At 37.8% G+C, this 144,179-nt stretch overlaps 1 protein-coding gene across 3 annotated transcripts; it reads left to right on the top strand.

Annotated features, from left to right (window-relative positions):
• Positions 1 to 29,362: 29,362 nt before the first annotated feature.
• On the top strand, positions 29,363 to 126,326 carry Adgrl4 (adhesion G protein-coupled receptor L4). 3 transcript variants are annotated; one of them, XM_045138758.1, is made up of 16 exons: positions 29,363 to 29,465; positions 30,576 to 30,728; positions 77,971 to 78,094; positions 87,020 to 87,169; positions 87,533 to 87,603; positions 88,730 to 88,909; positions 89,022 to 89,205; positions 90,277 to 90,393; positions 94,123 to 94,328; positions 96,106 to 96,279; positions 97,612 to 97,815; positions 100,065 to 100,285; positions 100,411 to 100,477; positions 123,550 to 123,641; positions 125,134 to 125,302; positions 125,677 to 126,326. In XM_045138758.1, exons 2-16 carry the CDS (start codon positions 30,642 to 30,644, stop codon positions 125,737 to 125,739), a joined length of 2,109 nt encoding a protein of 702 aa, XP_044994693.1. In that variant the 5' UTR covers positions 29,363 to 29,465; positions 30,576 to 30,641; the 3' UTR covers positions 125,740 to 126,326. The 3 variants fall into 3 exon arrangements, with proteins under 3 accessions (XP_044994693.1, XP_044994692.1, XP_044994694.1); XM_045138757.1 differs by having other exon boundaries at positions 29,369 to 29,465; positions 77,942 to 78,094; XM_045138759.1 differs by lacking the exons at positions 29,363 to 29,465; positions 30,576 to 30,728 and adding an exon at positions 73,927 to 73,953.
• The last annotated feature ends 17,853 nt before the right edge of the window (positions 126,327 to 144,179 follow it).

Below are 144,179 nucleotides of genomic sequence, written 5' to 3'. Positions count from 1 at the left end.
AGTCTGATCTTCATTACAGTGAAGTAAGAATTACACAAGGTGGTTACTTAATAAATCTTAAGGTTGAATTATCTTGTCTGTGAAACGTGCGTTGGACAATTTTCTTCCAAATTTCTATGTAGAGTCAAATTCTATACTTACATTCAGAATCAGAAATCAATCTTGCTTCATAGATAACTGTCACCCGTTGAATATGAACTGTCTCCTGCAGACTGTGTGTAGAAGGAGTGATCCCCACTGGAGGTTGTACCTGAGAATATTCTAGAAATGGAAGCAGGGCCTTTGTAAAGGACTTAGTTGGGGGGGAGACTTTGAAGGGTATACCTGCTTGCAGCCCCTCCCCCTTTTGTCCAGTGCTTCCTGTTGTCCTTTAAGATATTGACGACCAGTCATAAGTAAGACAAGTAGCTGATACAACCACTGAGACCGCAACAAGAGGAAGAGAAATAATACTTTATGAATTAATATCGTACCCCATCATGAACCCAAATGATCTTTAGAGCTCCTCTGCCTCTAAAAAGGCATAAAGGAAACAGCACAGGCATCAAAATCCCCACTTCACACATGATGAAATTAATGCCAATTGAAGTCACATAACATGTCATTAAAAAAAAAAAAAACATAAGCTCCTCTATTAGGGCTGAAATTTACTTTTTTTTTTTTTTTCAATTCTGAAGGAACTGAAAGAATTTCAGGATTCTTATAAAGCACTCTCTCATAAATGAAAAATGGCATTGACCAATAAGTAATTTGATTTTGAGTGGAATAACATTTGCAAGCAGGGGAACACTTGCATCTTCAGCATGAGTGCCTTTCAGGCCAGAGATGGCCAAGATCAACCCCTCAGAGGTCACATGAAAAGCCAGCATGGCGGTGCACGTGTTTCCTGAGCAGGGATCAGAGAAGTGAAGATCAGAGAACGGCTGAGGCCTGCTGACCAACAGCAGCTCTGGGTTGGGGAAGAGACCCTGTCTCAAGAAACAGGTAGATGAGCAGTCAGTGATGACCCCTAACTCTTCCCTCTGGCCATTTGCAAACATGGTCATGGGATGCACGCATGTGCACACTTACGCATGTGTTAAAAAAAAAGAGAGAAAATAACATTTTGACAAATAAAGTAGTTAAAACATACATTGAAATGTATTATTGTTAAAATTAATTCGTGAAAGTGAGAAATTCAACTGCATTTATTTATTCCTAATTAAATATTTTATCAAAATGTAGGCAAATAACTATTCATTTCAGTTTTTATATATTAAACATTTCTCCTAGAAAATTATATTTTTATTCCATCAGAACTAACAAATACACATGAATAGGATATTTAAGTGTATTAATTTTTCTCTGAGATTAAACAAAAATTAATAAATCTTATTCTAGTCATAAAATATCTAAAATAGATAATCAATTAAATCATATGTACATTTGATTTTAAAGTCAATTTATTCACTTGATAAAAATTCACCCTTACTACTAACACTCATTACTCATTAGAGATTTTATAATATTTCTCTGATTAATAAGAATAAACAATTTTGAAAATGGATGATTTCAGATGCTATGAAGTGCTGGGCTTGAATTGTGCTTCCATTACTTAGCAGCTACATTACTTAGGCAATGCACTGAGTATCTTTGGAAATTTTTCCTCATGTATGAAATAGAGAAAATAATAATAAATAAGCAAAGGCATATTAGAGAATTAAATGTATTCATTTGTGCAAAGTGCTTACAAAAGTGCTTAGTATGTAGTATGTCCTTTACTATTTATATATTATTAAGTACATTTCCATTAAATAAAATATTATTCTATGGGATACTTAATAAAATTATGGTAGAGAAATAAACTATAATCTTTTTCTGAATTCTCATGTTATTAAATATAGTATATTATCAGCTTTGATATATTTTTTAAAATTTGAAATATACTGTTACAGGCAATGTATCTCAGATATCTTAAAGAGATTTGAATGCTACTTCTCAAAAATATCTGTAATTGATTTCCTGGCAAAAATAATACATTGGAATGAGTACCACAAATTAAGACACAGTGAAATTTATTTACTTCTTTCAATAAGCTCAATTTAGATGGAAAGTTTATGACAACTTACAGGATTTGTTTTTAGCTGACTGACAGCAAGTACCAGTGTACAACTGCCACAGGTTTATTAGCACACACACTGAGGAGAGATTATTTTTGATTTGTGAAAAATACATTTCTTATGCAATTTGAAGACATATTCCTGGGTGGACTCTATTCCTTATTCCAGTAAACTCATATTGCATTTTAACTTAGGACATCAAGAACATGCCTTCACATTTTACTATTTGTTTTTAAAAGGTGGTAATCATGAGATATATGTGAACAGCGCTTGAACACATTATAACTTTCAAAGGTGTAAAATAAGCGGAAAAGAAAAGGAGGAAGAAGAAGTTGGGGAGAAAGAAATCAAAGATTAAGCAGAGAAGGGAAGAAAGCAAAATATCCAACACCCTAATAAACAGCTTTGCCTTCCATGCCTTGACTTGACTTCATCACACGGAGCAGCTTGTCAGTTGATGGAATGGAGAAGTAATTCACAAATTCTGCAGATTTCAGTGATATTCACAGGAATGGATTCTGACCTTCCTAAGAACTCACAGAGAAGATGAACCTTGGCAGGACCCATGTGGAAATTCATTTCATCTGTTTTCACTTTATACAGTCTATCATGTTTTTTTGATGACTAAATGGAAACGAAAAATAAAATAAAATTCCACTGTATGAATTTCTATTAAATATCACTTTTCCTATCAGTTGTCACACCTGCCATTTGATGCGTTTCAATCAACTGATACAATTATATGTGTTCACAACCTATATCACTCCCTGAAGCCTTATTTATTTTGCAATAAATCCAATTTATTGGAAATTTATTCAAGCATTTTTCCACATACCAAAGATTTGTTTCCCACATATGTAAATATTCTTCAGTCTGAATGTGCGAGGTGCTGACTAATGTGACTACTTTATGCTAAAATGAGTCACTGTTTTCTGTGACAGTTCTTCAAAGTTTTCTTCGGAAACACACAGGTCAGCACATGTGCTTAGATCTGGATACAATTTGAGTAACTTTTCAGGATTCTTGTTATCTCTTCATAATTCAGAAACTCCATCAAACTTCTGCAGTATAACAGTTGCCTACAAACCTCATAATTCAACTTATGCACCCATTGCATACATTGTTAGTCTAGATTGATAATACTTATATTTATTTATAGTTCATATGCTATTAAAGTTTTACATGGTGTATAAACCTATGTAAAAGCAGATTTTTAATTTTGTTTATTTATTTATTAGAGAGGGAGGGAAGGAAAAAAGGGGAATGGGTACGTCAGGGCCTCTAGCCACTGTAAACAAACACCATACACATGCTCTACCATGTGCATCTGACTTTTGTGGGTTCTGGGGAGTTGATACTATGTTCATAGGCTTTCCAGGCAAGAGTCTTAACCACTAAACAATTTCTCCAGCCCCAAAAGCAGATTTTGAAAGATTAATTGGAGTAATAATCAGTTTTTAAATGCCTTTATATTGAGATGGCATTATGGTATCTTTGTATTTCTGAGAATGTTCACGAGTAATGATAATATGTATCATGTAAAAACTAGTTTAAAAAATGATTCTGTTTCAGTGTTGCTTTTTTGATGACTTATTTTATTTTATTTTATTTTATTTTTTAATAGTTTTCTATTCAGCAAATACAGGCAGTTTGGTACAATTATTAGGCTCATCCATGACCTACTCCCTCCCCATTGGCCCCTCCTTGTTGAAGCATATGGGTCATGCCTTGTGGAGTTAGACCATAGTTATTGTTGCGATAAACGTTTTTGTGATATCTGATTAATTTTTGCTTCCTAAAATACCTTGTACAGAGAACGAATTTGTTAGCATGCACATAAACAAAACAGCAGTTCATTTGTTACTATATGCATATTTTGATGGAGCCATCAAAAAGATGGCTCAGCAACTAATTGCTGATGGGGTTGAATCTTGACTAACAAGAATATCTCAGTGACATGCTAAAACAAAAAAATGCTCATATATATATATATATATATATATATATATATATATATATATATACATACATACCTTTTTTTGGTTTTTCAAAGTATGCTCTCACTCAAGCTCAGGCTGACCTGGAATTCACTATGTAGTCTCAGGATGGCCTCAAGCTCACAGTGATCCTCCTACCTATGTCTCCCGAGTGCTGGGATTAATGGCATGCACCACCATGCCCAGCTTTTATATTTGTATGTTAATTTGAATACATTTTAATTTTTTTCAGCTCCACTTGGAAAAATGTGACCTGACACTGGAAAAATAATCCTTGCAGCTACAGCCATCTGATTTTCTACACACTTGCCAACAACATACATTAGTGTAAACAGCCTCGTGGACAAGTAGTATGGAGAGAAGTGATATCCACACAGAGAAGACTGTTCTAAATCCCCACCTCCCACCTGTGTAAAAACCAATCTAGGGCTGGGGAGATCGCTTAGTGGTTAAGGCTCTTGCCTAAGAAGTCTAAGGACCCAGGTTTGATTCCCTGGTACCCATGTCAGCCAGATGCACAAGATGGTGCATGCATGTTAATTCTCAAATCTCTGTTAGCTAGAAACCTAGCATTCAGAACACCTAAGTTTTGGGGGGACCCCTGAATCAAACCACCACAAATGACAATGAAGAAAAATGGAGAAAGAGGGTGAGAAGAAAGCATGAAAGAAACATACAAGTAAAGAAAGAGAAATAAATAAGGATAAAAGAAGGAAGGTAAGAGAAAGAAAACAGCAAGTGTTAGCTAAGAAGCAGACTTCTTGTACACTCTTCACAGGAATGTAAACTAGTTCAGCAAGATGGAGATCAGCACAGAGTCTGCCCAACTAAAAACAGAACTTCCATATGACCCTGTTCCTGCTGTCCCACTCTAATACATAACTAAAGGAATCCAAGTCAGGTTACAGAAGGGTACCTGTGTGCCCATCTTCATAGTAGCAAGCTGCAAAATTAACTTTAGTGCGCATTAACAGATGAATGAATAAGAAATGTAATATACTCCCAATGGAGGTTTACTCAACCATAAAGAACAAAATTAAGACATTTGCAGCAAAGTGTATTGAACAGAAGATCATTATGTTACAGGAGATAACCCAGACAAAATACCACATGGTTACTATCATAGGTTGAGGCTAGATTCAAAACAAATGACATGAACCTAGAAAAGAAAGAAGGGAACAAGAGACGCTGTATATGATTGAAGTGCATTGTGTAGATATGTGAAAATGTCATGATAAATCCCTTACTTTATTCAAATAATAAATGCTAATTTTAAGAGATTATTTTCTACCCTTCACTTTCTATACTTACATGACATCTCTTTTACTCAGATTTTTCAGTTGCCTAATTTGATAGTAAAATAGAGAGAGAGAATGATTTCTGTTAAGAAAGATAATCACTTCTGGAAATTTCCTGCCAAATATTTTTAATATTATGGTGCTTTTATTTCAATAAAAAGTTATGCCATTCATTCCTCAACATTCACTCATTAAAATATCATTGAATGCATATAATTTATGTGCCCCATGCTGGGTAAAGTAGATGTGTTTTTCAACAGTTGGTATCTGCTTCCTGCCTTTATATAATAATGCTCCACCTTTAATTAATTGAATTGACAGGGTACCGCCCAAATTTCCTCTGACAGTGTTTTTATTCCACTATCAATGCTCTCTTCCGAAGTCAATAGAAAATAGATGGTGCTTATCATCAAAAGAGAATGACTTAGCTGGGTATGAATAACCATTTAGTCCCCACCCGCACAATCTGAGCTTAGAATAAATCCTGGAAACGGTGCTTGGTTGATCAGGAAATATAGATCTTGACATTTCTATATTTAGCCTGCTTAAGTCTTCAATACTGATAGGAAAGGGGGAGAAAGGCTGATCTAATCCTCTTAGTATTCAAAATTACATCATACGTAGTGATTCTTGAAATGAAAACATACTTCATCAGGCTACTCTGCAAGGTTTATCTTCCCTGCTGTGACAAAGTATTGGGAGTGGAAATGACAGATGTTAGGGACATTAACACAATGAATAGTCACATCTTCCCACCAGATGAAGCACTTGGATCACAGCAATCTATCATGTACAAGATAGTGACTTAGGAGGCAGCATTTGAACTGTGGTATATATTGCAAAAGAAGGTAGAAAATTTGAAATGATGGCTATAGGATGGTAAGCAGAAGCTTTTCCCTCACATGCATTGACAGGACATTTTTATTACTGACTTTAATATTTTGAAATTGAATTCAACACTTAAAAAGTGAAATACACAAACCTCAGAGTACTTCCAGAAAAAAAATTAAAGAAGGAAGCTTCACTTGTATTTTTCACTTTGTATTGGTACACTTACATTTTTTGTTGTTGTTGTTGTTGTTAATTTAGGTTACTTGACATATTTGTGGCAAATACAGACTCAACCACCTCCTGGGTGACTACTTAAGTTTCTGGCTGTTTTCACTGAAGTATTCCAAAAGTAAACATAAGACAAAGTTTAAATGCAATGTTTAAGAAGGAGAGAAATTTTATTTATTTAAATGGTATTTTTTATTTATTTATGAGATAGAGAAGGGGCATACCAAATTCTCCAGCCACCCAAATGCACTCCAGATACACGTGCCACCTGTGAAGATGTCTTACATGGGTCCTGGTGAATCCAATCTGGGTCCTTCGGCTTTGCAGGTAAGTGTCTTAATGGCTAAGCAATCTTTCCAGCCCTAATTGGTGTTTTTTATTAAGACATTTAAGAAATGCTACTTAATTTATTTTGTTTGCCAGACAATCTCTAGAGATAAATACATACGATAAGTTCTGGTGAGTGAAAACATTACATAGGGGAGCCTGCTCTGGTCAGAGGAAAGAGTCCACCCTTCAGATTTTCCCTCACTGATGGTACCGGACCAACCTCTCCTAGGCTGTGAGGATGACATCAAGAAAAGATAGACACAACTCAGGTACCCAAAGCTCACCCTTTCTGATGTGACCATGTAAAATTTGAATACAGTACATACATGCTATGCTAAGTATAGGATCCCTATAGTGTGAGAGAAATGACAACAGCCTGTCCCAATCTGTGAGATACTTTAAGGAATGCTGCTAAAACAGTTCTCCAGAGAGGACCCAGCCCATTCCAGAAAGGGGAATCTACCCAACCAGAGCACTCCTCTTCTTCTGACTGCAATGACACTGGGTAACATGGAATATGTAGGCAGAAAAGAGTTCTGGAGATGGTGAGCAGAAATATTGTTTAAAAAATAATTTTAAAAAAGTCCACACCAGCATGGACATTGTCTCAGCATTTGCACCTGTGGGCAAAGACCTCTGCTATTAAGAGCCTCAGATACCGTTTTCTTATCAATCTACAAAAAAGTAAGGAAAAAGAACTTAATTTTGTGAAAGTCACTTATATGAACACAGTTCAAACTCCAATAACTTAAGCACTTACATTTTGTATTTCTAAACAAAATGATTTCAGTTTATGAATGATGAACACACTCCAACATATGTGCATGCCCTGCCCCTGGCACTTTTGAGACAAGAGGGGTGAGAGCAAGAGTTCAGTGAGAACCTTACACTAGAAACATCTTAATGGTCTCAAACTACCATCCTGAGTGACTGATTCCTGGAATCTTGATATCACAATTTAAGTATCTTTGGTGCAGCTGAGTTATCACACTCTAAAAACCTAACCTCTTGTGGTGGTTTGATTCAGGTGTCCCCCATAAACTTAGGTGTTCTGAATGCTAGGTTCCCAGCTGATGGATATTTGGGAATTAATGCCTCCTGGAGGGAGTGTATCATTGGGGGTGGGCTTATGGGCTTTATAGCCAGTTTCCCCTTGCCAGTGTTTGGCACACCCTCCTGTTGCTGTGGTCCATCTTCTGTTGGCCAGGGGGTGATGTCCACCCTCTGCTCATGCCATCGTTTTCCCCTGCCATCGTGGAGCTTCCCCTCGAGCCTGTAAGCCAAATAAACCTCTTTTTCCCAGAAGCTGCTCTTGGTTGGGTGATTTCTAACAGCAATGCGACCCAGACTGCAACACCTCTATAAAATGAACATCTACTACAACTACAAGGTGACTATGGCCAGATTGTGACGGGAAAATGACCATCTCCTGGTGTTCTTCCCTGGGTCTTGAACTCCTCAGCTCCCCAAACTATGAGTCAAATAAACTTCTGCATTTGTGTATGTATGTGTGTTCAATAATTTACCTAGCCTAATATATTCTATTTTATCAGCAGAAAATGAACCGAGACAGAAGTGCCTCTCGATTATTTTATACAACTGTATCAAATTTCCTTCTCTAGCAAAACTTAAATTACTTTTTTAAACAGTTTAAGTACATATTAAGTTTTTGAAAGGATCGATAACTTATTCAAAAATTATCTGAAAATACATCTGTAGCAACTCGTGACTAATTTATTTCTCATTACATGCTTTTATAAAAATTAATGTTTTAAAATTTATGTAGGGATAGTAATATTCACAACCTGCTTTGAACTTTTATGGGAGTAATGAATTGCTATTCAGAAAGTATATTGTAGTTCCTATTTTAAAGGTGTTCAATTTAAAGAATATATGGGTTCCAGTAAAAAGGTCAGGCGTGAAATTTATTGAACTGAAATCAAGTTATTCTTTGTGTGTAATTAATCATGGAACTTACATAGGCATGAATGCAAAAACATCCTGGCTCACTGTCGCTCAACCTTCCTTGAATAGTTCAGTGAGAGAACAAATGGTATCAGGAATATCAACACAAAATCATGACAGAAATAAGCCAATGCACAATATGTTATTCTTTCAGACAGTCACCTAGCTTACTTCCAAATTGTTTTGCTTTCTGATTGTTCATTTTGTTTGTCTTTGATATGACAAACAGTATTACTTTGATCCTTTTTGCGTTTTTCTCCCAGAACATGTTTGATTTTTAGTTTCTGTTTTTGAGACAGGTTTCATGTAACCCAGATAGGCCTTTAATTCCTGATTGAACTGCCCAGTCTTTCAAATGCTGAGATTACAGAAATGCATGACACGCGTATTTTCAGTATTATCAGCCTTTTTTGCCAAATCCTTGCTTAGTTTGTGTTTCAGTTTTTATCAGCCTTATATACTAGGTTGCTACCATTCATGCTGGCCTTACCCACTGTTTTTGATTTAAGTGATATATTAATTGACACTTGAAATAAACTTATATGTAACAGTATCTAGACTTGATAGTTTATCTGTATGAAACCTTCTAAAAACTGAAAATTGTTATAGGTCTAACTTGACATTGCATTTCCTCATTTACTCAAGATAATTAGTTCTGTCCTAACATTCATCCTTTGGGGAAAAATATTAACAAATTTATTTGAATAAAATTCTTTGTAACTTTTTATTGTCATCTACTGAAAATCACTTTTTTGGGTAATAATAAAGTTAACACAAAATATTTAATGAAGTTTCTAATTGTTCTACCTATACTTCTTATAATGATCTTAGAGATACATAAATATTTCTATTTTAAAGATAAATAAACTGAGGTAGAGATGAGTTTAATGACCTCAAGTGAAACTATGAGTGACATCATCATAATGAACAAATATGTATTTTGATGTCCATTGTAAACAACTGTCCACTAAATGTTTTGTGACTTCACTTCTTACTAGTACCTAAAATGCCTCACATTTTTTTTTCCAATTTTAATAACACTTGTATGTACTCTTCTCTCATGTAAGTAGCACTTTCTATGTAATAAAGAATTTAACCTGGGCTGGAGAAATGGCTTAACAGTTAAGGTACTTACCTGTGAAACCTAAAGACCCAGAACCCACATAAGCCAGATGCACAAAGTGGCACATGCTTTTGAGGTTTCTTTACAGTGGGCCCTGGCATGCCTATTGTCTCCATTTAAATCTGCCTCTTTCTTTCTCTTTCTCTCAAATGAATAATGAATAAAATAAAAATTATTTAAGAACAAAAATAATTTAGCCTTATCCAAAGAGTAGTCTGAGCAGTAATGTTAATCCTGCAGATGATCCCTTTGTATCTGTTCATCTGGTGATCTTAGACCACATCATCTGATGAATGAGAAAAAATGTAAGTTAAATTGAAACCTTAGGTCACACATCATTACCTTGGCCTCTGAGGTGCTGACTGGTCATGGCTATGTGACTAGTCTTCACTAAAGCTCTTGACATCACCCATATGAGATTTCCTAATTTCTAATACTCCCTGAATATTTTCACAGTTGCCAGGGGAGTCTACATGACCTGTGTCTCCATCTCCAGCGCACAGAAGCTTCAAGTGTGGGATGCCCACGTGGCTTGTCTTCCTACATCTGATATGAACCTTTGTACTCTCTTAGTTATGTACTGTAGCCATGAGCTTAACAGCTTCCTGAGAGTTCTCTGGATGTTTAATGAGCCGTCAACCTGGGGGTAGCCTGGGGAACACCTGGACCATGAAGGTACTGTCAGAAAGGAGTGTAGTCTTAAGAAGTGCCGTGGTAACGGCACAGAATTCATCTTCCCGATACTGTGTTTTCGTGCGATCGGCTAGCTCACTTTTCAGGAAGTCACTTGGGTTCAAATATAAAGAAATTTGTGACAGGAAAAGAACAAGGAAATTAACTCATTTCACTTTTTGCCTTGGATTCTATTCAAGGTTTCATACACATACATATGTATAGAAAGGCATCTATTTGTCTGTCTTTCATCTTTCTACCTATGTAGATTGCTATCATTGCATGGTTATCTCCCTTTTGAGATTAGAAAGTCCAGAGTAGGGCTGGAGCGATGGCTTAGCAGTTAAAGCATTTGCTTGCAAAGCCAAAGGACCCAGGTTCAATTCCCCAGGACCTACGTTAGCCAGATGCACAAGGGGGCACACGCATCTGGAGTTCATTTGCAGTGGCTGGAGGCCCTGGTGTGCCCATTCTTTCTCTCTCCCTCTTTCTCTGTCAAATTATTTAATTAATTAAAATTAAAAAAGAAAGTCCAGGCTATAACAGTCTTCTCTATAGGTTTATAGACTCTATACCCATTTGTCATTTGACTTATCACTTCTTTCATTGGCTTAAACATCCAGTGAATATTTCTTAAGGTTTTGCTACTTGCAGTGTTATAGAAAGTAGAGTTAACGTTTATCATTTCATGGCTCATACAATCTATTGGGAAACAAGGGATGAATAGTTAAAACAGGCAGCTTCTTAGATGCAGATGAATGTAGTGGAGAAAAAACAGAAAGTGAAATACAGTGATCTCCCTGGGCTGTGATTTTTCACAAGCCATTCAGAAAAGCTTCATTCGAAGATGAAATTTAAACAGATACCTGAAGCCCAAAAGCAAGAGCAGCTGCAGAGCAAGAGATTGAGATAAAGAAAGGCCTGATGGAATTAAGGAGAGGATGTTCTCACGTGAGGGAGTTGTAGCAGAAATACTCTGAGGACACCTGCACCAGCAATGGTGATTAAACTGGGAGTAAGGAGGCCAGAGGAATTGTTAGAGGGAACGGCTGAGAGGCAAACATGCGCGCAGGCTGCTTACCACTCGGGTTCCATGGAAGAGCTCACATGCCAATTCCCAATGAGCATAGCCTGATGTTAGATGACTTTGAAGACAGGGTGTCATCACATATGCACTTTTAAAATGTTCTCTCTGATTCTTGGATCAACATCTTCTATACTAGAGCCAGAATGGGGGTGATCCAGTTAGGAAACTGATAGCAGAATCCAGATTGACGCTAGTGGCTGGGACCAGTGGAAGCTATAGTGATGGAATATATATATATATATATGTCACGGGTGAGACTGAGAGTGAAGAACTGCCTTCCCAAAGGACAAGATGAAATTGCCATAAATGCTGATGAAGAAATGAATGTACTTCCCTTTCAGGATTTCTGTTTGTTTGCGTTGCTGTGTTTGGGGAGTTTTGTTTGGTTTGGATGGAGAAATGAGGGAAGAAGTAAGAACTGTTAACGTGGGGAAGTGTCTTATGTATTCACATGGAGAGATGAGTGAGGCGTTATGGGTAATGGGGGTCGAGTCTCGACATGAGAAACATAAACAACGGTGATGGAAAGATTACTGGGCTCCGGACTGTCATTCGTTCCACAGGTCCGTTATGCGCAGTGCATGTGACTCTGGTGCTTTGAGACGAGTCTGAGGCAGGAGCCGAGCATGCTGGAGAGCACCCGAGCCGCAAGGGCGCTGTGCGCGGCGTTCGGGGCCGCGCCGGGACCCTCAGGATGCCCCTGTGCAATGGCTCATCTCTGACCCCCACCCTGAGCACCGCGTCTCCTGCAGTGCGCTTCGCTGGCAAGAGTAACGCCCACATGAATCGGTAAGAGAGTTGACCAGAAAACGCGTCTGTGGATGAGACGTATGAGGCTGAAGACCATGGCCTGGAGTCGCCTACTGAAATAACAAGGTCATTTGATATAAAACAACAACTCGGACTTGTCCATAATTAATAGTCAGATGTGGTGGGTTTTGTTTTTTTTTTTTTTTTTTCTCCTGACAATAATTGGCCAAGATATTTGGCTCGTATTCGAGGCCACTCCTGGAAAGAGGAAATTTGTCTTCCTGTTGCTCCAACAGGAAGAGGCGGTTCTGCTTCCCCAAAATGCGCAGCAACTGGGCAGGGCATGAGCGCGCGGGGAGAGAGGATGTGCCCCGGAAAGTCACACGTCGGCAACCGAAAAGCGGTGGGTGAAGCGTCGATGAGTGTCCATACTCTGGCTTTTTAATAACAGATAAATCTGCTATTTGGAATCATGTTCAGCAAGAATCCCCAGAGGCATAAAACACATTTTTTTCCTCTGTGTGTGTGTGTGTGTGTGTGTGTGTGTGTGTGTGTATTATTAGACTGCCTTCACAACAAGAAATGTGGGTGATGGATAGATGGCTCAGGGGTTAAGGACTTGCCTGTGAAGCCTAAGGACCCAGACCTCATTGTCTACTAACCACATAAGTCAGATGCACAAGGTAGCACATGGGTCTGGAGTTCATTTGCCATGGTTAGAAGCCCTGGCATGCCCTCTCGCTCTCTCTATCTCTCTTTCTCTCTCATAAATAAGTGAATAAAACCGTAAACATAAATTTTACAAAGCGCTGAGAATTCCAACAACAGCTGTCTGCAAGCTGGAGAGTCACAACCCACTAGCCCTTCAGGCCACAAAGCTGGATGCCTTGGCACTCCCAACCTGACTATGAAGGCCCAGAACATGCTCCGTGAGCCACTGGTCTTCAGCTTATGTTGAAAGACCAAAGAAATGGTCGTGGTGTAATGCTTAAGACCTGCCTGCTTATATAATCTGGGGGACAAAACTGGTGCCATCATTTCGTGGTATCCTTGGAGGATAGTTTTATGAGTTTCCTTGGGCATCAATCCATGGATGCTCAAGCCCCTTATGTAAAGTGGTAGAGTGTTTGCATATAATTTTGTACATATCCTTGCATACACTATAAAACATCTCTAGGTTAGTGATGACTGCTTATGCCTTATAGTGCAAATTGCCACTATATTGTAATTTTAGGCAATTAATGAAAAGAAAAAGGGACTGCACCTATCAGGAATCATTGTTTTTATGATTTTGAGGATGTTGTGGGCTGAGCTATGAACTGCAGTGAGTGACCATGCTGTTTCTCGGTTTCCAGAATTTGCTCATCTTCTCAAACTGAAACACTGCATCCTGTGACCAACACGTTCCAGATCTCCTCAACTGCAGCCCTGACAACCGCTATTGTACTCTTGGTTTTCGTGTTTATCTTTTCTAGATTGTACATGTAAGTGGGACCCAGCAGATTTTGTCTATCATATTTGGATTATTTCCCTAAGTATAATGTCCACCAGGTTCATTCATGTCATCACAGGGAAAAGAATGTCCTTCTTAGAGGAGTATTCTATTGTGTATAAATAGAACTGAATTTCTCATGCTGACCAGCCTGGTTTTGAACCCATTGTGCAGCCAAGGCTGGTATTGAATTCCTGATCCTCCTGCTGTAGCTCCCAAGTTCTGAGACTGTAGATGTGTACCACTCCACACAGACACCATACTACATGTTGTAAATCCAGACATCCAAAGACTGAAACCTAGACCAATTCCATATTTATATCTTCATTTGTAAAATTGTGATTCATACCTATCTCACAGCTACTGAAAAATGCATGTAAATATTTTTATCCAGCAACTACCTTAACAGCTGGTATATAAAACTCATTTACCACTTAGTTATTATTGGATATATCATTATATTATGTGTTTATATCCTTTTGTACTTTATTTAAAATTGTACCATTATAATCTCCCTTGGTATTGAATAGACTTTATGATAACCATTTCAAATAGATTTTCTAATACTGCTTTCAGTTATTCAAGTGTTTAGGCTTATATTTAAGAATCAATAGTTTTTTGTTTCATTTTCATTTAATTAATCTATATATTTGAAAGAGAGGAAGAAGGGAAAAGAGAGAGATAGAGAATGGACATGCCAGGACCTTTGGACACCACAAATGAACTCCAGATTCATGTGCTATGGCTCATGTGGATACCTGGGTCCTTAGGCTTAACAGGCAAGTGCCTTACTGCTAAGCTATCTGTACATCCTGTTTACAATAGTATTTTTGATAGCATTATACCATCATACTAACATATAAAATATTCAAATTTGTTGCAGTTGTTTGATTCATATAAAGAATTGTTAATGGTCTCATATAATTAACCTGGCAAGATAAATCAATTACTAACCTATGTCTATCCAAGTCTATAATAGAAAGTCATAGTGATGCCTTGTAGATATTTTTTCTTAAGGATGATTGTTAAAACATCAGAAACCTTCCAAAAAGCATGGGATATGAAAACAAACAGTATTGTAAGGAATACAGGTCAGATCAGCATCCAAATTCCCTTTTACTCCTGATAAAATTAAATGAAAAGAAATAACAAACTGTTCTTTTGGACAATATCAATATCAATATCAATAGAAAAGTGCAGAATCAATAAAAACTAGAGTCTCATTTTAAAAGTCCAAAATTTATTAACTTGGAGACATATTATTTGTCAATAAGATTTGGAGAGAAGAGCCTGCCTCCAGCCCCTGCTTTTCATAAGGTAGAGTCTGAAGAACTTCTCTTCATACCCTCAAGCATCAACATTTGTGCTTAAGAATCCACTTTTCAAAAAGAAAGATAAAGCCGGCATGGTGGCGCACGCCTTTAATCCCAGCACTCAGGAGGCAGAGGTGGGAGGATCACCATGATTTCAAGGCCACCCTGAGACTACATAGTGAATTCCAGGTCAGGGTCAGCCTGGGCTGGAGTGAGACCCTACCTCAAAAAAAACAAACAAACAAACAAAAAAAATGAAAGGTAAATATCATTTGGTTTAAATTTTTTATTGTCAAGTATAGTTTAGACATTACTTGGTTTTTAGTTCACTGAAAATACTTCAGCATGTTCATTCATATCTGAATGAATAATATATCCAGAATTCTTCAATATCTTATTTGCTATTTATAATTTTTGTCATTAAATTATAAAATGCATTTGTTTTTACTTATGAAATTCAAAACTATGTTGAAGTAAAGGTATGGCACTGACATAGTATTTTGATAATAACCAAACCAAACCAAAAATCATAGGCCTATTTTGTTCTTAGCATTCTATCACTAGTTTTATGTGGTTGCATAACATTGACTGCTATGGCATATGTCTTTCATTATTTCTTTTCCTTTGAGTTTTAAAAGATTGTTTCCAATATTTGAGTGCCATAATTATTAGTAGTCATTTTTGTTGTGCTTTGTTGGTGATGAGGCTCAAAAAGTGGGCCTAGTATTCTATCACTTGGCTGTATAACCAGTCCTGAATACCATAAACAAAGGGGCTGTAAATATTTTCGCACAGAAACAGCTCATGTTGCAGCAACTTTCTCATTGGTGGAACAAACACCCGACCAGAAGCAGCTCATGGGAGGAAAAGATTTATTTCAGGCTTCCAGATGGAAGGGGAAGCTCCTTCATGGCGGGGGAAGCTGGCTCAATTTCACAAATCCTTAGTCAATAAAACACCACCAACAAGCAGCAAACACCTACCAGCAGAGCTCAGGCACTGGTCCTCACACCTAATAGGCCTGGCTGTCTTCCCCAGCAGGTTGCTGGAGATTTAAGTAAGAAAGTTAATATTAACCAACAATACCTGAGTCTATGGGGCCATGTATTCAAACCACCATGTTTCAAATTTCATTTGTGCGTGTGTATGTGTGTGTGTGTGCATGCGTGTGTGTGCGTGCATGCATGTGTGTGTGCATGTGTGTGTGTGTGTGCGTGTTAGGTATATAGAATATGTGTAAACAATGAAGACAACTGAGTCAAAGGTAAGAATACTTTGCTCTGATGTATGTAATATATGCACATATATGACCAGATGCTCACACATAGTGCACACATACTGAGGCATCACACATACTGAGGAGAACATGGGGTGTCCTTTATCATTTTTCTGTGTATTCCTTGAAAGGAGATCTGTAAATACAGACCTGAGGCCATCCCTCCAGTCCCAAAGGAAGAATTGTTTCTAAAGTCTTTGGATAAAATTGAAATTGCTTTCTAAGCAAGTGTGGCTTTTCATGTTCAATGTCAAAATAATAAAATTAAGACAGGAGGACATGGAGAATGAAGAACTCAAATGCATCTTCTCAATATTAATACTTTATTGAGGTAATGAACATTGAAAAACTTCATAGACTTTGGTATCTAAAAATTCAGAGTTCTGTCTAGTAAAAACTATCAGGAGAGGAGACTACTTATAAACATGAAAATGCTATCTTTCTTCTCTCTGAAAGAAAACCCACCAGTATCTGTAAGCTAACATTATATGTAACTGCATTTGAGAGGAAACCCAGAACTGACAATTTTATTAATAAAATTATTAGTTCTCAGTACTTTACTGGAGATATCAACCACTTAGAGGCCACAAAACCTTGTCAATAAACCACATTGGCTGCATTCAAAGCTCAGGGTTCTGCTACAGAAACACTAAGTGAAAATTAGAAATTAATAAAGATTCACATTATCACTTACAGCATGCTTGGATTGTTTTATGTGACTTTGATAAATACAAACTTATTCTTAATGATTGCCTTCTTAATCTATACAAGCCAAGATGTTGACTCTCTGGAAATATCTCAGTAACCTTTTGAGTAAAAACTTTATGGATTTCTTTGAAATCTCAAAGGTGTGTCATTATTTTTAATGGACAAAGCAGTACATGTGAGGCAGAGCTGTGAGCAGTGAAGTCAATTGTCCTGACTGCTCACCACATGCTGAGACACTTACAGCAGCATTTTTTATGTTAATCTGTGACAATCATGCAACTTAAGTCACAAGTAAAGAATCTATGAGAAGCTTGGGCTGGAGAGATGGCTTAGCGGTTAAGCGCTTGCCTGTGAAGCCTAAGGACCCTGGTTCGAGGCTCGGTTCTCCAGGTCCCACGTTAGCCAGATGCACAAGGGGGCGCACGCATCTGGAGTTCGTTTGCAGAGGCTGGAAGCCCTGGCGCGCCCATTCTTTCTCTCCCTCTATCTGTCTTTCTCTCTATGTCTGTCGCTCTCAAATAAATAAATAAAAAATTAAAAAAAAAAAAGAATCTATGAGAAGCTTGATGCCCACAAAGAATTTGTAGATAGCATTTTTATATACACTAAATTATTACTTTATAAAAAGTAGTGAGAAAACACTCAGCTGTTTGAATTTTGCTTCATCCTTAGACTCATACAAGTGAAAAAGGTACTGAAACATGGAGTTTATAATTTTGGACATTTCTGTTGTAGTTAAATGTGAAAATAAATTATAGTTTCAATTTACTTGTTTTTGTCAAGAACTACATATGTGTGTGTACACATGTGCGTTTATACTCACATATTCATGTGTGTGTGTGTGTCAGTAATGCATTTAATTTTCTAAGTTTCAGTTCTGGGCAGCATGTGGGATCCCTGTTTTATCCCATTATTATTATTTCCTTCCTGAGCTTCTGACTTTGCTTTGTTCAAGAACATTACAGGCCAAGGACAATCATTAGGTCAGAACCAAGGTGACTGTCTCAGACAAGTGAGGCACTTGCACCCTGCTCTCACAGCTGCGCCATGTCTCACCACACCTCCTTCCTGTCCTCGTCTCTACCCGTCTCATCTGACGCATCTGAAAGCATTATCCACTTAGGATTAGGTTTTACTTAGTAAACCAGAAGGAGTCGATGGCTCCAGTGAAATAGGAGGCTCTGTTTTTCCCCTGAAAGAAGACTGAGAGTAGCTCATTCCGCCAGTTTGGGGTTGCTGTGTTAGACTTGCTGCCCTCAGCAGTGCTGCTTGATTGCTAAGCATCAAGAGGCCGTGGCTCTCTGCAAATTAAGTATCTGCCAGAGCTGCATCTGTGACTATGGAGACCTAAGCATCAAAATGGAGGACGAGGCAGGGAGAAAGAAAATCATTTGTGTCGTGATTCCTTTCTTGCTGCTGGTACAAAGCTCTGGACAGAAGCAGCTGTTGTGGGAGGAAAACTTTGTTTGGCTTATAGTCTCAAGGAGAAACTTCATGATGGCAGGGCATAGCATGGCATGAGCAGAAGCTGGACATCACCTGTGCCACAGCAGGAAGAAAACAGCAGTAAGAGAGTGAGCCAAGCTGTTGGGGGGGGGCTAATAAACCTCCAGGTCTACCCCCAGGTCTACTCCTCTGGCAAGGCTCCTCCTCCCAAATTACCATCAGTTGGGTACCAAGTATTAAAAATAGTATGGGGGATACATGATGCAAGCCAGTATGATCTGTTTTAAAGAGGTTTGTAAATATGAAATCCAAAGCTTTTATTAGTACATCCATGGACAGAAGTGAAGCTTGGCTGCAAGCAGACCAGGAAGTGTGAACTTTGTTTTAGGAGACAAAGTTCAGAGCTTCAAGTACACAGTACAATAATTAAGAAAATATGATTACTATCTATGAGAGAGGTAACTCTCAATCCCTGCCATGGTCTCAGGACAGACTGTATGGTGTAAGCATTAATGGTAAGCATGTCTTTGTATCATGATATTTGGATTGTGTTTATTTAACCATGATTGAATCCTAGGACAGGTCAGGTCAATTTTCTGACAGGAGGAGCAGGATCAAAAGTAAGCCCCAGAACTTGTCAGTGAGTAAGGGAGCTTGAATAAAAGATATTCTGGTCCAGGGTGAGATGCAGTGCTTAATAGTGCTTTCTTACAAATCCTGTCAGCCAAAGTTCATCCCCCCACATAAAGCCAGATGAACACTGAATTGCAGCAACAAGAGATCCAAAGACCCTTCTGTGACTCTAAGCACACACACACATACATACATACAGAGAGAGATTATTTTCAAAAGTTCTCTCTTCTCTAAGCAATAGGCAGACTCTTCCCCAGCAACAGGGCACAGGAAGAATGACTCCTCCAAAATCTCTACTGTTCCTGCTGCTAGGACTTAAAGGCATCTCTCTTGATGTCTAGGAGCCTGCTGCACTCTGAAAGGCCATTGTCCAAGGATTGTCTTACAAGAGGGAAGAGCCAAATCCCTTCCACATGCATCCAGAACAAGGCATCTTGCTAGCTCCCCAACAAGTGAATCCAAAAGTGCTACAGAGTATGTCTGTAATACCAACATAGAGAAGGATAGACATAAGGTCAGCCAGACCTCCAGCCTGAGGTGGGTATCAAAACCCTGTCTCAAAAACCCAAAAAGAAAGGGAGCAAGCAAGAAAGAAAGGGAGTGGAGGGGAGGAGACAAAGAGAGGGAAGAAGGGAAAGAAAGAATAAAATCTCCATGGCTTTATTCCTCAGAAACATACTGCAATTTATAAAATGTGAAGAGAAGAAGCTACTTGGGACCTCTAAGAGGTAGGCTATGCTCATACAAATGTGCACCGATCCTTCATGTGACTAATGCTTAATGAACTGTCTTGAAAATGAATTTACTGTAAAAGCCAACTTGCCCAGGTCTCTTGCACAAGCCTCCAGAGGGTTCTACCCCTGGCCGTTGGAGCAAGGCAAGCTGTTCAGCTTGTCAGCTGTGGCACTGGATGTCTGGAGAGAGGATCTCCACGCCCCCCCCCACACACACACCCATCTCTCTCATCTAAGGTGCTTACTGCAGACACCATAATGAGACCATTACCAGCTCACACCACTCAGTTTGGAATGGCTCTACACTGTTTTAGATAAGGAAAACATGCACAAATAAACAATTATAAAAAACTTGTTGTCAGATTCCAAAACAAACCACTTTTTTTCTCTATCACTTAACCAATCTGCAACATTGTGTAGTAAGCAAAAAAATAAAGGGGGTCTAAAATACAAGCCATGGCTCAATACCAGAAAAATAGCAAACCACTTCCTCGGCCTCCCAAGCCCCCATCTTTGTCATTGGCTGCTGGTCCAGGCCCCTCTATTGACCATAGGGTACAGGTGTGGCTTCTGTGAGAGAGGACCTTACTTTTCCTTTCTGGGAACCAAGTAGGAGTTCAATCCTCTTAGTTTTACAGGAGAAATTATGGGCAACCTTGGGTGCCAAGAAGTCTTAAATTTTGATGCCTGCTGTTGGCAATAGCATTCTAGGAAAACTCAGACTTAATACTAGGAATTCTGATCAAGAACTCAAAGGGAGAGGGATGGAGAGATGGCTGATTGGTTGAGGCACTTGTCTGCAAAGCTGAAGGCCCCAGGTTCAATTCTCCAGGACCCACATAAGCCAGATGCACAAGGTGGCACATACATCTGGAGTTTGTCTGCTATGGCTAGAGGCCCTAGGTGCCATTCTCTCTCTCCATCCTCTCCCAGTCTCTCTCTCAAATAAATAAAAGTAATTTAAAAAAAAAAAAAGGACTCAAAGGGAGAAGTTCCATCCCACTAGCCTCTCTAGCCAGATCATCCAGTCAGTCTACAGTATGACTTGGGTTGTTGGCATACATCCTGACCTAGCCTTGAGTTTCCAGAGTGTCATGTAGATATTTTGCACTGTAGACAGTCATGTTGGCTGGAAACTTGAATATATGTAAAACATTTAATGTTTTACTTCAAGTAACCTTGGGAAATATAATACCTGAGTTACTTATTTCTTTAATGGAAAAAGTTACCCCCTTTGTTTTTTAGATTTTCCCATCCTGCAATGTATATTTTCTCACATAAAAAACCTTTTTGTGTAACTTCACCAAGAGAAAAATATAATGCTAACTTAACTGAAAAAAATACCAAGTGTCTCTGTGTTAGCAATCCCTGCCTTATCAGAATGAGGCTCCAAATTTTTTTTCCTCATACTAAGGCTGTTCTTTCAATCTGATCCCAAACACTTAATCAAAATATATTCCTTTGATTGATAAGAAAAAACTTATTATAAAATGGACCTCTCCTTGGGATGAGGGGATTGGAGGACTTCTACAGCTGGGAGGATGGCACAATGGGGAACAATAAGGTGGGGTTCACACTGCTACTTCCTGCTTGAGCCAGATAGATGAAGAATGACCTTGACCTTAAAGACAGACCAGGGAAACATCATCTTGACATGTGAAGTCACTGGAGACCAACATAGGTGTAATTAAGCATCACATGATAAATATGATGAACTGAGACACAGTGTTTACATAAAGCAGAAAAAATTTTAAATATCTAGGACTTGGGACTTGGGGGATTGCTCCATGGATAAATCACTTGCTACTCTATGCTGAGTGCCTGAGTTTGGATCCCCAGATCTCTCATAAAAGCCCAAAGCAATGGCATACTTCTGCAATCCTAGCAAGCCTACCATAAGATGAAAAGCACAGACCAGAGAATTTCCTGAAAGCTCACAGACCAGCCAGCCTGCAAACAAAACCATAAAGAATAAGAGGGGCCCCAGAAGTATGGCTTAGCAATAAAGGCCTTTGCCTGCAAAGCCATAGGACCCAGGTTCGATTCCCCCAGGACCCACGTTATCCAGATGCACAAGGGGTGCATGCTTCTGGAGAGCATTTGCAATGGCTGGAGGCCCTGGCACACCCATTTTCTCTACCCCCCCCCCCATTATCTTTCTCCTTCTCCGTCAAATAAGTAAATAAATAAAAATAAAGTGTTTCCACTACCTTCATTAACTATCGCACACCTTATATACATTGTTGCTTTTATGGCATAATAAGACTTGCATATGATTTGATGAGACTGATTTGAGAGTTGGATAATAGGTATTAAAATTACATTGAGCATGTTATTTTACCATATTTATACTTGTTTTCATTGGTTTATGGTGTGTGGTGTACACACACATATGTGTGTAGGTGCAGATGCACATGACGTCTGCACACACATTCATGGGTCCTCCTCTATCATTCTCCCACCATATTTCCTTGAGACAGAGTGTCACTGAACCTATGGCTGACCACATGAATTCTTTTACAGCACTGTGCACACTTCAAATAGACATATATCTATAAACACTATAAAGGATTTGCATTTTTAACCTTGTTATTTCTTGATAAAATATTTAACTGTGAGGTACACTTTAAATTCAAATATAACTGTTTGTGGGCTGGACTTATCAGTTAAGGTATTTGCTTAAAAAGCCTAAGAACCTAAGAACATTTGATCCCCTAGTACCCATATAAATTAGATGCACAAGGTGGCACATGTGTCTGGAGTTCATCTGCAGTGGCTAGAGGCCCTGGTGTGCTCATTCTCTCTATATATCTGCCTCTTTCTAGCTCTCTCTTGTTCTCTCTCAAAGTAAATAAATATTTAAAAATATAATTGTTTGTAAGGTATAAGAATTTTATGTTGACATAGATGCAAAGCTAATTCATACTTCTGACAGCAACATAAGTCCTTTGGAAAACAGAACAAAGCTAAAAACACACAAGATGAGATTCAGATATTCTATTGTCAAGGACAGAATGAAAATGGAACAAAATTAGTGTGTTTACAAGACAACCTCTAAGACCGTAATCACATGGTGCCTCTCAAATGTTGCAGTGATGGACTGAAGAGAACTAAACAAGATGCATCACTTAAATACTGCACACTCAACCTCATCAACCTCAGCTCCGAAAGTAAAGGCAATGCATAAAATTAATCTCAGCTTTTCAAAAGAAGGAAGAAAGAGAACAAAGGACTCACAACTTAGTCATGTGTATGTTTATAAAGTTGATAAACACATTTTCTTTCAACTATAAGTAAAACAATTTTCATCCTCAAAAGTACTGGGGTAATAGGAAGCAATACTAAGTATACTCCTAATGCTAGAATATTGTTATTATTAATAAAATATAATTAATGACAAACATATCTGGCTAATAGATAAGCCTCTCTACACTAATATAGAATTTTAATAGGAATATAACTAGTTTTGTTACAAATAAAAATAATAAAGTCACTTTATGTAAGTATTTTAAAAAAATAAATAAAAATTGCTGAGATGGAGTGAAATATTAATTACTTATTATTACCTTCTAATTTGAGGAGACAAAAGAAGAACCACGCTAAAAAATAGAAATAATCTCATCCTTAGAATTAATGCTCAATTATGTCAATGGTAATTTAATTGTAACTTTGGTCTTTTATAGCAAAACAAAAATGAGCAATTGTAAAGAATTATAAGAAAATCTAATACAATGAACAGATCCAGATGCTTAGTATCAAGTACAATGTATGACAAACCTCCAGAAACAGTTTAATTTACGTGTCCATCCTGTGGATTCTCCAACCCCTCGTGACACTACTTTGAACACTCAGTGAACCACAGCCAGTAGAATGACTCAGTGCTACAGCAGGTCAGAGCACGGCAAGACGCGTAACAGTATCAAATATATACGGATTTTACCAAGGTGTCTGCTTTAGAAGATCTGTCCTTTGAAAGATGAGGTCAGACTAATACTTGTATAACATGGAAGATACCCAAACAGAGAAAAGCAAATTAATGAAACCTTTTGGAAGCCTGTAAAAGTCAATTAGCATAAATGGGATTCTTCCTCCTTCTTCTTCTTCCTTTCTTTCTCTCTTTCTCTCTCCCTCTCTCTCTTCCCTCCCTTTGTAACCAGTGTGGTTGCTAGTTTATAACTCTTCTAAGATGGAATCCTAAGAAAGAAGAAAATGCATAGAACATGAACATTTGCAAATGTAAAGAAGAATAGTGGAAAGATTATTAATTATTATATTTGATTATATTATTGTCTTCAGAAGTCAAAATGAAAATATTCTTTTAGAGACCAATTTGATTTTCATAATTAGATGGTGAAATTATTGAGACATACAAAAGTATAGTAAAGCATTATTTATTTTTAACTCTCTTTTATTTTTATTTTTATTTTTATTTATTTATTAAGAGCAACAGACAGAGAGAGAAAGAGGCATAATGGGTGCACCAGGGCCTCCAGCCACTGCAAAGGAACTCCAGACACGTGCGCCCCCTTGTGCATCTGGCTAACGTGGGTACTGGGGAATTGAGCCTCGAACCGGAGTCCTTAGGCATCACAGGCAATTGCTTAACCACTAAGCCATCTCTCCAGCCCTGCATTGTTTATTTTTAATATCAAAAGTTGGCAAAGATTGTATTGAATAGAGACTATAATGACAAAAATATGAAAGTTTGTTCAAAGTACCAAGGCTTGAACATTGTAGCCTCCTCTTATTTGTTAGATCCGAAATTTACATTAGGCAAAAAAAAAAAAAAAAAAAAAGTCCTTTACCCCACTTGGGAACTATGAATTTGATCAAATAACCAAGCTTAGCTAGTTTTTTTCTTTTAAATTAAATACAAACATTTGCAATCTCAGTGACAATTTTTTTCCTAGAACCCTAAAACCTATTCTCCATTTGCAATCTCAATGACAATTTTTTTCTTGAACCCTAAAAGCTACTCTCCAAAACAATACATTTATTTCACAAATTTTACTATACATAATTGTAGAAATTATATACTCACTCATTCAGTCAATCAGCTAATTTTTAGGAAGAGAAGGTGGTGAGATAGGCTCTCACTTTGCAGCCTGTTCTGAAATTCACTACATAGCCCAAAGTGCGCTACAACTCACTGTAACCCTCCTGACTCATATTTGAAAGTCCCACAACCCTCAGCCCTCAGCCACTTTTTTTTCTGTTTTTGTTGTTTATTTGAGGTAGGGTCTCACTCTAGCTCAGGCTGACCTGGAATTCACTATGTAGTCTCAGTGTGGCCTCAAACTCACAGTGATCCTACTACCTCTGCCTCCTGAGTACTGGGATGAACGGTAGGCACCATCATGCCCAGCTTCAACCACTTTTAAATATTGTTTTGTTTTTATTTTTATTTTATTTATTTGCAAGCATAGAGAGAGAGAAGAGAGACAGACAGAGAGAAAATGGGAGCTCTAGGACCTCCACACACTACAAACGAACTCCAGATGCATGTGCCCCCTTGTGCATCTGGCTTACGTAGGTACTTGGGAATTGCACTTGGGTCCTTTGCCTTCACAAGCAAGCACCTTAACTGCTAATCCATCTCTCCAACCCCTATCAGCAACTTCATAATTGGATATATTTCATATTCAGGCAGTATATGAAGTCACAAACATTGCCAGGCTAGATTCCTGATCTTCCAGTTCTGAGATCAAGTTGGGAAGAAAGCTAACAGGCACTCAGACCGTATTCCTGCACTGATGACTAAGCAACATTTTCTATGTTGAAATCTGATTAGTCATCTCAACTGTAGACACAATTAATGTTTTCTGCTTTCTTCAATTTCCTATAAAATTTTTGCTAAGCATGGATTATTAATTTTTTTAGTGCTAAGAGTCATGGCAGAAAAACCTATGTAGGAAATTGTAATCTGACCAAGTGTCCTATAGAAATAGGGGTCATATGGAGTCTTGGGGAATTATCTAAATTTAGAAATTGGAGAGAAAAGCTCAATGACTTCAGAAAACTCAAATGATATGAATAACATATCTACAGCTCTAGTACAGGACTGGAAAACACTGACTCCAAACATAAGGGTTACACTTAGGGAAGATTTAAACACTGTAACAAAGGTCTTAGGAAGGAGTATTATGTCCCTAGTCTTACCTTTGTGGGCGCAGTAAGTTTACTTCTGGAGAAGGTCTTTATATTAGCAGTGTGCTTGTTTCCTATGTTGAAATATGGTACACATTAAAAGACACCTGACGGGCAGTGGACACTGTACTCTATATCAGTCTCCACTATAAAAACTTTCCGTGCCAAACTCCAACCTGTCCAAGAACTCCTCAAGAAAATTCTGCTAAACTTGGCACTTAAAAACGACTGTAGTCCCCAGGCACAGCCCCGCTAACACCTCACACCGCACAGTGGAATACGCCAGTGCGCTGTCCCACACAGATCACGATCAGACGGGCAGCTCAAGCCGCCTCTCTTCCATGAGTGATATTAGGTTAAAGTCAAGCATCGCTTGCTGTATCTTCAAAAGTTAAACATGCCTCACTAAAGTCCAAAAGCAATTGGTTAATGAAAGTTTAGGCTGAATCTTCAATATTACTTTGGGAACACTGCTTTTTAAATGTGCTTTCTTTCACTGACAATTAAAATAATTTTAGATGGAAATTTCTCAACTTTTTTTTCAAGTAGCATAAAGACAATGGACCCAGAGTTGTACAGCCATCTCATATCTATTCAGTCCTTTACAGAATGCAGACTTCCTCAAGCAATGCACTTTAAAATGATTTTGTTTTACAGTGAGCGATTCTAAAACCACAAGCATCATTAAACACTTTGTGTTCATTTGTATGCTATCATTTTCTTGAAGAGACTATGAATAAACTTTTTGCTTTTCATAAGGACACAACAGTGAGGGAAATATTGGAGAATACTTTTAAACTATTAAACTTAATTTTCTTTTGCTGGCTTTTCAGAAACAATAAAAATTTCAAAGATTTTGCCATCCATTATCTTTGAGATAAAACTAAAGGTTAAGCATTTGTGGGAGAAATATGGAATAAATTATTTCAGGGTAATGATTTTTAATAGGTACTGTGTTTACATATATCTTTTTTTCTGAAAATAACATATATCTGAAGTTGAGCCCTCAAATTTAGTTTCTCTGTACATAAAATACAATGAAACTCAACTTCACATAACTGAAGGCATTAACACCACATAGAGTTTTTAGTACCACAAAGCCAGAGTCTCTTCTTTTATCCCTTCAAAGTGGGTTCTAATCCTAGTTTTCTCATTTTTATGAGTAGCTCTTTTCTCACTCCTACAACTTGAAAACCTCCACACTTTGTCACCAATATTGTCACCAAGCCCAAATGATATCCAACTGTGACCTCCAAATTCATCCAGATAAACATGCTTGCGCACAGTCTTTTCTAAACTCTTTCCCTGTTTACAGAACTCCAGTACTTCTGTTCTTGTTCAGGCATTTATTGAAAGTTTCTTGAAATATTTGCAGATTATTGTTTGTTCCTTGCATTTGATGGTTCTTTTAAAGCCTATCATTTATAAATTGCCTTTTGAATTGCTATCTGTTTTAAAAAATAGATAGATGAGGGCTGGAGAGATGGCTTAGCGGTTAAGCGCTTGCCTGTGAAGCCTAAGGACCCGGGTTCGAGGCTCGGTTCCCCAGGTCCCACGTTAGCCAGATGCACAAGGGGGCGCATGCGTCTGGAGTTCGTTTGCAGAGGCTGGAAGCCCTGGCGTGCCCATTCTCTCTCTCCCTCTATCTGTCTTTCTCCCTGTGTCTGTCGCTCTCAAATAAATAAATAAATAAATAAATAATAGTTTTAAAAAAAATTTAAAAAAAAATAGATAGATGATAGGTAGGTAGGTAGGTAGGTAGATAGAACAATAGATAGAAAGATAGAGTTAAAAAAAGTTTCAAAAATTATAAAATACATCATATGACATTCAGGGATTCAAATCACTCTTTTAGACTCCCAGAAGAGCGCCTTCCTATGGCTGTATCTTCTTTCAACAGCCTACAGAGAAGCTGGGAAGATAGCAAGTGACCAAGAGCGTGAATTTAAGGTATCCTGGCTTGCTGTGGAGGCAAGTCCCTTAAACTAGAAAATGTGACCTTGGGCAAGGGGCAAAACAAACACCCACTTTTGTGCCACAGATGCTGTGGAGGCACTCGCAGGAACCTGAAGTTCGAGCAGGTCTAAGGAATGCTGGCCAGGGCCGCGGCACGTGTCCGCGCATCAACTGCGGTAACGTTGCGGGGGTCCTTGTTGCCTGGCGGTCCTGTGTAGGTGGGTGGAGTGTGTGTGGTGAGGATGCTGACTGCGCTGCGCGCTGCAGGATGAGGGTGTCTGCCAGGAAGGGGTCTTCACAAAGTCGATCTGCAGTAGACACTTGCTAGACCCTAGCATGCAATGAATGCACTTCCATACACCTCAGCACTCCGAGTTTAAGGATGCAATGTGCCGAGCTTTTGACAAGGTCTAGAATACTGTACTGCCATGACCTCAAGCTTGCCTTGGGACATTTTCTTCACTCAATCCAGTAGCTTGTCCTAACCTCAGGCAAACATTGGTCTACTTTCTATCATGGTTTATTTCACATGCCAATTATTTTCTAATATTTAGATCAGACTGGTGTGTATCTATGTAACTGATCAACTCATATCCCAACAAGAAGCAGGAAATTGTATGTGATGCACAAATTGTTCTGCGGCATAAAGAATGGATAGGGTGTGAAATGATGGGCTTTTCCTTGAAATTTAGTTGAAAAACGGCAAGCAGCATTTTTGTGCTTCAATACTTGTTTGGTTCTTCAGACTTGGCGTTTTTATTTTTATTTTTGTCCCCCGAAGTTCTAACCCTGGATCCTTGAGACTCTAACAAGGTGAAAAGTTAGCCTATGGCCTAAGCCACTGCGTAGACCCAGCTCTGCCAAGGACTGCTTAGCCTATTGCCCCTTACAGATGCCAATTAGTGGAATTAAAAAAAAAAAAAAAAATGGCTCTAACCAGGAATTCGCATTGCAAGGAGGAACCCCTGGAACCTGCCTAGCTGTGGGTGCTGTCTCAGGAGGGACTCTTCGTGGGTGTCTCGAGTTTTCCTGGCACAGACTCGGAGGGGGCACTGTGGTGTGTGCTCCAGGGCAGAATGGCACCACGGAGGGTCCTCGGTCTGCTGGGAGCCCAGGACGCCGGCTGGGAGGGGAGCCCCGGCGGGAGGTGAGGGGGGCTGGCGGCCGGACGTGGCCACAGACTCAGGGCTTTCCACCCTCACTCGACAGTCCGGGAAGTGACCACGGAGGGGAGGAAGCGGGGGCGTCGCCGGGGACGGAGCCTGGACCCCGCCGCGCCGCCCAGCCGTCCCGGGACTCGCCCCGCGCCAGCCCAGCCGCTCCGCTCCCCGCAGCCGTCGCCCCCTCCGCGGCCGCCAATGAAAGTCCTCCCGCTGCTCGGTGAGTGCGGGGCCCGCTCGCCTGCGCCCGGCGGGAGGTGCGCGACGCCCCGCGTGGCCGCCCTGCCTCGCTCCGGGAGAACGCTCGGGGGTGGCCCAGGGCCCGCAGGCGCAGGCTCTAGCCCTTTCTTTGGATCTTCCCCCAGCAGACGTGGGGAAATCCAAACCTGGGGGAGGCTGCTTGGCATTTTTAAGGGAATTGCCTGCGCCCAGACTTGGGGCTCGTTTAATAAAATGCCATTTCTGTGATGGTGCGCAGAAAAAAATAGCCCATCACATCTCTGAAGGCGAATTATTTCGGCTTCCGTAAGTCTGGGGTTTTGAACAGAAAGCATAGGAATCTGGAATCTCTTGGTGACAGATAAGGACGAGTTATCTCACATGACTGTTTTCAGAACAATGACTTGTTGATTCGTAGCTGTTGCTCCCATAGACTTCTGTTGAGTAGGGTTGGAAGGACAATGTAAAAAAAAAAGTAAAAAGGAACATGTTATACTTTTGCTTATCATTTCCCAACAGCCCACAAAATATCATTTCTACCGTTGTTTTTGTTTATCATGTTTGGATGGCATTCCATTTCTAGAAGATCAATCTTTAGGCAGTATGTCGAATTTTGTTTTGATTTCTGCTAATATAACAAGCTTTAAAAGAAATTATTTTGTTATGAAAGCAGGCAGAGTAACATTGCTAGCCCCTTAAACAGAATCAAATTTGAGAAATCCCCAAATACCCAATTTATCTTCATTTTAGTTTTGTTGAAATTTACTTGATAATAGTTTACATGCAGCCGGGCGTGGTGGCGCACGCCTTTAATCCCAGCACTCGGGAGGCAGAGGTAGGAGGATTGCCATGAGTTCAAGGCCACCCTGAGATGACAGTTAATTCCAGGTCAGCCTGGACCAGAGTGAGACCCTACCTCGAAAAAACAAAAAACAAAAAACAACAACAAAAAAAAGTTTACTTGCTTTAGTTTATCCAAACGCTTCCTTGAGGAGTTTTAATGATCTCGTTGTCTAGGGGAAAAGGAATATTGGTGCCTGTTTGGCCTCTAGACCAGGGAGGTCTTCCTGACTTTGTAAAAGTTGAATTGAATTTCTCTATTCTTATTTAGTGGGTTTCTCCACTTTGCTGAATTGTTCCTCTGCTCAAAATTGCACCAAGACACCTTGTCTCCCAAATGCCAAGTGTGAAACTCGCCCTGGGGCAGCGGAGGCCTGCTACTGCAACCTGGGGTTCTCAGGAAACGGAGTCACCATCTGTGAAGGTAAGTGAAAAATAAGAACCCTTAGCTAACTGTCCAGCAAGCTGAACGTCCATGCCAAAATGTGTTCTCCATCATTGATGTGAGTGACTCTACGTGGATCTTAATTTCAGTGTGAATGTTAGTGACTGCTCTTAACTTATGCTGGGAAACCCAAGCACAAAGGACCCAGTCAATAGCGTTGGACACAAATCTATATTGCCGTGTGCCTCAAATTATTTCTACAGTATTTTTTATATTTTATTTACTTGTTTATTTACCTGAGGGCGAGGGAGGGATAGAGAGAGGAAAATAGAATGAGTGTGTCAGGGCCTCTAGCCACTGAAAGGGAACTCCAGATGCATGCTCCACCTTGTGGATCTGGCCCATGAGGGTACTGGTAAAACAAATCTGAGTCCTTAGGCTCCACAGCCAAGTGCTGTAACTGCTAAGCCATCTCTCCAGCCCAACATCTGAAGCATTTACCTACTTAAATGTAGTATAATAAGATGCCAGGTTTCCTAATGAACACTCTAAGTGGAGGAAATGGACAGAGAGCTGTGTGTGGCATTGCAAACCAGAAATCTGAATATTTGGGAAGCTGAGGCAGGAAGAGAGAGATTGTGAGGACAGCTTATTTGAGAGAGAGAGAGAAAGAGGAATAGACACACATAAATTGAGAGAAAGGAAAAGAGAAACAGGAAGTGGAGGAGGAAGAGAAGAAAAGGGAGGAAGAAGGGGAGGAGAAGGAGTAGATGTATGGAGGAAAAACTGAGAGGGAAAGAAGGAATGAAGAAAAAGAGAAAAGAAATTTAAAAAGGTATTATCTTGCTCACATAGATTTTGTTCCTAGAACATTCTGGTGGAGCCCAGGATTGCTAGACAGACTGTTCTAGGGTGCAGTTGAGCTGAGTGACTGAACAGAATGGGCATCACATGTTAATCAAAGTTAGATTATCTTGCCTGTGAGCTGCATCACAGCTGGCGTTCCTCTCCTCTGCTCCGGCTCACTCACACTTTCTTTATCCTCTCTGCTATGTGATATAATCTACTTTTAACTAGGTCAGTAGTGTAACCATCTAGGTAGAGAAAGAAAAGAATAAAAATAATAGAAAGATTCAAGTGACATAAATTAGCTTTAAAATATGATTAAAATTCAAGGTCAATTTAGAGCTATGTGGCATTATAGTCCTAAATGTACTTAAGATAGCATAGGCTTGTTCTAATTAAGCCAGGATACTGTGCATCGTTAATATTGCATGTGGTTGCTTATAGCATAAACAATTTGGGTCTTGTGATTCAACTTGATAGGCTCTTAGAAAGATTAAATATGCAGAATATAGTAAAACCAAACCTCATCATAATTAGTTTAATGTTTAAAATATGTTCAGCAAAGCTGCCATTTGCTTAATGGTGCATTGGATCCGGCATTTCAGCTCTTACACACAGCCAGGGTTTGTAAAATTCTATTCTACAAGCACCGCAAAATATGCTGCATAAATAACCATGCATTTTATTGTGTTTTTAATTGAATGGCATGATGGCAAGTTGATAACTGACCTTCAAAATATCACATCAAATACATGTGTGCTTTCCCACTAATCATTACAAAATGTGCTGTAGTATTTGTAAACGACGTCACCACTCTGTGACTTAGATAATTTTCAACTGTCCTGATTGCAATCATTAACATCCATACATTTTTCAATGTTTGGACCTTTAACAACCGACCAACTTAGTATCGGGTTTTAAAATGATTTCTTTTAAAAACACATTTTCCATTACCCAATGCAGTCTTTCCTCCACTGCCAAATGCAATAATCAGTTAAAAGTATAGAATGTATTCTCCATTGGGGGAAAATACTTCAAGGTCTTTTTTCCTACAGTTTCTTCTCACTCCAAGCACAATTTGTAATAGTAGTTATGCTTTTTTATAGTAAAATTGAATGGTTTGTTTCTACTTAAAGAAAGTTTCATATTCATGTAATTTACTACTCATTTGTGTTTGTAATGTCTTCTTAAGACTGTTTAAATGGTGATTTTCCTCTTTTTCCTGTCATTACTGTGCTGACATATTTTCAACATTTTTCAGCAGGTATGCTAATATGTTCTTTCGAATTAAATGTAAAACATTATATTATTATGATTAAATAAGTCTTGGCTAAATGGTTGATTTTTAAAATCTCTGTTGTTACTTCTTCATATCTGAAGTATTTCTTCACATTATTATTTTGTAAGATCGGTATCACACTAATAAAAAGATATCTGGACAGCTTAGCTATAGAAGCTTCTTACTCATTTAGGAACAAAAGTTATTTTTGTTTAACATCACCATCATGACCAGGATAAAAACTTGTCTATAAAAATCACCAAAAATGTACAGTAGTAACTCATTCTTACTCGTTCCATGCAGGCTAGTTTTGAGCAAGTCTTATATAGTTTTGTTCACATAGTTCCATACAAGTAGGTCAGTAGTAATGGAGTTTTTTTATTCATCTTTTTACTGAACAAATATTTATTACTCATGGCGTGGTCACCACCATCATCTTCATCAGTATCAGCATGAAAATATTTACTAGTAGGACGAGATAGAGTTGGAATCCAAGGTAGAGTTGGCATAGTACCTTATCTGCTCTTATTCTGTTGTTATCGATGGGAAAATGACCTTGGGAAGAATGGTATGGCAAGATCAAGGGATACACAAAAGAACTGAGGGAGACAACATGGAAACCAGAGTTACCTCATTCCACAGCCTGGACTCGTAAATGGACAGGCTTGACGACAAGCCCGTAGTTTATAAATAATCCTATTGCCTTTGACTAAAAGCATAAATAAGCAACCATCCTAGATTTCTCTTCCTCCTTCTCTTGATCCTTCTTCTCCTGCTGCCCCTCTTATTCCTTTTTCTTTTGCTGTGTGTGTGTGTGTGTGTGTGTGTGTGTGTGTGTGTGTGTGTGTGTGTGCATGAGTGTTCATGTGTGTAAATGCAAGGGCACATGTGCCTCGGAGGTATGTGGAGACCAGAGGGTAGCTTTTGAGTTTAGGTCCTCACTTTTCAATTGAAAACATTAGTACAGGGCTGGATAGATGGCTTGGTGGTGAAGATGCTTGTTTGCAAAGCCAAAGGATCCAGGTTCCATTCCCCAGGACCCAGTGTAAGCTAGGTGAACATAGTGACACATGCACCTGGAGTTCTTTGGGGCAGCTGGAGGCCTTGGAACACCAATTCTCTTCTCTCTCCCTTTTTCTCCCTCTCTCTCCCACTTTCTTTCTGTATTTCAAATAAACAAATAAAATATAAAAAGCCATGTTTTTAAAAAGAAATAATTAGTAAAAGTTTTTAAACAAAGTTAATGCTGCAGTATCTTCTTAAAAAGAATTTGTTATTGAAACAGTACTAGCTTACTTGAATATTTAATTTGATTTTGATATAGTCTTTTTAAGATAATAATAACTTATTTGTATGTTTTTATTTTGATATAGTCTTACTGAGATAGTAGTAGCTTATTTGTATATTTGTTTATATTGGTGTTTGAGGGTGTTTTATCAAAGAACTAAAGTTTTTGTAGGAACTTTGGAATATATCTAAAGTCTTATGAAATCATTGATGAATTAACCTTAAAGCTGGGTTATGGGTTATGATGTTTGGAAATATGCATTAGTATTTCCATTGTTCAGGCATTTCAGCACATTTTTTTATTGCACTTTTGTCCCAATCAATATGAGATGCACCCCTCCTGGCTGTGTTCTTAGGAATTTCATGGGGCATGGATGAAAAGAAACAATTGCCCTGGGCCAGGATAGGAAGGATGAGGAAGAATATAAAGTGATAGCTTCTGCATATGTATAAGGAGCTTGGTGCAGGACCATTCAGAGACAACACCAAACTTTACATTTAAAGAACAGTTTCCATAAATATCTAATGGCCACATATGTGCTTACAGAACTTTACTACAAATTTTGCTATAAACTTTACTATAAGACTAATGCAATAAGGTAGAAAGCAATTCAATGTCAGTAAAGGCAGAACAAGCAATGTCACAAAAGGCTTCTAAGAATTAAGAAATGGCTTATGGGGCTGGATAGATGTCTTAGCAGTTAAGCGCTTGCCTGTGAAGCCTAAGGACCCGGGTTCAAGGCTTGGTTCCCCAGGTCCCACGTTAGCCAGATGCACAAGGGGGCGCACGCGTCTGGAGTTCGTTTGCAGTGGCTGGAGGCCCTGGCATGCCCATTCTCTCTCTCTCCCTTTATCTGTCTTTCTCTCTATGTCTGTCGCTCTCAAATAAATAAATAAAAAATGAACAAAAAAAAATTTTTTAAATATTAAAAAAAAAAAGAAATGGCTTATGAATTCCAATCGAGAAATGTATGCATGTAATTTTTGTGCATGGGCTTATACACATCATGGTGCATGTGTGGTTCCCAGCCTCTCTTTTCATCTTCTTTTTGAGACAGGATCACTCTTTTTGTTTTGCCTCTGTATACATCCCCTTCTAGCTGGCCTGTTAGTTTCTGAATTTTCCTGATTACACCTCCCTTTGCTGTAGGAGCTTTTGAATCCCAGACAGATATACCACTTTGTGTCTGACTTTATGTGATGCTAAAGTGTTGGATTGAGGCTGGAAGGATTGCAAACAAGTACTGTTAACCACTGAGCCATTTCCCCAGCCCTGAGAAACTAGAATGAATGAAAATAATTTATAAGCCAGGCATGGTGGTATATGCTTTTAATCCCAGCCCTTGGGAAGCAGAGGTAGGTGGATCACTGTGACTTCAAGGCCACCCTGAGACTACATAGTGAATTTCATGTTGGCCAGGGCTAGAGTAAGACCTTACTTCGAAAAATAAAAAAAAAAAAAAAGTTATAAGTGTGATTTTACATAAACTAAGAGAAAAGTGACAAGATATTTATTTATATAATTTTTTAAAAGGCATGGTCATCAAAATGAGTAGGCCAATAGATATCAGAATAGATGCAAGGAATATAAAAAATGTAGATGCATGATTTATCAAAACAGGTCAGTTGACACAATTAGCTCTACTGCCTAAACACATGTATGAAAACAACTCAAATTTTGAATGCCTATTGAGTTATCATTTCCACACTAGAAGGGTGACAGTAACATCAACTTATCTGCCCATCTTTGCATTATTTCCTTATTTCACACTTAATTAGTAAACAGAGATAGAGGTTGAGCATTCCATAAAACATATCAAATTCTCTCACAGTACACAAAATCCAATTCAAAATGGATTAAAGACTTTAAGGTAAGACCTAAAACTGTGAAACTTCTGGAGAAAAAAAATATATATAGGCAACTTGCTTTAAGGTGTAGTCAAGAATTTTCAGAAAAGGGCTCCATTTCCAAGTAAATAATTCCAGGTTTTGACAACTAGCATTACAGGGAACTAAACAGCTACTACAGAGTAAAGAAGGTAGTCATCACAGTAAAGAGACAGGGCAAAAATCTTTGTCATCTACACATTAGACAGGTAGATATTGAAGCTATACAACAAATTTAAAAATGAATCACCAAAAAATATCATCCAGTCAAAACTGAGATAGGGATGGAGAGATGGTTTAGCAGGTAAGGTGCTTGCCTGCAAAGCCTAAAGACCTAGGTTTGACTCCCCAGGACCCATGTAAGTCAGGTGCACAAGATGATGCACACACACAAGGTCACACAGATGCACAAGGTGGAGCATGCATCTGGAGTTTGATTGCATTGGCTGGAGGCCCTGATGCACCAATTCTCTCTCTCTGTCTGCTCTCACTCTCTCATAAATAAATAAATACTGAGCTAATGACCCAAAGATAAAGTTCTCCAAAGAAGAAATACAAATGACCAAGTAATACTTCCAAAAATGCTCTAGATTGTCGTTACTCACCAGGAAAATGCAAGAGAAACAGAGTTGAGATTCTGTCTTTCCCCCAACAGAATAGTTATCATCATGAAAACAAGTGGCAACTAATATTGGACAGGATATAAGAGAGAAGGAGGTCTTAACCACTGCTAGTACGAATGTGCAGTCACAAGCTGTGTGGTGTGGAAACATATGACCCAACTATGCCAGTCCTGATATGAACTGAAAGGACTCTATATAAGCCTACACACCACAGAGACACCAACATACCCATGTTGATTGCTGTACCAGGAAATATAACCAGCCTAGATATTCATCCACAGATGAATAGATAAAGAAAATGGAATTTATGCAGCAGTAAAGGAAAATGAATTCATGACATTTGCAATGGATGGAACTGGAAATCGCTGTTAAGTTAAATGGACCAGACTTAGAGAAACAGCATTTGTTTCTTACATGGGAAAGCTAAATTTAAAACTCTGTCTGTGTGTGTGAGAGAGAGAGAGAGACAGACAGACAGAGAGAGAGAGATCATTAAGATAAAAGGAGGATAATAAAGCTAGGGGAAGAGATCGTAAGGGAGGGAGAAACACAATGGAATAGTTGTGATAAGACTAACACAGCCGGAGGTGACTATGTGGGGAGGAATGGGGTGGGATGAGGAATGGGGAAGGGTGGACAAATTTGAGTAAAGGATAAAAAAACATATGTGTGAAAATATCATAATGAAACACCTTACTATGTATGCTATTCTAAAGGAACTGAAAATTTCCTAACCTAAATATCCAAAATCCGTAAGAGACACAAGTCCAAACCTTTTTGCAAGCCAAGGTTATATCACTAATGGAAAGTTCTATACCTTATCTAATGCGATAGACTGACATTGTGAAATTTCCTTGAAGTCGCATAGATGTATAACAATTGCACGCATGTAGAGCAGGTCAGTGCTGCCTGGCTCGGGGCCTCCAGAACATAACAGCATCTAAAGCTTGACCTTTTTCTTTTTTTTTTTAACTTTTTAATGTTAATGTTTCAAATGGGTGTGTTTCTAATAAGAGCTCACACTTCTCCTCAGGTATTATCAGTTCTCTGAGAGTTCATCTGAAACTTTTATTTTATTTTATTTTATTTTATTTTTAAATTTTTTATTTATTTATTTGAGAGCGACAGACACAGAGAGAAAGACAGATAGAGGGAGAGAGAGAGAATGGGCGCGCCAGGGCTTCCAGCCTCTGCAAACAAACTCCAGACACGTGCGCCCCCTTGTGCATCTGGCTAACGTGGGACCTGGAGAACCAAGCCTCGAACCAGGGTCCTTAGGCTTCACAGGCAAGCGCTTAACCGCTAAGCCATCTTTCCAGCCCTGAAACTTTTATTTTTATGTTCATAACATTGTTGTGGTTTTTTTTTTTTTTACATTATTAGTAGAATTGAATAATTCTTGGTGCATTCCTTACCTTCTCTCTCTTCTTCCTTTTCTCTTTTCCCTTCCTTTCCTTCTGACATATAACTCCAGGTGCATGTACCACTTTATGCATCTGGCTTTAAGTAGTTAGTGGGAAATAGAGCCCAGATCATCAGGCTTTGCAGGCAAGTACCTTAACCTCTGATTCATCTTGCCATCCTCTTCTGTCTTTTTTAAATTATAACCTTTAATCAGTGTTGGCTCTTGAGTATTAGATGGTAGCTTAAAAACATTGAAGAATTGAAAATACATATCTGAGCAGTATTACCCACACATCTTGCTTTATGTATACTGTTACTAGAAAAAAAAAAAAACTTACTAAAAATCCTTGGGGTATCATATATATTTTTGCAAAGCAAATGTATTTTTACATATCTCAGAAGAGTTTCTTAGGTGAATAGTACTACAAACGTGAAAAAGCAAGAACTCGGGTGTGTTCCTAGGCAGTCATGCATCAGACTACTGTAAAGTGTGTTACAGATTTCCTTGAGTTTCTTCCATTTCGTGGGAAATGTGCTATTGTGGTTAGAATGTAGAAAGGCTCCTGCATTTGAACAGTTGGTCCGCAGCTAGTGTGGCTGTTTTGGAAGGTTGTGGAGCATTTAGGAGGTGGAACACTTCTGGAGGAAGTAGGTCATTGGGTGCCATCCTTGAGGTTTTATGGTGGGGGCCCCTTGGCCTTCCCCTGTGCTTCCTTCCTGCCAGTGGGAGGAGCTGGCCTCCCTCTCCTGCCCCGTGCTTGTCTGTCTCTGGAACTTCCGAGACACTGTAAGCAGTTGACCCTTTCCTCCCTTCCCAAAGTTGTTATGCCCAGGCATTTGCTCACAGCAGTGAGGAAGTGACTAACACATGTACCCTATTTAAAAATGATTGTCTAACTTATGTCAAGGATTGTATTTCAGGCACACACAATCTCTGTGATTTTCAAAAATTAAATAAATAAAATAAATTTTGTCACTTCAAAAATCTTTTTCTTTGCCCAGAACTGCGACCTCTATTGGCACAAAAAAAGATTCTGACTCCCAACTATCAGTTTTTCAAAATCCCATGATAATCCAAACAAGACAAGATTCTTTAAAGTATGTTTATGCAGGTGAGCTGATACTACAGTGCTGATTTTTTTTTTAAATATTTTATTTATTTATTTGAGAGCGACAGACACAGAGAGAAAGGCAGATAGAGGGAGAGAGAGAGAATGGGTGCGCCAGGGCTTCCAGCCTCTGCAAACGAACTCCAGATGCATGCGCCCCCTTGTGCATCTGGCTAACGTGGGACCTGGGGAACCGAGCCTCGAACCGGGGTCCTTAGGCTTCACAGGCAAGCCCTTAACCACTATGCCATCTCTCCAGCCCCAGTGCTGATTTTTTTCACATGGTTAAAAAATACCATTTTTCTTCAGATGAGGCATTAATGTATAAATCAGATGATAGATAGATGGGTAGATAATAGATGAAATATAAACAAGAGTCATATAGTATGTGCTTAGGAAAAATAATTGAATGCTTTTCCAAGATAAATTTTCATTTTGCATGCAAACTGGAAATGCTAACTCTAGCATCTGATATTATCTGTTCTATCACATTTTTCAAAGCTAAGATACTAAAGTTAAAAGAAAATTGTGCTCCAAATATGCAAATTTTATACATTTTAACCCTCCACTGTTTTTCTAGAAAAATACTGGGGCAAAGGTAGAGTGAAGATATCACCCCCAGTGCCACAAAATAACTCATAAAATCCAAGTTTACTGCTTTCTTCATGAAATCTCTACTCCCATTTAAATTTTATTTTATTATTTTATTTATTTCATAATTTTTTGTCCTCATTCTGGTGATTTTGCTTTCTTATATTAATGCGTTTTATTAAGGGAAGTTTCCAGGGGAATCAGTCTGACTAGGGCATCCCAACACTGATGCTTATTCGTTCTTTGTAACTTTGGAGACTACCAAGTGCACTGGGCTCCATTAATAAAATACTACATACTGTCCAGTGCCTCCATCTTTGCTGTGCCATGCATGTGCTGAGTTTATTCGCACATTCTGAATGATGAGCCTGTTTGCATGAATTGGATATTTACCTTTAGTTGAATTTTTTTGAGTATAAAATGTTGATAAATACAGCCAGATAATCTTTAATTCCCACCCAAACATTTAACTAGAAATAAAGAATAGGCATTACAGCCTAGTGAAAAATTACTTATACAAATAAACAACCAAAGTTACCACATAGACTTTACATTGATTTGCTCTGTAGGATCTTTTTTTTCCTCGTTCATCTTGAGTGATAAAGTAAGCAAGACTGAACTTTAATTTTTTGCTTTTTTGAACATTTTCACAAATCAGAAACCAGTACATACTAAGGCTCAGCCAGTTCTAATGTTGGCACTAAAATCATGTCATGCACTTCTATTTTTGAGACATCCTAGTTTTTCTTTTTTACGATACCAAGAATCACACTGACTACACTACTTCTTTCAGAATATTTTAATCAATCTGCCTTTCCCCCCAAAGTTCTAGGAAGTATGGATATTATTGGCTCTTTAAAAAAATATTTTTTTTTAAATTTATATACAGAAGTTCGACAGTTTTTCTTTAATTATTTCAAAACATCTTTAGTGTATGTATTGTTCTAAAAGCTGCCTCACACTCATTGCTTTTTAACCACTCAACTTCATAAATACAGCTTAACAGGAGGTACAAATTAACTTTGTAAAAATTACAACCTAACAGAGAACTGGGTTTATTTCTAAGTAAAATAGTGAAGATCAAGTTTTATCTTTTTTACATTAACATGGACACAAGAAAACACTTCTTTTTACCACAGTTAGCTATAGAAATATTTAATCTGATAATGTAGTAAATTTGATGAAAATGGAAATATTGATCACAAATAAACTGGTGGAAAGAAAACACTCTCTTTATATCTTTAAAAGACTTTATGGGAATTTTTATTCCCTCAGTACATAAAAACAATGAAAATATACTGTTTCAGTACACACACACAAAAATGCTCTATTTAAATAAAGAGGGCCTGTGACTAACCCATCCTAGGTGATCAGCATGTCATCAAACAAGACTGCCTTTCAGGAGAATGTGGAGGAAAGGATTTAAGTACTCTAAATATCTAAGATGATTGCCACTTCCTTTCTGTATGTGATATGATTTTATATCCTCTGTTTTATCAAACACCAAATTGGTCACAAGGATCTGACATTTCAATGGATTTTTATAATTTGTTGCATGAGAAAAGACTACTGTGTATTTATTACACATAGAACACTAGCATGAATGTGTCAAACACGGGGATTTCTATTTTTAAAAGAAGCATACTTATCTGTAGGAAAATTGTGATTTTTTTTTTCTTAGACATTAAACCCTAAGGCAAGACTATGGAAACATTGAACTCGCCAAACTATTTTAATGCACTGCCACTGAGCGCAGGTGAAAGTTTCCAACCTGAAAATATTGTAGTTTCACATGTAATTGTGATTACGGGGATATTAGAAAGAAAAAAAAATGGGCTGATAACAATTGGAATATGAAGGAGGCACAGCAGCTCCTGATTACAGTAAATGACAGCTCTTTATATTCAAGTCAAAGAATCTTCATTAGAAATATGATTATCAGGAGAGTCATTGGTCAGAGCAGTTCAATTCCTGAGTAGTCCCTTTACATGGGATTTAATGCAAGGTAATACTACTTTCCATATTAACACCCATTTTTCCCCAATCTTACATTCAGATACACAATTTATATTACCAAGAAATATTTGGCTTATGCATTACCCTTTTGTAGATTCTTATTATAATTGTTTAAAGGTTTAGGAAGACATTGCCAGGAGACAGAGTGTCAGAACTGTTCAAAGCTTGTACTTATTCCAAGGAAGAAATTGGCACTGGGGTCTTTCATTTGCCATGGAAAGAGATAATGACTTTCGCTAGGAAGATTAGAATCTAACCAAACAGTGTAGGCTACGTCTAGCATAGAAAACCTTGTGCCATTTGTGAAAATGCTATCTGGGAGAAAGCCCAATGAGTGAGTTTCTGCACTGTAGCTTTTTAGGTATACAGATTTAATTTAGAGATTATGGTTTGAAAATAAAATTTGCTGTATGAGTGTTTTTGGCTGATAAGAAATTGATTTTGTGACCTTGGTGCACATTAATTGAAATATCAGGCAAAGTGTCTTGACTATGTTAAAGGAACCACATGCACTTGGAGCCATATTATTGCTTCATACTGAACTCCCAGGTTAAATTACTTCATTATCATTACGAGCAAGGAGACTTAGCTATTGGAAGACTGCCTTAAAAAATCCTGCTGCTTCATAACTTGATTCATTGCATTAAAAACCATGTGTTAATTTAAGAATGATATGATGAAATGTAGTGGCATTTTATTTTACTAATCTTTTGGATGTGTGTGTGTGTGTGTGTGTGTGAGAGAGAGAGAGAGAGAGAGAGAGAGAGAGAGAGAGACTATACAACTATATATGCACGTGAAGGTTAGTGGTAGACTTCAGAAGGCCTTCTTAGTCACGTTGACCCTATATTTTGAGACAGGGTCTCTCACTGAACCTAGAACTCACTGATTCAGCCAGAATCAGATTGCCCAGCTGTCTCCAGGAATTCCCCATCCTTGCTTGCCCAGTGCTAGAGATTGTAGGCACATGCCACCACTCCGGGCACTGTAATGTACTGAGGATTTGAACTCAGGTCCTCACACTTGAGCATCAGGCATTGTAGAAGGTGAGCTTTACCCACTGAGCCCTCTCCTCTGCCCCTGCTTTTTGTTTTGTTTCACAGATGGTCTCAGGCTAGGGTGAATCTCACCATGTAGCCCAGACTGGCCTCACTCACAGGACTCCTGTCTCAGCCTCCCATGTCGTGAGATCGCAGGCATCCATCACTATGCCTGGTTCCTATTTCTAATGGTTTCCAAGTTTTATTTATAAAATCATAAATATGAAAGTATGTGTTGATGAGCATACTGAGACATAATAATTGCATTAGCCGCTCAGTTTCGGAATGCAGCTTTTACGGCGCTAGAATGCGGGAACACTGTTTGGCAATGTTCCATGTAACTTCAGTGCTGGCTTGTTCCGCAGACACCGACCAGTGTTGCCTTTACACAGGGGGAAAGAATGCAGGGAAGGATTGAAATAAATTTCAAAATTTTTAAATCTGCTCAAAGATCTCCAAAATATGAATTGTCTGTGAGGCTCTCTCGGCTTAACTAACCAGGTCAGTTATGTATTCAGTAATTGTCCACACAAGTACATATCTCCACTTTATGTCTCTTTTGTGTGTAGTAACATCATGTCCATCAAGTGACTTCATGCTGTTGGTCCTCTCCTAAGCAAGAATCCAGCCAGAGTCTTAAAAGAATTTAATACTAAAAATTGAATTGAAGTCATGTTTAACAATTAGGACTGGAATTGAGAAATGTGTGGTCTTGGTGCACACTTTTATCATTAGAGTAGATTCACGCAGGCAGCTAAATCAGTTTCTGTGAGATTACACTGAAGCTGAGGGAGTTCTAACACTTGTTTGATAGTATTGCCTTTGTGGCAAATTTTTGATATTCTGTAATAAGAGTGTTGTAGAACCTTTGTGTCAGAAAGGGTCTTATGCCGGGCTTCTGGCGCCATATGGAGGCTAAGTTCTGAAGATTATTTCTGGACCTTTGTAAACACAGAGGCCTATGGAGGCAAGGAAAGAAAGTGCACAAAATCTCCATTGTGCCTGCAACACGGGAAGGCGAACAGATGCTTGGTTATCACGTTATGTTTTGCAGCTAATGTTATGTTCATTGCAGTGGTTTCATAATGTAATGCCATGTGGAGAAAAATGATTTTTTAAGTGTGGTTTGGACTTTGAATTTCAGTTTATTAGTTGACAAATATGTCAGAAAATTTTCACTGGAAACATTAATTGTTTTATAGTCAACAACCTTTTTATGTGTGTACTTTGGAAAAAAAATTGGTGGTAGCTTTAAGGATAAACAAATATCGAGTTCATCCAAACTTAAGAAAGGCTTTAGGCTGGGCATGGTGGTGCACACCTTTAATTGCAGCACTCGGGGAGGCAGAGGTAGAAGGATCACTGAGGTCTGAGGCCACATGGAGACTACATAGTGAATTCCAGGTTAGCCTGGGCTAGAACAAGATCTTACCTCAAAAAAACCAAAAAAAAAAAAAAAAAAAAAAAAAAAAGGCTTTAGGTGAGCTGAGCACAGTGACTTTACTGAAGTCTAAGCCTTCTGAAGGTTGAGACAGGAGGAGTGATGTGAGACTGAGGCTCGCTGAGAACACATAATGAGTTCTAGGTGAGCCTGGGCTGTAAGAAAGGAAGAGGGCTCGGGACACGGCTCAGTCGTGCAGCGTGCGTCCTGTTTGCACAAGCAGGAGGGCTTGGGGGGCACAGACTACCATAGTTCATATCTCCAGAACCCACATAAATAGCTGGGTGTGCCCACATGCACCTGCAACCCTGGTCCTGGGGTGGGGCAAGACCTAGAAGTACCTGGAACTGGCTAAAAGACGGGAAGCTTCAGGATGAGTGAGGGACTTCACATCACACAAAACAGGCAGAAGAGTAATAAGCAGGCGGTAGACTTTCTGCTCCGGCCACTGCAGGCAAATAGGTACCGTGAGGGCCCATGCAAATGTGTACACCACATAGACACAACACACACGCCCACCAAAAGGAAAGAAAGAAAAACATGACAGAGGGAGAGGGGGAGGAATGGAAGAAGGGAAGGAGAAGAGACAGGGAGGAAGGACTTTAGATAGTAGAATATATGCTGAGAAAATTAAACCTAAGTTTTATCAATTTAGCGATACAGTCATAACTGAAGATATCAGTGATACCTAATTTGTGATCAAAGCCCTCCTACTAGTTCTAATGTCTTAATAATGCACGGAAATTCCCGTAGTAAGGCAGTTGAGCTTCCATCAATATTAGAAATAAATGAAAATACATGATGTTGAATTTAACTTAACTTCTGAAAGAAAATCAGTTGAATTCCATAGGCAGATAAATATAGAAGAGATTTCAGAAGATGGACCCACATGGAAGATACTTCAGCATTTTAGAATTAGACACTGGAGAGATGGAGAGATGGGCAGCCATTAAAGGCTCTTGCTTGGAAAGCCTGATGGTCCAGGTTCAATTCCCCAGCACCCATGTAAAGCCAGATGCACAAAGTGGTACATGTGCCTGGAGTTTGTTTGCAATGGTTGAAGGCCCTGCCATACCCATACTCTCTCTTTCTCTCCTCCCCCTCACCTCTTCCTCTCAAATAAATAAATGAAAATATTATTGTTAAACATATTTTAAAATGAAAGAAGACATTGGATGTTTATGATTACAATAAAAATTAATCAAAACCATAGGATGACGCCGTTCCTCTGATGTGTCAGAAGGGGAATTCCAGTTGATCGTTGAAAGCAGGCCTCTGAGGAAGCCGTCTCCTCTAGGACTGAATTCGGACGCTGGCTTTCCTCCGCGTGCGCCGCTCCTGACTGCGAACACTACTGAAGTCCTGTCCGAAGGCTGAGTAGGCCATGCAGCCGGACCTTGCGTTCAGACAGGAGCCCGACAGGAATGACCCCTAAGAGCAGACTTGTGTAGATTTGCCAGTCACTTTCTGTCAAAACTGTGAGTTGTTCATTCTTGTACCTTCCCCAGCCACTTAGGCAACAACCATTTGAAGGCCACCTGTAGCCACTGTAAGCAAATGGCACTGTAACGTCTACATGCCCATGTCAGCAAACAGCCAACAAGCACCCAACACCCTGACTTGTTAGCCGTTTGTGGATCCTCAACTTACAGCCAAGGCTTGTTGTGTCCAGAGGAGAATGAAACAAAAAAAGAAAGAAAGAATGAAAGAAATAAAGAGACAAACCTGTTAATTTATTATTAATCGTTATTTTAAAAGTTACTTTAAATTTTTTGTAGACCAGCTTATCATGACAGACTTCATTTACAGTGGAAGCACATTTACAAAGAATATCTAGAAACTAATTTCTCCTAAAATATACACATATGTAAATATAACATCCATAAATTGTCTATTGTGTTATTAATTATAATGAATTGCATAATCTAATATGATATAACCATATATATGTATGTGTGTATATGTGTAGATGTGTGTGTGTGTATAGATATAGATAGATATAGATATAGATATAGATATAGATATAGATATAGATATAGATATAGATATAGATATAGATATAGATATCAGTAAATTAAATTATAACCCCAAAAGTTATGTACAATTGAAGATATGTTAGGCAATGGGAAGTATAAATTATGATATGACATATTTTAAAAGTACAAATTCTCAAGTTACTGTTTATTCATAATGAGTACTTATAAAAATTAATTAAGGGCTGGAGGGATTGCTTAACAGTTAAGGCATTTGCCTACAAAGCCAAGGGACTCAGGTTCAATTTCCCAAGACCCACGTTAGCCAGCTGCACAAAGGGCCATATGCATCTGGAGTTCATTTGCGGTGGCTGGAGGCCCTGGCCTACCCATTCTCTCTCTCTCTTCTCTCTCTCTCTCTCTCTCTCCATCTTTCTCTGTCAAATAAATAAATAAAAATATTTTTAAAAATTAATTAACAAATATATTAATATCCATTACAGGATTTTTTTCAGTTGAAATAAATGGAGTTTACATATAAACTTGAACAAAAATCTATTATTTTAAGATTCTAAATATTCTTGTTTGGCATCAATAAATCTTTTGTTAAAAATATATAAAGATAACTAAGTAACTGACAGGTAGATGTTGTTAGGTATAATCACATATGAAACTTTCAATTTTTACTTTGAGATTTTATTTTGTTGTTGTTGTTGTTGTTCATTTTTTATTTATTTATTTGAGAGCGACAGACATAGAAAGAAAGACAGATAGAGGGAGAGAGAGAGAGAATGGGCACGCCAGGGCTTCCAGCCACTGCAAACGAACTCCAGATGCATGCGCCCCCTTGTGCATCTGGCTAACGTGGGACCTGGGGAACTGAGCCTCGAACCGGGGTCCTTAGGCTTCACAGGCAAGCGCTTAACCGCTAAGCCATGTCTCCAGCCCTACTTTGAGATTTTAAAGAAAACTTGTAGGATACGTTGACACAAAAGTAATTAGAATATATACATATGTTTTTAGGTTTTCACTATAGCTCAGGCAGACCTGTAATTCACTATATAGTTTCAGGCTATTCTCAAACTCACAGCAATCCCCCTACCTCTGCCTCCCAAGTTTTGGCATTAAAGGCATGTGCCACCACCACACCCAGGCCCATGACATTTGGTTTTTTGAGGTAGGGTCTCACTCTAGCCCAGGCTGACATGGAATTCACTATGTAGTCTGGCCTGAAACTCACAGTGATCCTCCTACCTCTGCTTCCTGAGTGCTATGATTAAAAGTGTATGTCACCATGCCTGGCTAGTTTATTTTTTTAAAGCTGAGAGACATCATGGGTACACACCACAATATTATGAGAGAACCTATCAGGACTCATAGTGCCTACATGGGTGAAATTACTTATAATATTTGACAGGAACTGAGAAGAAAATGGTTAGAATTACTTGACCCTGATTATTTTTCCATAATTCTTCAAGCATTCATCAGGATAATGCCTTATCCTAGAGAAAGATAGATTTGAGTGAAAATATATCAAGACATTTTCATTTGGTTCGGCAACAATACTGAGTTACAATTTAATCTAGTGACTTGAGGTGATCAAATATTTTCCAAAGAAATGTGAACCCTTTGTAAATTCTTTGAAACTGTTCCAGTTTGGATGTGGTTTACTTAGCTGTGTCAGCTGAGGATTCATTGTGAAAACGGCTTGGTTGGGTCATCAGGGTGTCACTCTTGGGTGGTAGGACATCAGGACAGAATCTCATGCCACAGGTGATATCTGTCTACAGGTAGTTGGGTGACCCTAGCCTCTCTCTGACTTCCTGATTAAACTATTATTGATCCAAGCCAGAGGTGGCAATACACTCTTATAATACTAGCATTTTGGAGGCTAAGAACTGCAAGTTCAGGACCAGATTGGGCTGTATAGCAAGACTCAACAAGCCAACTAATCAGTGAAGCTAGTAGTCTTTCTTCCTAACCAGAGCAGCACCCATGGGCTTAATGAGCCAGCATCCACGCTTCGCTAGTGTCCAGTCTGTTTTCTTTCACAGAAGGCAGTGTGACCTTCAGAAACAACAGTATCTGGAAACAGGTCAAATTTTACTATGGATAATATTAGAACCCTACATAACATGGTAGTAGCTCAACATATATACCTATATCTATATCTATATATCCTTTCTGATTCCACACCTTAAATATTCTAATTCAACAGCTTCTTTTTGCTCCTGGAATGTACATTTCTTTTCCACCAAGGCAGTTAATGCTCATTTTCCCTACTGCCATTTCTATCCACAAGCACATGCTTCATAGAACCAAATCCCAGCTCAGTTCTAAGTCCAGATATTGTCTCCTCCTGAACATTCCCTGGTTATACACACCACTCGGGTCATGAAGTACTCACTTGAGTAAACTTGTTTTTGTTGTTGTTTACCCTTCTAGAATCAGTGGAGGTAAATGTGCTTATTTCTTGTTTTATGTTTCTCTTGGTGCCAAATATATTGTAGATGTTAACAGGCATAATCATTGAATGAGTCTTAAAGAGTGATAAATTATCTATGGTAATTTGGTTCAACCATATTCTTTTATTATTTAAAAAAAATGTTTTTTACATTAACTACAGAATGAACTTTCAGACTTATGATAGCACATTATTTATTATATTATTTACAACATTTTATATGGCAATGATACTTTTCTTTTTAAAATATTTTATTTATTTATTTAAGAGACAGTCAGAATAAGAGGCAGAGAGAAAGAGAGAATGGACACACCAGGGCCTCCATCCACTGTAAACAAGCTACAGACATATGCACCCCCATGTGCATCTGGCCTACATGGGTCCTGGGGGATCAAACTGGGGTCCTTAGGCTTCACAGGCAAATGCATTAACTGCTAAGCCATTTCCCCAGGCAAGGATACTTTTCTTTATGGAATTTAGAGCCTCCAAAATTCTAGTATTGTGAGTGTGCCACCACTTCTGGCTTGGATCAATAATAGGTTAATCAATATTAAAGTACAAAGTGATAGAATTAGGCAAATAAGAGTAACATGTAAAATGTAGAGGTCGATCCATATGACCTGGTGATGGCATATATTTTCCATGTTTTAGAGATACAGATGTCAGGAATAGCTACTAGTCATATTATGAATAAACAGGTGTTTGATGTTATGTTATTACAAAGGCAATATACATGCAGAAAAATAAGGAGAACTTTCCTGAATGACTTGCTTTCATAAATCTAACTGGAGACATTAGTATAAACTGGCAAGAGATTCAGAAAAGTCTTTGATAAACAAATGTTGTTTTTAATAGAGTGTTGGTGTTACAGTTACCTGAGAAAGCAAAATAATTTCTTATTAAGAGATCACAGAGACCCAGAACTTGGGAGGCAGAGGTAGAAGGATCTCCGTGAGTTCAAGGCCACTCTGAGACTACATCGTGAATTCCAGGTCAGCCTGAGCTAGAGTGAGACTCTACCACAAAAAAACAAAAAATCCCAAAAATAAAAAGTCACGGAGGAGGGAAATTGATTATGAAAATTAAAATGATGGAAGGCCACATGCCAGGATAGTCAAACTAGGATAGAGAATTTAGTGTGGCCTTAAAGAAAGGAAAGTTTATGTATCATCAAAGAGAGAAAGGGAAGGAGAAGAGATTGAGATTAAAGCGCATTTGAGAAGCATGATGCAAACTGAAAACTAATATCTTGAGTAGTGTACACACCAATTGTGATGTCAGCAAGAATGATTTTTTAGTGCATAGGGTTTGCATTTGAATCCAACCTATAGTGAGCTGTGAAATTCCTAAGAGGTTAAAAAAAATAAAGCCATTGAATGTCACTACTTCTTTTAGGTAGTTTGACAATGAAGATCATAAGCAGAAAAGCCAAAATGGAAACTGACCTATTTTAAAAAAGCTGTTGCAAATCTTTAAGCACCAGATGAAATAAAAAGGCAAAGAGACAGAGGTAGGCACCATGGAGGATGGCTTCTAGCACTAAAGGAAAGCACCCTGAGGTTGAATGAAGGTGAGCAGGGGACGATTCCAGCTGCCTTGGGGTACTTTAAGGCTTGACAGTTGGAGTCCCTCATATGTTATTTCTAATACTTTATTGATAAGGACAAAAGAGGACAGGAATGTGGCCAGCCTAGGCAGTGATCAGAGTTTTATAATAGGGAAATATGAAAGATTGCTGCAACAGACTGTCTACTTGAAGTAGCCAAGCAGTTTTCCATGTGTTAACTGTGGGATGCAATAGGAACCGTTTGCAGCATGCCAAACTTTAGCCTTCTCCATGGACAGCCCTCATGCACCTGGTCCCTGTCACCATTGACTGGAAATGCCTGAGGATTGTTTTCTTCACAGTGGATTGAGCAATAACTATAAAAATATCAGAATTGTTGTAAAAATATCATCGTACTCTAGTCCATTCTCATTTATAAGACATTTTCAAATATCCAGTATATCTACATTATATATTTATACTAATCTGCATTATCAATCACATCAAAATAAAAGGTTATATAATATTACTAAGCCAAGAAATGTACACATTTTACCTGCATACCAATGGAATTCGTCATGTAAATTTTGGGGCACATTCCCACATTGAAATTTAGGAACAATGGGTATGCTGAGGCACTCTTACAAGTATAGCATGGTGGCTTATCATTGCTATACTAAAATTATGTATAGAAGTTGTAATTATACTTCGGCTAGACAGTGATGAAGATGCTGAGATTTGTAGCTACTTAAAGAAATTACAAGAAATTTAAAATAGCAATTATGTCTCCTTCCAAAATATTCTGTTTTAAACGATACTGTCATGCCATCATCTAATCTATTTTTGTTTCATGACGTACATGTTAAAACAAAAGTATCTTCAAAGCAACTTATTGTGAAGAACACTTACCTTATGGTCAAATTCAATTTTATACTTTTGATCCGGTCTGTTTTGCAAGTTCCAGGTTTCCATCTTTGATAATCTTCTGGGACTTTCTCTATTGTTTATAGTGATTTCAAACAGGACACCAGCTGCTCTTACATTTGATGAGTCAACAACTTGGAAAATATTTGAATTTGAGTAGCAACACAGTTTGCATTCGGATTTCAATTTTATTTTGTTAGTCACAAAATATTATTACATCTTCCAACTTTGGAAAGTTTGAATAGAGAAAAATAACACATATTTGTTTTTTCTACCAAAGTGACAAAGTCAATTAGTCATCATTCAGCATAGTTCTGCCATAGAAGAAATATGAATCACATTTTTCAGATGCAGTTTAACCACCTTCATTCCTATGCTCTGACCTTTAAGAGCAGTTCTCATATGTAAATACTGTTTCTGGCTTTCCATGTGAATTTAGATGCGAATGGCCAATTATAAAATATCTATTATCTAATCAAGCTATCATTGAAGGAATCATATAATACTAGCTTGTGCATCAATGATTAAAAATTAAGGTGCCACTTTTATAGTGAGGCAATAAACAGTGAATTCTATGTCTTTGTCTAAGAATTTATTTTAATGAATTATATATATACATATGTATATATGTTATGTATACTTATCATAAATAATTTGATGGGCTGGAGAGATGTTTTAGCAGCCAAAGGCATTTGCTTACAACACCTTCACATGGTGGTTCAATTTCCAAATACCCACATAAAGGCAGATGGACGAAGTGGTGAATGCGTCAGTCATTCACTTACAGGGGCAAGAGGTCCTAGCGTTCCCTATACACACTCTCTCTCTCTCTCTCTCTCAAATGAACAGATCGTTTTTCAGAAATATTCCTGCCATTTATAAGTTAAGGGGAGTAAAACATTACACAAATCACCAATATTCAAGCTCAATTTTTTATTAAATAAAACCATTCAAAATATCTTTTTATGCATGGAAACCCACAAAAAGATATTACTGATAAGGTGGAGAGTAGATGGTTAATATATTATAGATGAGAGAGATATTAGTATATGGATATTAATAGATAGATGATGAATAGATATAGATAGATGATAGATGCCTTCTTCTTCCCCATGCTATTTAAGTGTTTTAGAACTTTCCAACTTATATCTCCAGGTCTTTAAATTCAACATTTTTGGGGGGGGTGATTTGAGGTAGGGTCTCACTCTAGCCCAGGCTGACCTGGAATTCACTATGGAGTCTCAGGGTGGCCTCGAACCCACCTTGATCATCCTACCTCTGCCTCCCAAGTGCTGGGATTAAAGGCGTGTGCTGCTACGCCTGGCCTCAACATATTTTTTAAAGCTCTCTAATCTGTTGTATAATCAGTCACTAAATTAATTTTAATTATAGGGTTTTATCACTCTAGAAATTCACCTGTATTTTTTATTTCTATTACACCTGATTATCAGAACCTCTGCTGCTTTCACATATTTTAAATTCCATCTCTATATCTTTGATGTTTGACAGTATTTTAAGTTACGTGTACATGGTGGATTGAATGTGACATGTTCCTCGTTGCCTCATAAATTTGAACATTTGACCCCAGCTAGTGGTGCTGTTTGAGAAGGTTGTAGAGCCTTTCGGAAGTGGAGCTACTTTTAAGGGAGTAGGTCATGGTGGATGGGCCTTCTACATCTTTGTGTGTACAGGTTTGATGACCTGATTGTGCTACTAATCAAACATGTTGTCACTAACTGCTTTAATGAGGTGAGGCAGTCTGAAATGGGACATCCATTACCCACAGTCAAAAGCATCTTACACAATCAATATTCAGCTGTTTTGATTTGTTTTGCCAATTGACTGCACCTGTGACTTGAACATAAGGTCATATTGGTGAACTATTGACCTGCCTTTAATAGGAAATTCAACAGTAAGGATTGTCAGAAAGGAACAAAAGTGGAAATAAAGGCAGGTGAAGCAATTGAGTAATAAAACTGATGATAAAAGAAAGAGGGATGTTAAAAATGAGTTACACTATATATTGAACTTACACTAACAATAGTGAAAAGCAGTGCTGTTCTATAAAGGACATTGAGAAACAGACAAGAAATTTAATAATGTAAATCATTAAATTTGTATTTAAACTTTGTTTTGCATGAATAATTAAACTTAATCCATAATACATTAGAGATAGTTTAATTATGCTTAGACATCACTTTTGTAAAATGGATTAAAACTAAGATAGCAAGCAGATTTATTTGTTTCTGTAAAATGCTATTCCTTGATATTTGAGGGGTTCTTTAGAGAATTAAAGTTATACAATGTGACTAGTATATTTAGGTTGTAAAACAGATCAGCAATACAAATGCAATGATTAAAAATCAAATAAAATTTAATGAACATCTACTTATTATAACGTAAATACCATTCCACTATCAGGTAGATGTGCTTGTTGTTAGCATATTGTAGGGAAAATAATAATTGCATGTATGTTTTATGTGAATCAGTTGTATAATAAGTTGACATAAAATAATTTGAAGTATTATAAAGGAAATGGCAAAATAAAACCATAGTTTTGGAAGCACTAGTATTTTCTCTACTGTCTTTACCTCAATACCTCAATGGAGTGAATAGTACATGCTAAATAATTTTTCTCACCATAAAATGCTAAACCTCTGCTCTCTTACGATGTGTTGATTTTATTTCAGCCTATTGTTGACCAGTTGTCTTTCTTTTAAAAAAATAATGGTTGCCTTGGGAAAGGGTTTATAGAGAGAAGTAAAACAGAGAAGGCTACTGCATAGAGAAGCTGATACCTTCTGGTACAATGCCCAGTGTCATAGAGATTAATACACTTTCAGGAAATACTATTTAACCCATGACAAAAGGCGTACTCACAGATGCAATAAAAGGTTGCATGATGAAGGATGTGGTAGCTCTTACTTAGAAACTGACCTGCGAGTCCTGGGATTTCAGCTATGATCATGCAAAGAGGAAACAGGATGAAACTCAGGTAGTAAAAATGTAGGTTATGTTTATTTAGGGGAAGATTTGCATTGTGAACAGCATTAATGTGAAAATAAGTTACAAGTAAAATTGTCACATCGGCTTTCTGGAGATTTTTATAAACCACAGAGTTTCTCAACTCTGCAATGATTTCAGCATAAGAGGTGAACTTCATGACCCTTCTTGTTCAGTTCTAGCTTTGAAATTCTGCAAAAGAAAATGAAGTGTTTCTTCAGCACTGCTCATACATTTTATTAGGCTCTGGATAGTATTCTCAATTGTAAGCTATTTGCTAAAGAATTCTAAATTTTGTGACTTTACAAATAGAGCATCAAGTCCTTGGTGGCTGTAAAATTTTCCCTTTCAAGAGAATTAATTGAAACTCTTAATTGTCAAAGTCAGCTTTGTTTTCCAATAAAGCATTCACATGGACTTGGTGTACAGGTCTCTATTGGAGAGTTTGTAAACAGCAATGTACTTTGTGGTTTCTTTTTAAAATTTTAACTTTATTTTTATTGTATAAAAGGTGAAATTCTATATGCCCTCACCCCCCCCATGCCTCTGCTCCCTTTCTCTGAGGGCCCCCTCCATAGGGCTGGCATTCACCGTGGAGTCATGCGGGCCTCCCTCTGCGTGTGGTAGTGTGCCCAGGAGAGTGCCACCCAGTCTGCAGCTCTTACGGTCTTTCTGTGCCCTCATTCTCAATGTCCCCCGAGCGGTGGCAGGCCTCTTAGCAGCCTGACTTAGTGTTGAGTCTTCTGTGGTCTCCGGGGGTTTCTGCTTGGGTAGGTTTCGATTGGCCAGACTGTCTGTGGACATCCTGCTGGTGCCGCTGTCCAGGGAGCAGTGGGAGCTGAGTCACGTTTCGCTTCCTCTGCAGTATCTCCTGGGCGGCGGGTGAGGGCTGACACTGGAGCCTCGTGTGGTGGGCAGTTGGCTATCATTTGTGGTTGTTTTGGTGGATCTTAGATCTCTTCAGTATTCTCTGCCATCTACAAAACAGAGCAGATTCTCCAACCAAGAGCGAGAGCAGCTTTAATTCTTTGAGGATGATTGTATTGTGGGTTCTTTCCTCCTGGTTACACTAGTGTGGCTCCCATTCTGCCATCCTGACCAGTGTTGTTTGTAATTTGTTTGGCTTTTACAATTCACTACATGTGCATTCTTAGTAAATAAGGTATCTGACACTAGATTGTAACAATGTACTTACCCTCCAGAAGAAATGCCCATTGAAAAGGTCAAGTGGTAAATAAAGAGATTTCAAATAAAGCCAGCACAATGGGGAGACAGAGCATGGGAGGAGGGAGAGCTGCCGCCACCAGAAGTGGATGTACCGTGGGTGAGAAAGCATTTGTGTGAGAGTGTGTGTAGGTTGGTGATTGTTAGTGTGCGTAAGGGTGAGTGTGTGTGCACATTAGTGTGAGTTGTATGAGAGTATCAGTGACAGTTTGTGTGAGAGTGCTAAGGAAGAAAATTGTTAGATTTTAGGAAACACATATTTTACGATTTCACATATTTGAGATAGATACAGCATAATGATAGAAAGCCTCATACCCTGTATGTTCATTTTGTGACTTATTGATATTGTAGTATAGATGTTTGTCTTATTTATAGTTGGAGACTATTAAGAATAAAACTATTACAGACATGTAATAGTTGAGTAAATGCCTAGAGGTAAAATTAATTGTTAGCTCATTGAGTAAATATAACAAAGTGGCAATTGTTCTGGAAAATAATTGGACCATTTTCATTCTCCCCCCTCATAGACACTGAGAGAGATCCACTTGTTCCACATTTCCACTAACATTTGCTATGGTAGACCATTTTTTGGGAGAGGGGTAGAAGACCAAACTCAGAATCTTACACATGGTAAACATGTTCTCTGCCAATAACCTACACACTAAGCAAGATCATTCATCCTTTTAATTTTACCTTATGTTTATGTATAAAATTTTTAAATAATCTTTCTAGTTATAAGAAGATAAGAAGAAAAATTAACTAATAGTTCTTTTTTTTTTTTTTTTAATTTTTATTAACATTTTCCATGATTATAAAATATATCCCATGGTAATTCCCTCCCTCCCCACCCCCACACTTTCCCGTTTGAAATTCCATTCTCAATCATATTACCTCCCCATTACAATCATTGTAATTACATATATACAATATCAACCTATTAAGTATCCTCCTCCCTTCCTTTCTCCACCCTTTATGTCTCCTTTTCAACTTACTGGCCTCTGCTACTAAGTATTTTCATTCTCACACAGAAGCCCAGTCATCTGTAGCTAGGATCCCCATATGAGGGAGAACATGTGGCGATTGGCTTTCTGGGCCTGGGTTACCTGACTTAGTATAATACTTTCCAGGTCCATCCATTTTTCTGCAAATTTCATAACTTCATTTTTCTTTACCGCTGAGTAGTACTCCATTGTATAAATGTACCACATCTTCATTATCCACTCATCTGTTGAGGGACATCTAGGCTGGTTCCATTTCCCAGCTATTATAAATTGAGCAGCAATAAACATGGTTGAGCATGTACTTCTAAGGAAATGAGATGAGTCCTTTGGATATATGCCTAGGAGTGCTATAGCTGGGTCATATGGTAGATCAATCTCTAGCTGCTTTAGGAACCTCCACACTGTTTTCCACAATGGCTGGACCAGATTGCATTCCCACCAGCAGTGCAGAAGGGTTCCTTTTTTTCCACATCCCCGCCAACATTTATGATCATTTGTTTTCATGATGGTGGCCAATCTGACAGGAGTGAGATGGAATCTCAATGTAGTTTTAATCTGCATTTCCCTGATGACTAGTGACGTAGAACATTTTTTTAGGTGCTTATATGCCATTCGTATTTCTTCCTTTGAGAACTCTCTATTTAGCTCCTTAGCCCATTTTTTGATTGGCCTGTTTGATTCCTTATTAGTTAACTTTTTGAGTTCTTTGTATATCCTAGATATTAATCCTCTATCAGATATATAGCTGGCAAAGATTTTTTCCCATTCTGTAGGTTGCCTCTTTGCTTTTTTCACTGTGTCCTTTGCGGTGCAAAATCTTTGTAATTTCATTAGGTCCCAGTGGTTAATCTGTGGTTTTATTGCCTGAGCAATTGGGGTTGTATTCAGAAAGTCTTTGCCAAGACCAATATGTTGGAGGGTTTCCCCTACTTTTTCCTCTAGCAGTTTCAAAGTTTCCGGTCTGATGTTAAGGTCTTTAATCCATTTGGACTTAATTCTTGTGCATGGCGAGAGAGAAGAATCTATTTTCATCCTTCTGCAGATATTTATCCAGTTTTCAAAACACCATTTGCTGAAGAGGCTGTCTCTTCTCCAATGAGTATTTTTGGCATTTTTATCGAATATCAGGTGGCTATAGCTACTTGGGCTTACATCTGGGTCCTCTATTCTGTTCCACTGATCTACATGTCTGTTTTTGTGCCAGTACCATGCTGTTTTTGTTACTATGGCTCTGTAGTATAGGTTAAAATCAGGTATGGTGATACCACCAGCCTCTTTTTTGTTGCTCAGTATTATTTTAGATATTCGAGGTTTTTTATGATTCCAAATGAATTTTTGGATTGTTTTTTCTATTTCCATGAAGAAAGCCTTTGGAATTTTGATAGGGATTGCATTAAATGTGTAGATTGCTTTAGGTAAGATTGCCATTTTCACGATATTGATTCTCCCAAGCCAGGAACAAGGGATGTTTCTCCACTTTCTAGTGTCTTCTGCAATTTCTCGCTTGAGTGTCTTAAAGTTCTCATTGTATAGATTCTTTACTTCCTTAGTTAGGTTTATTCCAAGGTATTTTATTTTTTTTGATGCAATTGTGAATGGGAGTGATTCTCTGATTTCATCCTCTGTGTGTTTGTTGTTAGCATATATGAAGGCTACTGATTTCTGTGTATTTATTTTGTATCCTGCTACATTGCTGTAGGTTTTGATCAGCTCTAACAGCTTGCTAGTAGAGTCTTTAGGGTCCTTTATGTATAGAATCATGTCATCTGCAAATAATGATAACTTGATTTCTTCCTTTCCAATTTGTATCCCTTTTATGTGTGTCTCTTGCCTTATTGCTATGGCTAAGACTTCCAAAACTATATTAAATAGAAGTGGAGACAGTGGACACCCTTGTCTTGTTCCTGATTTTAGTGGAAAAGCTTCCAGTTTTTCCCCATTTAGTAATATGTTGGCTGTAGGCTTGTCATAAATAGCCTTTATTATATTGAGATATGTTCCTTCTATTCCCAGTCTCTGTAGGACTTTTATCATGAAGGGATGTTGGATTTTGTCAAATGCTTTCTCTGCATCTAATGAGATGATCATGTGATTTTTGTCCTTCAACCCATTTATGTAATGTATTACATTTATAGATTTGCGTATGTTGAACCATCCCTGCATCTCTGGGATAAAGCCTACTTGGTCAGGGTGAATGATCTTTTTGATATACTCTTGTATTCTGTTTGCCAATATTTTGTTGAGAATTTTTGCATCTATGTTCATGAGGGAGATTGGTCTGTAATTTTCTTTTTTTGTTCTATCTTTGCCTGGTTTTGGTATCAGGGTGATGCTGGCCTCATAGAAGGAGTTTGGTAGAATTCCTTCTTTTTCTATTTCCTGGAAAAGCTTAAGAAGCAATGGTGTTAGCTCTTCCGTAAAAGTCTGGTAAAATTCAGCAGTGAATCCATCCGGGCCTGGGCTTTTTTTAGTTGGGAGATTATTGATAACTGCTCGGATCTCCATGTTTGTTATAGGTCTATTTAAGTGATTAATCTCATTTTGATTTAATTTAGGTAGGTCATATAGATCAAGGAAATCATCCATTTCTTTCAGATTTTCATACTTTGTGGAGTATATGCTTTTATAGTATGTCCCTATAATTTTTTGAATTTCTCTGGAATCTGTTGTGATGTTACCTTGTTCATCTCTGATTTTATTAATTTGTGTCTCTTCTCTCTTTCTTTTGGTCAGATTTGCTAAGGGTTTATCAATCTTGTTTATCCTTTCAAAGAACCAACTCTTTGTTTCATTAATTCTTTGGATTGTTCTTTTTGTTTCTATTTCATTAATTTCTGCCCTAATCTTTATTATTTCTTCCCGTCTACTACTTTTTGGTTTGCCTTGTTCTTCTTTTTCCAAGGCTTTAAGGCGAAGCATTAGGTCGTTTACTTGCGACCTTTCTAATTTCTTAATATAGGCACTTAAGGCTATAAATTTACCTCTTAGAACTGCCTTCATTGTGTCCCAGAGATTTTGGTATGTTGTGTTCTCATTATCATTTGACTCTATAAATTTTTTGATTTCCTTTTTGATTTCTTCATTGACCCACTCATCATTTAGTAGTGTATTGTTTAGCTTCCATGATTTTGTGTATGCTCTATAGCCTTTCTTGCTTCTGATTTGTAGTTTAATTCCATTGTGGTCAGATAGAATGCAAGGAATTATTTCAATTTTCCTGAATTTGTTAAGATTTGCTTTGTGTCCTAATATATGGTCTATTTTAGAGAATGTTCCATGTGCTGCTGAAAAGAATGTATATTCTGCAGCCTTTGGATGAAATGTCCTGTATATATCTGTTAGGTCCATTCCTTCTATGACCTCATTTAGTCCAGATGCCTCTCTGTTTATTCTTTCCCTGGATGACCTGTCAATTGATGAGAGTGGGGTGTTAAAGTCACCCACCACCACCGTGTTTGGTGTTATCTGTGACCTTAGTTCTAATAGTGTTTGTTTGACGAATTTGGGAGCCCCCATGTTAGGTGCATATATGTTTAGGATTGTAATGTCCTCCTGTTGTAGTGTGCCCTTAATCAATATAAAGTGACCTTCCTTATCTTTTTTGACTAACTTCGGACTAAAGTCCACCCTGTCTGATATTAGGATAGCAACCCCTGCTTGTTTTCTAGGCCCATTTGCTTGAAACACCGTCTTCCAACCTTTCACCCTAAGATAATGTCTATCCTTTGTAGAAAGGTGAGTTTCTTGAAGACAACAAATTGTAGGATCCTGCTTTTTAACCCAGTCTGCAAATCTATGTCTTTTCGTTGGGGCATTGAGACCGTTGATATTAAGAGATATTATTGAAAGGTGTGTATTTATGTTTGCCATTTGTGTGTGTGTGTGTGTGTTACTTGTTCTACCTGTGCTCTCTTCTGTTAACTGGTATTTGAGTATGGCTGGTTTTTTCTAGGTTCCTTATATGTGTGCTTTTCCTTTTGTTCACCATGGAGGATTCTATCAAGTATTTTCTGTAGAGCTGGTTTTGTCTTCAGATATTCCTTTAACCTGCTTTTGTCATGGAATGTCTTTATTTCTCCATCTATTTGGATGGATAACTTTGCAGGATAAAGTAACCTTGGTTGACAGTTGTTATCTTTCAGAACTTGGAATATATCACTCCAGGCCCTTCTGGCTTTAAAAGTTTGTGTTGAATAATCTGCTGTAATCCTGATGGGCTTGCTTTTGTAGGTAACTTGATTTTTCTCTCTAACTGCTTTCAATATTTTTTCTTTGGTTTGTGTGTTTGGAAGTTTGAGTATAATGTGGCGAGGAGAGTTTCTTTCTGGGTTTTGTCTGGCTGGGGTTCTAAAGGCTTCCTGTATCTGTATTGGCACCTCTTTCCCAATTTGGGGAAAATTTTCCTCTATGATTTTGTTGAAGATGCCTACTATGCCTCTGGAGTGGAATTCTTCTCCTTCTACTATGCCCTGAATTCTTATATTGGATCTTTTCATAGTGTCCCGAATATCTTGAAATTCCCACTCATACTTTTCTATAAGTTTGTCTTTCTCTTTGTTGGACTGCATTAGGTCTGCCACCTGATCTTCTAGCTTAGATATTCTGTCCTCTCCCTCATCCATCCTACTGGTGAGATTTTCTACAGAGTTTTTTATTTCATTAACTGTGTTCTTCATTGCTAGTAATTCTGACTGGTTTTTCTTTATTATTTCTATTTCTCGATTTATGTCTTGTATTGCCTTCTTTATTTCATTAAATTGGTGTCCTGCCTCTTCTTTGATTCCTTTGATTTCCTCTTTGATTTCCTCTTTGATTGTTTTCATGTGTTCTTTGACCTCTTTGAACATATTTATAATTATTCTTTTGAACTCTTTCTCAGGCATTTCCTCTAACTCTTTCTCACTGGAGGACATTTCTGATGCATTAATACTTTTAGGTGGATTTATATCGTCTTGCTTTTTAGTGTTTCTTGTGTTATAATGTATATATTTTTGCATCTTGGATTAAGTTAATGCTTGGATTTTCTAGCTAGCTGTGTATTCTTAGCTGTATCAATTGATTTGATGTAATATATTTTCAGGGTAGGACCTTAAGGTATTAGGTGTGGCTCTTAAGACTCTCAGAGTATCTACAAAGATGTTCTTAGGGGTTGAGTTTCCCTGCTATAGGAGTATTCAAGCAGGCTGAGTGGAATAATATACTGGTAGATTCTAAAATTTAGCTAAACACTGTACCCATTCCATCAAAAACAGCCCCGAGTATGTATGCAAGAGTAGTTATTATAATGACCAGATCCTCTATCAACAAAGAGGTTTAGATTTCTGGTCTGTTGAGGTATCCAAGTCAGCTTGTGACCAAGTGAGACCCTTCCCTGGTGCAATCCCAGTTACCTTGGGTGATTGTGGTCTCAGTCAAGTTGCTGCCTGGGTCGTCGGGCTGCTGTTCTGATTTCTGGAGTTGGGCACTTGCTTTTCCTACGGGGCAAACTGAGCCGCTGCTGCCGCCTCTGCAGCTGTTGTAGGTGCCACCCCCGGAGCCCCCACCGCTGCTGAAGCTGCCGTTGCCGTGTCCACCGCTGCTGCTCACCCCGAAGCTGCTGCTGCGGGATCTGTCACCGCTGCCGCTCCTGGGTCCGCTGCTGCTGGGGCCACTGGTACCGGTGCTGGAGCCGCTGAAGTTGCTGCCGAATTCTGCTCCTGCTTGGGTCCCGCCGTCAGCCCAAGTTGGCGTGGCCGGGTCCCGGGCCGCTGCTGTGTTCGCTGGAGCTGGGTTCAGGCGGCAGGGGAGGGGAGGGAGCCGCGGCTGTTCTGGTTGTATCGTTTCTCCACGTGTGCTTTTACCTCGCGGTCTGCTCCTCCCTCCGTTGCTCGCTGCCGCTCTCCCCTCACGTTTCCCGAGTTGCGGAGAGCGCGGTGTGAGGGGAAAATTCCGCACCTGGCTTGTCCTGCGGCTCGAGCCGAGAGTCCGGCGGTTTTCTGCCGCTCCGCGGTTGCGGCGGGTAGCCGAGCCGCCCCGGAGCCGCTGTTCCCGCCTGTGCAGGCTCTGGATGCTCTATAACTCTTCCACTTCTCCGCTGCCGCCTCAACTTCCTATACACCTCACTTTTTAGTAAAAGTGTGTATTTTGTTGAGTTTTTTTTGGTCTTTCCCCCCCCAGGCTGTTTTGACGTGGTACCTACGCCGCCATCTTAACCGGAAGTCAACTAATAGTTCTTAAGGCTTAAATACAATCTTCATGTCATGTATATATATATATATATATATATATATATATATATATATATATATATATATATACACATATACATGATGTATGTAGGCTTATATAAATGTTTGTATAAGAACTATATGCCTGTATATACATATATATGTGGAGATACATATATATGGAGAGAGAGAGAGATTTAGAAGACTTACATGGAGGTAAAGTAAACTAGTTTAAAAAACATACAAATTGGACAGCAAAAATGTTTCCTCATTTAACTCCATAAACTCAGAGTTAAAATTAAGAGCCTAATTTTTGGAAGGTTTTGAAATTGACTCCTAAGGCTAAATTGGTAAAGGAAACAAAGAAAGAAAGCAGAGGAAATGATATTTGAGCAAAAATGCAAATGTTAAAAACCTAAGGGTACCACCTGTCTGGCTTCCCTTTAAAAACTTCAGAAATATGTGCTGTGCAAATGAATTTAGTCTGACGTTCCTAGCTGAGAGGCCTGCACCTGGTGAGAACAGGGTCCACTGGCAACGGTATTCGTCAGCCCAACTTCCTACGCTCTTGTGCAGGCTGGGATAGACAGCCACAACAGATGGAGTACTGCCGCGATGTAAAAAACAGTGGCTGGGAACCATACACAGATGTATGTTGTGTGAAAGGTTTTGTAATTTGAGAAGTTAATCATAAAACAGAACCGTTGCTGTATCAGAAAATAGAATTGCATAAAATTTTGGAAAGCTTGGCTAATAAGTAAATTACACTTATGAAACCAAATAGCCAATGATATGTTCCATGTATTTTTTTTCAAACAATAAATTTCCTTCCCCAACCTGTTACCTTTTCTGTTCAGTAAAATGCAAATCAATGTACTTGTAGTGAATGTATACTGTAATTAAACTTTAAAGGCTTGCTATAGGAACGAAACCTATTGTCTCATTTTCCTTAGTTTGTTTTTTCTTTTTTTAGTGGATCATTTTATGTTTGGGAGTTTTATTTTTTAATTAATTTATTTATTTTATTTATGAGATAGAGAGTGTGCGTGTGTGAGAGAGAGAGATTTGGCACACCGGGGCCTCTAGCTTCTGCAAAGTCAAGACGCATGCTACATCTTATGAGCATGCACAACATTGTGCTCATGTGTCACCTGGTGTGTCTGGCTTACATGGGCTCTGGCGAGTCAAACCTGGGTCCTTGTGCTTCTCAGGCAAGTGCCTTAACCATTAAGCCATCTCTCCAGCCCATTTTATTCTTTTTTAATGTCTTTGTGGTATCCATTTGTTCTAAATATATAATGGAAAGCCTATGAATTATTAAGACGTATTAATATAATCTTGAACTATGCAGTGAAGTGTAAATCTCTCTTTACTTTCTTAGATGACTCTTAGGCCTAAGCATTCATGACACCAATTTTCAACACAAAAATTTTAGCACAATGTAATGGGATGGTGATAAATAAATTTTATATTAACTGATGGTGATTTCTACAACCTAATCACTGAGTGAGTTAAAAATAATTACCAAGTTTCCCGTGTTGTGCTTCAGCACTAGACTTTACCCATGGTGTGCCCTGTACTACCTGAGAATTTCAGTGCCTTCTAGTTCTTAAAATAAATCCCACTTCAGGCCTCATCTGCTTCACATTGCAGATAAAGATAATTTGAGCAAGTCACAGATGATTCATTTCCCTACATCTCCAGTTTTATTCCATCCTATAATGGCTTTTGTCAGTTAGGAATGCCAGACAACATAGTCTGTGGCATTGTAGCTTATTTGTTTATGTTTTGTTTTGTGTTATTATCAATTTTAATATGAAGTAAATCTTACTTTTCTATTGAGGAATATTTCCTTCAGTGTAATGAATATTTGTGATGTCTTGCTGAATATTTTGTGTGTCAGCCTAGCTTAGTGTTCAGACATTAAAATTGAGCTCCTGCAGCCTGTAAGTCTGTGTCCCTTAGTGAGGGCACAATATCTCTGTGCTTTTTCATATTGCCAACTATAAAATGGGAACAATGCCAGTTGAAAAGGTTTATTTTTATGTGTATATGACAGCTTGACCCAGCACACAAGTATTCAACCAATGTTACCTACTATTCCTTATACATGATGGATGGAAATGGATAGAGTGGACTCAACATGCACACTGTCTGGCTCATTGGCCTTTAGGGAAAGTTAATTTAAAGAAAATTCTGGTTCCACCAGGTTTCAGTAAAAAGATTTTAGTACTTGCTGTAAAATTGTTTATTTGTGCAATAAGAAATTGTACCTTAGTTTCCCTTAAACTTAATTGAATAACTCCTAGGAAAACTAGAACAACTGAGGTGATAGCATCTGTTCAGTTTATTCATATTTCTGTCAGCCAACAAGGCTTGCATGGCATAAACCCAAGCACATGAGTTAGTGCTTTAAATATTTCTGTTTCTAACCTAATTAAAATTAAATGATCAGTTAACTTTTCACTTACATTTCATTCTTATAAGAAAATGTTATATAGACTATAGTTTCTGGTTATATTAACATTTTTTTTTTAAATTTTAACTACTGCCAGGTATGGTGGTGCACACCATTAATCCCAGCACTGGGGAAGCAAAAGTAGGAGGATCGCAATGAGTTCAAGACCACCCTGAGACTACATAGTGAATTCCAGGTCAGCCTAAGCTAAAGTGAAACCCTACCTCAGAAATAAATAAATAAATAAAAATTTAACTACAAAATTTTAGCCTTTAAATTAAAAGGAATCTCTCAAAATAAATGTGTGTATATTCTAGAAATATGAGCCACCCAATCATAAGCATTGAGTGGGTTTATATTGCTTAAATGATATTCTGTTTTTAAAGATTACATCCTAGGGATATCCTAGTTTTCCAGTTTTATTTATCTGAGCCAATTTATAACCACTACCTTATTTATTGCTGAAAATAATTCTGCCAAAAATTTAAAGTTACAGTTTTAAATCATAACATTGTAGGTGGAAAAAAAGAGACAAAATAGAACTAAGTGACTCAGTGAATATAAATATAAATATAAATATAAATATAAATATAAATATAAATATAAATATAAATATAAATATAAATATAAATATAAATATAAATATAAATATAAATATAAATATAACTGGCTGGAAATAAATCCAGAGCTGGGGTTTATCTTCCTTCATGCTTTCAAGTTTTCATAGTTTTTTCACTTCAATAGACAGAGCTCTATTCTGTTGACTTCTTTCTATTTCCAAAATATCTAGCATGAGTTGTTTAACCAGAACCATGAAGTAAATGCCCATTTTCAATAAGTCTGCATAGAAAAATCATCAGGCATAGCTAACTGCTACCAAAGCCATCTTTTAATGACCATGTGCAAGATACAACTTTGATTCCATAACAGAAAGCATTAGAGAGGCAGAACATACATTTTATTTGATGAGTTTAACAATATCTCAACTAATAAATTGACTGTCATCCTTGTCCAGTGTAAAGATAAGGGTATAAGGATTTGTTGGTGCCCTTTTAGGCTTGCCAACTTGTAATTACTCTATGACAGAGTACAGTTTTCTATGATTGATGAAACATTGTATGAAAAAAAGGCTCAAGTGGGAGAATTTTATTAAGTTTTGAAATGGCATTCTTAACAGTAATGCTAAGGTGGAAATAAATGCAAAAACTTTTTAAGTAGATAGAAGAAATATGGCTGAATCCAAATCACGTAAATGTCCTTGCTATAATCTTGTACTTTGTTTTGTTATATCATGTATATGGTTGAAAACAACTTAATTTGAAAGTTATAGTGAAACTCTTTTCTGCTTTATAACATAATGAACTGGTATTTGAATTAAAAATAAGATAGAAACCTTATGGTTTTGAGGGTTTTTACAAAATACTATTAATAAACATTAAAAATTTATAGTCACTGCATATTTTGAGCTAGAAAAGTATTTGAGTGATTAAAAATGTACATTTTCCAGCACCTTGAAAATCACTTTTATTTCAAACATTCATTTTCAACTTGTACCATGTTTTTAAATCAGTGTTATTTTAACCTAAGCATTTGTATCTTGAGAGATAGACTCAGTTTTACCACCCTAATTTGAGTCAGATCACTGGTCCAGGACACAAAGAATCTTGTCTTTTTCAAGCCTGGGCCACACACAGCTAAGTCTCCCTAACCAATGGTACAAGTCTACAGAGCTGTTGGAAAAGAATTTCTAACTATTGAGGCAGTCATTTTGTTTGTAAAGCCCTGATATTTGACTGTATTCAATTCAGCCTTCCATTTAAATAGATATAAATTGTCAGCACCTTTTTCAAATAGCAAGAATTTTTTAAATCAATGATCTCTTCTATAACTGAAGAAATGTCCATAATTTCATTTTCATGTTTCATAAAAAAGAATGTTTCTTTACATGATTTTTTTATTTCTTTATTTCCTGTGTAAATTTATTTTCATCTTATATTACTAAATCATATAAAATTGTCAAATAATAGAGAGACATAAATAATAAAAGACTAGGTTGGGTACATATTTTAGGATAAAGTCAGTTTTGTCTCAAAACACGAACATATGTTATATTTAATCCTATTAGTATGAAAATGAGGAATTCAAAATACAAGATTCATTTTAGATAGCCCCAGTGTAAATTTGTGGGATTTTTCCACTTCTCTAAGGATGCTTTAAAAGACATAGCAAAACAATGCTGACTGCACCCTGGAGTGAGAACAGTCCTACCCACGCAGTTTCTCCTCAGCTTCTTCCTGGATCCAGTGGAACTGGGGTCAAGTGGGAAAATCAACAAACAAAGTTGAGGCAAAGGATTTTGGATTGCCTACTGAGCAGCTCAGCTCTGCCCTGTAGTTTGAGCATTAGATGGATTTGTGACTATATTAAATCATATGCTATTTTAAGCAGCTCATCAACAATAGATGGTTGACATGTTCAGAGCTACGTGCCAGCTCTGTTCTGTGGTCTCCTTGTTGAACAAGAATTCCTTGTGTGCCTACTACATGTTGGATATGTACTCATTGCTGACAAATACCAATTATGTGGCTTTCTTGAAAATCTTACAGTTTAAAACAGTATTCATCAGCATGCTATAGTGAAACAGGAAGAGATTTTATAATGCCACAGTGTTTCATGCAAGTTTTCTTAAGAAAATGTAAATTTCCATGCTCATTTTCCTAAAGTAGATTGATAGAACAACTTACATTATCCAAGTTTGATATTTGAGTAATTTTATGCACCCATATATTTTAAATATGTACTATAATTATTATATCTTGTTTTATATAGAGACAGCTATTTTGGATAAGATTAGTCACTGGTACACTATAGCTATCAAGTCAGGGTGAGAATTCAAAATGAGTTTTGTGAAGGAAGAGAGATAGCTTAGTTTTTAAGGTAATGGTCTGTAAAGCCTAAGGACCCCAGTTCAATTCTCCAAGTCCCACATAAGTCAGATACACATGGTAGTGCATGCGTCTGGAGTTCATTTGCAGTGGCTAAAGGCCCTGGTGCACCTATTCTCTCTCTCCCCCCCCCATCTCTCTCTCTCTCTCTCCCTCCCACTCCTCTCTCTGTCTCTAATAAATAAATAAATAAATATAAATCTTTCAAAATGAGATTTGTGGAGATAAAAGTAGTACATATAAGTATTAAGCCAATTACAAGATAGAAAAAAAATTGTGAAACGTTACCTGAGGAAGCATAGAATAACATGGAAAATTAAAACAGTTCCTTAGTTTCCTTATGTTGGATCTCAGAATCAGTTAGTCCTGTCTTCCAAACGGGATGAGACAGAAGAAAATTTCATTAAATCTCCTGATAAAGGTGTCAACATTAGGACATTGTTTCAAAAGAAAACAATAATGTGTATTTGAATATTGATAACATGTTCCAAAGGTCTATGATTATCAGAAAGCAAAATTTTTATTATGGTATTTGAGTGATAAGGTTAAATTTTTGGTATTTTTGACAATGTTATTAAAAATTTAAAAAAGAAAAAAAGAAAAACTTTAAAGCAAAAAAAAGAAAAGAAAATCATGAAGTATCATAGATATAATAAATTAAAATATCATGAACATGGTTAAAATGTCAGTAGTCTTTTAAAAAATAGAAAGGTTAGAAAACTATCATGATGCAAGCAGTTTATTTTTTTAACCCACCTTGTTTCAGTAGAGTAGGGTCTGTCAGTTGGTAAAGAGTGTGCTTACAGGAAGCACCATTCATAAAGATACAGGAGACACTTCAGCCAATTAGGAAGCAAAAGAGGGTGGGGTTCATCTTTGCTTTACAGAATGGCTTCATCTATGATTATCTAGTTAGCCAGTAGTCTTCAAAGTGTTACTTTCCATAGCTGTGTATTCTAAGACATTGTGAAATATTTTAATGGACTTTTGATTATTATTAACATGGTAATAACTTGCATGAATATTTTGTATAAAAATTTTGTCCGATGTCTGCCACTTGGAATTAATTAGCACCTAGCAGTAGGATTCAGAGGAAAGGTATATGGCCATTTTTAGGTGTCTTGATATAGTACTGTATTTCTGTGAGTAGGATAATACTCTGGTTATCCTCATTCTACTCAGTATTCTCAGAAGTCATTATCTTCTCTTATGATAATTGCAAGAAATTAAAGTGCCAATGTGACACAAAATTAATTGTGACCAATGAAACAATAGGAAATAAAAGGTGAATTCCATTACTTCTATAACTGGCTCTTCATTATGTAAGCAGACAAATAAACAAGTGTAAACAAACAGCCTAGCAGGATAGCGTGCCCAGAGTCCACACGCTGCTCTGCAGGCTCTACGAGGAAACGTGCGTGAGGACAAGTGTGGAGGCAGGCTGGCATCAGAGGTAAGAATCTTTGTCTTTGCTCTCTCTCTCTCTCTCTCCCATTATTCATCAGACCTTGAAAATAACCATACAAGGATAGTGTCATCACTACTTTGACTTTTCTCTTGCAAAGAAACACATAAGCTCAAAGAAAGCTTATCAAAATAAGTATACTTTTCGCTTTTAGGTGATAATGAGCCTTGAATTTGCCATTTTAATTTGAGTGTTCTTGGTTTTAAACAAGGATAAATATATATTTACATAGCAATTAGCTACTTATATTTTCTTCTCCGCATTATATATTCATGTCTATTTCTGGGAGTGTAACATTACATTCCTTTGCCCTACACATTGATTAGGAGAACTATCATATTTACAAAAGTTAGATAATTTTCATTTAAAAGATTTTAATCATTATGTTATTTACTATGAAGTTGCCAAGATCTATGATTTAATATTCTGATAAAAACAACACCCCCATAACTTTCCTTACAGAATATTGTTGAGATTCCTTATGTTATTATTGTGATTGTGTGAACATCTCTCTCTACTTGGTAAGTTAAGCTTCATCACAGGAGTGTGTGTAAAGGACAGAACACAGGAGGCGTTGTAATTTGCACTAGCCGCAGTTCCAGGCGTCAGGTGAAGGTCCTCGGAGGCAGAATATCCCCGTGTAGAAGGAAAGAATAATGTCTCTCATGTTCAAAACTGCATGGTCATTTTACATTTCGATTTATACTGGAAGTGCTCCTCACCTACCTCTCCTACGTCTCTGTCATTCCCAGTGCAGAGATCTGGGTTTCTAAATCTCTGGTGTTTGTTAACAATGCTTTCTTGAGTATTTTTTCTCACATGCCATGGATGGATGGTCTATTCTGTGAACCGTGTATTTCTGTGCCATTCACCCTGATGAGAAAATGTTTTCTTTACCTGATTAGAGAATGATAGGGATGAAACCATTTTATCTCAGCACCTTATACATACGTCCTCAGTTTCTTTTCAAGCTGTTAGACTATGAAAGCTCTTCTATTTGATTGTCCTTTGTAAACCACCAACATTTTAGGAGCAGAGAGCTGGTAATATTGTTCTAGGTATGACTTGGTTTTCCCTAATGCATATGTACTACTTCAGTAATTAGAAACAATAGTCAATAAACTATTTTCTGAAAAGCAACTTCATAGCCATCACTTAAGCCCCAGAGCAGTGAAATGACTATTATTCATCTTTACCATTATAGCTGATTGATACAAAGGAGAACATTGCAGAGTGATTGACTGACAGCTTGATACAAATGTGTCATGAATCCATCCTAGCTTTTGCATACAATGAGCAAGAGAAGTGGTTTCTAGAGAATATGCAAATACGACTGTTTTTCACTTCCATTTGCCTCCTCAACTTGTATTCAGTTTAGGATATGTGTGTATTAATAGCCCTGACAAAGAGAAGACCAAAATACGGGAGCATTTTCTTCAGTGCTATATTTTCCTCAGAAAATATGTAATTGCTAAAACCTCAGCAGAGTCCATTCTGTGTGTGTATTGTCTGCCATCCCCCAAATCCTATTCAAAATCTGATACACACTCAAAGGCACATTTTCCTTTCAACAACAATCCTTGAAATAATATTTGCTGTTTTGGTCAGTCTTACATGAACATTTTTACTAAAGAAGCTTAAAACTACTAATAAATATTCAGCATGAACACTCCATTATTTGCAGATCTACATTGTATTTCAGATCTACATTGTATTTCTTGAAAATTGTAACATTTTACTCTTGATATATTTAGCTTCTTTTGCAATAAAATTGGACTTATTTCATCCCATTGTCAAGGAAATGTACTTTGCAGTAGTGTTATGTTATAATAATCCTATTATTATATTTTGTTATATTTATATTTATATTTTGTTAATAAACCTGCAGACATGAATCTATCTATCTATCTATCTACATACATACATACATACATACATACATATATGTATGTATGTATGTGTGTATATATATATATATATACATACACACACACACACACACACACACTGTGTAAACAGCACATGTTAGTACCATCATTACCCTCATCCCTGTCCCTCTGAAGGGCCCCTGCTCATTGGAGGTGATGTCAGTTATCCCCATGGGGATTGTAGGTCATGCATTGTGGGGTAACCATCAGTTATGGGGAAGAGGCAATGTCTCTGTGTGTAATGTCCCAACTTGTGGCTCTAGTAACCTTTCTGCCCCCTCTCCCTCGAATTTCCCTGAGCCAAGTTGGGTTAGTGTTAGGTCTACTTCAGTGATGGGCTCTTGGGAAACTCTGTGTCTCAGGATCTCTGATTTGGTAGGAGATGAGTGTCCTCTTTGTCTATCTCATTCACCCTTGTGCTGATATCAGGTTCACTGAGAAAGCAGCACTCTTGCTCATTTCTCCCTTTTTTAAGGTTTTTCAAGGTAGGGTCTCACTCTAGCCCAGACTGACCTGGAATTCACTATGTAGTCTCAGTGTGTCCTGGAACTCATGGTAATCCTCCTACCTCTTCCTCCCAAGTTCTGGGATTAAAAGTGTGTGCCACCATGCCCAGCTGGATAAATTCTATATGGATGTATATATATTGCATTTGAATTCTCTCTTTCAGTTAAAGAGTCAGGTACAAAAATACATTCCCAGGGGGAAATAAAGATATGGTTTTATACATTTCCTCTGTACCTTGCCTTGTCTTTCAGAGGGTGATAATGAAATGTCATAGAAATGGGAACTGTTTTCTTCTTCTCCTCCTCCTCCTCCTCCTCCTCCTCCTCCTTCTTATTCTTGACTGAATGAACTCATTCTCGTTTCATTTAGTTCTCGTGCTTTCTGTCCCTGCCTCTGGCCTTTCCTTCTCCTCTGTCTTTTCTTCCTCTTTGTTTACCTTGGGATTCACCAGAAAAATAGAATGCCAAACACCCACCACCAGCAGCTATGGAAGGAAAGGGTTTAGTTTATAAAAAGAGTTTCATCACGGCAAGAACAACCGGCACTGTCACATCAGATGGGAAGAAGCAACGAGAGTGAGCTGAGCAGGCGCTGGCAAAGGGGCTGATTAGAAAATTGCAGGACCACCCCTCCTCATTACCCAGCCCTTCCAGCAAGGCTCCACATTCCAAAGGCCCCACAGTCTGTCTAAGTTGCCACCAGCTGGGGACCAAGTAGGCTAAATACATGAGCCTATGAAGACATTTCCGCAAACCACCATGAGTGGCAATGAAACTTCCCAGTGACAATGAAACAAATGAGGCGCTTTAGGAGGCTATATTGGGGGGGGGGTCATTGCGCGATGCTACGCCTTTCTCACCGAGGGCCTTTCTGCAAGGAGTCACATAATGATGCAGTCAGTCTGCTGTTCAAATTTACAAAGCAATCCTGTGCAGAGGGACAGTGGAGCTGCCATGAAAGTGCCCTGCCTTCTTCTAGGTTCTTATAAGCAATTTGAGCCTTGCCAATTATATCTTGTGTTAGGAAAAGAGAAGGGAGTATTTTTCTCTTTTAAAATATTTTTTATTATCTTCAGTTATTAGGTTTAAAGATGGGATTCAAAATAAAATCCTGGTCCTACTCTGGAATCCCCATGTCCTTTGTGCAGGAAGCACTGTAGGCAGGTGGCTATGTTGCTATTGTACTCTTTCCCTCTTGGACTTGAAGATCTGGATGTCCAGTACTTGTTCCTTATTTAACAGCCTTTTGTATGGTAAAGCATACCTCACCCAACAATGCAAAAAAAAAAAAAAAAAAAAAAGAATAAAATAACTCTGTTTTTCTCTGAAGAAAGGCTATCAAAGTATACATGCTGCCCAAGAGAATCTGTCTGTACACTGGCATGATAGAATCCACCTGAGATTAGTTCCCCCACCCCAGTTTTAGTGGAAACCGTATCAACCTTCTTGTTATTGTAACAGGTAAGCGATTAAAATATGCCATTTAGTAGAATACTTGGAAAACATGTTCCTTTCCTTCTTCTGGATGATTGATGTAGATCAAGGTGTTGATATAAACGCAGCACAGCTGAATAACACAGCAACAAGGCTGGGAAAGACTGGTCCAGGTGCATGCATCTGTTAATTTCAAATGCATTTGTGGCTTTCTGACAAGCTGGCCTGGACGACATGGAAGCCCGGTGATTGTTCTGGTCAGGCAATGTAGAAAATGAACGGAAGCGAAGCTTCATCCTTGGTTCCTTTACTCAAAGCTCAGTCCTCTAGGCCTTGTCACAGGGGTGAAGTGAAGAGGCTAATCCAGGGAAAATTACACTGTGAATAACAATAAAACAAAGCTATAATATGCCCATAGCTACATTCACTTAAACAAGGATTGAAGCAGGGCATATTAGGAGAACAATTGGATCCATTTAAAAGTAAGTGCAAAGAAAAAGCAGAAAGCTTATCACTTGCCCTGGAGGCTCTATTCCTAAATCTGACTTTACTTCAAAGGGAAAAAGGGAATCTGGTCTACATATCTTCAGTTGACCTGAAGGACATTCCTCTGTGTTCTCTCCTTTCGGGTACCTGGATCTGTTAATCAGCTATGCACCTCCAGGTTAGAAATAATATCATTGCTGTTCTTCCGTCTCCAGCCAAATGAAATATCCAGCTCATGTCCAGCTTATGCTAATATTTAAATATTATTCTACTATGAAAATTTTCTAAAAGCCAAGCATGTAATTCGACATTTGCCATCCCCCATATGACAAACTTCAATTCCTATCTCATGGACTGTCATCCTATTCATTTCATACATCTCTCCGATCACTGACTGTAACAGCTAAATAGCCTAAATTGTAGCATATCTCTTTCTTCTTCACTTAAGCATGTGCTGTGCCTAAATCTTGGTGTTCCTTATTTCACAAACTCTGTTGACACTCCAGTCTTGTCTTATCTTTCTACTGCATAGCATCTGCCAGTAGCCATCTTTTGTCTGCCAAATACATTTCTAAATACTTTGCGTGGGTTCACCATGTCTGCCTTAATCCATAATTCCAACTGATCGATTTCCTCTCCATTGTGCAGTGGTACAGGACTGCAGTTACTGAGATTACTTGTCCCTTTGCCTAGTAGCTTGTCAGGATACCTTTACATTGCTTAAACTCTTGCTTATGCCAAAATGCCTGCCTCAAATATCCCTTTCTTTTCAATTTCTTCCCTTCAAAAGATATTCACCTTTTTATCCTGAAACTGCAAGTAGCTATGCCCTCATCTAAGTAAAATTGTGCTACTAAAGATTTATTTTATTTGCTGCTCATACAGCAATCTGATTTTGGCCATTTATGCTTTTTTTTTTTTTTTAAGTGCCATGTATCCCATTCTTAAGAGTTCAGTTTTCCCATCACTTAGTTCATTGGGTTTGAGATGAGTCAGGAAGCTTTGCTGAGGCGAATTCTGAATAATGTCCCTAGTAACAGTTTTTAAAAACATTTTAAATTTATTTCCAATTTAACTGTATCATAATGGATTTTAAAGTAATATCTTTATCTAACTAAACATTGTACAGGCCCCAAAGAAGAATTAAATGTGACGTTACGGTGAATTGGTCATATGACTGATAAGTTGATATGAGCATTAGAAGATCATAAAAGAACGCTTTGACTTTCCTGTGCATTTCTATCTAAAGGAACTTTCTCCTTGAAGGTTAATTGTTATGAAGGTGGATGTTGGAAAGTTTAAACCTATTTAAATAATTCATATTTATATATTACTTCGCAAAAAATTATTTCTTGCCTATCCACTATCTTGAGGTTACTTTCATATAAGTGATATTTTGCTGAACACGATTTGAATGCGACCTTTAGGGAATAAATCTATATTATGTATCCAGTCCAGAAAACTGGAACATAAGGAAATATTGTAATTTCCTAATTCTTGATAAGGAAACTAAGAATCAAGTGTCCAAAACTATATAATAGAGCAACACAAAAATCAGTGCCATTTTTATTTTTTCTTATTAGTAAGTCATTTAAGGTTATTAAGAGATGTTGAAATTAAATAGAATATTGCTATGTTAATTTATTTTTGGAAACATGATATTCAGATGATATAATGTGGGTCATTTTCTTAGACGTGGCCAATACCTCAGATCTACTGAGTCCTGTTCCTCTGCACTTTTGCATACTATTTTTGTAGTGATAGCCCACCAGGGATACAATCCTCATCGTTTTCTATGTTACCAATAACTGATCTGAGAGCACAGTTGCTTTAAAGTTTAATATAAACTTCTCCCACTGTGCTGATGACAGGGGTCAAATTTAGAGATATAAAGGAAAATTTTTATTTTAATACAAACTCAATTATCTGCTTGTGTGGTAAGTTTCCTTTAGAATGTGAGCTCTGACAGGAGAGCACAGATCCTGACTTTTGATTAATTTTCACTTATTTCCCAGTATAGAAACTCACATTTGAGTACTGGAAAACTCCATAAATATTTGAGTAACTCAGTGATTGATTCAAGGGGGGAGTATTTTTCCTTTAACTTAATTTAGGTGCTTATGTTCAATTTGTGAGCCACACTCAGTCAATTTTAATAAAGTAGTTTTATTTCTATGCAGGCAAAGGCCTATGCTTCTGCTTTCTGAGTATATATGTATGCCACACACAGTCTCATAATAATTTATTTATTACAGATTAGATGATTAACTACATATATTCAGGCCAATGAAGTATTAACATTTCAACATTTTATATTAGACCATTCAAAATTTATGTTATTAAATTGTCACCTTTTCAGAAACTTTTCTCACTTCCTTCAGCCTCCATAGATAGTTGCTATGGCCTGGCAAGCTCCCAGCAAACTTCTACGAGGCACTAAATCTGAGAATAGGTTCTGTTGTTCTGAATATTCTCTATAAATTTACATTTTTATTTATTTGTGAGAAGAGAGAGGGAGAGAGAATGGGCATGCCAAAGCCCCTTGCCACTGCAAACTCCAGATGCACGTGCCACTTTGTACATCTGGTCTTATGTAGGTAGTGGGACACCTTACCCAGGCTGGTAAATTGTGGAAGCAAATGCCTCAATGGCCCAGACATCTCCCCAGCTCAAAATCTATTTTCAAATACTTTAGACAAGGTGGGCACTTGCCAGAATCACAAGCTGTGTCTCCTATAGCCTGGCACCTATGTAGTCAATCACCTGCCCGGCCTACTTTGGAAAGGTTTTGAGGGTTCAAGGTTTTTCTTATTCAATCCAGTTTGCTGGTTTCTGTGGTGGGGGGGAGGATTCAGAATTTTTTCCCTTATTTCTGTGCCTTTATGTTCATCCAAGAACCTATCAGGCCACATGCATGAACTAGAAATTCAAGGGAATTGGAATTTCATCTCAACATGCCAAGGAGATAGTGATGGTGAGATACAAAGAGATCTGACCCCACAACATGAAAAACAAATCTAAGTCATGAATCTTCCCATGCTCTGTTCCAATTTTCTCTGTTTCCGATGAACACATTGACAAACCCTATGGGGTGACGGCTTAACTTTTTGAGACACACAATACAACCCACAACAGGAACTCAGTTTCCAGAAGATAGTCATCTCCAGATGGTTGCAGTCACTTCTGGAAATGTATTTTCTAACCCATTTATGTGACAGCTGACATAGTTATAATTTCTGATTTTTACAAAAGATTTCTTAACATAAACTATTTCTGATGTGGAGGAGTGAGAACCATGATCCAATTCTTTTACATAAAGTGAGAGAAAGACCAATAGAAAATACAAGGAGTAAGAGAGAGACATATTGAGGAAGAAAAAGATAATGTAATGCACATAGTTGTTTATTTTCAATAAATAAATTAATGAGTATATGAGAAGATGGGAGGTTTTCATCATGTAAAATTCTTTAGGAAAAAATGACGAAAATAAATAATACAAGGTAAGACCATGTCAACTTTTCATTTCTTGCTTTTTATATGTTCTCTAATAGGACACTTTTGAATAATTATTAAGTATGTTACAAGTACACAGTTGGGTATATACGTATTGATAAAATTATATTAGGTGACTAAAATATTTAAAATTATAAAATATATTCAATAGTCATGTTATTTGAGGTTAAGAAACAATATTTCATTTATAACTACAAAGATTTCACATTATAAAGCATTATGGAAGTAACTTACTTAGCATTTTCTTTGAAATAAACATGGCATTACTTTAAACTACCCAAATATGGCAGAAGAGCGGGAAGGACGAATATAAGAGCCACAGGGTAGTGGGGAGAACTTTAGGGCTCTGTCCTGCAGAGGTGAGTTGACTGGGTCATTTATGACCTCCCAGTGCAGATCATACTCTCATAAGACCTGTACAATACTGAGCTCATCAACATTACAGCACACAGGAGAAGAACAATATGAATGAAAAATGAAACTATAAGAAGGACTACTTATAAATAGGAAAGGATTCAGTCAGGTAGGTGCATAGAAAGGATTATTGTTAAATTATGTATTAAAGTTCTCAATAAAAACACCCAAATGCTAATGGAAAAGAAGAGGGATTGATGAACATTACATATTGTTGTTTCACATTGCTATGTCTGCAGATGATAATGAATGTGAAAATCTAACCCAGGCCTGTGGTGAGAATGCCCACTGCACCAACACGGAGGGGAGTTACTACTGTATGTGTGCCACTGGCTTCCAATCCAGCAGTAACCAGGACAGGTTTATCACGAATGACGGGACCATCTGCATAGGTGAGTTAAACGATTTAACGTTTACATTGTGTCTGTCTCCTTCCTTCTTTCCGCTAGATATTAAATAATACTTGGGCTGAATTCTGTGGACTGTAATTGTGCCCTGTATGTTACTCCATTTCAGAAGATTAATTAGTTCCTTTATTTCTCCACTGTTGAACTATCCATAGCTATGGAAGGTTTCTCTAGAGTTGTAGGAATAGGAGGGCTGAGGAGATGGCACGAAGGTTAAAGGGGCTGGCTTGCAATGCCTGTGCTCTCAATTCAGTCCCCCGGCACGCGGGTAAGACAAGATGCAGCATAGCGTGGTGCGTGTGTCAGGGGTTCATTTGCAATGGCAATTGGCCCTAGCACACCCGTACTCTCTCTCTCTCTCTCTCTCTCTCTCTCTCTCTCTCTCTCTCTCTTTCTCCCTCTCTCTCTCTCTTGCTTGTGCATACACATAAAAATAAAAATATTTTAAAAGAATTTTTGAACTTTTTTTCATTTATCCCCTCTCCCCTGAACCACTTTCCCTGAGGGGTCTTCTAGATGGGGCTGTTGGTATTCAGTGTGGGGTAATTAAGGCCTCAGTCAATTTCTGTGGGGGAGGGCTGTGCTTCAGGAAATTTCTATGCTCCTGCCACCTCCTCACGGCTCTTATAATCTTATAATCTTCCCCCCAAACACATTGAACCACAAAACCAGAGGTGACAAAGAACGCAGCACTCAAGCAGATCTACCAAGACTCAGGGAACATTGCATAAAAGATTTTTAAGAAATGAAAGAATATGAGTTGAGTTGAACTATTCTCAAAGGCAAATTCTTAGGAGACAAAAACTTTAATTTTGATAATAAATAATGTAACATCCTAATCATATTTCTAACAATGATCCAACCATCTATAGCTAGTATAATTGATTATGATTGATAATTTTAAAAATTTATAAATGGAAACTTTAACCATGTAGACAAAAATAGATATAGGACTGAAAATTAGACTATTTGGGACATCGGAATTCCCTGATGCTTCTCCCTTATATATTTATATAAAGGAGACATGCTCAAGTTCATCAGGATCACACTATATTTCATTATCTTCAACCTGAAATGCTGATGATCAGTGGGCAAATGACAAGCCGGGAAATACTCATATTATCTCATGATAAGTGAGACATCGTTCAAAGAAAATGTTTCAGTGAAATGAATGGATCAAAGAAATCATCGAGTCATGCACCCATGCTTCACACTGTGCTATGCAAATGGGAAGATTTTATTCCCCTCACTTTTAGCCAATAAAAGTGATGGTTACTCTCCCTTTAAGATAAAGGGAGGAAAGTCCCAATTGCATACCCAGAAAGCCACTGTCATTTCCACAAGAGACAGAAATGGATTATTTAAACCTGACACTGAATCATGCAATGCAATGTGGTAAACCAAGTTTTGCAAGGGTACAAAACATATGATGATATTCCACTTGAACAATAATTTTGCTTGCTTTTCTCAAGCCTATGTTCTTGTTGTTAATCTTCATAGGATGTCATTTAATAGTTAAGTTCTAATTATATACACATTTATTAGTTTAGTTCTAATTATATAGCTCTGTAAGCATTAGTAGAAATGCACCAGTCAGTAAAGAAGCCAAACGTGTAACACTTTAATGAGTGTAATTTAATGCAATTTTAATTGTACCCTCCGTTTTCCAATGCCTCTGATCTCCAGAAGGCATCTGTCTTTTTGTCTGATCATGTTTACTTTTAATATCCTTCAATTCACAAAGGACTACATCTCCTTCATATTTCTTACAAGTAAGAATTTCTTCTTACGTTAAGAGAAGCTGAATCACAGGCCACTGAGAAAATATACCCACAAAGATGATTGAATGCTAACATTTTATGGGCTGTTAGTCTATTTGTAATTTAAGACTCTTTCCAATACTTATTTCTACTGAGATGCTGTGGAGTGGCCCTAAGTGTTGGATAATTCCCTTTTTAGCTATTTTAAGTAGTCAGTAAACACAATAACTGTATCAAAACCCAATACCCAGAACAGAAATCTTTTATTTTTTTCACCTGTTTCATATGATGGATTATTCGGTGAAAAACTCATTCGCTGGAAAAATGTTATTTCTCACCAATATTTGTTGTCCTGAAGGATTAAGCTTTTCTGAGAGGCTGTGTGACTACTTCCTCTCTCTCCACTTCCATAGCAATTTCATTGTTCACTATGATAATCCTCGGGGAATGGGGCAGAGCGCTACAGATCTATTCCCTGTTAGCATGCGCATACCACCTTGCAGCATGCTGCTTCGGATTTGGAATGAGTTCAGCCTTGAAAGGGACATGTCTAGCAATTACAGTCATTAAGGACCTCAATGGGGGATAGGGAGATGACTCAGGGGGTACAGTGTTTGCACTCAAGCATGAGAATCTTCAGGTTCCCAGCACCCATGTAAAAGACAGAAATCCCATTGCTGGGGAAGAAAGACAGGCAGTGCTGAAGGGCTGGCTGGCTATAGCTAATCTACCTGGATCAGCAAGCTCCATGTTTAAGTGACTGGCTTTGTTTCAAAATAAAGTAAAATAAGGGTTGGTGAGATGGCTTACAGGTGAAAGTTGCTCACTTGTAAGCCTGCTGACCCAACTTTGATCCTCCTCAGTGCCCACCTGAAGTTGACCACAGTGGTACAGGCTTCTTTAACCCCAATACACCTTCAGCAATGCAAGGTGGAGCCCGAAGAATGGAAGCTTGCAGTCGGCGGCGACAGCAAGAGAGACCTTGTCTGCTAGGAAGGTAGAAGGGGAGAAACCTCCTGGGGTTGTTCGCTGGCCCCCACGAGTGCTCTGTAGCACATGCGCATCCACCCGCACACACATCACAGACAAACACACAATCACACGTGCACACTCACAGATAATTAGCTTAGAAAAAATGAAATGGGGAGTGACAGAGGAAGTCACTGGACATTGACCTCTGGCCTCTATATGCATACCAATACACTTTGAATTCACACACACAATTAACTAATTAATTAAACTTCAATAAACAGGAAATGGAAGACTCCTATTGAGTGTAAGAGATGACCCAAGAAAAGTTATTTTTTCGTCCATAGTTAAATGTCATTGTATACAGATGAGATAATTTTGTCACAGAGGTGTTGGGGAGATTTAGCTCTGTGCGCAATTCTTTTTTCTTCCTCTGAAATCACAATAAATTAGAATGTTAGATATAAACTGTGCAAGATAGTAGCTCTAGACCAGTGTTTTACAAATGTGGAGATCTAAATATACAATACATTTTCCACACCCTCAGCCTGATTGCGGGTGAGCATCAACGTGCACAATTTTTATGCAGGTGCTGGGGATCTGTGCTCATGTCCTGATGTTTCTGAGGCAAGCTCTTATTCACTAAAGCAACTCTGTAACCTTCATTGCAGTTTTTTAAAGGACTATAATTACCAAACATGTCACTTTTAAAGGTGGCATAAATTCCAAATCAGATGTTGATAGAGAACACAGTTATAGAAATGACAAATTCTATATTTTGCCATGTGCTTTATAGCAGTGATAACTTACCAGATGTAATATTTTTTGCCTGCTTATATCTTGAATAATCTATAAAACCATGGTTTTTATTCCTTGGATTTGAATAACACTAAAATTGAATTACTCTTTGTGATAATGTCCAATCATTGAACACTTTCTCTTTCTATAGTCAGTGAGTTTCATAACAAATCTCGGCTAATGAGGACTCTTAGCATTACGTGATCAAAAACGTAGTCTAGTATTGTTTGGAAAAAAGATTATGATAGGATACTTCTTGGGAAGACCAATTGTAGGCATGGTAAAAAGCATAACTTTTGTTATGAAAAAGTAGTAAATGAACTAGGTCTGCTCATGCCATTCTCCCATTTAGGAATGTTGAATTTTAGTGAAAAGTCAAGAGATTGGTCAGTAGCAGGGAAAATGGGTCAATTGCTACAATGTAGCTTTAGTTGAGATGGAAGACTCAGAGTAACAGCAGAGAGAACAGACCTTCCACAGGCTGAGAGAACTTTTGCCAGCTGTACTTCCGACAAGGGGTTAATATCCAGAATAAACAAGGGCTGGAGAGATGGCTTGACAATTAAAGCACTTAACTGTGAAACCTAAGAGCTGATGTTTGACTCTCCAGATCCCACATGAGTCAGACGCACAGGGTAGCACATGCACACAAAGTGGCACATGCAGCTGGAATTTGATTACAGTGGCTGGAGCTCCCTGATGGGCAAATTCTCTCTCTCTCTCTCTCTCTCTCTCTCTCTCTCTCTCTCTCTGTGCCTTTTGTTCTCTGTGTCTCATAAAAAAGGCCAGTCTGTTGGGCTTGAATCAAATATATATATATATATATATATATATATACACACACATATATATATAATTTATATATATTATATATATAATTATATATATATTTTTGCAGTGATATATATATCACCTAAAAAAACACCTAAAAAAACTATCAGTCAAAAATGAACCAATGAGATTTTTAAATATTTTATTTATTTGAGAGAAAGAGAGAGAGAGAGAGGAAGAGGCACATTAAGAGAGAATAGGCACCTTAGGACCCCAGCCACTGCAAAAGAACTCTAGACCCATGTGCCACCTTGTGTATCTGGTTTATATGGGTCCCAGAGAATCAAACCTGGGTCCTTAAATTTCACAGGGAAGCACCTTAATCGCTAAGCCATCTCTCCAGCCCTGAACAGTCAGTTTTTAAAAGAAGAAATGCAAATGTCCATAAATATTACCAAAAGTGTTCAACATCCTTAGCCATCAGGGAAATGCAGATTGAAATCACTTTGAGATTTCATCTCACCCCAGGCAAAGTGACTATCTTCACAAAACAAATGACAGGAAATGCAGGAGAGGGCATGGGAAAGGTAAACTTGAATGCGCTTTTGGCCGGAGTGCACACTGGTAGAGCCGCTGTGGAAATCAGTGTGGAGGTTTCTCAAAAATTCTAAAACAGAACTGCCATATGATCCCACTATATCACCCCTGGACATATCCAGCCGACTCTGTCCCATCACAGAGATAGTTGGGCATCCATGTTGAACACAGTTCACAATAGCTAGACAATGGAAACAGTCTAGATGCCTACCAGCAGATAAATGGAGAAAGAAAATGAGGCGCATGTACAAAATGGAGTCTTATCCAGCCACAAAGGAAAATGAAATTATGAAATCTACAGTAAAATGGATGGAACTGATTAAAAATATTAAGATAACACTTTCCCTCATATGTGGATCCAGGCTTCAAATTTTGATATATGTGTATTTGTTTGGGATTAAATGTGACCAGGAAGGTATATATGTACCAAAATGTCCTAAAGAAAACTGTTACACTGTATACTAAACCATGTTTTAAATTAAATTTTCAAAAGATAGAGGGCCACATTCTCTTATTCTTTGACAAGTTTTGGGATTATCGCAGCACAAGAACTACAGAAAAGCTAATTATTACTTTGCAACTCCAAACCTACTTACACAGAAAGCGCCTCCAGTTTGGAAAGCAGCAGTAGGAACAGACCCACGGCTGTTGGTTTCCCACCTAAACTGCCAGGTATCATCAGGCCCTGCTCCACACACCTCCACACACATGTTCTCACTTGTGCAAGGAAGACAGAATGCTTCGAAGTTAACTTGATTTCTTGAAGGAATTAGAGCTAAGAAGTGTGAGATTGATGATTTAAATTAAGGTCTTTTACCTAACCAACCCAGTGCATTTTATTATATTATTGTGGAAATAGCATGGATTTATTAGGTTCAAACCATGTGGTCTATATAAAGATGTTAAGAAATTTCAACATAGATCTTTCTGGAAGCCACATTTGACTTTGCTTTTTTTAAAAAAAAAAAATATTTAGTTAGTTATTTATTATAATCAGAGAGAACCAGGGGATGAGAGACAGAGAGAGTATAGGCATGCCAAGGCCTCCTTCTGCTGCAAGTGAACTCCAGAAGCATGGCCATGTTTTATCTGGCTTTAATGGGCCCTGGGATATCAAACGCAGGCCATCAGGCTTTGCAAGCAACTACCTTGAAGCACTGAGCCGTCTCCACAACCCCATGTTTTCTTTGCTGTTGTTGTCATTGGTGTTCATGAAAGTTTCATCCCATTTTTAAGATGGAATGCTTACGTTAACTATTTTGTGGTAAAGAGGTTCAGAGAATCACCTGTGATCGTAGAGGTCTTTAACTACTCAGGTACAGGCCTGTTTGGAGAGTCACCTCAGCATTCCTGAATATACTCTAAAAATTCCACCAGCAAGGCTCAGAGAGAAAACATCAAATTCTGGGACCATCACTACCACCTTTAAATAAAACATACAACAAAAACATAAACCACACCACAGTTTAAGGAAAAAAAAATAATGTTCTTGGGCTGGAGAGATGGCTTAGTGGTTAATGTTCTTGCCTTGCAAAGCCAGAGGACCCAGGTTCAATTCTCAAGGACCCATGTAAGCCAGATGCACAAGGTGCATGCATCTGGAGTTTGGATGCAGGAATTAGAGGTCCTGGCATACAAATCCTCTCTCTCTCTCTGTCTGCCTCTTTGTTTCTCTGTCTCTCTTTATCTCTGTCAAATTAATAAATAGAAAATTTTAAAAATATTTTAAGGATTAATTTTCTGTAATAACTAGTATTATTTCTTAAAATGTGGAGCCTAAATATTAAAAAATGTCCATCACCTTAATCTTGAAAGTTAATATCCCATGATAAAACTAATCCTATGTCTACTATTGTCAGGCTGTCACACTGACATTGATAAATTCAGAAGCTGAAAGGCCCTGCTGCGTCCAGGTAGCTGGGATGGTAACCAGGGAATGAGTAGCAGTAGGACCCCACCGAGAGCAGACTCTTCTAGAGAAATCCCACAGTGTAGAGAAGAAACTCAGGAGGAAAATGAAACATTCTGTTACAACCACCAAGGCCGCGTGGATTGAAACATGGCATGCAAGGGGGTGAAGGGAGCCGGGGGCTTGCAGACAAACTTATGCTTCCCAGAGGTTGCACTTGAGATAAAGTTCCCAAGAATGCTGCCTATTTAAACTGTTTTAAAATTGAAATGAGTACCATGTTACAGTGTTCATAAAAGGCATCTAACATGGCAGGATATGGGTATACATAGAATGCACTGATTCTTCTGTCTATGGAATTAATTGTGCTAATTTTGCTGCTCCATGGGTCTGTTCACACTTCACTGGTCTGTTTTCTCAGTTGGAGCTCAGCACGTGTTTCTTTAATAGCCAAGCTCAAAATAATAATAATAATAATAATAAGACTCCTTAGTACTGGTGTGAGGGTTCCAGGCTGGAATCCCAGAACATATAATTCTGAGGAAGAAGAATTATCAGGAATCCTAAAACCAGCTTGGGCTACATAGTGAATTCTAGATTAATCTAGGCTATAGGATGAGAGCCTATCTCAAAAGAGGAACAAAACATTCTTACATTAGTTAATTTTCTTATTGCTGGGACAAAATACCTAAAAACAGCAATTTCAGAAAGGCAGGGCTTATTTTGGCTCACAGTTCACCCTAGCAGAGAAATCACAATGGCAAGAGTGTGAGGCATGCCTGATCACGTTGTGTCAGTCAGAAAGTGGACAGTAATGACTATTCGTGCTCAGCCAACTCTCCCTTTTATTCAGTCTTTATTATATTTTAAGTGAAAACCTAGGAACAGCTAAATTTAAGGCAAGCTGCATGACATTTTAAGAACCCTCTGCTTTTTTATGCTGGCAAATGGCACTGTGCTAGTACTAGATTTCTTAATAATAAAATTATAAATTAAAATTATAGGTTTACTAATTAGTTTAATAAAAAGTGTTTCAAGAAGTCAGTTCTGGTCTCAGTGCACAAAAGACTTCCATTAATTTAAAGTTACACCTGCACTCCTCAGTACTTTGAAATCATTCCCAATCCTGATAGAATATTTATGTTGTATTGATAACTTTAAGGCATATTGCACTAAAGTATGTAAGATTTTATAATAAGAAGTTAAATGAAGGCTGAATGGGTGGGTTAGTGGTTAAGGTGCTTGACTATGAAGCCGAAGCACCCAGGCCTGATTCCCCAGTACCCACAAGCAGCACACAAAAGGTAGCACGTGAGTCTGGAGTTCAGGTTCACTTGCTGGGGGCCATGGCACACCCCTTCTCTCTCTCACTTTCTTTCCCTCTCTTTCTCTCTCACTCTATCTGCTTTTCTCTCACTCTGTCTTTCAAATAAAAAAAATAAGTAAAATATTAAAAAGAAATTAAATGATATATACAATAGTTATAGTCTAAGTTTATAACTACTGAGAATTTAGGTCTTAAGTCTAAAGACTTTCTCCATGTTCCATCTTCACATACTCCATCTTCAGTGACTAAATATTAGGAATCATAGTCCAATTAACATATGAAAAAGTAATCCATTAGGGCACATTGTGAGGGGTTGGGCCACACATTCTACTAAACCTTAGTTAGTAGAATGACGTTCAAGTGAGTGAGTCTTCTCATCTCCAGATTACTATAAACCAAGTTAAAACCAATTGAGCCCAAGCCTAGCAGACAAATACTTTTAAGTGGATCTTCATTAAATGAAGACTTAAATGTTATGTCCTCAGTGATGGGGGTGAGCGTAATGACTTTGTTTATGAATCACACTCTTCAGACAGCAATTGGAAAGCTAGGCCCATGAATAACATTTCTGATATTCTGTCAAAATAAATTGGCCAAATGAGAGTTAAAAACACATGCAGCTGAGTTTGCTGCCCCTGTTTTCAAACGATGGGATTTTCCTTGCTCTCCTGCTCACTGTGATATGAAATCACTAACCATATGTAATACTGTTTTCAGCATGTTAGAAAGTAAAAGAGCACTACACTAAAAAAAAATATTACTCTTTCAAATATTTTCAGATATAGATGAGTGTAATGAATCAGATGTCTGTGGTGAACATGCCATATGTGAAAACACGGACGGTGGGTATGACTGCATCTGCAAAGAAGGGTACGGAACACCCACGGGGAAGTTGAGTTTCACACCTCCTGATGGCTCTTACTGCCAAGGTAAGTTCTATCCTTCAGTCAACTACAAGGAAGGTTCTTTAGTACACATCTGTGACATATCAAAGAGCTATCTCTGCAAGATAGGAGCCAGGATGAATTTAAGGTTGACAATATGAATTAAAGAAAAGTTATAGTTTTATTTAGTAGAAGATATAATTACCATGGGTCGTGTAGTTGATATTCATGTTCTAATCTTTTAAGAGTACTTTCTCCCATTTTCTGAGACATATTATACATGCTAGAGCAGAAAGAGAAACTCCAATGGTGAAGAATGAACTCTTAAAGTTTAAATGAGTTAAAATCATGTGATCAGCTTAAGAAAAATATTTTAAATGTCTATGTAATCTATTTTCTTTTAAACAGAATATGTGGATGTGAATTGCCCCCTGGACAATGCTTGCATTACTGCCAATGTTAATAAAACTTTGAAAAAAGTAAGTAGACAAATCGAGTTAAAATTTATTTAATTTTGCCAGTTTGGTCTCAGTTAAAAGGCTTCCAAAGTCATATTGCAGAAGATCAACTGGCCTTTAAATGTTGTGAAGAATTGTAACTGTTTGCATATAGAGATCTAAGTATTATGTTTCATCACAGATATAATTTATTTGAAATTCACTGAAGTATTGTATAAGATTTCAACATGTTCAATTTATGTTACTTTTTTATTACTTGGTATACTGAAAAATTATTTTCAACATGTAAAGAAATTTGTTGAATAAAATAGTTAAAACATACTTTGACTCCAAACCCATCCCCACCTTCTAAAACGAGGCAGCTAAATACAACTGGATTTGGTACTTCAAAGTGAGCACTTCAAAGAGCAGATAAAGTAGGACATTCATAAAATTATTGTTATGTGATCAAAAATGTGACTTTCAAGGGGAGAGATCAACTTCAAGCCGCAGCATATTTCATTAAATTACATAGTAAACTTTTCCATTAATAAAACCTAATTCAGTTTATTAAGTTATAATTTCTTATTTGGGATATTAATATTCATGAGTAATAATGAGTTTAAATATTAAGGTAGATTCACTGGCTGGGGTATAATTCTATACTGGAGCAGAGAAAGTTATATTTTAAAAGCTATTTTTAAATCATTCATTCAAATATGCTCTGTGCCTCTCTGAAGTAAAAATTATGCTTTTTAAGATATTTGTTAATTGGTTCTAAATAAATTCCAGCCGGGTGTGGTGGTGCACGCCTTTAATCCCAAAACTCAGGAGGCAGAGATAAGAGGATCACCATGAACTCGTGGCCACCCTGAGACTCCATAGTGAATGCCAGGTCAGCCTAGGCTGGAGTGAGACTCTACTCGAAAAACCTAAATAAATAAATAAATAAAATAAATTCCAGTATTATTGTTTATGTTTGTCTGATATTCCATATAGATAGATACATAGGCAGATACATAGCTATTATCTGAAATATGTGTGTGTGTGTGTGTGTGTGTGTGTGTGTGTGTGTGTGTGTATGGCTATACACATGTATATGCATACATGACATTTATACAAATAACTCTGTATTGATTCTCTTTGACTGAACTCATATTTTATTCAGATTGGCCCCATAAAAGAACCTCTGGCTTTGTTGCAAATAATTTATAGAAATTCTGTGACTGAACTTTCCCTGATGGACATAATTACTTATATAGAAATATTAGCAGAATCAACTCCATTACTAGGTTACATGAATAACACAATTTCAAGCAAGGACATCCATTCTAATTCAATGCTTACTGTGAGTATGTTGATGTTTAATTCTTAAACATCTTTTGATTTTTGGTTTTTCCTTTTATTTGTGTTTGATGTGGTATCCCAGTATTTTTACAATACAACTTGTTTTTGAACAGGAATTTGTAAAAACAATGAATAATTTTGTTCACAAGAATACATCTATAATTTGGGACAAATTGCCTGTGAATCATAGAAGAATTCATCTTACAAAACTGATAGATACTGCTGAACAAGCCACCTTAAGAATTTCTCAGAATTTCCAGAAGACTATGGAGTTTGAGACAAATTCAACTGACGTAGGTAAGACATGGAAGAGAAGGCCCTCCTCCAAGTGCTGGTTGTTTCCCACTCTCACAAGATGATGGGGAAGGAATTTGAAATAATGTGTGATCTCGTTGGTAGCTGTCTTGTCAATAGATAAGTCATAGTTTGGATTATATAACCAAAGCAATATGAATGAAGAACCACATGATAGGAAAAGAAGGGCTATCTGAATGTCCCTCCTTTCCTGTGCTATCTTCCTTGTCCAGTTGGTGTGCTGTGTAGCACTGGACATGCAGAGTGCATCTTTCTCTTTCACTCAGGGTCTCCTGACTTGTTCGGATCTCCTTTGACCAATGATAGTTACATCAGAACTACTGGATATAGTAGATTTACATGTCTTTGTAGGAATGCTTAGCCTTTGGATGGTGTGAGGCAACTAACATAGTGAACTAGGAAGTTTGCTGCTTGCTGTAGTTTACCTAAAACACTCCGAATTTTGGATGCAGTAGAGAATGTGTATAGAATTGTTCTGGAGACAAGATACGTTTTCTGAGTTAATCACTGTGAATGCGGTTATTGCATTCCTGGCTGTAAAACAGTAGATTTTAGTAATTACCTCACCAAGATTCAATGCATATTCAAATTAAAGTGGTAAATGTTGAGATTAATAACATAATGTCCATATTTCTTCACAAAAAAAAGATGAAAATGTGCCCTCAAAGGGAATTATCTATCACTCAAGAAACTTACTTCAATCAACCTTCAGATCATAAATTTTATTTGTACTTTAGATATCCTACAGTCCTATGGTTGTCTTTGCTTTTGGCAATTATGTATGTATGTATGTCCTTGAGCACATACAAATTTTATCTTTTATTTGACTCAATAACGATTAAGCCATGAGGCATATAAGAGAATAAAAATAAAAAGAACTTTTCGAGATTTCAGGGAATAATTTATCCTGCACAAACCTGTTCAGGATATGTACATTCTTCCCACCATTAAGTGCTGAAACACAATAATGTTGGATAACATTATCTCTGGATCACCCAATACATTGATTAAGCTAGTTTTGGTGAATTTATGATTTTCACGTTCTTGTTCCAGCTCTCAAAATTTTCACGTTTGACTCATATCGCATGATGCATACTCACCCTCATATGAATGTGGACGGAGACTACATAACCATACATCCCAAGAGAAAATCTGCACACGACTCAAATGGTAGGGCTTTAGCCACCTTACTGGGGTAATACTTCTGTCATAAACACTCATCAGGCACCAGGCTGTATCATATGGTCATGTGTACTTTCCTATAGAAGAATATTTGAAGTTTATGTACAGGATATGCCCATTTATCTTTGAAATTTTATCTTGTTATAAATACCTGAAAAGAACTTTGGCTGACAACATCTAGGTCCTGATTCTTCTTGTGAATGTGTGAAGAATAGTGAGGTAATGTTCAAAATAGTCCATTACTGTTTAGGTTTACACTTTTCTTTCCTCATGTCATTCCTTAATTTTTTATTTCTAACTAAGCTAAATATAATACTAAGACCATTTAAATCAGACAATGATAATATTAGTAGGCATTTTAGTGATGATCTAATTTAACAGCCTCATTTCCACTTATATCCATTATCCATCAGATAAGGTTGTTGCATTAGATAAAGGATGTGTGCCCGTGTTTATTCAGCACATAGTACAGAGGAATGCTAGGAAGGAAGGAGTTAAGCCATCACCCCAACACGCATTTCCTTGGCACTTACCAAGAACCAAGGAAGTAGCTACTAATTGAATTTAACCATAGATTCACTCAGAAAACTGTGCTTAGAAAATGTTCATTGCCATTGAATTTCTGTTGCCATTATTCTTATACAGGTAAATACGTGACCAAAGGAAAGATGAATTGAATATTTTCTCAAGAGATATGTAGATATCAATAAATACAAAGAAAAATACACTAGATATATAAAGTTCCATGTATAGGCACTGTTTAAAGAAAAGATGTGCTTTATCGTTAATAAGCAGTCTACATATGCATTCTCAGGATGTGATTTGATTTGCTTTGTTTTATCTTGTTCTCCACTGTTGAGGGATTTTTCTCCATAACTATTATTTGTCTTCTGATCAAAAGTACAAAACATTCTTATAAAACAATGAGAAAAGATAGCCAAGACACATTGTCATTGAATCCTTGACTCTTACATTCATTATACCATACTCTAGCCAATAAAGCCTACATTAAATGTCTAGGAACATATCCAAACAACAAGTAATATAGTTGAAATTTCAAAGACAATTTAAACAGTGTTTAGAAATATGGGGAAAACAGCACTGAAAATACCTATTATGATGACAGACAATAAAATCGTAGCAGAATTAAAATTTCACAGAGATCTTGCCTGATTGCATGCTAGCTTTGTTACATTTAATGACTGCGCATGCAGACTGACATTTGAAAGGGACAGCAGTGTCAGCTCTCAGTAGACCAGGATGAGGAAATATATTTTCCTCAAGGTTGAATCTTCACAGTAAGGGCAAATGCAGCAAACTCATCACACCTACCCAATAAAGGATACATGCAGTCTCACTGCTTAATGAAATTCATTAGTAAATGTACATGCTACCGTTAATAGAAGTATGAAAAAGGTCCAACAAGCACAGGATGATTTTAATCTTGCTTAGTCTCAATTTTAGAGATGTAAGGAGGAAGAGTGGGGGATAAGCAAAGCAAGATTCAGCGCTCTTAACCATGGTTTTACAATAAAATCAAAATGGGCTTTTGGTTGGAAATCCTATCAATCTGTTTTTAATTACTAATGAGGTTGGGATAATAGGTGACAAAACTGAGAAGCACAAATAGCTGTATTAAGAGGAAAAATGTTTGGCTTGTTTCAAGAGAAGCAATGAAGCAGTTTTTGAACAATGATTTTCTTAGGGTTTCATTGCATAGCCTATGTTGGAAATATTGACTTTGGAGTTTAGGATCAGGAAAAAAGTCTTAACTTCTATCATTCTGAAGCTATTCCTGTAGTCTGGGTTGCAACTCATTCTTGGGTTACAGCAATAAAATCATGACTGAAATCCTTCCAAACAAGAGTCAATTTGAGAAAATACATAGACATAGGGAAAATAGAAATCCTATGACAAGTGCCTGTAAGTATTCATTCCTAAGTAAAGTCTCTAGAACTTTAGTGCCATTATTTGTACTAAATAAATCTTCAAACAGCTGTACAACTAATTAAAGGTTTTATCTTGTTCTTAGAAGATATATTAATTTTAATAGGTATTGTAATCCATGTATGGCTAAAGAGTCTGGCATAAACATTGCAAGTAACAAAATGAGTTATATAGATGCTGGGTGTGATGGTGTGTCTTTCTCAACACTGGGGAGGGTAAGGCAGGAGGATTTTCAGGAGCTTGAGGTGAGCCTGGGACCACAGAGTGAGTTCCAGGTCAACCTAGGCTATAGTAACTCCCTATCTCAAAAAATAAATAAATAAATAAATAAAAAGGAGTTAGGATGAGATCAAGTAGGAAATGTATTTATTTCAAATGAGTCTAAATTTTCAATTCCTATCATTAGTGACTTAGCCCCTATGATTTGGTAGCAGGTACAGATTTAGAGTATTAGTTTTATGTGACCCACTTCAGAAATAGCCATCTCTTCAACTATATGTCATGTTTACTAAAAATGTATTTGGCTCCTACTACATATCCAGTCGATCCAATGTAACCCTAACCATGACCGTCACCTCATAGAATGGCAACTTCACTGGCCCATCTATATGAAACTGATATCTATTTGTTCCTAGAGTAAGAGTTTTCCATGCTAGTAGACCACAGAAATTTTTGTGTGATATATGGAGGTCAAGCAAGAGTGTTAGCAATGTCTCCTACTATGTCTTTTATAATTATGATGGAGATAAATAACAACCAGCTTTGACAACTGCTTCCTCATGTAACAGTGATGAAGGAATACTACTTTGCACGGTTTTGTGACCACAGTAATTTTGATTAGATTATTGATAACTTGTTCACAATTTTGTAGCATTGGGTTATGTATGGATATTGTGTTTGAGAAGCATTAGGGACCAGATAAAGTGATGCCACTCAAGGGCAAACAGTTCCCTCTAACCCTGCATAAGGATGCCTATTAAATATTTTAAAAAGTGAATTAAATGCAAACTTTAACTTGATGGTGTGTCAGAATTTTATAAGCCAGCAGTAATTTTCTCCCAGTATCTCTCCAATTCACATATTTGCACATAGGCATACCAACTTCATCCTCCATGTGAATCCAATCAACCATCTAGTTCTTTGTTAGGGTTTAAATGTAAATTCACGGGTAATATTTTTCCTCCCACTATAGGTTGTACAAAGTAGATGTCAGAGTATCTCATGGTCATTTTTCAGTTTGCAAGTGTAGTCTTGATGCAGGTGACCCCATAAACTCAGGTGTTCTGAATGCTAGGTTCACAGCTGGTGGAGACTTAGGAACTAATGCCTCCTGGAGGCAGTGTATTTTGGAGAGCAGTCTTATGGGTGTGATAGCCAGTGTCCCCTTGCCACTGTTTGGCACACTCTCCTATCACTGTAGTTCACCTGATATTGACAGGAGGTGATGTCCACCCTGTGCTCATGCCATTGTTTTCCTCTGCCATCATGGAGCTTCCCCTCGATTATGTAAGACAAAATAAACCTTTTCTTCCACAAGCTACTCTTACTCTGGTGATTTCTCCCAAAAATGTGAACAGCGGACCAAAGGATATGTTCTTAACATCCTTTGATAGTGTCTGTATGGGATGACTGTGGCCCCCATTTCAGTGTCTTGTATTTCCATGTGACTTCCTTAAACTGCCACTTTGGACTACACCATTTTTATGTTCAAGAGCTTGAGTCTGGTTTGTTTCATAGGGATTTCACTGAGTATATTTATTTGATTGATAGGCAGTGCTGCAGTTGTGTTTCTGTATTATAAGAGCATTGGCCCCTTGCTTTCCTCATCTGACAACTTCTTAATGGAGACTCAGAATTATGATGGTTCTGAAGAGGAGGGAAAAGTCATCTCTTCTGTAATCTCTGCCTCAATTAGTTCAAATCCACCCACATTATATGAACTTGAAAAAGTAACATTTACACTGAGTCACATGAAGGTGAGTTGTTTTAACTATTGTTGTGATATAAGAGTTACAAATTATAAATGCTTTCCTCATCATTCACTAGAATTTTCCCATGTGCCTTCTAGCTTTCAGGGTTAATTAACCTGTAGAAGCTGAATACAACTAATATTGTAATTACAATTTGATTTGCTTGCTCTCTCTCTATCCAGAATCCATCTATCAGACTTTACACACCTTAATTATTTTCAATATTTGGTATGTATCTTTCCTCATTAATTACAGTAGGCATGTTGTGAATCTGTTCAGTTTGAAACTGTATGGGCTTCAACTGTAGGATATCTTCTATTATTATATTTCTTTTCTTTAGTAATTCCTTCTTCGACAATACTCAGTTCTCTTTACTCAGTTAACCACAAAACTTTTAGTACACATCAGATTAAAATTCATGTTAAAATCACCTGGGGTTTTGTATCATCTTTGAAGAGCAGATACCTCAACTTTTTAAATGAGAATCCTTAAACAGTGTCCATAGTACATTTGACACTCAAGACATATTTCCTTTAGTAAACATTTGTCTTAATATATTACTTGAGGGCTAGAGATACAGTGTGGTTACCCATCCTGCATGTGGCCCCAGAACCAGGTGTGGTAGTACACACCTATAATCCCAGCACTAGGGAAATTATGGCCAAGAGGATCAGAAGTTCAAGGCTGTCTTTAGATACATAGTGAGTTCAAGGGCAACCTGAGCTAATTGAGACCCTATCTCAAAGCAAAGTAAAACCTTTTGAGCCTGAGTCCATGTGATGCCCTATGAGTGATTAATCTTAAATATCTATTTTGATATTTCTTGTGCTCTTAACATACTACCTTAACAAGGTTCTCTTGAGATTTATACTAAGTAAAATAAGTAAGAAATCACCTAGTGGATTATGGACTGTTATATAATTGTAAGTCATAATTCCACAGGTTGACAAATGGATATGATGTATAGTGCATGAAAACACTGAGATTCCTTAGTTTAGATGGTAAGAAGGTTTATTCCCATTGTCAGTGTAATCTCATAACTGTCTGTGTCTGTTCTTCTTCTCAGCAGGCCTCACCCTCCTCCCTGGGCTCTACTTCATCTCCTTCTACTTGCTTCTGGAACATTCCTGTTCAGTCTTACTGAGGAGCTTTTCCATTTGCCACTCAACTGTCTGGAAACTTCTTTCACAGGATCCTCAGGGCTCACAACTCACTTCTTCAAACTGTCTATCTAGACATTATCATCCAGGAAAACTTGTTCAGACCATCTTCCATTCCACTTTTACCTTTTTTTGTTCTTTTCATAACTTTCATTTCCACCTACACCATAAGGGAAACAATGAAAAAGAACTTTCTATTTTTGTATATAATGTTGTAGTTTTAGTGCAGAAGTAAATGACAAATATTCAGTAAATAATAAAGATAAATTTGAAGAATATCTATAGTACTTTTTTCTGAGTATCACATACATGATCTTGTGTAGTTATAAATTTTTGACCTGGGAATGTAGCTCAATGGTAGAATATCTGCCTAGCATGCATGAGAACCTATCCCCAGCACTGCTAAAAATAAAATATATATATATAGCAAGTTCATGATAAAAGTACATTAGCATGTAACTTTGTTGGTATATGTTCTAAAAAAATACCCTCCATTTATCAAAACTTATGTTATACCTTTTACACATTTTGTTAATCATTAAAATGATATTTTAAATACAATAGAAGTAATGATCTCTCTAACATTTTCTCTTGTTTCCATCAGTAAAATGTTTCTTTTTCAGGTCACAGACAAGTACTGGACTCAATGTGCATTTTGGAGCTACTTGCCGGACACCATGAATGGAAGCTGGTCGTCCGAGGGCTGCGAGCTGACTCACTCAAATGACACTCACACTTCGTGTCGTTGTTACCACCTGACACATTTTGCGATTTTGATGTCTTCTGGTACTTCCATTGTACGACAACTTTGTACCTCACAGTAAACAGTCTTGCTTTTTCTGCTCTTGTTTCATGTCATTAACACCAATAATTAATTTGTATGTTTTTCTTGTGTATAAGCATGTTTTATGTAATTGTAAAAGCCCAATGTCTTTCTTCTGGCCTTTTGGGTTTTCCCTTTCCTTCTAGGACATGTATATGAGTTTTTGAGTTTTCTGTAATTTCTAATAGTGGGATCCTCAAATCCCCTGGCAGAGGGGCGGGGTTATAAAATCCCAAGGCCCTTCTTTAGGACACAACACTTCCAGCAAGGCTGTACCTTCCAAAGTCCCATAGTCTTTCCCAATTGCTACCAGCTAGAGACAGTACATTACAGGTTGGAGGAACCATCCATCCATTGACTCTAAATTGTTTATGTAATTTCAGTGGCTACTTGTTCAGTTACAATATGGTTCATACAATTTAAGGATTTTCCCTTTGCAATTAATAACTTTATTTTCCACAGTAACAAAGTGCCCAAAATATTTGATGCTGATAAAATTTAGTATACTTGTAATCTCTCATATTTTAACATTGTAGAACACCAAAGATTTTCAAACACGAAACATCTACAGTAAATAACTTTGCAATATGTATTTTATTTGAGTGCTATCTTCTTAGATTATATTATCATATATTTTATCTCTTCTATATCTGTGTTGCTTCATCATTAAATTATTGATTTATTTCCATGGATACTTACAATCCATAATCATATTAAGTGGCACAGTTAATTTGCATAAAGCAGTAATATTCATAACCATTTTTTCAGGATATTAAGGGGGAAAGTTTCTGTTCTGTATATAAAAATTCATCTTTTTGGAATAAAACACATTTCCCATTTCAAGGTCTTTGAGCTATACTATTTTGGTCTTCCACATATTCAGCTTTTATCTTACCTTCATTTAACATGCTTTAGAGGAATCACTGCATAGAAATGCGACTTGGACTTACCGCTGATAAATCTGTTTTAATTAACCATTTTCCCATTACAATAATGAATAGCCTTTCCAATATCATGAAACTAATGGTGATAACATTATTAGGACAAGTACTAATATATACTATGCTTAGGCTTAAAAAAATCACTAATTACAGTACTGTTAAAATGTTACATGATTTATATCAGATCTCTGGATGTTGAAGAGTTTCAAAAGTACAATTTTTTTCTCATCTAAAGGTACATTTTTATTTTTACATTTTATGAATGTTTTGATTAATGCTTCACCAAGAAGTTCATTATCAATTGTAGGGCCTTGGATAAGTTACTGAGTCATTCTCTTAGCCGTCTTATTATTATTTTTCCTCAGGGTATTAAAGATTACAATATCCTTACTAGAATCACTCAACTAGGAATAATTATTTCGCTGATTTGTCTTGCCATCTGCATTTTTACCTTCTGGTTCTTCAGTGAAATTCAAAGCACCAGGACGACAATACACAAGAACCTCTGCTGCAGCCTGTTCCTGGCTGAGCTCGTCTTTTTGGTTGGGATTAACATAAACACAAACAAGGTATGCATATTCTCACACTCTGTAGCCTTGTGTCCCTTGTTGTATTTTTACACACACACACACACATCTTAAACATAATTCATGTTTCAACATAAACACCAAAACGGTTGCAGACCCTCCCACACTCTAAGCTGTGTCCCTTATTGTATTTTCACACACACATACACACACCCACATATACACACATACGTATAAATACATCAATCATAATTCATGTTTCTGTAGTATATATTGCATATATGAAATGATGATATATAATATATACATACGCATATATACATAATGTAATATCTATAAGTACAAATATATGTAACAGTATAATATATAAGTATGCCTATACTATACATGTAATGTAATATATATTAATCACACATAGCTTAATATAATATATACCCATATGTACATATATATCTATAAACATATGTGTGTACATATATTATATGCAATAGAGGTAGAATAGTGTAATATATGTACACATATACATGTAATACACATATACATTATTTTAAGTAAGTAATACATATAACAGAAATATTATTTATGATTAAGATCTTAGTAGTTATTAAAGGGAGAGCTTGTGGGAGAAAGTGGGAGTTGTAGTCTTAAAGGCTGAACGCACAAGCAGTTGAACTGGGAAGAAAAGGAAGAAGGAAGCCAAAGGTCAGCAGCAGTGCTATTCAAAGAAGGTTCCTCATGGTTACCAAGTTGTCCCTCGAGGAGTCCTTGAGCCAAAGGCACCTATCAGAAGAATCACTGGTGTCTGAGGAACTGGGATGTCTTAGTAACTCAACAGCAGGCAGCAGCCTGCAGGAGGTGTGAACAGAAAAGAGGAAATCACACAACAGTGGAATTCACACAGTAGCACAACTAGAATCCTGTGCTGCTTACACAAGCAGATGAGAGAAGTGTAATGTCATGACCACAAAGCACGAAATGCCCACAGACAGAAGTCTTCCAGGACTGAAAGGAGTCATTGATTATGTATCATGGCTTTGTTCTGAAGAAGTTGCCAGAGATCATCATTTTAAGTAGTGTACACTGGGGGCTGGAGAGGTAAGGAGCTTACCTGAAAAGTCAGAGGACAATTCAATTCCCCAGGACTCACTTAAGCCAGATGCACATGGTGGCACATGCAACTGGAGTTCATTTGCAGTGGCTGGATACCCTGGCCATTCTTTCTCCATCTGTCTACTCTCTATCTCTCCCTCTCTGCTTGCAAATAAGTAAATAAATAAAAAAATTAGTGTACATTGGACCATGACACCCTTATGGTAATATCCATGACCCATCTTAATTTTATATACCTCCACAATCCTCTAGTGTGTGTTTCATCTTTTTAACTCCTCCACCACAGTTTTTGCTTCACAATTATTTCTTACAGTGCTTGTTTCCAACCTAGCCTATCAAATCTACACATTTGCAAGCTATATTTTAGCTCTCATTTCCTCACTAGGGTAGCTCCCAAATTTTAATGGCTGAAACTCTTATCTTTTCCTCAAGTTCATACAGTAGTCTCTAAAATATTTCAGAATATAATCTCTTTAGTCTTGAATTATATTTTGTTTTGGTAAGTGTGTGTATTATGTTATCTCTCCAATGATAAATATGACTAGTTCTTATAAAAGTATGGGTCACTAATAACCACATTTTTCTGCTAGTTCTTATATACTTAACTGCAGTTGTAGGTGTGCAGTAAAGACATAAATAGTGTTTAATTTTTAACTCCTCACATTTACTTAATAATCTAACAACTCATCGAAATTTTGTGATGGACATTTTGGCAAAATGTATAATTTAGTTTTGTAAATTAAATTTTATCACTTCAAGATTATTTACTTTGTTTTGTACAACATTAACTATAATTAACATTCTTTGAGCTTAAGTAGAATAGAAAAGAGAAATATTTCCAAAACAGAAATCAACTTAAATCATCACATATTTACTAAGAAATGAATGGTTTGCATGTGAACATCCTGCAGTACCCATAACATAAACACATAAAAATGACAAATCTCTGGGCAAAGGCAGTCGCGTAGTCTCATCTCTGGATATGCTGAGCAGTGTCTTATGTTGATGAAGCAGAGTTCTTGAAAATGAGCTACAAGTGTGGAATCTTAAACTGACATGACAGGAACATGTTGATGTGGTCAGCCATGGTCGGAAGTGACATAATCTATGGCAAATGCCAGGTGCTGTTACAGGATCTGTAATGAAAACATTGTTTATGTCTCTTCGTCCATCGACTCCAGCTCTTCTGCTCCATCGTGGCTGGTCTGCTGCACTACTTCTTCCTGGCTGCCTTCGCATGGATGTGCATTGAAGGCATCCACCTTTACCTCATCGTGGTGGGAGTCATCTACAACAAGGGGTTCTTGCACAAGAATTTCTATGTCTTTGGCTATCTCAGCCCTGCTGTGGTGGTTGGATTCTCAGCATCGTTAGGATACAGATACTACGGCACCACCAAAGTGTAAGTTCAGATGACTTCTCAACATTGGGAACACATTCATAATACTTTCCATATCCTTGACACTGCTGCTCTGCGAAATTGCACACAAAAGTACTTATGGGTTTTTATCTACTATTTATTTTTAGATGTTGGCTGAGCACAGAAAACAACTTTATTTGGAGTTTCATAGGACCAGCATGTCTAATCATTCTTGTACGTATGTATAAAACTGTTAAAATTCAAAAGACCTTTACTTGATAACCAGGAATTATTTTAATAAGATAAGGAATAATTAGGAATAATAATAATAGGAATATTTAAGAATAATAATAATAAGGAATAATGAGGAATAATTTTTTAAAAAAGATTGTTGAACACTTTTGAATACATCATTTGTCTATGTCATTCATATATTTGTACAACATACATTTTGCCTTGATATTGAGAAAAAGATAGAACTTGCAGATTCAAAGCCTTGATGATAATTATCACCCATTTGCCCCTCTTGCAGAAGGATAGATTTTTGCATAACATGGGAAAGAACATTTTTCACTTATCACTTACCTCTTTTCATACTGTAATACCGAAATTGTGCTGACCACCTGATAATCTGGTATTTCAGATGTTTATGTTATTTAATGTTTTATCGATGATCGGTCATCTTTGAAGATTAGACTGTCATCCTTACAACTTTATCATCTTTATGTACCCTGTCATCATAAAGTGATTTTAAGCCAAATTGCAATGTCAGGGAGAAGAACCTACTATTTCTCATGAGCAGACAAGCCATATATTGATAGTCCTATTTCAGCAAGGAAGAGGACCTGTTAATTCTTATTGAAAGTGGTTTCAAACCTACAAATTTGGCAGGTATTAGATGTTCCATTCTAAATAGAGACATTTTTATATGTCTCAAGAACATTTGTAAGTGCTGAAAGTTTTCAACAACGATTTTGAATATAACAGTCTGTCAATGAGTCTGGAATGTCTGACAAGACTCGAGAAAGGAATGAGTTGTCAGGACAGGAATTGTGACAATAATTTGGACAACTTTGTTCCACACGCATTGACCAGAAACTAGCCATCATTTTTTTTCTTTTCTTTTCCTTTAAGCCTTGGGAGGGACATGCTAAGTAGAGAAATACTTCAAATAAAAAGTAGGTTATTTTCATTATGCTTTGTTCCTTCAATGGCATGGGTAAAATCAAGTACATTCAGAAATAATACTTACTGTTTGTAACAGAAAACTATTTTTAATTCTCAAAATCCTGAAAACATTTTTTTTTTTAATTCCTGGATGGCTATCAGCTAAAATAATGGGAGTTACTATCATAGTTCTAGTACATCCCATCTATATCATACATTTAGCTTACTGTTTACGTATGATACGATGGGTTTAAAGTGAGCATTCCATGTGAAGATATTCTACATAATGTGTTTGAATAATCTCCTCTCTACAGAGAGGTACATGACCAGCTATGGTGCAAATGCATGTTATGTGAAACAATGATTTATAGTGTGCAGATGCAAATAGGCAAGAAAATATGCTGAACGTGGAAAAGGGGAACATGTCTCTCTAAAGAGAATGAATGTGTTCTCTAAAATCATTTCTACAGTTGCCTTTAAAAAAAAAGAAATATTCCAGGGCTGGAGAGATGGCTCAGTGGTTAAGCGTTTGCCTGTAAAGCCTAAGGACCCTGGTTCAAGGCTCCATTCCCCAGGACACACTTTAGCCAGATGCACAAGAGGGCGCACGTGTCTAGAGTTTGCAGTGGCTGGAGGCTCTGAAGCGCCCACTCTCCTTTCTCTCTCTCTGCCTCTTTCTCCCTCTGTCTGTTGCTCTCAAATAAATAAAAAAAATTTATTTATTTATTTATTTATTTATTTATTTATTTATTTATTTATTTGAGAGCGACATTTATTTGAGAGCGACAGACACAGAGAGAAAGACAGATAGAGGGAGAGAAAGAGAATGGGCGCGCCAGGGCTTCCAGCCTCTGCAAAAGAACTCCAGATGCGTGCGCCCCCTTGTGCATCTGGCTATCATGGGACCTGGGGAACCGAGCCTCGAACCAGGGTCCTTAGGCTTCACAGGCAAGCACTTAACCGCTAAGCCATCTCTCACCCCAATTTTTTTTTAAAGAAAAAAGATACCATAAGCTCTACAGACTTTTGATGGACTTTAAATGAGCCCTGAAAACTTTCTCCAGGTCCAAGACCCACATAGCGCCAGATGCACAGAGTTGCACATGCGTCTGTGGTTCACTGGCAGTGGCACTCGGCCCTGGTGTGCCCACGCCCCTTCTCATTTCCTGTCTTTCTCCTCACTCCTTGCAAATAAATTAATAAAATTATAATGCTATACTCACAGTTTACAATTATATGCATTAGGGTGTATGTGTGATCAAACAGTATAGGTATGTGCACACCTGCGTATCCATTTAGGTGCAGATCCTGATGGTTAAGACATTAGTGAATTGTGAGATCCCGTAATTGAAACAAAATAGGATATGTGCCTATTACTATATAGAATTTGTTGAGTATACTCTGATGAAAAGGGAGCTAAAATAAACCAAAATGTTCAGAACTTAATAAAACCATCAGCATTTACTTTCTAGAATAAAAATAAAATATAAGTAAAGTTTAAAACTTTCATTGTTAACATGTTTGTGACCTTAAATGAGAGACAAGATGTCTTTCATAACTTCTCTGAATAAATCTAGGAATACTTGTGACTGTGTAGTTATTCTATATAGGACAATTTCAAATCATTTTCTTTCTTACATGAAGTCCTTAAATTTCAGCCACAGAATAAGAATGAGGCACCTTAAATGTGATTTGCTATTTTTAAAAAAATCAGGCTCTAGGCCATTCCAGACTCAGGACTATAATGTAAAATGTCTTTGAGATAATATATAAATGAGTAAGAACTGAATTACTTCAGCACTGATAGCTTTCTCCACCTGTAGGTATGGTGTTTCAAACAAATATTCAGTCCTTTAATCTTCTCTGATAAGTGTTAACTGCTTAGATATTTGAACAGCAACATTTTCTACATAGTTCATGTGAGAGACTTCTTTGGATATTGACTTATTAAAGATCTCTTGAATTCTGAAATATAAATGAGTGACCCCATTGATTCCATCTGTGAATCTACGGTTAAAATTTAAGATTGTGACTATACATGAAACGGCCTACCCATGCATTCAAAAGAGTGAGCCATGGAAGAAAGACCTCTGAGGCTTTGTAAAAGCAAGCTGCAGTCTGGAGATAATATCCATAACTTTTTCTTCAATGTTTTTAATCTTTAATGCCAAATCCTTTCAGCCAAAACTATACAAGTTGCTAGATTCACATGCACAAATGTAAAACAAAAAAAAAAAAAAGAGTTTGTAAAAAATAATTTAACTTTTTAACAGAAATTGAACTTCCCCATGAATATATTCTGCTACCAAAGAATATAAATTGCTTGATTGAAACAAATACTAATTAAGTTATGTACAAATAAGGCATTTTCTTTAAAATGGTGAGCTTTCATTACAATTTTAATCAAAACTGTTAAAGTGTTGCTACATTACAGCTCTTACCTACTTCTTTGTAAATTCGCCCGGAACTCCAAGTTCTTGTGGTGGTCTCAGCTAACTGTTCTTTTTATGATTTTTATGTGTACAGTTTCTTTATTCCCTTTCACCAATAGCTATCTATGTAAAATTTAGTTTAAAATGAGTTCCTTGCATAATACTGGTAAGATAGGACATGCACATTCTGTGGCGGGGAGAGCGGTTATGTTGAATGATATGAAAGGGGTATACTGATCAGCATACTTTGAATTTAATAGTTACCCAAGTTTCAGGCATAATATCATAACATTATGTGAATACATCACATTGTATCTTGCACTCTTACTCTCTATGACCCTTAATATTTATTCTGTAAACTTTTAGATCATTGCACGATGTCTGTGAGTGTTCATTCGATTACAAGTTCCTAAACTAATCTACGTAATATCAGTGAATTTTCATTATGAAAATACACACTTGTACACATTTTGTGCCATAAGTGCATAATGGTACTTCATTTGCCTTGGGATGAATATTTGTTTCCAATGTTTCTTCAGTTAAAAAAAAATGCATTGCACAGAAAGCCGTTGTTCTAATGCAGCTGTATATATCCATTAACTAAATTGCTGGAAAGGGCTTCTTGAAAGTAGAAGTGCAAATATGTAGAGATTTTAAAATTTGCATAATTGTCCTGCATAACATTTATACAAACTGTTTTGCTCCGTCAAATGTATAAGGATGTCTTTTTTCTAATATTCATGCTGACACTAGAGCTTACATCTTACTGTGATATCAAGACGGTGACACTGGAATAAGTAGGTCAAAAGAAAGGATGAGAGTGAACCCGGCTTCACCACTCTGGAGGAGCTGACGCGTTAGGGAAGTCTTTGTTGTGAAGCTGCCCTGTGTATTGGGAGGTGTCAGAGGTATTCCCGGCCTCTATTCCCAGGTCCGAGCAGCAGTACCACCTGCAAGAAATAACCTAAAGCACTCCAAAAGAAGCCCAGTGACCTCATCAGGTAGACACCCAGTCTTCTTCACTGGGAATTACCACTAGTCCAGACCTGTACTGACCACAGTATTCCTACTCTAGTGCAAACAGCATGGATATGGGGACAGCAAGCACAAGTAAGTCGTGGACACTGTACTTTAGATGACCACGTGAGAACCTTTGCTCATTGTGATTGAAATACTGTGGACAACAAGATCACATCTTTAATTGCAGGCTTTCATTTAATATTTTCACAAATCAGGGCCGGGTTAGTGATCTCTGTGTTTTAGCTACTGTAACATTCTAATCTTCTCTTCTGCTATATATTAGTAAGCATGTCTGTGCCTATAACATTTTACTGCTTTTTCCACAGTATTCTGACTATCTTGAAACAAGATAGCTAGAATGCTCTTAAAGATGAAGTGGTGCCTTTGTCAAAAGAACATAAATAACACCTTGGTAACTTTTCAATACATTCTCATGCATAGAAGTGTATTCTCACTGCAAGTACCTTCAAAGGTACTATCCTTAAATAACCCTCATAAAAATATAAATCCAAAAATCATTTTTATAAAACTTCTTTGCTCTCTCAAGCCCAGTTAGAGATAACTGGACAAGACAAAGTTGTGCACTATTATTCGTTTATAATTCCAGCTTTCCATTGTTACAAATGGCACAGGAAGAGAAGCAGTTAGTCTGTTGAAAGAACAGGATCATTATTATTCAGTATATCTAGAATCTTTTAATCTTTACTAAACCTTTTAATATGTCTCAGGTAATCCTCATAGAAGCTTCAGTAATACGTGAAAATAAAAATAGTAACAGCATTTAGTAAAATATCATGTTTTACTAGACTTTCATTCTAGTATTATAAGTTTGGCTTATCTGTCTATAACTGCCTAGGGGAGGGCTCTGAAATCTATAATCTAAGAGTCATACAGTGCCTTGATATGGATTAATTACACTAAAGCAAATCACATTTTATTTTGAAACTAACTTGTAAAACAGTCAAGTGTTTATTCACTAAGTTTTTATCAAATTCTTTTAGTGTAGCCAAGAGTTCAGGCCATTTTCATATCAGCCTATCAGTGTAACATAGCAGTCTGCCATAGCAGTACTGACCCCTTCTTTAAATCAATGTTTATTGATAGTTGCAAAACTCCTATAATATACATAAATAAGTATTTAACTTCTTGTGTTATCATTTCTCATTGCCCAACCAATGTATCCTATAAAATATCAATTATTCACTCTGAAAGAATAGGCAACCTATGTAGCTACCTAGATTTCTTCCCCCCCCCCCCCATATGAGAACATATTCCTGTCTTTTTGCCAAACTTTCTAGGAAAGGAACTTTTAACATTTCTCCCTATGAAACAAACAGATAACCATACCTTGTGATGATATCTGATAGAATGGAAAAGGCCAAGTTGTTCAGGACTGGAGTTTAGCTTTTAGTCATTGGAGTTTAAGTCACAACTATTGGTTAAGAGCTCCCATTACACGTGTTCTGAATTTTAACTAAGTAGAAACTGAGTCCCGACGTTCTGAAGGCACATGCTTGGAAGCACCCATCCACTGAGGTGGAGAAGAAATCTCAGGCTGGCCAAGCTCACATCCTACACTGTACCACTGCACAGAGCCCTTCATCTTTCCTTGCACCAGAACTCGAAGAGAAGGTATCTTTGTTAGGCCCATCATAATCTTCTTATCTCCCAACGTCCAGAGCAAGTCTTAGAAAGAGTTGAGTGAACTGGAAACTGACATGGTCTGACAATTATTCATAAGCAGTCAGGTCTTTATTTTACTCCATGAAGTTAAGAAAATATTTTCTATTTGTTAAAAAGATGGATAAAATTGGGCTAGAGAGGTGGATTAGCAGTTATGCACTTGCCTGCAAAACCTTTAAGACACAGATTCAATTCCCCAGTACCAACATAAGCCAGATGCACAAGTAGTACATGTATATGGAGTTCATTTGCAATGGATGCAGGCCCTGGTATGCCCTTCCTTCCTCTCTGTCTGTCTGTCTGTCTGTCTGTCTGCTTTCTTTCTTTGTCTCTCTCTCATTATATTTATTTATAAGTAAACAAAATATTTTTGGATGCAGAAAGTTATGTCTACTCTAAATAGTCTGGTCTAAGTTGCATAGTTTTAATTTAAATGCTTGCCATGACTAACAAACAACTAAACAAAAGAGCCTTCCAAAATCCCTGAAAGCCCTAGAAGGTAGATTAACATGAGCAATGCATATGGCTACAAAATTGTGTCCTACACTTTGACAAACTGGACAATCACTGTAAAGACTATTCTGAAATTAATGTCCATCAATACTCTGTGAGGAACTAAGATGTAAATGAATGTAAGAGTGTGTGCTTAAAAAGTGTGACGTGATTAAACAGATAACTAAACATATTAGTAAGTGGTAACATTTTAGACAAGAAAATATCATCCTTTTATTTCCCTTTCAGTCCAGGTTTACACCATTCTTGGCTTTGCATTGTTGTAAGGTCACGTCTCTAATGTTCTGCATGAGTCGTGGTAAGAGTTGTCATTCTTGGCTTACTCACCTTCAAAACAGCACCATGTGAGCAAGAAAGCAGCTGACGAAAATACTTCACAATGCTTTTACTGTAATGCTGGACCTAGAAAAAAGCTCTGTTCCAAAATTTATTTCTAAAACTAGATTGTGCACTACAAAATAACAGTCCCGTGGGAGGGACCTCCAGGCGGCCACCCCCGTCCCTGCACAGCGCGAGCAGCCTGTCAGCACCTGTGTGCGGACACACGTACACGGAAGCCATGCTTCCAGTCAGGAAAGAGGAGTGAGGCATCGGTCATGGGCTTCCATATTTAGCCACGTGTGACTCGCAAGGGCCACTCTAGGAGACACGGCAGAAGCTGGAGGTAGAGTCCACCACATGTGTCGGGCCAGATCTTCATAAACTGTTGACAGACAGTGAACTTGAGCAGAACACTGGCCAAGAGCACACCCTCCCCCAAAGTGGTGGCCAAGGCAAACAGTGACATTGACCCACTTCACATGGGAGATAGCTGTGTCTTCTCGTAGCTGTCTGCTGCTCAGCTTCCCTCTCACATAGATTCTCTGTGTTTCATCACACCGGCTGTTGGGCAGTTCCTCTGCACACCTGCTCCGCACACCTGCCCATCTCAGCCTCTCTGCTGTTTTATTCCCATGCTCCTTTTCATCTCACCTGCTCTTCAACTCCTACTCCCCTTTAAGACTTCAGCTCACACCACCAAAGCTCTTCAACTCCTACTCCCCTTTAAGACTTCAGCTCAACACCACCAAAGCTCTTCAACTCCTACTCCCCTTTAAGACTCAACACCACCAGAGAAAAAGGCCTCCATGGCTCACTGGTCTATAATAAAATGTTTGCAGTAAGTATTCATAGAAGCATGTATGTTGCCTTTTGGAATGCCTTTCCCATTTTAAAATTGCACACATGTTTGTGTGAATATCTCATTAATAACTGACCAATATCTGTAGTCTCTAGGAGACTAAGCCCTATCAGAGCCAAACACCACAGGTTTTCTCACAATAAATTGTTCATAAAGTTTAGCATATAGCAATCATCTCAGTAATATTCAGAGAGTAAATGGATGGTGCACTAAGATGTGTTGGAAAAAAGTGTTCATTCCCTTCCCACAAAGGACATTTAAACAAAGCAATCAAGAGGAAAATACCTTTCATTAAAACTTACCACTTGTACTTTATTTCTTTTATTCTTGGGAAACCATTACTGTTCCAAGGCCTATGAGACTATTGATGACATACTTTTACTAGGTTTTACATTTAACTGAACAAAATGAGGTCCAGGCCAGACAATGTCAGTGGCTTCAAAAGCAATATGACTGGAAAAGAAACACTCAATATGCCCTGTCTATGCCCTGGATTTCTATTAAATAAAGAATTATAATGACCCAGCCCAATACACACAGCTACTGCAAAAAAAAAAAAAAAAAAGAAATTAAAAGAAGAGTATCCTTTAAAAATTGAAAAGGGACAATTTTAACATTTTGGGAGACAATCTAATATCACTTCTTGCGACCCTTTCTATTAAAATTTAACTTGGCAGTAATTTTAAATATCTCTTTAAATTTAATTGTGTAAGTGCTATCGTAGAGTCAAAGGAAAAGTCAAATGATTATTGTAAGCTTATATAAAACTGTGTTGCTCTTGCTAACCTTTAGCCACATTTTATTCTGCAAGTGTGTACACAAGAAACATTTTTCATTTCTTACATCTTAACAAAAGAGAACTCATCATACAGCTTTCATTGTCACATTAAACTGAACAACTGCAGTAAAGGCTCTTCACACACAGTTTTCTCCTTCACCTTAGTTCCCATTCTAGTATTTTCTATGGCTTATGACCCATCACAGTTAAAACCAGCTATAAAAATAAGCTTTGACATTTACTTATACCTACAAGGGGTCACCTTTTTTTTCTTTTGTTTACACATTTCCAGTTATCTCCTCCTTTTGATTCTGACTGAAGAATATGGAATATTCTTTTAAACAGTGGAAACCTTCAGCTATAAAAAGTTCCTAGGGGAAACATGCTTGAAATATGAAATATGAAGCATTAGTAATTATCTTACTGCCTAAGATGGTCATTGGGTAGAATGGAGTTTTAGCTATAGTAAAATAGAAACATGATTTAGCCGACACAGTTTTCTCCTAATGAGGAAAGATCCTGGAAACTTGATGAAAAAGGACCTTGTTGTGGCCAACCTTGGTTCCAAAGCCCAAATTAATGAATATTACCACAAAATCTGTGGGTCTATGGTTTATTACAGATATCAATATGATGATCCCCAGGCTATCTGTCTATAAATAAGGAAAATACAGCATTTTCTCTGCCTGGGTCATCTATTCCCTTTTCTTGGTAATACCTAGAAGGGCACTATTTTCCATAATTTATACTGTATCTGTCTCTTCCCCCCCCTCCAGTGTTGTAGATCAAACCTATAGACTTCAGCATGCTTGGTAAACATTTGCCCATTTAGCTACATCTCCAGCCCTTCCTAGAGTACCTTTATGTTCTAATAACTTATCTCTGTTTCTATTGTTCTTTTTCTTTGAATAATATAGCTCCAATAAAGTTCCAGTAAGATAGTTTAGTATCAGAATCTCTCTTCCTTTTTTTTTTTTTTTTTTTGGTTTTTCGGGGTAGTGTCTCCCTCAAGACCAAGCTGACCTGGAATTCACTATGGAGTCTCAGGGTGGCCTTGAAATTATGGTGATCCTCCTACCTCTGCTTCCCAAGTGCTGGGATTAAAGGCATGCCCGGCTTAATGATGGTGCATGCCTTTAATCCCAGCACTTGGGAGGCAGAGGTAGGAGGATCACCATAATTTCAAGGCCACCCTGAGACTCCATAGTGAATTCCAGGTCAGCCTGGGCGAGACCCTACTTCCAAAAACAAACAAAAAAAAAAAACAAAAAAAGGTGTGCATCATCACACCTGGTAGTATCAGAATCTTTAAGATGTGAGACAAAGCAAATGATTTTACATTTGTAATTAGATATGCAGGGATGCTACTTTACATAGATGATTAAGATTGAGACTAAGGTAGAGACCATCTGTCCACCTGTCCTCTCTTGACTTCTGTATGAAGTGTCAGTCATTGTTCTAGGCCTTGGGAAAACATATCAGTGGTAAGAAGACCCTGTTATTATGGGCTTTGGGTTCCAGAACAGGAGTGAATACTGGTGATAGGTGTTGCAGTAGATAATGTTTCACTAATATTATGCTATTCAAGTGGCACACACACACACACAAATAATTTTTTTAATTTTTTTTTATTTTTAGTTATTTATTTGAGAGTGACAAACAGAGAGAGAAAGAGAGACAGAGAGAGAATGGGTGCACCAGGGCCTCCAGCCCCTGAAAATGAACTCCAGATGGGTGCACCCCCTTATACATCTGGCTAACATGGGTCCTGGGGAATCAAGCCTCTAACCAGGGTCCTTAGGCTTCACAGGCAAGCGCTTAACCGCTAAGCCATCTCTCTAGCCCACAAATAATTTTTAAGCTGTAAAAAGAATGTACTTTGAATACAGAACTATATTATCTCCCACATACTGCTTCATTTTACTTTATTGTGAAGTATGGTACTTTTCTTTAGAGAACATGATTTTGCAACTTTCTACTTAGTAAAACTTATTAAAAGATATTTAAACTCATGTCATTGGCTATAGAAAAATTGTATGTTGAGTTGAAAACTGCATAACCTTAAAAATAACTGAAAACCAGGTTGAAATCTGCACTTGATATCATCTCTACATTAACTTAAATTTTAAGCACCATTTTGTCAAATCAGATTAGATTATTGTGAATTTTAACATGACTGGCTTATGTGGGCTCTCTTAGAATCTGGCTAGCATGTACCTCACTCTAGAAGTAGGGAAAATGACAGCTTCAACATGTTATCATTTGCTATTCTTTATCACTGTTACTTTTAACCACAGTGCACATGGAGACAACTCAAGTCTATATGTTTTACTAGCATTATTTTATTAACCGCATATGAGATGCTCAGAATATCCATTTACAGACATTATGGCTATGCTGCAGTGTGTAGAAAGGTAAGGTAAGTTAACATATCTACCTCGAGGAACAAATATCTTTCAGAATGGTTCACTATGACCTGTGACTCCATGTACGAAAGTGAGGGCACCAGGATCACTTATAGCTTAAGTACTATTAATGTTCCTTAGAAAATGTGAGAGTGGTAAAATGCTGTAGAATGATAAGATCCAACAATTTGGAATCCCACAACAGAACATAAAACTTCTATTTAGAATGTAACAATCAGACTGGAAATCCGTTGGCTGACCATCAGGGGAAAGGATATACCATACCCTTACATCGCTAGAGATTAGTGAGAGCATCTGTCTCCAGGACAGGAGAGGTTGCACAGCACCAGACATCCTATTCACTATTAGCCAAGGTTCCAACATGGTTATTTTCTCGTGCATGCGTGTGTGTGTGTATATGTGTACACATTCATATGTGTGTGCATAGGTGTATGCATGTGTGCATGTGTATATGGAGGGCAGAAATTGAGATTGGGGATCTTTCCACTTTCCACTTTCCACTTTCCACAGTACTTTTTGACACAGGGTCAGCATGGAACCTAGAGTTCACTCCTTCAGCTGGACTAGCTCGTCAGCAAGCCCCAGGGATCTGCCTGGCCACCTTCCCAGTGCTGGGATTTACAGGCATGGGCCACCCTGCTATGCATTGCGCATCAGCTCCCTGGTTCTGTGTTGAGGTACTTCTGTCGGCAGGGCAGGCACTCTGTCCACTGAACCACTGCTGCAGCCCATGTCTTGACCAAGTTAAATGAACAGTAGTTAGTCCTCTCACCTTCTTCTCCTTTCAGTCATTTCCAAAATGAAGTAAATATAAGGCAGTTCTACAATAAATTTCTGCATAACTAAATTCTTCAAATTCTACATAACACTTTAATTTATCTTCCTTGTTTTTCATCTGTAGTTTCATACTTTTGCATTTAATAAACTCAATTACCAACTAAGTATAAACTTAGGGTTCTGCTGCTTAACCCTCATACCTCTGTCATAATTGTGAAATAAATGTACTAACAATACCATCCACAATAACATTAATGTAATACTAACAGAAGAATGAAGTTGAAAATACTTGAGCCACCACCTGTCACACTGAAGACACTCAATGAATATTAGTTCTCTAAATGTATTTTTGTCACGGACCTGAGTCTCAATGTTACAGTCATTTATAAGTACATGCAAAGAGATGCATTATCCAAGAACAACTATTCATACAAGTGCATTTCCCAGCAGGCAATGCCTAGTGGGAGAACATTACCATCTTCTGAAGTGTAAATCTCAAGAGATTGGTGTAGAATCATGAAAACGGTAATATTCCAGAGTGATCCGTTAACAACATTCTCCTCTTGTGATGTACTTGAATGTACCTGTTATGTTTTTAGATCCCTTCAGATGTTTGTTTCCAGCTATTCGGTTTCTTTTTCACATAGTTGTAGACAGAACCTCTCTTTCTCTACAGTGTACTCCCCCATAAGCTGAGTACTAGTAACGTCAGCAGAAGAATGTATTTTAAGGCTGCGGCGACGTCTGAACCAAGTAAACGTTAGACTACATGATGTCCTGATGTAGAGTGAGAGATGCTATCTCATTATCATGTAGAGATGTGTGGGGAAAGAGACTCTATTTTATCACAGTTCTGACAACGGGTTAACAGTACTGTGTCATCATGCTGTCCATGCACTTTTGCTTGACTTATCCTAATTCCTTTCATGACTAATTTCACAAATTTTAATTTTACCCATTACTTTATAAACAAGGTTTACATTAGCAGGTACCACTCCAATTCATCATTTCCTGGCACAGGTTTACCACACACACCAAGAAGTTTCCGAAGTTCTATATGGGGATGAATTCTTTTCTATTCCCTTTTCATCCCCTGCACACTTCCAGGGCATGTCTGCAGCCTTTACACATACACGTGTTCAAGTTCTACAGCACTTAGAACATCTGAAAATGTATCCACTCTTCCTTTGAGACCTCTTTTCACACTATAAGAGATCAGCCTTTGTGGAGAGGGTTAGAGCCTCAGGGTTTTCCACTTAAACATCAGTATCCTTAGTTATGAAAAAGATCACACATGACTTGTGAAGGCTAGGAGGTGGGGTTGTGCTACAAAGTAGAGATAGCAAATTTAACTTAAATTATACTTTTCACTTAAATTTAGATAAACAGCCAGTTTATATATGTCCAAAATATTTCATGAAGCACACTTATACTAAAATATTGTAGTTCTAAAATTTAAATTACTATGTTTATATTCAGAAATCTGGCAATTCTATGAATAAAAGTATGAAACAAAAAAAAAAAACTGTGATAGGGCTGGAGGGATGGCTTAGCAGTTAAGGCATTTGTCTGCAAAGCCAAAGGACCCAGGTTTGATTTCCCAGGTCCACATTAGCCAGAGGCACAAGGGGTTGCATGCATCTGGAGTACGTTTACAGTGGCTGAAGGCCCTGGTGCACCCATTCTCTCTCCCGCCCCCCTCTGTCTCTCTCTCTCTGTGTCAAATAAATAGATATAATTAGTCTTAATCTTTTAAAAATATTTTTGTTTATTTGTGAGCACAGAGAGGGGTGAGAGAGAGATAGAAAACGGGTGTTCCAGAACCTCTTCCCACCGTGAATGATAACCAGATGCATGTATCACTATGTGCATCTGGCTTTATATGCATACTGGGGAATTGAACAAAGGCCTTCAGGTTTTGCAAGCAAGTACATTTAACCACAGAGCCATCAACCTACCCCTCTTCCTTTTTTATCTTGACAAACCTGTAATTCGTATCCACAAATAACAAACAAGAGCATCCTTTTATAATGGCATATTCATCAGATATGTGTGACAGCAGTAAATAAACATGAGTGTTTATTAGATAATTGGATATAATTCTTATTTGAGAATGATAAATATTGAGAGTATTTTACTATACACGCTGAATGTTTATGTATGATGTGTTTATACATGTGTATATATGCATATCTATGTACACATATGTGTCTCTCTCCCTGTCTTCATTTTCTATGCTGCCCTAACAAATTTCCACAATTTGGTGACATACAAAAGCATGAACAGGGCTAGAGAGATTGCTTAGTGGTTAAGGTACTTGCCTACAAAGCCAAATGTCCCAGGCTCAATTCCCCAGGACCTACATAAGCCAGATGAACAAGGTGGCACTTGTGTCTGGAGTTCACTGGCAGTAACTTAAGGCCCTGGTATGCCCATTCTTTCTCTCTCTCTGCCTTTTGTCCTCTCTCTTTCTAAGAAATACAAACAAAATAAAGTTTTTGAAACCATAGACAACTACCTCAGCATTCTGTAGAGCGAAAGTCACAAGACAGTGTGGCTCAACTTGGTCCTCTGCTTGCACTCTTCCAAAGATACATTCAGGGTATCAGTTGTGGGGTCCTTGGGAATGAATTAGTTCCCATGTTCCTTCAAATTGTTAACTACAATCAATGCTGTTATGAGACCTAGGCCCCATGTCTCTGGTGGCTGTTACATGAGAATCACCCTCAGCTTGTGTGGGCCTCACGAGGCCCCTTATGACTTGTCTTCAAAGTCAACAGCAATCTGTAGAGTGTCCCCAAGCTTCAGCTTTTCCTCCATTGCTTTCCTCAGACTTTGTGTCTTCTGCCTTCTCTTTGACCTCAAAGAGATCACATGATAGACTGAGTCCAGAAGGATAATTCAGGACAATCTCCTTATCCTAAAGACCATAAATATAATTTTACTTGCAATTTTTTTTCTTTCAATATTTGCATGTCCTAGATTAGTATGTGCATTTTTTTTAGAGGGAAGTATTACTCTGCTTACCACACACTCCAGTTTTTCTGGTACTGTAAGTAATTATCACTATGGCATTTAAAGGGAGGATTTCAACTGAAAAATAATGATAAATATGAAATGATGCAGAAGACAAAATTTCAATACCTTGATGCTAATTTCACTTATGGACAATGAATAGGGCATCTTTTTTGATGTTTACATTAATAAGTTCTTCCCCATTTGGACAGTGGTCCAAGTATTGAAAATGCACAGCTGTTGTTTTGTATGGCAGCTCAGCAAACAAGTAGGAATATGCCTGTATTTGTGGCAGAAGCAAGTTTATCCAAGGCCAGTCAATTTAAAGGTAATAAAACTATTTCAAAGGACATGTAAGTTGTGATCATGATACAGTCTTAAGTGAATCATGTGTATATATATATATATATATATATATATATATATATATGTATATATATGTATATATATGTATGTATATGTATGTATATGTATATATATGTATGTATATGTATATGTATGTATGTATGTATGTATATGTAGATGTGTATATATATATGAAAAATATATATATATATGAAAAATTAAAGTGTGGATCTAAGAGTGCTGTAAGAGAAATTTTCTCATTCTTTTTGGTGAGATCTGACATCAGCATATAGATGGCTTCATCAATTATTGAGAAAATAGACAAAGAAAAGAAAAATGACTTACTGGTTGCTTCATTTTCAAGTCTGAATTTGAAGCTCTTGGGTTGAAGGTACCTGTAGATCTAAACCCTTCAAAACTCACACTTGCTCTCTCACCAGCTCATCTCTTTAAACATTTTATTGAGAGAAAAAAAAAGACTAACAAAAGTGCTCAAGGTAATTTTCAATACACTGTAAAATGACTGTAGTTCTAAACTTTGAAATAACTATGTGTGTCTGAATACACTTAAGATAAAGAAGGGAAGGGGTGTGAAACTTACATTTTGGACACATATAAACTGGTTACCTAAAATTCAAGTGAAAAGAGCTGGAGAGTTGGCTTAGAGGTTAAGGTGTTTGCCTGCAAAGCCAAAGGATCCTAGTTCGACTTCCCAGGACCCAAGTAAACCAGATGCACAAGGGGGAACATGCATCTGGAGTTCATTTGCAGTGGCTGGAGGCCCTGGTGTGCCCATTTTCAATCTCTCTGTCTCTCCCTCCCTCCCTGCCCCCCCCCCCATAAATACAAAATTTTAAAAGAACGTTATCATGGACTCTTGGTTCACAATCTAAAACTTCTAAAACTTGAAGCGAAAATGATCATGGGTTAATGTTCATTTACCAGTCTTCAGCCCTGTGCATTTGTGGCACTGGTACTAAGAGGTGACAATAAGGGAGCAGAGCCAGCGCAGGAAACCTGTGCCCTCGTCTCGGCTTATCCATCCTTCAAATGGCTTCAGCAGACACTAATGAGAAAATGCATGCCATTTTCAGAGACCATTTTCTTAATTATAGTTAATATAATTAAGACCTTATTTATTAATATTTATACAAATGGCATTCTTCTATATTAAAAAATTATTCAGTTCTGTTATATATCTACACCCATGAAATCATAACTCTATCTTTCTAACTACTGAACCTAAAATGCAGACATTTCTTGTCAAATTTCAAAGTCATACCTATTTCTTGTTATTGGAATTAATTTTAATTTTCAGTCTCATTTAAGTCAACCCGTGTTACCTCACTCCATCTCTTTATACTTCTTTCCCAATGGTTTCCTTATCAAATGATATTTTCCTCTCCATATAAACTGTAGTTTTAGCTTAATTTCCACCTCTAAGTACACAAAGTTATATGCTTTTGAATGCCTCTAGATAATACAGATTATTTTTGCATGTTTTATGACTTGCTAGCAAAGTGATTTAAAGTAGCTTGTATATATATGGATAAGGGAATACTGCAGGCAATATAAAAGAAATAAACAGTTTTTTTCCAGTCTACACTAGTTACCTATATAATATGACCAGAATTTCGGGTAAGTAAAGAAAACAATTATTCTAAGGAATTTCTAAAAATTACTACTGTGTTTAAAATTATTTTGACCTTTTAAAAAGAATTCTGACATTTAACATTACACAGAAGACATCATTTTTGACTATTGAAAACTATTTTAAAACTATAACAAAGCCAGACACAATAGTGCACCCTGGTAATCTCAGTATTTGGAAGACTGAGGCAGGAGAATCATGAGTTTAAGGCTGACCAGGGCTACATTGCAAGACACTGTCTCAAAGTACAGCCAACGAAGTATATGACAAAACAGGAGAGAAACTGACTTAACTGAAAATAGTGGACAGCAAGGGATGATTTTCAGCAAAGAAACCTGGAAGATGATGAACAATTAAAATGAGGCATGGAGGGTAGGGGCAATTGTTGACAAACTGACTTAATAGGATTCTTGTTAAACAATAGGACAGGGAGATCAGGTACCAAGAGTGAGAGATGATGAACCCCATTAGGATCTGAAAGTGATAAGGAAGAGTCTCTCTAAATTGCCTTTGTAGGATTTTAAGAGAACTGATCTCGACAAGAATGACACTCATATCCAAAGTCAAGATTGCAATGAGATGACTCTAAGAAGCCTGACTAGTCATGAAAAGGAAGGAAGAATATGTTGACAGATAGTGAAATAGACAAAGCAGTTTTTTTTTTTTTTATCATTCTCAGCTCCTACAAGGCTGAGCCTACAGCCTTTCTCTGATGATGAATTCCAGCCTTTTCAAAAAGTGTACTCTGGAGGCAGGGTGTAAATAAAGAGTCCTGGAACAAAGGTGACAGAGGAATGAGCTACAGGGATACCTAGAGCCCATGGGGGTGCTGGAGGAGCAACAGGGAGTCCAGTGACTAGGAGGAGACAAAGAGGGAGGAAGATTTGAGGAATGGTACAGCAAAGACAGTGCCATTCCCTTCTCTGTACAATGACAGCTGCTTTTTGGTTCTGAGCTGGGCAGCCATTGAAGGACTGTGAACAGAGATGGACAGCCATTGGAGGGCTGTGAACAGACATAAGCGGCCATTGGAGGATTGTCCACAAAGATGGGCAGCCATTGGAGGTCTGTGAACAGACATAAGCGGCCATTGGATGATTGTGCACAGAGATGGGCTACCATTGGAGAGTTGTGAACAGAGATGGGCAGCCATTGGAGGATTGTGAATAGAGATGTACAGTCATTGGAGGTTTATGAACAGAAATGGGCAGTCATTGGAGGATTATGAACAGAGAAATGGATTAGAACACATTTAAAATAGATGCACCTCCTGAGTACTGTGATCACATAGTTTGTAGGATTACAAGGACCATGCCAGGGGCTAGTGAGACACTTTGTGCAATAGCCCAGGGGAGGCCAACAGTTCATGCTGAAGGAGAGGAACTGGGACAGTTGACAAATTGAGCCACTTTCTGACCCTTTGAAGGTAGAGGTGTAGTGGTTGCTGATGAGTAAGCCTGATCGCTACAGAAAATGAGGTAACTTGCTTTGTTTGTGTTTTAAATTGGGTGAGATAATTGCAAAGATAGCTTATTGGGGAAAAAACAGCAGCAGAACTGTTGTGACCTTGGCTTTCCTGGGACAAAATACATGACCAAAATCAGCACATGGGAGGAACGGTTTATTTTGACTAACAGTGTCAAGGGGAAGCTTCCTAATGGCAGGAAAAGATGATAGAGCAGAGACAACATCAATTCTGCCACAGCAGGCAGAAGAAAGCAGCAAGAGAGCGAGCTGAGCTCTGGCAAGGGGCAAGCTGGGCCATGAAAATCCAAGCCCATCCCCAGCGACACAGCTCTCCAGCAAGGTTGAAACTCCCAAATTGCCAAGAGTTTGGGACCAAACAATCAACACAATGTGTTGTTTGTTTTTTTTTTCCCCTTGGAGGTGGGGACAAGTATCAGAGTCAAATCACTACAAGCATTTTGTTTGATTTTTTTTTTCATCTTTCAACTTACCTCCATAGCACTTCCCATGGAGGTGGCAGGTCAGATCTAGGGATGGGAGAGACAATATTTTTAAACACCTGCTTTGGTCACCTAGGAAATGAATGATAAGACTCAGTGACTAAGATTGTGAGTGACCTAGGCTGTTCTCCCCTGCCTGTACTAGGAATTCAAGATTGTCTTAGAAATCATACTTGAAGGCTGGAGAGATGGCTTAGCAGTTAAGGCGCAGGTCTGTGAAACCTAGGTTCAATTCCCCAGGACCCACATAAACCAGATGCACAAGTTAATGCATGTGCCTGGAGGTCATTTGCAATGGTTGGAAATAAAATATTTAAAAAAAAAAAAAGAATCATATTTGAGGGCCAGGAAGATGGCTCAATGGGTAGGCATGCTTGCTATGCACGTATGACAACCTGAGTTTGGATCCCCAGAGCATAAAGCCTGATGCAGTAGTGAGGATTTTACACACACACACACACACACACACACACACACACACACACACAAAGTTGGCAGTAGCAGGAGACAGAAGAATCCTCGAAGCCTGCTGGCCTGCTGTATAGAGCAGTGATCAACTAAGTGACCCAGCCTCAAACAATGTGGGCATCCCCTGACTTCACATGTGTGTGTGCATGTCAGTTCTTACACATGAACACATATAGCCACACATTGCACATATACACAAAGATTTTTTTAAAAAGACATCATATTTGAGGGTGCTTGCCCCTGTTTTCTTTCAGGCAAATGACAGCATGTCACTCGCTCACTTGGGCACAGCTTGCCATTAATTGGTTATCCCTCCTTAACACAGTGAGCTCCTGGCAGAAAAGGCATGAGTGATTCTTAAATGCAAGAACAAATCACAAACCATCAAACTTAAGATAAAAGCCAAGGGATACCTGCCCTTAACTACTTCACCCTCTACGCCCCATGGGACATGACTTTGTTCACCACAACCCAGCCAGCTTGACAGTTGTTTAAAGCCTTATCACTTTCTGGATTCCCCCAAGTGTCGTGGGTTTCTTAAAGCTATTGTCCCTCATAGACACTTTTCTCCATTGGTTCTTTGGTCTTGCATTATAATCAATTGGGTTCTGAGGCTTATAGGAGAGGTGCTGCCTGAATCTTTGTTCTAACTTGGCTGCATCATGTCTCCTAACAGTCCAAACTGACAACCATGGTCAATGTGTAAGCACGTGAAGGGTTATGGGTTTGCTTTCTCTTTCCTTAGCAGTCTCTATGATAGCAATGAATTTACATGTACCAGGCTCTGACCACTGTAGAAAACACTGAGTCGACCTTTTAGAAAATTTCTAAAATCAACAAAAACAAAATATCTGTATATTTGTGTGATCAGTGCATAAAAAATGTGGTCAATGTCCCTGGGAAACCTTTGATCACCTAAAGCTATAACATATTTGCTAAAATGCCTTAATCTCTTTTCTCTTACATTAGAAGGAAATATGAGTTTGTGATATAAGAATGAACTTGTCACTCTTCTAGCAGCATTTGGCTTTTGTACACATATAAACATTTCATTTTTATTGAAAACTGACTTTACAAAACTGCACCTGCCTCAGGAAGTGTGCCATGCCCCTGTTACATCATATGATGAGAAGAAAACATCTGAGAAATCATAGTAAAATTACGACTCAAAGAAATTTAAATAACCTATTTAGGTAGAAAATATGGATCAAGAAGAACTTTCTTAAATATATTTAATCATAACATCTTTTTTATTTTTGGTGATCAAAAGTTCACAGTAAACATCTCATGGAACTATTGGACAATTTTCAAACCAATCATAGTTTGGTATATATTACTTAACCAAATTTGAAATTTTTTTGATTATTGGAAAATATATACATACCCATATTTACTTTTTTTCTCTTTTATGCTTCTCATTATGTTTTTTTTTTTTGTTCTTTAGTTTCCAAATAGAGATTCATGTGTCACTCATTCTGGCATTTTTCAAATACAATGTGTTTATGTCAATTCTCAGCTATCCTCTTATACCCAGTCCCTACCCCAGGTTCATACATTTTACATGCATATATTTATCAAGTTTAGTGCAATTGTTGTTTCCAATTTTACACAAAACTTTAGCTGTTAAAACTCAAGAAATATTACATATTCATATTTCATAAACATTAAACAGTATTTATGGAATTAAATATTATTAAATTGTCATTTCAGTTAATTATTTGAGCATACACATAGAATGAAACTGTCAACTAAATCAATTTAAATATACTGGGCCTCCTCTCTGTAATTGCTAAAATCTTTTTTGTGATAGACCATTACTGTAATTAGAATTAATTAATCATATAATTAGAAGTAATGAATAGTTGGAAGCAGAAATAAATGACTAGAGCCTTTGCTTGTCTAAGATATCATCCCAAAGACCTCTCCATGGAGAATGACAATATGAAATTCTTTCACCCATTTCTTTACACTGATTTTATAATAATAATTACTCAAGTTCTTTCTAACAAATTACATAAAATTCCTTAACATATAGTGGCATGGGGATATAGCTCAGTGGCAGAACACTGTCCTAGCATGTGCAAGTCCTTGAATTCCATCCAAATAACACATGAAAAAATAACTTTGGTAATTGGGGAAATGAGCAAGCGTGCTGCTTTCTTGGTGAACCTGGTACCAGCACAAGGGTGAAGGAAAGAGCCACACAGAACAGTAAATTCCTACCAAACCAGAGATCCAGAGACACACAGGCTCCCAAGACCTCATCACTGAAGTAGACCTGAAACAAACCCAACATGACTCAGGGAAATTTACCAAAGAGGTTGCAGGAGGATTGCTAGAGCCACATGGGACATTATGCCCAAAAACATATCCTCTTACCCATAACTGATGGCTAACCCCACAAAGCATGACCCATATTCCCCAACAGGGAGGTTCCCTGTGGAGAGGCCTGGACAGGGAGGAGGCTAACAATGGTACCAACATGGCCATATACACACTGTGTATGTAACTAACAAAAAAAAATAAAGTAAATACAAGAGAAAACTCTTTGTAATAAAGTTTCCTACAACTATAAGCTTCTAAATTACTAGCAGAATTAGCTAAATTTATAATATTGTATTTGGCTATTGTCATTTGAAAATGGCTTTTCAAAAATCTTTTTGAAATTGTGTGTGATGATGCACACCTTTAATCCCAGCATTTGGGAGGCAAAGGTCAGAGGATTGCCATAAGTTCAAGGCCACCTTGAGACTACATAGTGAATTCCAGACCAGGCTGAGCTAGAGAGAGACCCTACCTCAAAAGTAATTAGTTAATTAATTAATTAAAATACAAATCTTTTTGAATTGCTAATATATTCAGTAAAAGATTAACATACTAACTGCTTCTATAAAATTTAATGTTTTAAATTATTAGTATGCTTAGAATATATGGATGTTTAGAGTGTACTCCACTTTTAATCTTTTCACAATGCAAGTTTGATTGGAAAGTTTCCAAAAACAGGAAAAAAAGAGTATTTTAAATTAATCAGTCATATTACAAAAGGTTAAAATTGCATATTACACTTTGATGAATATAAACTACAAATGTTTGAATGTTTTCATCAAGAAAAGCCATTTGCCTGACATCAAACATTTATCTTATTTATTAATATTTTGAAAGCTTCCGAGGCAAAATCTATGGAAAGGAAGTCTCACTGGAACTCCCAGGACAATTAGCCACACTAAACATTACATTAAAATATTTTTTTACCAAAAGAAATTAAGGTATTTTGTCAAGTTTCCTAATTTCCTTTGAATTTTCCTTTCCAGGCCTTTTTTTTTTTTTTTTTTCCACATCTGGGCCTCCAGTAACTGCAAAAGAACTCCAGATGCATGCACCCTCTTGTGCATCTGGCTTACATTGGTCCTGGGGAATCAAACAGGGGTTCTTAGGCTTCACAGGCAAATGCCTTCACCACTAAACCATTTCCCCAGCCCCTCCAGACTAAATTTTAAAGGACTGAGAGAATTAACTCCAATGTATCCCTTCAAAGAAACAGTGAACAAAAATTTGCTTTCTCAAATGTTGCTAAGTTTTCCAACTCAAAATTTCCTTGGGGATATTACCCCCTAAGTGGCAGGCACTGATGGTAAATGTGACAATAAGGCCTGAAGAACCTTTGCTTTCCAAACTCTGGCAATTTAACTACTAATCATGTACACTAACGGTGATAAGTGATGTCAAGTCCACCAGACTCTATCTTCCCAGTTTACCAGAGGATTTATATCCATATGTGTGTCAGGTGACTGAAGTGGCTATGTTATTAAAATTTTAGTACTTGTTTGTAGCTTTTCTGATTTACTGTTAAAGTAGTATCTTGTTTTAAATTGATACATTTTCAGGTTAACCTCTTGGCTTTTGGAGTTATCATATACAAAGTTTTTCGTCATACTGCTGGGTTGAAACCAGAAGTCAGTTGCTATGAGAACATAAGGTATGTGTTTCTTGACGTTCACTTCAAGCATTGACAACTTTTTCTCCTTGTTCCTTTTTAGTGTGTGTGTGAGTAAGTGTGTGTGTGCATGTGTGTTTGTGTGTGTGTGTGTGCGTGTGTGTGTGTGTGCATGTGTGTGTGTGTGTGTGTGTGCATGCGTTGCTGAAGCTTGAACTCAAGGAATCACATGTGCTAGGCAAGCACTTTCAGCCCTTTAATAACTAAATATACTTATGGTTTTTAAACATTTTTTTTCATTCTTTCTTCTACCAAGTTTAAAACAAGTATCAGAAGAGACCAATTAATAAGCTTTACTAAAACAATAAGCATTACAGAATGAATGGCAAGTAAAGTATTCTTGAAGGGGGAAAGTCAGTCGCTGTGTTAAAGCAAGAACAGACCTTAGTGATTTATTTTTATTTATTTATTTATTTTATTTTTTGGTGAGGCATTCCTCAGAGTTTAGTATACTTTTCTCTCTTGCAATTCCTAGTTTACATTGTGCCAGGAGTTTTCCTTTACTGCTGTCTCTTTAAAACTGATTTATTGAGATCTTGAAAATGATTTGCTCAGGAAAAGCTGAACAGGGAATGTGGGAAACAAGCACTTTTGTGTTTGTGTTGCTGAGGAACGTTCCTCTGCGTTCAGCACCTGTAGATTTATAGTCAGGGCTTAGCGGATGTTTGATCGATTACTTTCTTTTCTTCCTCAATGTTCATAGTTTCATGTAGTGTGCTGGGTTTAATAAAGTTGAAAATGACTCGTTTTCTGAGGCACATTACTAAAACACCTTCGGCTGTAGTGAATGATTGGATTGAAAACGAATGAGGAAATAATCATTAGTCTCTTCATTTTCAAGGCAATGTCGTCAGTGAGAAGGATTGAATATTGTTTTACCAAAAGTCAATGGCAATCAGTTGAAAATATGTATGAGTGAATAGATATGTGGAAATTTCCTTTAATTTTTAAGAAATTGATATTTGAATGACATGTATTTAACTTTCAATTAACTTAATTGCAAAGACAAAAAAAAATCTAGTTTTATAAGCTGTACTTTCTCCACTACTAATCTGAGAGGAAAGCAGAAGCATTGAATGTCATGAATAAGGGCTTACCCAGACCTATATGGGACACTCTTCAAGGTTTCTTAGAGACCATACTTCCTAGCAAAGGTAAATATCTGCCTTTGGAGATTACTGTCATAGTAGATTTGATATAGAAGCATGCATACTGCAGCATGCCTGTTAAAATATCTTAGGATTAAGTAGTTCCTTCACGAGTAGCAGCATAACTTGATAACATGACCTTGATTTTCAAAGCACGTTCAGGCATAGTATGACAGCATACCATAAATGTCCCCATCAAACTGCAGGACGTGTCAATGTCAAGTCTTCCACAGTGTTTGCAAAGTTCTTGGTTGTACAAAAGTTCAACTGGGGGTCACATGGGATAAGTATGGATTTCTTGACTGACACTTGATGATACTTTCTAGGTCTTGTGCCAGAGGAGCCCTTGCTCTCTTCTTCCTTCTTGGCACCACATGGATCTTTGGGGTTCTCCACGTGGTGCATGCCTCCGTGGTGACAGCCTACCTCTTCACCGTCAGCAATGCCTTCCAAGGGATGTTTATCTTCTTGTTCCTGTGCGTTTTGTCTAGAAAGGTAAGTGATGTTTTATTATGCTCAAGCCTACATTACATTTATGTAATGTCAATTACCAAATTGCTAGAAAATATTTGGCCTCTTACATTTAGGACTTCTGTCTTCCTTAAATATAGTGTATTTTGGTATTGAAGTAATCAAAATGTAGCTGTTCACAAGGAAATTATGTTTTTAACAAATCTTGCTTTTAGGCGTGTACAAGCTATATAGCTTGTTTTCACTTAAGTATATTCTGTTATTCAAAATATAATAAAATGAGAAAAGCAAATTTAGCAATTGATTGTAACTTGAAAATTATTTTGTAGAGTTGTCATAATAATGTCATAATTGTCATAATAATGTAACATTTCTTCTTTTCTTTCTCTTTCATCAAGATTCAAGAAGAGTACTATAGATTGTTCAAAAATGTCCCCTGTTGTTTTGGATGTTTGAGATAAACATAGAGATCTATGGATAATTATAGCTACAGAGAAATGAGATATCCAAGCTGTGGACAACTCATGCATAAAAATGACTCCATCTTATCATCTTGTTATATACTTAGTAAAGTAGCCACATGTTTTCAATCCACTTTTCTGTTCACAGTGTAAGAGGTGTAGATAATGTGAGGTGATGGTATGAACCAGCGGTGGCATGTTTGCCTACATGACATATTTAGCTATGTCAAAAATTGAACTGTAGATATTTAGAATGTAATTGGCTTCTCAGGAGTGATATTGCTGTACCCAAGGAAAGATTTTCTTTCTAATACAAGAAATATATGAATGTCCTGAAGGAAACCACTGGCTTGATGTTTTTGTGACTCATGTTGCCTTTGAAACGAGTCCCCTACCACCGTAGTAATGAGCTCCGTTATGGGACGTGGAACTGAAGACAGTGAAGGACACACATCAAGCAGTGCAAAGGGAGGAAGCGGCTGGCAGAGCAATGCAGCGGGCTCTGAGTAAACGTGTTTTTCTGAGAGCTAGATGAGAAACTTTTGAGATTAAATAAAGAATTAAATAAATACATTTTACCATTCTGAGACTTGTTCTGAATTTAAATTTCTATTAAAACACCCTAGATTTCTATTGGTCATATCCATTTTCTTATCTAATATCCTAAAATAAGAAGGACTCTAAAAATGTCTGTTTTCTATACTTACTTCACAGGCTATAATTTCAAATGCCGTCAGTAAAACATAAATGCATCAAAATACAGTGTCGTTTATGCCTTTCAGCATAGAAGGGCTGCAGAGTCGATGCATTCTGGACTGCAGCCCTTTGAGCACTTTGTTCTTTTCCACTTCAGACGTAGGGTAGCTCACAACGTGATTGTCTCTGTTAATTTACTATTTTAAAAAGGCAGTGTAAACAAGAAAAGTATTCATAATGTGAATTCGGAAAAGCAAACATTTAGAAAATGTCATTTATAACAAAGAAATCACTGAGGATTATAGTTTTCACCTTGGAATCTATTTCCTGACAGTTTCTACTATCCATTAGAACATATTTGTTAAAGGTATGCCTTCTATTCACAAACCTTCTTATTCCAATGAAGAATCAGACTTTATTTCATAAATATATCATTATTCTGCATCTACCTATAAAAGTGCATCAGTCCATTGAAGGCTGAGATCTTAAATTAATTCCTGTAGCTGTTAAAATGAAGTCAAACAAATCTTTCTCTGCAAAATAGACTGTTATCTAAATTAAGCCATCCTGCATATGTTTTTCTCAGTCCTTCTCTCAAGAAAGGTGATCTACCTGCCAGTAATGCCTTTTGCATTTTTAGAGTATCCATGATAATAGCTTCTCATTATTTCAATTAATTTCTTACATGCTAAACCTGTGACCTATAACTGTCATTGTCATTTCAGGATACTGTCAGAAGAATATGATACCAAAAAAACTAATCTATTCATCAATGTATACAAAAGCATGCATGCTAGACAGAATAATGGCCTTCAAAAAATATTCATGTGCCTAGTTTCAGAATCGGTGAATGTGTTAGATTTCATGGAGAGGAGAACAAAGGTTGCAGATGGAATTAAGGTTGCTTATCTGCTGACCTTGATGGCAGAAGAGAGTCTTGATTATCCTGGTAAAGCCAATGTAATTGACATGACCACCTTTGCTGGCTTTGCAAAGAAGGGGTTCTGTGAACTACAGAAAGCTGGTAGGCTCTAGGAGCTGAGGGGACCAGAAAATGGATTCTTCTCGTGTGCCTGCAGGAAGGAAGGCGACCCTGCTAGGACCGTTATTTTAGCCAAGGGTTGCCATTTGTGGACTTGGAACTTTCAGAGCTGCACGATAATAAAAGTTATATTATTTGAAGCCACTAAAGTTGTGATAATTTCTTACGGCAGCTGCAGGGAGCTAACACTATAAAAATGTTTATGCAATACCATCTTGAGAGACAAGCTAAGTTTATCATGGTTTCCAGCATCTCTATTTATGCAATATCCTCCTAGTGACAATCTATGTGACAAACACCTACTTATCTATAAAGTTTTCTTTGTGACACATTCCTAACTCTTAAGGAATTAATTGTCTCCACGTTAGTCTGCTCCCCTCACACTCACCGGGCAAGTCAAAATGACATTCACTGTATGTTTCTCCATATTTTCCTTCTCATTCACACCATTGTATCAAAATCATTAGTATTAGAGCTAATTATAAAATGTCTCTGATACCCGCTTTTAGCAGTTAATAGCTCATTTGATCTTTAATGGCTGAATCCTATTCCATAATCATAAATATGTGTCATACAAAATATGGATTAATTTAATAATAAATTACAAGACTACAATATCTTTCATAAATCAAAGGTTCCATGCCATGTGGCTTGTTTTTGTTGTTGGAAATGCTAAATGCTAAAAGTTTTTATTCCCCTAGGATGAATGTGAAGCCATGGTAATATACCAAAACATAGTAATTACTATGGCTAAGATCAGCATCCCAAAAAAACTCATGTGGTTTATCACATATATCCAACCCATGGTGTTACCGGGAGTGACAGAGTTTACATAAAGTGAGATTCAGAGTGAGGCAGTTAGGTCGTTGAAGGGCACTGTGGGAATTTGGGGTATCTTTGCTCCCTGGCTGCTATGAAGTGAATAGATTGTCCTCTTCCATGAGGACATGGTGCCTTCCCTATAGGCCCAAAGAATCCTGACCAATGGGTCACAGACTGAAACATTTGAAAGCAGAAGCCAAAATAAGTCCTTCCTCTTAAAAAACAAAAGGTATATATACATATATAATTTAGTCATCTGAGAGAGAAGAAGACAGATAGAGAGAAGAGAACGGGCGCACCATGGCTTCCAACCACTGCAATGAACTCCAGATACATGTGCCACCTTGTACATCTGGCTGTACATGGGTACTGGGGAATCAAACCTGGGTCCTTAGGCTTTGTCAACAAGCATCTTAACCACTAAGCCATCTCTCCAGCCCACCCTTCATCTTTTTTTTTTTTTTTTTTCTAGGTAGGGTCTCACTCTGGCCCAGGCTGACCTGGATTTCACTATGTAGCCTCAGGGTGGCCTCAAACTCACAGCGATCCTCCTACCTCTGCCTCCCAAGTGCTGGGATTAAAGGCATGCATCACCATGCCCGGCTCCCCTCCTCTTTTTTAAAAATTAATAACATACTTGTCACAGTAATGCAAAACTTACTAGCATAATACCTTTTTTTCACGTGTAAAGATTGCTGGTTCCTTCTAGCACTCACTCACTGAAAGTCAGACCATGAATTTGTGGTCCCCAAGGCTCCTTGAACATGTGCATTTCAGTGACACAGGACCTAAATTGTTTACCATAGAGTGTCAGCTTGAGCAAACATTTAGAGCAGTGGGCAATCTGAAAGCCTGGAACATTTTGCTTGGTCTTTTACTTATATGTTCCACATCGTCGGTCGGTGTGATAGTCATGATTATTATAAAACAAGAGGGTAAGCTTATCTGCAACTTATCCCTTCAGGTGACAATGTACTGTGTTTCTAATTTCCACCACCCACTTGGAGGCATTGTAAATAATCAAATCTACAGAGTATATTACAGTTTTATGCACTCCAACATGAGAAAAAAAATAATAGGTTTCTTTCAAAACTATCCTTAAGAAATGTGGGTTTCATTTCATATTGGACTACAATTTTCCATATATCAGCATCTAAGGGCCAGGCCACTCATCCTGAAAATGATTATTTTCTTTCTTTTCCTTAATGTATTGGAAGTGGAACTAAAAGACCCTCTAGTATGCAGGGGGTGGGGGGTTAATTATCCCGGCAGTCAGTTAAGCTTTGGAAGTTTTAGGTGATAAGACAGAGCCCTGTAAAAATGATCCCTGCTAGTGCAGCCTGCTGCGAGGAAACGGGATTGTGCTGCCACACCACAAGTATTGCACAAATTACCCTAAAATTCCTCTGCTTTTGTGCACATCCTGGCTCCTGGAGACAGGCATTATGAGGTGAGGTCATTTTTTTTCTGTCACTTTAACCCACTCTGCAATCATGACAACTACATCTTTCACTCAGTCTAATGCAGAAGGATTTTCTTTCTGCCACACAGTGTGACCTGAGCTAGGAAAGTAATTATGCAAAACAACATGGCTTCCTTTTCTTCCAGGGCAGTGACTCCTCTGCAGAGCCACCAAAGTGCTCCCTGGTTTGATCTTCTCGCTCAGATCAATTTCTCAGGTTCTTGTGTGTAAATAAACAATGACCTCGCTCAGCTTAGACCATTGCTTTCAGCAACTGTGTGGTGCTTTTGGATACAAGTCACACTGCCTGAGCTTGAATCCCTTTTCTGCTACAGCAGTTTAGAAATCTTGAGCAAGCTACAGTCCAGGGACACAGTTTCAGGTCTACAGAACAGAGACAATAGTTACTACCTCAGTGAGTGCTTGTGATAATTAAATCATTTTATACATGAAAGATAATCAACACAGTGCTGGACACATGGCACATGACATCTGTGAGAAGCTATGAATGCCATAATCTAGATTCCACGGTGCCTCCAGGATACCAGTGACTTTCTGTGTGCATGATGGACTTCATGATGAAATCAAACAAACTACCAAAAATAGACACAAACGTAGTGTGCAGAATAAGAATTCCCACATGATGGATCTATTGACAAGTTATTTCTAGAATGACTGAAGAAAACAACTAAGTGCTCACCAGGTCAGGTGGTGGGTCTGCTTTCTCTGCTCTCATCACCTTCACCTACTTTCCCCAGTTCCCATTCTGTCCTAGTTGAAACTTGCTGCCTGCAGCATCATTGCTACCCAGTGCAGGGGCCGGGGTGAGTCAGGGACAAAGTGGCAGCGCCAACATGGCTGCGGAGCTGGGTGGAGTGACGCTGTGCCGCAGGCCCTGGCTGCTCTCTGCCCACCAGGGGCTCGTGTCATTCAATTTGGTTAAAATTAAAATGACATTCCCATCTGAAGGTAGTACCGATATAGTTTGATACAAATAAACATAATATATATATAAATACTGTTTGCATTTACATGAACCTGAAACATGTGTAAACAGAGCTGCGTTGATGTTCTCAGCTTTCTACCTAGTCCTGCAAAGGAGGAAGACATTGGCATTGATTTTTATTGCACATTTTACATTCCTTTCTTTTTAGGATGCTACACTGTCATTTCATTTGCTTTTGCCTAATCTAAAAATGATGCCTCTTTAAAACACAATTATGAGATTGCAGAAGAAACTGAGATATTTTATTACTAGAGAAAAAATAATGAAGGGCTCCCCAAGGAATAAGTATCTCTAATTGTGTGTGGCTTGTACATGAATGCATTTGGTTTTACCTATCATTTATGCCACTTAGATACTTAAAACCATTTCCAAAATATTAAGATTTCCTTGATATTATGTGAAAGGAACTTCTAATCTTCATATTTGTAAGCTAAATATTGCATATTTAGAAAAGTTTTTGTTTGTTTGTTTATTTTTTATTTATTTATTTGAGAGAGACAGACAGAGAAAGAAAGAGGCAGAGAGAGAGAATGGGCATGCCAGGGCTTCCAGCCACTGCAAACGAACTCCAGACGCATGTGCCCCCTTGTATATCTGGCTAACATGGGTCTTGGGGAAATGAGCCTTGAACCAGGGTCCTTAGGCTGCACAGACAAGCACTTAACTGCTAAGACATCTCTCCAGCCCTAGAATACTTTTAATAGTTACTTATCTGAAAGTTCATTATTTTCACTATCTGCCTCGATAATCTCCATACCTCATCATCCTAATATAATTTCACAAAAAGGAAATACAAGGGCTGAGGAGATGGCTCAGTGGTTAAAAGTACTTGCTCACAAAGCCCTCCAGCCAGCGTTTAATTCCCTAGTACACACATAAATCCAGACTCACAAAGTGGCACATGCATCTAGAGTTTGTTCACAGTGGCAAGAGGTCCAGGTGCATCCATATTCATATTCCCTCTCTTTTCCTCCCTTCTTCCCTCTCTCTCTCATAAATAAAAATATTTTTAAAAGAGCTTGGATTACAGAATTTTATTATTCTCTGTGCTAGCATATGAGACATGTTTTAGCAGTGTATAAATTTCTTCTCCAAGCAGATTTGCATGTATAGATTGAATAAGATGTATACATAGCCAAACATATTTTCTACTTGCTCAATAATATCTGAAAATATGATGCTCTCTCTTGCTCATTAAAGCTCAATTTGCTTTAAAGATGGAATGTAGTGAATTTCTCAATATCCCTCTGTTCTCCTTATAGCACTCAGAAAAAATGAATAAATGTATGTTTATTCTTTTAAGTAAACTTCATGTCAATATCATGCAGAAAGTATAATGTATACATTTTCCCTATCCACTCTTCTGCAGTAATCTTTGAGGTCAGTACTCCAACATGAACTGCACTGTTCTGAACCCATCATCATGTTGATATTGAGAACAGAAGAAGGACTACTCAGAAAGAGGAGGGCCCTCAGTGGAATGGGGTAGATGAATGGGGACAAAAGAGGGTAATGTGATGGGAATGTAATCAAATGAAAGTATATTCAGGTTTTAAAGTCCTCAATAAAAAAAAAAAGGAAAGAATCATGTACCCAGTATTCCCATACAAAATGAAATTAATGTATTTTACATAGGTAAATAAAGTATATGACCATGAAACATTAAAGGAGTTGAGCTAAAAAAAAAACACAAAAAGAAAAATGGGGGAAAGTTATAAATGAAGTTAAAAGCTAGTAAAATGTTAATGCAGTACCAATTTAACTTATGTGTTGTTACCTATTGCTATATAACAAAACTCTGTGTGTGTGTGTGTGTGTGTGTGTGTGTGTGTGTGTGTGTGTGTGTGTGTAATTGGCTATCATGCCCTCGTTGGCTGGTTGGTTGATTGGCGTGAGTGGGGTAGTCATCACACTGTGATCTCGTGAGGCTGAGTCCACAGTCATATCTGTGTGAATGAGGGGACGTGCACCAGGATCTCTACAAGGGATGCGTACCCACCCAGTCTCCCCATGTTGATGAACTTCACACAGTCCTCATCCAGCGATCCTTAAGGAAGTGTAGCCAACGCATGTATTTCTAAAGGCTTTAGTAGATTCTGAAAGGCTGTTGACTGCCTTTGAAGACATACAGTTTACTTCAACTGAAGTGAGGAGTCACTGAACCACTTAGGTATAGAGGGCAGGAAAAGGAGATTCACCTTCTAATGGAGGAATGACAAGGTCAAGGATCAGAAGAACATGGGAAATGGTACTAATGGTGTTTATGGAAAACACAGCCTGACATGAGTTCTGAACTCTTGCTAATATCTATCTCGATAATATCTTTACATGAACTTTACAGGCCTCTTCCCTGCAGCGTACGAAACTCTAAGCCAGTGACCCCAAAGAACAATTCACTTGACAGTGCTATGGATTTAGTAACTGGTTTTGCTGCTATAATTTAATCCAGATTTAAAACCCATATATCCATATTCTATAATACACTACACATAATATACTCAACCATCATTCCAATTAAAAATGAAAATGTGGACTGGAGAGATGGTTTAGCAGTTAAGGGACTTGTCTGTGAAGTCTAAAGACACATGTTTGATCTCTTTCCAGATCCCCTGTAAGGCAGATACACAAAGGTGAGGCAAGCGCAAGGTTTCATATGCACACTAGGTGGCACAAGCATCTGGAGTTCAATCTCAGTTGCTGATGCCCTGGCATGCCATTTCTCTCTCTCTCTCTCTCCCTCTCTCTCTCTCTCTCTCTCTCTCTCTCTCTCTCTCTCTCTCTCTCTCTTTCTCCAAAATAAAAAGGTAATAATGAGATTCCACAGGTAAAGATTTTGAAGCATGTCCAACGAAAGTTGAGTCAGCCCTAGGACTTTATGCTTTTAAAATATTTCAGAATTATTGCTGTTTTAAGAAACATGTAAACAAACATTTTGAGGTTAACTTAATCTTTACAGTACTTTTTTTTTGAAGCTCAGAATACTTTTTCCCCTTGAGAACACAAATTAAGATCTGAGAGACCACAGATCAAAGATTAGGGAGTGTCAGAATGCTGCAGTCCTGAGCGCACATATTCTTCAAAGATTACTCATCTGTAACTGTGGATTCTCTGAGTCCAGTTGTTCAGAACTATTGACCAATGTTTGATTTTAGAATAAGCTCCACACTGTGTATCTGTTTGATAATGAATACTATCACTTTGAATTTTAATATGCTAGTAATATGGTTGATATTCTTTTGAAATAATAAGAGGACTCAGTACCTTCTTTAAGATGTAGGTAAAGAAATCCTTACTCACAGAAAATAAAAAATTGAGAACTCAGAGATATACTTCACCTATGTAAGATGGTGGGAAAAATTCAGAGAACATCCTGCCCTGTCTGATGGATGGTCAAACACCTAGCTAGGTGAACTTTTACAAATAATTTAATCTCAGGAATACACTCAAAGTAATAAGCATAAATAAATTGTGAAAACAGCATAACAACCTACAAATGGAACTGATGAAATAGCATAGTCAGTAAAGCCTTTGCCTTAAAGGCATGAGGGCCTGAGTGCGATTCCTACTGCCCATGTGAAAATGCCAGCCATGGTGCCACGCCATGCAATTCCATCCGTGGAGAGGTAGACACAAGCAGATTCCTGAAGCTGACTGTCCATCCATTCTAGCCTGGACACCGAGGCGAGGGTAGACAGTGTCACTGAGGAGTAACGCCCAAGGCTGTGCTCGGACCTCCACATGGACACACACATACACAGGCACCTGCACACAAATGAACACACACACACAAACACACCACTTGCCCAAGAAAAACCTACAAATGTTTATCCTTTACTCTTAACAACTTTAGACATGGTTTCAAGTTTAAATACACTTACAAATATTTTCCTCTACCAAACATCATAATATTAAATTTTAAATAATTGTTTATAAAATTCCATGCAAATTGTTTTTAGGGAATATTGACTGGCCCCATGATGTGCAGATCTTATTCAGTTACCACAGCTGCTGAGGTCATAAGTATAATGTCCTTGTCATGTTGCCTAGGCATAAGAGAAAAATCTATATATCTTTGACTTTTCTGGTTTCTAAATTAAACCAAAAAAACAGTACAATCCAGAAGAGGAAAAAAATGTGTAAGTTGGATCTTATTAAAACCAAAAACTTCTGGTGTTTGAAGTATATTGTCAAAAGAATGAAAACCAAGTCACAGAGCAGGAGAAAATATTTTCAAATCACATATCTGAGAGAGAACTTGTATCCAAAATACACAAAGAACTCTAAAACTGAATGATAAAAAACAAACAACTGATTAAAAAAAAAGCAAAGATCTGGACACCATACCAAAGACTATAATGACAGCAGAGATTAGTTCATGAAAAGGTTCCAACATCAATTGTTATCAAGGAAATGCTGATTTAAAAAGCAGTGGCACAGGACCATATGCTCATCAGAACTACCAACAGCAGACCGCCTGGCAGAGTGAATTTCAGCAAGAATGTAAAAAGAAAAAGAACTCTCACTCAGTGCTGGTTGGAATGAAAAGCAAGCTGTCTAGAAGACGGTGGGAAGCTTCCAGTGTCTCACAGATTCAAGTGGCCTCCCCATGTATGCCAGCAACAGGATGTCTAGGTATTTCTCCAACAGATTTGGTAATTAATGTCACACAGGTCTGCTCATGAGTGTTTATGAAAGCTTTAGTCACATTTGCCAAGATTTCCATTAACAAACATGTGAACAGATCAGTCAACTGGGACAGCCATATAATGGAATACTTCTTGGTGGTCAAAATGAATGTGCCATGACACCATGCAAGGACAGGGATGAACCTTAAGAACATATTACTAACGAAACCAAGCTGGTCTGGAAAAGACTGCACACTGTACAATTTCATGCACATGCATTCTGGAAAAGGTATCTTCAAAGACAGAAGATACAGGGTGATACCCAGAGCTACCTGGAGAGACAGGTCTATGGATAGATGAAGCTCGTGGGACTTTGAATCCAGTGAAACTGTTTTCTATGATATTGTGAGGACAGCTGCACAGCAAAGCTCATGAAAATTTATCACACAGTAGTAAACCTTAATACCCACAACTTTAAAAAAAATATTTAAGAAATGGAGTGATCTTGGGACATGATCCATAATGAAACAAGGAATTATAACTTTATAATGAAGTATCAGGTACAGAAGTCATGAGAATGAAAACAAAATTGAAGCTGGCACTCTTTGTAGTCATATAATAGTACCTGGGAATGTTCCATTAAACACCAGGGGAAGCCCCACATCAATAATAATAATAATAAAGCAAATTAATCACATGAATATACCTGACTCTCTTAATACTGCTATATTTCTGACTCGCTGACTTTATCCTTTGGTTGATCTGTGTCTTACTGAGTTATAGTCCCTGAGTTCCCACGTCAGCATCATCTCTTCCTCTGACTCATCTCCTCCATCCCCACCATGGACACCTCTCCTTATATAATTGTTCTATTCTGCTCCAGGATCTGATAGAATTCCCAATATCCATTCTAGACCAAAGCACTCCCATCTTGGTAACTTCGTATGAAATCCTGACAACAACCCATTTCTGATGCCCCCTGGGACTCTCCTTATAATAAGCCAACTCCTTGGACACAACTGCAATGGTATGCTCTATTCTTCTGTATCACCCACAACTCAGTGTATTGTTTATTACTAACAATCTCCGTTCTGTGTACCATGTTAGAGTGTGTAAAATACTTCCACCTCTATTTATTCATAAATCTCTTCTGTTAACTCAATGAACTACCCAATAATTTCCCAACATGAAACTAAGTTGTCAGAATCTATCAGCTGGGAATCTAAGGGTACTAACTGAAATTTTGAAATCTTAAACCAACATTATGCTACATCAAGTAGAACATACTCCATTAATCTTGCTCGAAACCCAAGATTGGTAGAGTCAAAGAAAGGACACAAAAAAGGTCGTGTGAAAACACTTTTGTTTCTATGAATATTTTTTAAAACACCTTTCACCATTTATATTTGAAAACTGTTCAAAATAATCTCTTTTTTGTTCACTACCAAATATAGCCATGTGCTGGGATCATTGTGGGGCTTATCCATCAACAGGAAATCAAAAATCAATGGCCAATCCATAACTGCAACTGACCACAAAATTATCTTACATGTTTTCTACCACCTCCTCACTTATCTAATAACACCCCTTGTTCTGCCAGATATCCATCACTGTGTGACCAGCTTATTCCTTTCACTGCTCCTTCTGACTCCTCATGTTATCATATTCTTTTTTATCAATCATTTTTAAAATTATTCTCTGCTCTCATCTAAATATTACAATAAAACAGCCTCTTCAGCATATGTGCTAATTATTAAATTTCCTGTAGATTGGGTAGATTTTACCTTATTTTGTATTAACTCATAGCCTTCTAATAGCCTTCAGTAGCTTCAAATTTCACTTTTTAAACTATTACTAACAATATCACAGGCAGTAATAGTGAAGTCAGATAAGTTATTTTACAATATCATTTTTAAGCTATATGCTCCTCATGGAGAGTAATTAACTTTGTTTTCAACTGTAAGAATGAAAGTGTTCTCTTTCCTGAGCACTTGAAGCACAGAGGAAGTTCTAGCTTTCTCTTTCTCCCAGGAAACCAGTTGTGGTTATTTGTAAAGTGTCTCCCATAGCTTCAAGTGCCCATGATTAAACCTTATACTTGATCTCCAGCTGGTGGAAACTTTGAGAGGTGGGTCCTTATTGGAGCACATATGTCAGTGGGTATAGGGTTTGAATGTATAGCAGAACAAACATTCTAAGAGACTGTGGTGGAAACTGAATGGCTTCTAAACTACTTTTAGATGTCCTGACACATAAATTCTGCCACATGCTCTTAGTCACCACCCAGATTTAAGAGAAAGAGAGATGGAAAGAGTTAGATTCCACCTCTCGTTAGGTCAGTGATGGGATTATATTGAAGAATATTGTGTGGAATAAGAGACTTATTGCAAGTATCTTTGTAAAATGCAATCATACAAAGCCGCACTGGGCAAAATTAAGCCAGGTTAGGAACCCATCCTGTGTACACTGCCTATTGCATTCTCTCCAGTCCAGGAAGTACAATGCCCACATCAGGTCATAGTTGTAGATATATGTTTGAATGCCCAAATTTCATTCTTGGAGAATTGTTTTATTCAATATAGGTAACTTTACAGTTCTACATGTGGTGACAAACACACCCTGCTAACTAGAAGAGAAGGGTCTGTGAGGTTCAGGCCATGATTAATTATCAAAACCAAGAGCCCTTCAGTTGGTTCATAGGACTTAATATTTTACAGAGCCAATTAGACTTGGCTAAAGACTAAGCTAGCGACTCAATACCTCCTTTCTCTGACTATTAAGCTGAAAATGGAGAGCTGGCCCTCCAGGTGTGAAAAGAATCACCCAGACTTAAGTTTTAAACCAACACACTGTGAGAAGCAAAGAACATCATCATAGCCACAGATTGCAATGTACATGAGACTAAATCTTTCAACTCCCACATTATATGAGCCAGTAGGTTTCATTTTGACACATGCTAATTTAAATGAATTTCCAGTTCTGTGTTTCAAAAGTCCTCAGATGTGTTAAAGCCAAACTAGTTCTGTTACCAAACCATAAAAATAATTGAAGGAAAAAAATCTTTAACAAGGAATAGTGATCAATCAAACAAGTATATAAGGGAAGGAAAATGATGCCCTCTGTCTAACGACAGACATTCGTATACACATCACTGGGAGCAAGTTAATGATACAACTTGAATACAACAGCATGAATTAGGTGCCCATTTGCTCACATGGTAAGAAATCTTGTCAAGGAAGGTCGATGGAAAAGAAAATTTCAAATTTTTGAGACAATTGACTCTGATTGCCTTCTCACTTATTTGTACCACAGATCTACTGATCATCTTCTGAATACCCTGTAGACATTTAGCCCTGTGACACTTGGTGCTGGAATTATCAGTGTTTGTTTCAGTTCCCTCATTACCAAGTCTTTGAAACCACTGTCCACAAGCAATCTGTTTACTGGGCAATGCAGTTATAGCATTGAGCAATACACATTTTCTCTCATATTGCTTTATATCTATGGGCATCTCATATCCCTTAACAATGCCTTAAAGAATTACATCAGATATAAAACACCCTTCTTATTTATTCTAATCTGTCTGTTTCCAATAACTGCTTAATGAAGATATGCTAAGTGGCAGCCACTGTGGATAAAAGAGTTATGACGCTACATTCATGTCTTCCTGGCCCTTCAGATAGGAGCTGATTAGTGGCTGGTATAGGCCAAATTGCTACTGTAAGTGAAGCTGAATATCAGGTCACACCATGCATGTTCTTGCCACCAAACTTTTGTGTAAGCCATTTCCCCTGCCTCTAATTGCCACTATCTACCTTCCCATTTCTTTTCCATCAGCTACATCCTATAATTCATTCAAAAAGCTTTTCATCTTCTATACTTTACACAGACAAACCTTTCGAGATGCATTCATGAGAACAGATAAGACATTTAGTTTCTTTGATAAAAGGAATTGCTCATTGATAGAGGTTCAGGCTAAAAAAATGAGTTTCCTTTTGACATTTAGTCACTGCTGCTTTTATGGTTGAGACAGGGTTTTGCTACATAGCTCAGGCTGGCTTCAAACTCACTATGTAGCCCAGGCTGGTTTTAAGCTCTCATTATCCCTACAGTGGTCCTCACAAGTACTGGGCTGGCTAGTATGCACCACCATGAATATATTTCCTGTTGACTGTATGAATAATAATAGCAATCATCACCCTTGTTACCATATTTTTGGTTTAGCAATTGGCTATCCCATTTTCATTGTAAAATCACACTGTCAGCATTGACTGTGGATCTAGAACTGAGCTTCCCATCCTATGCTGCCTGGTAAAATAACACACGCTCCTTGTGCACAAAGAGCTCTATACAGAGCAGTACCAAGACAGTGAATGCAGCTGTAGAAGTCATTATGTAAAATGCACACTAAATAAAGAATATAAATTCAATACATGATAAAATAGCACAGGATGAGGAAAGGTGAAGTAGCCATGGAACAAAAACCTTAAGGAGATTCAACTGAGTCTCTCTTACAGCATGAGAGACCTGTGGCTCGTCATATGAGACGTTACCAAATGGAAATTAATTAGATGCACTGTCATGGTGGGATAAGTATTATGAGCTAAGACATAAAAGAGGTAGGTATAAGGATAAATTGAAAGAAAAAAATCCCTAATTATAGTATTGATCGCACATTAGAGAAAAAAAAATCAATGATAAAACTGAGAATTTAAACAAGGAGAAAATATGAACATTTCCACAGCCCTTGAGTAATAAAGTTGCAAGTATACTCACCCAAATCCTCTCAGGAAGCAGAAATATGTTCTTGCAGAAAGAACAAGACATGGTACTGGTTTAAGAAAGTGTCTGAGGGTGTGAAACTTGAGGCTTGCTTCCTGATGTTGCTGTTGTTGTTTTGTTAGAAACTGCTTCCTCCAGGCTGAGGAGATGGATCAGAGATAAGGCCACTTGCTGTGCAAGCGTGAGGGCCTGATCCACCCTGAGTTCAATGCTCCATAACTCATAGTTCAGTAAGACACTCGAGAAAACACGCAGATGATTGATAAAGGAGGAGAGCCAACCTTCTGGTATCCGTATGCATGTGCAGATATCAAAACACACACACACACACACACACACACACACACACACACACCATTTCACACATTGTACATACACACCATACCACAACCTTTCACATACAAAAGGAAGGAAGAAAGAGAGGAAGGAAGGAAGGAATCTATACTCATAGTTTGAAGGAATTTCCCATGTAAGAGAGAGGGAGGGATGAAGCCTAACCTTAAATTTTTTTTGGCCCCGGCCTGAAACTCAGGTAGAAATTGGTTGCTACCTGCAATTAGCTGTTGATCAGAGAGACCTAGGAGGTCCCCAAAACAAGACAGGCTTCTGTCAAAGCACTTGATCACCCACCTAAAGTAAAAGTAAGGCCCTATTGCTGAAGACACCATTTGCTGCTGATGCAGAACACCAAGAGAGCTGGCTGGAACCTGGATGAGAGCCAGACCCCAGACAGTTAGCCTGTCTAGAGCTGGAAAGCACTACATGAGCTACCAGGGGAAAGTGGCCAACAATGATGTGAGCAGCCAGAGGTCTAAGCTGCTCAGAAGCAAACACCCTGACAAGATGTACACACCAGTGCAATAGTGGCACACAGCCTTAGTGAGTAACCAGTAGCTTTCTGATTGGCTAAGAGATCTGTTCAGTGGAAAGGAACACATATTTGGAACTGGAGACCAGGTCAGAATCATACAGAGACCAAGCTCTTGCTCTCCAGTGTCGAGCTTCACTGGTCTTTGACTAGAAGAGGGGCCACATCCATCAAATTCTCCCTAAATTAATAATGCTTATCCCACTTAAACTATGCAGACTTCATTTCTATTTTCTGGAGAATCTAATTTTCTTTTTCAGAATGTAGCAAGACCAGAGGAGATAAAGTACCCCTCATACTTCAGTCAAGCCATAGCTAGAACCACTGAGGAATTGGGGAGAAGGTCAAGAATGCAGCTCCCATGGTGAGCCTGACAATCAGCACCAGAGTGAAGGAGACAGACCCTGAGGACATTCAACACCTACCAAAGCAGAGGTCCAGAGGCTCCTAAGAGTCCATCGCTGAAGAAGACTTAAAACACATAGACTCAGGAAATTTGTCAAAAGAGGGGGCAGAAAGATTATAAGAGCCACGGGTTGAACATCATGCCCAGAGGCATGGCCTCCCCTCAATAACTGACTGCTGCTCCCACAATGCATAAACCACAACCCCCTAGGGAATACCCTCAACCCCTCTGAGGAGGGCCCCCAGTGTAATGGGGGCAGGTATGAGGGAAACGATGGTACCAACATACGATATATCCATACTAAGTATGTCCGTAATTAAAAAAAAAATAAAGTAATGATGCTCTTGTACTAATATGGCAACTGACTGGATCGTATATCATGAGGGGTGCCCATCCCAATGAAAACAAAGGCATCTGCCTTGTATGAATGATGATCATTACATCAGCAAATCAAATACGAGGGACTGCATGGGTGGGAACATAGAGAACCTAGTAGAGAGTGAGAGCAGTGTATTATGGGTCCACACCGGCTACCAAGGAGAAGAAGAACGGACACTTGCTCCAATAACCCTCTTGTACTTAATATAGCTCATGCTCTGCTGCTTAGTTCAATAAGCCCAACACACTGACATATAAACTTAATAATTAGGTGATATTTATCTTGGAAGTAGATCAAGGAAAGACAAATGGAACTTTAAGGAATATGTTGAAACAGACTCAATTGGGCACATAAGAGGTACAGAGCACAATAACAGAAACAGGCATACTGTGTGACCCTGAGAAATATAACATGAAAGGTCTGATGTTTGCAAACCTTCATCAGGGGCTATTCCGTGATTTAATTCCATAGGTAAACACCTAGTACAGGGCAGTAAGAAAGGGTTCTCCAGGACTTTAGTGACAGAGCACATTTCCTTCATTTTCTTTTCTTTATTTATTTGAGAGTGACAGACAGAGACAGAAAGAGGCACAGGGAAAGAGAGAGAGAGAATGGGCACACCAGGGCCTCCAGCCACTGCAAACGAACTGCAGATGTGTGCGCCCCCTTGTGCATCTGGCTAACATGGGTCCTGGGGAATCGAGCCTTGAACTGGGGCCCTTAGGCTTCATAAGCAAGTGCTTAACCGCTAAGCCATCTCTCCAGCCCTCGTTCGTTTTTACTGTTAAAAATTTATCACTGAAAACACCAACCAACACTCCCCTACACACACACACAGTCAAATAATCAGATTAACTTGGATAAAAACATGGATTTGACCCTGAGGAAGACTACAGTTGGACATTGGTGGTCAGCCTCTCAAAAGCCACGTATTTTTTTTCAAAACAATTAAGTCATCATGGACAATAAAAAAATAATAATGGAGCATGTCCCCCACAGTAATATTTAGGCTCTAAACATGGGCAACCACCACACTGTCTTTAGAGTGTGCAGAGTAGCTCAGGGACTGAGCTGTTCTATTTTCAGCTGTGTTTCGGATCTGTGCACCTTGCGGCTGGGTGTCTACCTTCTGAATTCCACAGGGACTTGCTGAGCTGGAAACCAGCTCCTTGCAGCGGCCCTGTGCTCCACGCGGTTACCAGGCAGCACTGGGAAAGCGAGGAAATACAGCACAGCTCAGCGAGGGACCGCCGGCAGTCTTGTGACAAGAGCAGGTGTGCGAGCTGAGCCTCGGGGGACTCTGAGCCATGGCTTTGGGACGGCCGGGTGTCTGCGCTTTAGAAACTTCCCACCTCCTCGGAGCGGCTGACTCAGGTGATCCATGATCACTGCTGAAGGCAGCTTTTCTATGGAAATGAGCCGAGTGCACCGCAAGCGTGTCCCATAGCAAGCAGCAAGCTTCTGTTATGTCAAGGAGCACATCATATTAATGTGATTTGTTTATATTTTGTCTCAGCAGATGATGAGTTTCTTGAGGGCACGTCTTGGTCAATTATTTTTATGTTCCCAATGCCTGGAACAGTGACTTTAATGAAAGGTAATCCAAAGCTGATGTCACGAGGACAAAGGGAATGTTTCCCATTGACGACACAGATAAGAGTATTAAAATGCAATTGGCTTTTACTGTGTGCCTGGTATCCTGTACTAATACCTATTACTTCATGCCATATCTGAGCTCCCCTTCTGACCTTTGGCAAGCTATCCTTTCTCCTCCAACCTAGCCAAATGGTACAAAACTATGAAACCACACATGAGGTACAAAGACAGTTCCATGGTTAAAGAAGACTTGCTGCACATGTTTGCCACAAGAGTTCAGATCTCAGGACTCACACAACTATAGCAACACATATTTACATAATTCTAGCAAGCCTACAGCAACAGGAGGCAGAGTCAGGAGAATCATGGGCCACCTTGTCTATTGTTCACTGAACAAGGGAGACCTTACCTCAAAGAAGGTGGAAGGACTGACATCCCAAGCTTGTCCTCTAATATCCACATGCACACAATGGAACACACAACCCACATGCATACATACACACACACAAAAAAAAACACTTCTACAAAAAGCAACTGGTCTTGCTGATTCTAGGCATGATTATGGACTTGTTTGGAAATAGATATAAACCCAAACACTTTAGTTACTCTGAGGAAATTTCTGAGCACAAGCTAGAACAATATAGTCTGTTCATTTTATAATCATTCATTCATTATAAACTCCTCACTTACTGTTTAAATATTAAGAAGCAAGAGTGTCAAGGCACTTACTGAACCAATTATCTCTTTGTCCCCTGC

This window comes from Jaculus jaculus, chromosome 19, assembly GCF_020740685.1.
Source record: "Jaculus jaculus isolate mJacJac1 chromosome 19, mJacJac1.mat.Y.cur, whole genome shotgun sequence".
NCBI classification, from domain to species: Eukaryota; Metazoa; Chordata; class Mammalia; order Rodentia; family Dipodidae; genus Jaculus; species Jaculus jaculus.
This window is presented reverse-complemented; position numbering and strand designations above follow the sequence as displayed.

Coding starts and splice junctions, on each gene's coding strand:
- Adgrl4 (XM_045138757.1), top strand. CDS start 29,444: ATGAAAGTCCTCCCGCTGCTCG. Junction 87,170..87,532: donor TGATGGCTCTTACTGCCAAG/GTAAGTTCTATC, acceptor TCTTTTAAACAG/AATATGTGGATGTGAATTGC. Junction 97,816..100,064: donor TTAACATAAACACAAACAAG/GTATGCATATTC, acceptor CATCGACTCCAG/CTCTTCTGCTCCATCGTGGC.